At 35.0% G+C, this 144,179-nt stretch overlaps 4 protein-coding genes across 4 annotated transcripts in view; 3 read left to right on the plus strand and 1 right to left on the minus strand.

The window, feature by feature from the left end:
- Positions 1-3,145: 3,145 nt before the first annotated feature.
- LOC128998763 (uncharacterized) lies at positions 3,146-44,208 on the minus strand. Its single transcript, XM_054425105.1, has 13 exons — positions 44,136-44,208; positions 40,968-41,109; positions 18,410-20,005; positions 17,211-17,402; positions 16,313-16,502; positions 15,453-15,664; positions 13,823-13,950; positions 12,678-12,951; positions 10,696-10,912; positions 9,212-9,337; positions 7,492-7,687; positions 4,806-5,027; positions 3,146-3,281 (listed from the first exon to the last, which is right to left on the minus strand). Exons 2-13 carry the CDS (start codon positions 41,017-41,019, stop codon positions 3,171-3,173), a joined length of 3,516 nt encoding a protein of 1,171 aa, XP_054281080.1. The 5' UTR covers positions 41,020-41,109; positions 44,136-44,208; the 3' UTR covers positions 3,146-3,170.
- A 9,910-nt stretch (positions 44,209-54,118) lies between these two features.
- On the plus strand, positions 54,119-56,784 carry LOC128998656 (CCHC-type zinc finger nucleic acid binding protein-like). The gene is made up of 2 exons (XM_054424882.1): positions 54,119-54,256; positions 54,496-56,784. Exon 2 carries the CDS (start codon positions 54,545-54,547, stop codon positions 55,028-55,030), a length of 486 nt encoding a protein of 161 aa, XP_054280857.1. The 5' UTR covers positions 54,119-54,256; positions 54,496-54,544; the 3' UTR covers positions 55,031-56,784.
- A 14,693-nt stretch (positions 56,785-71,477) lies between these two features.
- Positions 71,478-82,346, plus strand: LOC128998478 (carbohydrate sulfotransferase 11-like). Its single transcript, XM_054424621.1, has 3 exons — positions 71,478-71,800; positions 74,111-74,313; positions 75,754-82,346. The coding sequence occupies exons 1-3, from the start codon at positions 71,698-71,700 to the stop codon at positions 76,423-76,425; spliced, it is 978 nt and encodes a 325-aa protein (XP_054280596.1). The 5' UTR covers positions 71,478-71,697; the 3' UTR covers positions 76,426-82,346.
- A 17,611-nt stretch (positions 82,347-99,957) lies between these two features.
- Positions 99,958-144,179, plus strand: part of LOC128998151 (uncharacterized) — a 73,039-nt gene continuing 28,817 nt past the window's right edge. Inside the window, exons 1-10 of the mRNA XM_054424157.1 lie at positions 99,958-100,095; positions 101,932-101,989; positions 107,304-107,481; positions 110,951-111,099; positions 112,028-112,168; positions 113,469-113,601; positions 122,143-122,318; positions 125,159-125,316; positions 127,429-127,472; positions 131,431-131,700. Of these exons, the coding sequence (XP_054280132.1) occupies positions 101,969-101,989; positions 107,304-107,481; positions 110,951-111,099; positions 112,028-112,168; positions 113,469-113,601; positions 122,143-122,318; positions 125,159-125,316; positions 127,429-127,472; positions 131,431-131,700 (1,270 nt within the window). The 5' untranslated portion in view covers positions 99,958-100,095; positions 101,932-101,968. The remainder of the gene's footprint in view (positions 100,096-101,931; positions 101,990-107,303; positions 107,482-110,950; positions 111,100-112,027; positions 112,169-113,468; positions 113,602-122,142; positions 122,319-125,158; positions 125,317-127,428; positions 127,473-131,430; positions 131,701-144,179) is intronic.

Below are 144,179 nucleotides of genomic sequence, written 5' to 3' on the forward strand. Positions count from 1 at the left end.
TATGCACATTGACAGTCAGGTTTGTAACTCAAGAAAATCTGTGGTAAATTGCACGGTATTACCCACATGACCTTACAGCAGCCTCTAGAACTCAGCATAAAGGTTGGTTGAGAGATGGTGAATCATGTACCCTTCAATCTCACACATGCTAGAGCCAAACAAGGAGGAAGTAGGTTGGTCCGTTGACTGTTGATTATTGGAGCTTCCTCCCCCAACAGACAGGAAGAATGAATTTGATTTCCATTGACATTAAATGTGATTGGCTTACATTTGCATTGTTTATCATAATAATTGAGTAGGCCTATACTCGTAATGACCCCATTATACAGGGTGTTTCCGAATTGTCTGGACATATTTTGTGGACTTATTCCCTGGGCTAAGACAAACATAAAACCCGATATAAGTATGGGTCTAAAGTGCCTAGATTTCTGTCTGTTTGTGATTTTTATTAATTATTTAATATCTTGGGCATTTTTCAAGATAGAGATTTAAAATTTGGTATGAATGTGTAGTTCTTAAAGTAAAAAGAACTCTGAAAGGTGTGTTCCAATATCTCAAGCCGTTTCAATACTGCGACCATTTAAAATCTTTAATGCCAAATTTCATGAAAACCGTAAATATTAAGAAAATTGTTCACCTTACCAAAAAGATAGAGAATTTCAATACAAATCAAATGAGACCTTGTTTGTTAAAATTGGATGAAAAATAACTGAGTTATCAGTTTTTTTTCTACATTCGGATACGCAATTTAATAGGACTACCATGTACTCAAGTATGGTATACAAAAACTTTATACTTTTGCTCCAACTCCCCCATGTAATTAGCGGATGAGCCCTACATTTCAATGGCACAGGTTTTGCTATCAGACGCAGATGGCGGAAAGAAATCTGTTGCAAGAACTGCAAACATGTTAACTATGATCGAGTGTGATTGATCAAAATTTTTACCGCTGGTTTTACAGATTTGTTTAGGTGTGATATATTTTCTGTCCTTGTGGAATGATGTTTTTTAGTCAAAGAAGGCGATGTGTTTTTTTTCTTTTTTTTCATTACTTGCTAATGACGATTATCAGACTGAGTCCATGTTTACAGCCTCCTGAGCTGTAGTGTAACCAAAAAGCAGGCTGTTGTAATGATTGATAATCGATCGTGATTGAGTTAGAAAAAAAAAATATTGTTTTGTTAGATAGTTAATATGAAATCTATGGCAAATAGAAATATGATTTATACTGATTTTAATGGTTTTATATTTAGAAAAATGATTCCACCGACCTTCATTGATATTGTGGAGGTGTAGGTCCGCGACATCTGGCTGGGGTACCCCATCTTTATTGCCGTTGGTCGGCCATAATGGCGTCTCTATCCTGTCCAGTATTGTACACTTGAAACTGTCTCTTATTAAAAGTTTAAAGAACACAACTAAAAAGTATCTCTCTAAAAATAATCAGTAAAATAAAGATTCCTTTCGATAAAATAAAAATCTTTGCCAGGGCAAATAAAAGTTACTAGTTTAGAGTTTACTGGATGATGTAATCATAATGATGAACGGCAGTGGACTGTGTCTGAGCTGCGGTGGGTGTTTGTGTGGTGGACACACGATAAGAGAGTACAAAGGTCAAGAAAGAATTGGTTCCTAACACAGGCTTTATTTTTGTCAAGATGTAACTTTGGCTATGGGCCTTCCAGCATTACAATGCAATCTTCAGACACATGCAAATCTTGGCTGAAGCAGTGTTGTTGAAGTTAAAACTCAAAACTCGCACTGATATGGACACAAAAAAACAGGCCTGTCCTACACACAGTTTCGGTTGACATTGTCCCAATCTGAGCAAGATGCCAGCCCATAGATGGCATTGTAATGCCAAAACGGTCATTACAATAGTTACAAATTTTGATCTGATTGACGAAGGTAAAGCCTATTTTTTTAGACTGAATCAAATTTACTATTGCATTTTTATTTTTTATTTCTTCTTTTTGTTGACTCAGAGAAACCTCAATCTTCCCTATCTGGAGCTTTAAGTGCCTAATTTCAATCTCAGCATTTTCTTGATAGCTTGAATAGTCTTCAAAACCTTTTTATTAAGTTTCTTGTTTTCTAGAGAGTGTTTTAACACGTTGAGTGCTAATGATTATGAGTATTGAGACCCTAAAATAAAAAAAATTATGATGTGATTACTTAGTCAAAAATGAATGTCAGAATATCCAAAACGATTAAACTAGATGTCTCAATGTCTATTTTGGCTGAAATTGGTGACGTCACATCCAGGGCGGGAATTCTCCTCCTTAGGTACTTCCGGTCCTTGTCCAACCTCCAACTATTTTTCAGCTCCATACGTCGTCATTCACACAGTAAATTGTGTTTTTTTTTCACATTCAATAGTTCTTATGAAACCACTATTTGTATACAAAATATATTTACATCCCCTCCCACCCCCATCTATTAAGTCTTTTAGTGTACTGAAATTTCAACCATAAAATGTTTTCAAACCTTTTAAATAATATGTAAGAGTTTTATATTTTGTATTGGAGTAATAAAAACTATAACTAAAACATTAAAATTACAAAGTGTACTAAAGTTAACACCCAGCACAATATAGTTGACACAAACACGAAGCACGGTCAAAAGATTGGTATGGCCGATACGGAAACAAAGCTCACCAAAAGTTTTAGCAACACTTGTTTAAAACGGGGCAATCGAACACAACGTTCCCCGTGCGAGGCTGAGCTCATACTGAAGCAAGGTTGTTGTTATGGGAGGAGGACGACATTTCCCGCCCTGGACAAGTGGTGCCAGTACCATGGGGTGAGATTTCTCGCCACGTGCACTCAACGTGTTATCAAGTTTATTTCCTTCCGAGGGTAGAGAAATATTTTCTTTTAATTTATTTCAAGAGAAATAAGGATTTAATTTATTTCAAGCTAATACATTTTACTTATTTCATACTAAGTATTTAATGACAGGGATCAGGTCAACAATAGCATCACTAATGTATCTCTCTGATTTAGGTTTTTTAAGAAGGATAGAGAAAAGGTGATAAAATTGGCATCAAAAGAAGTCATAGTATAAGGTAAAAAAATTGACATTTTATATTTAATAATAATACTTTTTATTTACAAACAATTCAATAACTTTAAATACACTATATACAGGTTCATAACATTAGTAAAAAATTAAGAGCAATAATAGTTTGAACGGTTACTCATGGTGTAGGTGTTCATAGGAATACAGGTGGGCACCGGTTGTTGATCATAATCCACGTCATAGTAGATACCACTCTGGTTCTGTAATCAAATAATTTTCATTTATTCCTTTTTAATACATATTTTAAAGGGAAGCTAAGTGGCTGACCAAGGAATCTGAGAGTTAAAAGTATAATACCATCAGTGAATAGACTTTTCCTCAAAATTGACTCAGAAATTACGTATGGGCCTATGTCAGTTGTAATGATAATGATCGTTCATGATTTGTAGTTGGAAAAACAGAAGATTACTCCAATTTTACATTTCTCTTTAATATAATCTCTGAAGAAGTCCTGTATTAGAACAAAATCTCAGAGTTTTGTTTCATGACCTTTTCGTATGTCAATATCCTGGACACTAATTTGTCTAGGTTATCAGCTGAACCCTCTCTTTATTCTAAAATATTTCTTTTTCTAAATACAGTTGAACATGAATAGTTTTAACACCACAATAAAATTCAAACAGCAGGGTAAACAAATTCAAACCACCCAAAATTAAAAATATATCATTAGTTGTTCAATAAAATGAGTTTTAAAAAGGGTACTTAGTTTTTAATCATGTATTTTTATATCATTTGTATTAATATAAGGCTTGAAAATTGAAGTCACACTTTCAATTGAATAACTTCATTAGCAACACAAGGATTCAGTAAATTTGGGTCTTACTTATATCACTGTTAATTTTACTTCTTTAAGAGAAAATTTAAAGATTTGTTTACATTCATTTAGCTTTGGTGACATAATTTGTGATTGATTTCTACAAGCATATCAATATCTAAACTTACACAAAGATCTCAACTGTATACTTGTCCTGGGGGTTTCTTGAATGATGATAAAACAAGGACCGTCACCAGTACATTACTTGTACGCTCTATATGTAGATTCCATCAACATTCCATACATCGGACAAATCAATGTACCAGATGTCCCACAAAGAGGTCGCTATTTTCAAACTAATATACCAGACGCGTTGAACAAACTACAAACTTGTAACTCCACCACTACAATAAACACATATGTAAAAAAACTCTCCAGTCCCACTTGATTCTGACAATTTAGAACGAAATTACAGAGAAACAAACTTAACAAAAAATCTTTAGGGTAAAATCATATTTTATAGTGGTTGATGGACGTGAGTTCAAATGAATAAGGGTTGTAAATCAATAAATTTCATTTATGATTTACCAATTTCCTATCTCAATTTACTTAAGAAACAATGTTAAAATGGAAGAATAATTAGAAATAGGCCTAGTCTTGCAAATAAAAATACCCTATTGAAAACACACCATTATTATGCTTTTTTTAATTATGATCAGAATCAAGTAGGGCTATATAGTCCTCGCCACCCTAACTTGAGGCAGCCCAAGGCCGCACTAGATATACAGGGCCTTGGGCTGCCTCAAGTTAGGGTGGCGAGGACTATAGGGTGTTTCTTTTCACATATATAGTTGTAGATATGGAGTTTCGAGTTTGTAGTGTGTGTTATACGTCTAGTATAATTCAAAAATAATTACCGCTTCAGGAAACACCCGGTTTATGTAAATAAAGATTGATTGAGTCAACTCACCGCAACAGACGACCTACTCTTAGGCCGAGGTACATGGAAGTTTCTGCTGAGGAGATCTGTGCGGTCTTCCTCCTCGCTGCAACTGCTGTCGTTGGCTCGGGTGCCATGAGCAGATGCGGGGCGAAGGCTGAGTCGAGGCATAGGTACCGGAGCTGACAGAGTCCCTCCGTAGCCAAAGATGGTTGAAGACGGTCTCGTAGGCATTCCACCTCCGGGCTCAGGCTGCAAAGCCAATATGACCATTTATATGTAGTTTATTTTTGTAATTAAAACACTTTGAAGAATATTAAAATACAGATGTTGAAATGTGCTGTTGACTTCTAGTGGTAAAAATAAGAGTATAAATCGTGTCAGTTAGTATGGCGTGCAAGGTGCGCATGGGCACAAGAACACTTTCTCCACCACCGTTGCTTCTTGTTATTTTGTAAATGAATGATTGAATGAATTATATCTTTATTACAGCAGAATAAATTACAAAAATGTACAAGACTATTCAATGGAAAAAGCAAATGTAAATGCAAAATGAATAATAGAATAAATCAAAATAACAAAAAAATAAATAATTTGTAAACCTAAAATGTAATATCTATGTTTAACAAAAGAGATTGGGTCGTCCGAGTACAACAGTCAGGTCCTTGTTGTAATCAGCTGTGATTATGAGCTCAGCCTCGTCCCTGCCTAGGCCAAGTATCCACTCATTGACACGGCGTTTGAATATGTTTAAAGAGGGGGGGGGGGAGTCAAGGAAATTGCCATTCTGAAAATGGTTTTGTAAGTTATGGAACAAAACGTGTGCAATATACGAGGCCTATCCAGAAAGTGACAGACATTTTGAAATAAACCATATACAAAATGAAAAAAAAACCAAATGTTTACTATATACATTTTGAAGCTAATTTTTAGGCTATTTTTATACATAATCACCATTTAAGGCATTTATCATAGTGTGGTACAAGCTTTTCAATGCCCTCTTTAAAGAAATCTCCTGCCTGTGAGTTCAACAACTGGTTTATATCAGCATGTAGCTCAGCGTCAGTGTCAAAGCGTTGTATTGCGAGCCACTTGTTCATCGCTGGGAACAGATGGTAGTCGCTCGGCGGATGGTGGAAAACTTTCCATCCAATAGCACGAGGGTATACGACTGGCTATGTGGTATCCAATATCCAATATTACTTTTTGTGTTAAGTATTGAGACGAGTTAAAATCTATTGGAAAAAAAACTTTTAAACCACTCGAAGTGTGTTAAACCCCTTACACCAAACTGCTTCTATATGCAAAAAAGCTTAGATTGATCAACTAAATCAATTACCTTTTTAAGGTCTATTAATAAATAAATATATAGAGTGTCTTCCCTATCTGAAATTGAAGAATTTGAAACCCGGTTAGTATCACCTTGTTAGTATAAAAAAGTGCATATGAAATGTTTTTGTCCAAGGGACACCCATCCTGACACTTGCTTAAAATATTGCTTTGCTTGAAGGAATTAAATTACTATTCTCTCAATTAAGTTTGGAAAGAAACTCAAAAGAGATATTGTCTTATAGTTATTCATATGTTGGCAAATTTATTGGATTTAGAAAAAGGTACATGTATAATTTGCTAATATGGGAGTAACATTTTTATGACTTTAACAAGCTTAAAACATTCAGGAAATAAACGGGATGAAATGCTCAAATTTACTATATGTAAGAGTGTTTTGCTAAATAAATGAAAATGGCTATCAGAACTTTTACCTCAGATACCATAGAGGTCAGGTGAAATGTTTGAATACCTATTTGTAAACAAATCCATTTTGAGCATGTTAGTGTCAATGTTAGGGTCCCCGAGACAAATACCCATGTGATCTTTCTTGAATGGAATAAAAGTACCTAGAGATCATGCAAGAACATTTTTAACATTATCCTCAAAATTCTTGTAAATTGCTAATAGGTTGCAAGTGGTTTTTGGATAGTGAAAAATATATTGAGATACAAAAACGTCCCCAATAGTAGGTAATCTCAGTAGCCGTAGCAGACAAATGTTTGTTTACTCAAACAATAACCCCATCGTTCTGATTGCAATAAGTAAAAGTGTGATAAAGGTCAATGCCCTCCAGACAGCCAGCATTCTGTGAATTTCTAATATATAATTGTTTAGATATATGAACATTCTATCAGAATTTTTGTTGCAACTCCGTATATTTTATTATAAATACTGTACTAACTGAGCTGTTACCAACATTACGCTTGTAGAATGCAGAATATTGATAAATTAAATATATATATAGGATGCATCTAATTATTTACATAAACATTTGAAATTTGTAGTCAGACAAATGGCTCTATATAATGTAATGAAAGTTTTGTTTAGCTTAAACTAGCAGATTTTTATAAATAAACCGATGTAGGTAGGTATTTTAATTTCAACACTAAATTGCTATTGAAATAAATTAATAGGTAGGCTATACTACTATCTATTGGAATTACTCTCAGTGTTGTTGGGAGCCTTTCTACCTATTTGAGCCTATTTGATGTGCTGGTTTGATAAAAGTGCGAAACCTGCAGAGCCTTTACTGCAAAAATTACCTTTCCATTTAGATTTGCGTGTACCTTAAAATCAACAATAGAAAACAAAAGTGTCTAAATCTTAGGAAAAAACAGGCCATAAAGTGAAATGTTGGGAAAGTATTGTTTTCAAATTAACTTACTGCATAGTGGTTGGTGGCTTGAGCCATAACATCGGCTATTTGCGCCCATCGTAGCCTATCTTCCAGTGACACCTGGTAGGGTGAAGCTCCAATAGCCGGAGATTTGATTGTGTTGTTTCGAGCAGCTGTTGTCATATAGCCGAACACTGGAGACCCCATTCCTGCAGCCACTTTCTGCTCTCGGTTCCATCTTCGGCTAAAATAGACAAATATTTAAATCGCTAATGACAAATTTTAATTGCTCTAGCTCAGGTTTTATGATAATTGATTCATTTTCTTACAATTCCTCAAAGGATTGGCTACCATTACACAAATGAAGCTTTTCAATAATGATTTGTCGCTGGAAATCAAGCTTTTTGATAGTTTTGTTAGAAATATAAGTGGTTTAAATACCTGTATTTTTGGTAATCCAAATGGTTGCGGTAGCAACTAGGTTCAGCTCAACACTGGAGCCATCATCAGGCTTTACAAGGACATTGTCGCTTCTTCTGAAGGTTATCACAGTTCACACATGTATTTACAAAACATTGACACATTAAAAAACATGACCAGATACAACGACACGACCGGCGGGAGTTTATGCAGTGATTATGATACATAGGCCAGACATCACGCTCTTTTCAAAATGATTAAATGTTTTAAAGAACACATCCCCAAGAAAACCACGTCCACACAGCCATAAACTTTTGCAGAGCATTAATCTCAAACAACCATAGCTATTCTAACACCAACGGTAACATGACTGTTCTACATTTCAATAAAAACCAGTTTCAGATCAACACATTAGAAGAATACAAGATTTATAAGGCAGTCAACTCCGACAAACAAAACGTGCTAAGCGATAAGCTTTCATTTTGCATCTAATTTTATTTACAGCACTACCAAAAGATAATAGAATAGAGGGTGTAGAACAAACCCTGCAAACAACCTGTTGCTGATAAGACGCACCGACCATAGTGCCCGGCAGTGTAGACGTAAACTCCCGCTGGTCTTGTCGTTGTATATAGTCATGTGTGTCGTGTTTTTAATGTTTCAATATTTTGTAAATATGTCTAAATTGTAACGACCTTCAGGAGAAGTGACAATTTCCTTGTAAGGCCTGATAATGGCTCCTCACAAAAGGTGTTGATAAAGGCATACTTTTTTAATGCCCCACCTTCTCATCTTAAAACGTTGGGTTCTAGTCCGGAACTGTTTATACATTACTTCAGGCATGTCCTGGAGGGTTGCTGCATTATCACGTAAATAAAACCACTGGTGATTGGCAGGATTTGAACCATGGACCTCAGACTCCAAAGCCCCAAGCTCTACCACTAGACCAGTCCGCTCCCCAAACACATAGTATCCGAAACATAAACATCAATAAAACCATTTGAAACTGCAGACGATCATGGTATTATAGTTACTATGGTTAGAATTGTTAGTCTGGGGATTAAGTAAAAAAAACATACGATATTGTAATTAAAAAATACAGATATACGTAGGCTGAACTGCTTTAGGAAGTAAGTTTTAAAAAATGAGCAAACTTTGATAAACTTTGTCTGAAAAAAATATTTGTAGAGAGTACTACAAATCTATATCAATTTTAGGAGCTGTTAAAGCATAAAAACGACATATCTAACTTTTTATGCCAAAAAAAGTCTCTGGTTTTGCTTCTAGCCCCTTATTTAATACGGTATGTAATTTCAATAACCGTGTAAAGAAAAATATGTTACTATACCTCCACATGCAAAGGCACACAAGAGTCGAGACAATGATTACTACAGCAGCAATTGATGCTCCGATAGCAACCCCAAGAACTTCTCCGTCAATCTCACACTGAGCTCCGTAGTAACTTCCTGCACATCTGTAACAAATAAAACTGTATTATAGCAGATCCATAGGGGATGAGGGCAAGGGACTTTCTTTCAGAGCGGTGAAATTGCTCTTTTATATATTCTTACTAAGAGGTGATATGAACAATTAATTAATAATGGGTCCAAGGTTTTAGTAGAAGGTAAAATTTTTGTATGGATTGGATATGTTATCATTATCAATCCAATCATTTTGGTTTATAAACAGCCAAAATAACTGTGCAATAATTTCAATGTTTTTCAACAGCCTTGACACACTTAATTTTCAAATCTACAGGGTGGAAAAAAGTCCCAGGACAGTTAAATATTTTAATAAGTAATAAAGATAGAGGTTCAAGTTCAAAACTTGTTACACAATTACTAGGCACTACAATCATTTTAAGACATTATTCAATGATGCTACATCTTCAGGGGGACGGCCCGCTAGGAGTCCGAAGAAAGTCTTAAATGTAAGACATATATGCACAAAAAATTAGAGGTCTTTGTTAGTAAAATACAATGCTGCAAGCCCGAACTCAAAAATGACTAAGAGCTATTCAAAGATCCATTGAACTTGCAATGCGATTATACACTACCTCCTCAGGGAGGCGCCCGCTAGAAGTCTGAAGAAAATAATAAACGTATGCAAAGGTCGAAATGCACATAAAATGAAAGGTATTAGTAGAATACCGTACAATGCCGAAATATGAGCTCAAAAGAACGATTCAGTAAAAAATGTCAGTTGTTTAAATAGGTATTCAAAATGGTGGATTCAAAAAATCGTTGAACGACTGTCATTTTTACTCGGTTGTTTGTTTGAGCCGTTTGAGTAGTTTTTCTACAAATTGTGCCAAATCACCCCTCGTTTTTACCTTTGTCGTTTGATGTGATGGTGCCAGACATGATTTAACTCATACTTCATCATCAAAATAGAATTTAAAAATAAGTAGGGGGGTAACAAACTTTAATTTTATGTACATATTCACTACCACTACCATCTATATAAGTACCAACCTTTTACAGTTTTTTTATGTTTAAAAAGAATACACCTGTCTCTGTCGCACTCATTACGATCGGGAATAGCTGTAAAATATCGAGCGACTAATGAACAATGTGCTGTGTACAGTCCTGGTTCAAAATAATTCACTGATTTGTCTTCAGGTGCCACCACCTACCATGTTGCGTTATGATAAGAAAATCTCGTCCAAGGGAAAATGTGTGACAAGGGAGACTCATAAAACAGCCTTTAAGGTTTAAGTAGATATTATGCGTGTGTAAAAATTATATTCCTCATAAATCCTCAAATGGACAATTATTAATAAGTTTATAATGATCATCATATTCTTTGAAGAGATACTGTTAAATTACTTACTTGCAGACTGGTTGGTCATTGTGGTATCTACATTCTCCTCGGTGGTTGCAGTATTCTGTTGGACAAGTCTGACATTCTCGTCCGCTATGATGACTGTTGTCTAACCAAGGATCTCGGTATCCGTCCGGACAAACACACTGGTAGGATCCAAACGTGTTGCTGCATGTTGCTACTTGATGGCAGTCGTGGAGTTCTGGATGTTGGCACTCGTCCAAGTCTGTAAAACAGAATTTTTTAGCTTAACTTTAAATTTTTAGCTAAACTCTTTATTGAAAGCTGTTTGAGCTTTAACAATTCCTAAAATAGTTTTAATGCTTTAAAATCTCTAGACATGATTTAAAAATCTGATTATGAGTAAAGAAAGTTTTATATACAGTAGCCTATATGGCATAACGATTGGTGATAACATCGCCCAGTGGCATGTCCATCGCAGAAAGCCTCCCTACTCTTCATCTAAGCAGGGGCTGTCCTACTAGTATAGTTTCTTCAGCTCACCTTTCTGTACCCTTTTCCCCATTACAGGCCAACCTACGGTGTCATGTAGATGCCATGCCGAGGAGTAGATGTAGATGGCTTTAGGCCTTTTGAGTGGTGCCAAATGGTAGTTACAGGATACTAGACGATCCTGTGATAAGCAGCCTTGCCGAGGCATGTAGAAACAGTTATTGCCATGGGATAGTACCGCAAGACATGGGAAAGGAGGTCAAAGACCCCGACCAAGATTTATTCAAAGATATTTTCAGCCATGAGAACCTCTGGGGAAAGGATGATCCACTTAGGTTAGGGCTCAGCAGGGCAGTGACTCACTGGTACAGGGTATGAAATCTGATGAGGCTTGAAGGAAAGTTGACGAAAAGAAAAAAGCTTGAGCGTAGGAGCACGGCAACCCAGCCTCCAGCAAAGGCAAATGGGGAACATATAGTAATCATGTCTTAGAATGGGTAGATGACAAAAATGATGAAGAAGGGAGCAGCGGGTCCACCCAAAGCGTCTGTTCATGGTTTACCAAGCTTGTCAAACTTTGCCGTGCTAAGCAATACTTGGGGACTACCACATTATGAGATCCAAGACTATAATCAACAAAAAATAAATTCAACCAATCAGGCAATGAAGCGCCTGACGGCAGATTGCGAGGCAGTTGGCCGCAAGAGAGCTAAGAATCTGGTGCTGTACCAGGTAGGGACTGGGAATATCAGTCTGTTATAACCTTAGTTTTTTAAGGAAAAAAACAACTTGTCTTTGGAGTTATTGTTAGGAGAAAGGAAGATACACAACTTACTCACCTGAATAAATGTAACACATAAAACTGATATTTCGCCTCGCCCCATTCAGGGGCTTCTTCAGAGGTAGAAGCCCCTGAATGGGGACAAGGTTATAACCTTGTCAGATACTGAATTTTGTAAAGGAATTATGGCTGAAGGGGGTGCTCTAGGCATTATTTTTGGATCTTTTTGGTTACAGACTATTCTTTCCCTGTAAACAACATTACCAGTTAGAGGGTGGTAATAAATAACTATATAAAATAGCTTCTTTATTTAATGTATGATTTTGATATTTGGTTGTTCAAAACCAAAAGGTTAGTGTGATTATTCGCATCAAGATGAAAAGTATCATTCACTACTTGTGAGTTCTATTTTGAGGCTCGATTGTTGTTGTAATTTTTTTATTGCTGTAAACAGCTATCTTGGGTCACATTCTGGACTAGCAGTGAAATATACTATTTCTTGTTGTCATAAAGCTATTGATAATCAACTAGTAATATAATATTTAACTTTCTTATTTCATTGTGAGGGGAGTCCCAGTGGAGAAGTCTAAAAATATAAATATGTAACAAAAGGAATGTAAAATGTTAAGGTTATACCTTATTTCATAGTATTTACTAGTGCAACACATTGTTTATAAATGAGAATTAATTTTGATTGTAAGATTCCTAATGATTTCAGTCTAAGAAATCTAGAAAACGATCAGGTCAAATATGATACCTTGCAACTGTGATACAGATCCAGCAGGGCTGTCCACCCAGAGAGAGCTTGATCCGATGTTGTTGCTTCGTCGATGGATAACTCCTAGCAAGTGACGCTGAATGTCTTTCTTCACTGCAGGTCGTAGTGTCTCCGCACTTTCCTCAAGTTGTAGTGTTAGGTTAACAAACACCGGAGATAGATTTCCACTACTTGATGGCAACGTGTACATGTCATTCACTCGGCAACCCAGGAACTCGTCAGAGAATGGAGTCATCTGCATCGCTGAATCGATCTAGGGAAAAATTACAATGTTAAACTACTTTTACTTGTCGTAGCATTGATTTTTCAACAGAGTGGATAACAAGCAGTCTAAGGGTAAAGTGGTGAGTTGGTAGTGCAATGAACCAATAAGGCATTGATGTAGATTCTACTGAACTGAAATGTTGTTTCTAGGCCTACAGTTATTCTTTTTTAAGTTAACAGTTATTTATAAGTTATTTATAAGCTTTGCTGGGTAGGTTCCACACACAGCCATGTGGACGGTCAAATTCAAGGTGAAAAAAGCCCCTAAACTCTTAAAAAAGACTATCATGTTTCTCTATTTTTACTTTATTAGAGAATTGATTTTGATGACAAGACAAACAATTAGCTTCCTTTTAATGAAGCAATTTTTACTCTCTCATCTCCACAACTTTTTGTTTGGGAACACATATTCTTCTGAGTGTTGTTTGGCTAAATTTCAACAGACTGGATAAGATCTTTGAAATTTAGTCGATTTGTACACTAAATGTAATTCTTTATGTAACAAATAGTGAAATAGTAGGTATATTGACACCTATTTGTATACCTACACAACCCATAGCAAGAATTGTTATGATTTTTGGTTCTGAGCCCTAACTGACTTTTCATATACATCATCTGGAGCTGATATTTCCCCAAATTTTGCTGTGCCATTGCCATACAGCACTTAACATATTAATCTCGCTAAATTCTATTTTGCAAGTGAAAACCATTAGTATAAACGGAAAATTAACCACACTGAACAGTTAAGTCTCACTAATACCATAAACAGAACGGATTTGTGAACCTTTTCTTAAGTTATGAAATTGTCAAAAGTACCTACATTTTATAGTTGTAATTTACAATAAACAATAAATAATTACCGCATTACTGGACTCGTACTCCAACTGTAAATACTCTGGTGACTCTTTGTCATTGAGCCTCTCTGACCAGCTGAGGCGTTGATCATACATTCTGTCGACCCTGAGTGACATTACGATAGAGACCACACCTAGAACAACAAATAGCAAAGGTAAGTGTGTGGTATCATTGTAGTTAAGAAAGAAATATAACATATGAAGTAATGTACTTTAAAATAAAATATCCCTTAACCAGACCACAAAGAAGACCTTGATGATTGAGACGAGTTGAAGGGAGGTGTGTATAGGAGTGAGAGGCAGATAGTGAAGAAAGGTGGCGACCAGATTAATATTCTGCAGCTCATATCATATTATAATTTGAACGTTATTTTTAATTAATACAAATTGATGAAATTTCTATGTACGGAATGACTATTTTTTTAAAACTTTTGTTTTCTCTATTTAGTGATTCCTGTAACAATGGATTTTTATAGACAATGTCACCTGTTTAGTGGCTACCCTATTAAAAAATTACTAAAAAAAATTACTAAGGCGGCGGGCATCCTAGCTGAGCGACGAAAAATCGGTCTGTCGTCCGTGCAAGCGAGTCTAGTCTGACAACGGAAATGAGTGTCCACACTGGGCTGTGCAGTCGTCGTAGCGATTAACGACAGTTCCTCTCCTTATCTTATCTTATCTAACAGGGGCAGGTCGAGACCCTTAAGCACTTCATCCGAAATTGAATTATTGCGCACCCCAGACAATTGTTTTCTTGTTGACCTTACAAGTTAAGGCGCCCAATGAATGCCTGTAGCAATAAGTCCCAATAAGTTCATCCTCAGGAAGATATCTTCCTCTAGCCAGATTCCCAAGAGTTATCATTCTAGCGTCAGAGAGCTCGTTACAATCAAAGAGTAAGTGATCGGCTGTCTCTTCTGACCTATCACAGTGCCTACAGATCGGTTCATCTCTCAGTTCAGTTCCTCTCCATTTGACCATTGTTACCATGTTATTGGTTGAGAAAAGACGTAACCTCGTGCTGCTAGACAGTTCTCCTATAATCTATGCCTATCTTAAGAAGAATCTTATATCTTCAATAAGTTTCAGATTTAAATAAGAAGAAATTATTCAATGATTATATATTTTACATTTTGCTATTTATTCTATAGAAGAGTTATCCACTTATTTTAATTTATTGTTTCATTTATTTATCATTTCAGTATTTTCTGTTGGACTGAAGTGGTAAAAATTATAACAATAAGTATTATTATTGTTATACTTTGGTTTTTACTATTTTTATTTTTATTATTTACTCTTTCATTGTAATTAATTGTATTTCTTTTGTATTTACACTATTTATTTATTATTGTACCACCTTTGTACAAAAGTTTGAACAAAGCATATGAATATGAAAAGGTCCAAATGGCAAAGCCAATGTACAATGATGAAAAGTTACTCAGTAGTAACTTTTCGTTCGTTAACCAATTTCTGTTAGCTTGACACTAGGAATGTAAATAAAGGTAAACACCAGCCTAGAGTTCTGTTAAACTGAATTAAAAATTCATTATGGGTTCACCAAGAAATCCGGACTACCGGGTTATCGGGTGCAGAGTTTGTGGCAGTTCAACATACAAAATAGATGTATAAAACTTACGTATGCAGGGTTCACGATGCTTTCTGCGGCTGTAGCCGGGACGGCAGTGGCAGGATGATACACCAACCTCCGTACGACATCTCTCATTCTGTGCCTTATCACAAGTGGAGTCGTCTCCTACAATACAGGTATCAATACGAACAGGAGGCTGCGCAGGGCGGCGAGGGTAAGTCGGTCGTTTTACTGAAGGGATTTGAGCTGCAGTGTATGTTCTGAAAATTATACATCACTTGATAAAGGAGGTTTGAAGACCATTAAAAAACCTTATTACTGACACTTGGTGCTTCTTGGGCTGATCGTACCGTGCGGTACCCACTGGCTTTCTCATGTGATTTATATCATAGTTTATGTAAGAGTTTATCAATTCAGTTCCAAAGGCATTGTCTACTAAACATATTGATTTTTCAAATTTTGGAAAACACCAACAATACACACTGACACTCATACCGCGGTAATCAACAATAATTTTCAAATAAGTACCGTGTTTTATGTTTTGTGACGACATTCAATGAATGAAATTTAACGTTCATGTTTTGAAAATGACTACTTAGTAGTCGAAACTAGTCAATAGAAGTTCGACTGAGGAATTGTGGGCGTCAATAAGGTACGTAACCTGTTATGATTGATTACCAATTCCGGAAGGCTTCAACATGAATATAAAGAATGAGGTTATAGAGTGAGATTCCTTGTGTGGTGTGTGGTTTGGTTAAGACCAACAGTTGAATTAGCCAGAATCATTCATTAAAAGCCCAATGAGTCAAAAGACACTTCGGTCCAGTTTCAAACCATCAAACAGCTGCTGCCTTTTTTCAGGACTGAACCTGCGACCTTCATCTGATTGCAGACATAATGTAACTAACCCGGTCTGTTTGGTGATAGGTTGCTTGTTGACCGCAGTTGGAGACACTGAGGGAGAAGATTCTGTGTTGAACAGATTGATGTAGGTCCGTTTTCCATCAATAGATACAAAATGTTGTCCTGCTTCTGCGGTGGTGATCACAGAGACTTCGCCTGACCCTACTCCACCCACTTGGACTCCTTCGATGTCAACTGTTGTGAAGTTGGAAAAAATCACCATTAGAACAACTGTGTTAAGTCACTGTTAATTTGAGCTCTTTTCCTACTTTGGTGAGACATTCATTAATATAATGAATTTTCACAAATGATAAATGGATATGCTGTTTTTTCTCTACATAGACATTGAAAAATACCCCCAATAATAATTGAATTAACATAAACTCAATTTTAGCAGCAATTAATGTTGCTCCAACATTTTATACATATGATGCCAGACCAACTAAATAAACATTCCTTTAACAATGCAATGAATTATAACTGAATAAAAACAGCCAAAGCTATATTTGACAGGTTCTCCAATCTGCAAGTCAAGCTTAGACGAATTCTTTAGGCCTTTTGTTAACCAGCATCATAGGGTGGTAGATAGTCAAGTCTGGTCAGAGACAGTACCAAGATTGAGAGCTCAAATCACCTCTTGGTCAGGTCTGTGACAATCTGTGGTGGAATTTAGGCATCTCGAGTGAATTTTTAATGAGTTGCACCTCACATAAGGCATGTTGCTACTTTTTCCTTATCCTTGCTGTGTGTGTCCATTGGAAAGTTATGTTCATAACAGATTAACAGGTTGGATTTTTATGTTCATAATATGATGGGAAACATAATTAAATATGCATCACCGAATAATCCTCTCAATTCAAAGAGATCAACAGAGAATAGTATGAATGATTTTACTTGCTGTACCTGGATACACAAAGGGTTGGCCAGTATGTGTTGATCCCGGACCTTGAATAGCCGAGACTGTGACGTCAAAGATGTCACTGGAGCTAGCCTTCTTGGGAGGTGCTGTGACAATAGGTCTGTAGGCTCCTCCTGGTTTGTATTCAGGATCATCCAATACTATACCTGGCCTTGGGTAGTATTTAAATGTTGTTTCTAAAACAAGGAAATAACATTATGAAGGAGGTGAATATATTGCAACACAGAGGATGTATTACAAATTATTGATCTGTTGTAGCTCATGGTGGAGAGGTATGATTGTAGGGCTATGAGCTGTGGGTATTTTTTTATGTGTTTAGTGAGGGGTTTGATTGGTTTGCCAATTGGTGTGGTGTTGGATATTGAGGTTTGTGAGATAATCAAGTAAAGGTGAAAGGATTACTGAAACATTTTTGAACTTTGGGGGCTGTCAATGTATTTCAATTTGAGGAGGTGGAGGTTACGAAGTACTGGTCTCTGTTCCGAGTCTAGAGATAGAGAGTTGGGACCCTAACCGTAGAGGTAGAACACACCTTTTGGAGGCTTCATGTAGTAGTCGAGGACTGTCAAGAGCTTATTACTTATAAAACAAATTATAAATCAAATCAATTAAAAACCCTGCATTTCTTGTTCTCTAAATTTCTCTCAACTCCAAAAAAGTTTATTTAAACATTTTTCAGAGGACATCTATTTCTTTTTGTGAGCAATTATATCAAGGATTTTGCCATTTATTCCAAAACAATACCGGTACCATCTCTAATTCAGAAAGTTTTAAGCTTTTGTAAAAAAAGTTTTACAGATTGAACAGCAAATAATTAAACCCTTAGGTTGAGTTTCCTCACAGACAAATACATTTTCTAGTATAGAACAAAAAATCCTTGATTATGTATTATTTGCCAAAACCAAAATAGATACACCTTGGTCCATTTTAGAGCTATTTTGTCCATCCTGAAGGAGACTTTATCGACTTAATTTACAAACAACAAAATTAAGGTTTTAGCTAATTATTTTTACTAAAAAGTTATCACCTTCAACTGAATAATATACCCATTCATAATTTTAGTAAAGTTTTTTTTTACTGTCTTGTTTAGTATTACATACCTCTACTTTGAGTACCTACACTAGTTTCCATTACAATGTAAATAAAAATGCATAAGCAATTAAAGATTGCTGATTGACCCTACCTGATTGAAGAGGAGTTGTACTTGTTGAGCTGAATTCACCCCATTTTGATGGTTTTTGAGAATCTTGTGTAGACAAATCTGTCAAAGATGGTTCTAGAAGAGTTGGGGTGGGACCACTCAAGGGGTTTTCATCTATTGGTTTTGTACTTTCAGTTTTGTTTATTGTCTCTTTCACAAATTGTCCTTTCTTAGTAATATCTGACAAAGTACTGTTTTCAACAGTTGTTACGGTTGTTAAAACTTCAATGTTGACTATTGTTGAATCATTAAGTCCTGAAGTGGTCGCATTCTTCTTTACTTTTTGGTAAGATGCATTCATTGTTTCATACATTGTAGGTGGAATGACAACTGTACTTGCATTGATACTGGGTTCTGTATTTTGTTCGACTGTGAAAGTCGGTTTTGTAAGGGGTGTTATTTCTGTATGTTGGACAAAAGAGTTTGATGGCTTATGAAGACTCGGCTTCTTGGAGATTTCTTTGGTGTGATCTGTTTCATTGTTCAGAGGATTTCCCAATTTTGTCTTATGGTGGTCCCCTCCAAATGGATTTTTTGTCTTGGAAGGAGCAACAAACGATTTGTTGAAGTTTTCCATCAATAGATCAGTCTCGGATTTGATACTTAAACTGTTTTGGTCCTTCGGTACGAGCTGTTCTGGAAGAGGAATACCAGAAATAAACGGTTTGAGGACAGAAGTTGGCTGAGGAGGCAGAGATGAAATAGGAGGTGAAATATCAAATGGATATGGTGGGGGTTGTTTAGTGGTGACTGCTGGCAATGGTTTTGGAGGTCTCAATTCAGGAGGTTCAAAGTCCAGATGTGGTAGAGGAACATCGGTTATCCTTGGGGGACCTCGATTGTTTATCCTTGTCCTCACTGGGTAAAGTGGTCTTCCTCCACTAAGAGGATGAGGGTTTGGGTTCAATTGAGCTTGAACATTCCCGTTGAGTAGTTTAACAAATCCAGTTATTATATCGTGGATGTCTGGAGAACTAGGTTTGTCACTTCTATGGCTCGTAAGGTTGGGTGGTGGGGCATTCTCCGCCCCTGAGGCAGAACTGGGCTTCGGCAAGGGCAACGCTCTCCCTCTCGCCGAAGCCCTCATGGCTTCCCCCGACTTCTCATCAAATTTAATATTTTCCTTGGTTTTCTTAACAATATCTGGTTGTATCGAATCTCCTGACTTTGTAGGATTTATTTTGTCGTAAAACTCACCATCTGCGATATCCCTAACAACATTAGACGATTCTAACCTGTTGCTGACAGGGGTTGCTAAAGCATCCAAATCACTGTCAAAGTTCACATCTGACTCAGCAATTATTTTATTGTTGTTAGTTTCATCAATAGTTATTTGACCCGCAGATCTCTTTCTTAGATTTAAAATTTCATTATCTGAATCCACACTATCATAGTGAGATGATGAAGTTGTATATAAATCTTCAATATCCGAAAAAGCTAGTTCGCTACTTGTAATCTGGTCAATTGAGGTTTTTGTTTCAAAAAGTGGTTGCCGTGCAGCTGATTCGTGTATGCCATCTTCACTCTTGTACAGGGAAAACCTTGACGGGACTAAGGATCCATCTTGCTGGATTTCGTCTGTAACAACAACAAAAAATCATGTTAGATGATTACAACTACGGTACATATTAATATAATAATTATGTTTCATACAGTAAATACGATAAATGTTTTAATGTACGTTGAAGCTTTTAGTAAATTCACACCAATGATTAGCCTGTTTAATACCTACTGGAATTATGTCAGACTATAACTGTTAAATAATTGAGTCAGTACCTAGCTCATATTCTGTCAAGACATCATCATCAGCAGGTAATAGATCCTGTCAATTTAAGTGGCAAGTAAAAACCCTTCCCCACTAGCGTCGCTTTTAGCAAATTTCCCTATAGGGAAATGCTATTACCGTAGGTGGCACGTTAAGACCTAGACACGGGACCGATTTACTTTTTCATTTTAATGTCCCTAGAGGCCAAAAATACTATTCATTCAAATTTATATAGATTCATACAGGGTGTTTTTTTTTTTCAAACGCCAACCAAATATTACAAGTACGGTGGGCATGTGTGAGGAAAGACAAAACAATCTTGTATGTTATTGATATCCCTGTTTTCTTTACTTCATTGCCGATCAGCTGATAGGCCTATCTATGCATTGTTGCATAGTTCTCTATGAGGCTTAGTGTTACTATGGGAATTTATTGGAAATAAGACCCAACACGGTGTTTTCACAAGCTCAAATAGAGAATGTTTTGCAAGTCTTCGTTTTTTTTCTTTACTACAGATCTGGTTTCTGTAAATTTGTACATTTCAATAACAGTTAATTTATTAACCACTGGAATAACACCTGAACACTTAATTTCAATCCTTTCTTGGCATAAAACCAATGATTTCCTCGTAATGTATTCTTCTAACTCTTTTGGGAAAGGTTAAATAATTGAGTTAAATAAATAGGTGAGTTTGGGAAAACACCATGTTGAGTCTTACTTACAATAAATTCCCAATAACACTAAACCTCATAGATAACTATGCAACAATGCATACGTCATGTGATTGGCAATAAAGGAAAGAAAACGGGGATGCTTGTTTTGTCATTAAAATGTGCCTCACTGTACACCTCCTGTGTACTCACTGTACTGTGTCACTGTACACCTGTGCCTCTGTAATTTGGGTTGCGTTAAACAAACACCCTTTATATATGTTTCCGTAAACGCGATAACTCGAGTAATTTTGGTCTAATTTTGATGAAATTTAGCTTGAAGGTGTAGCTTGAATGAGTTTGGGAACCAACAAGTTCGGTTCATGGTATCATGGTATTGTTTTGAAAATTTCAAAATTTGGTTTTTTACATATTTTTACCCTTAAAACATGAAAATGCCCGATTTTCATCACTGCCATCGTTTGGAGCTTAAAAACAAACAATTTTATACATTGAAGCGTTGTTGTTGTAAAATTTAACGTTATAGAGAGAGAGAAAACTGTTGTAGTTTGCTTGTTTATGGATAGATGTTGATCAAATTTGGCAGATTTATTTATTTCATCCTATAGTACTAACATTTAGTCAAAAACACTTTTTACCTTCCCATAGCAGCAAACCTAGGTTATGTACTAGTTAAATCTAATGTTATTTAAATAAGGAATAAATATGTCTTGTTTATGGAAATATTTTTGTTAAAATCCAATATCAGACTAATTGAAATTCGTCTGCAGGTTTGTTGTGGCAGGCATATTGTTATTTTGCACAGTCATATCTCATAAATTAATTAATTGCTTTAGATCAATTTAATGTCACTTTTGTCTTGTGAGTCTTTCCCTCATTCCTCCCACACACCATCTGAATTGTCAAAATATTTACTTGAGAAGGCTTAGACTTTAACTTTTCACATGTTACTGGCACAGCGAGGTCTAGATTGTATCAAGGGCCTGTTTCTTTTGTTATTGTAAATTTTGTTAACCTACATATGAAGTACATTTATTCTGTTTAAGTGATCTAACAACATCACTGGCTGAAAAATTGTAAAGTACCGTAGTAAGTAAGTTAGTTACCCTCATGATGATAGAAAAATGTACAAATATCCTTACATTGAACTATACTGATAGTCTAATAATATAATCAATAGGGATAATAGCTTGGCAATAATAGGCCTACTCCTGTCACAGCAAAGGATAAACTTCGTGAATTTCAATTTGTCTGATTGGATTTTTACTTAAATATTTTAACATGCCAGGCATGTTTCCAATTATATTACATTAGGTTTAACTGCTCAGATTTGTTGCTACGGGTAAAGAAGCAAGGGAATGAAATGTAGTTTGAAATAAATAAATTTGCCAAAATGTTATCAACAATTTCAACATATTGCCATATCCAAGCAAACTACATGGATTAAATTATTCACATGAAAGATAACATGGCGAGGCCTACATGTGCTATATTTAGCACTTGTTACCGAATTTCATTGAGATATCGTGTAACTGTTGATATATGTATATAGTGAAGTCCTGTCCATGTTTACAGAGGTATTACTCTTTGGGCTTTGTGTATTCTCTTTTAAGTGGATTTGATTTTGATACAGAATTAAAGATGTCGGCTCATAAACTGCAGCCTAATATATTTCAGTCAATGTTAATTTCAATTTATAATAAATAGTCTTGAAAATTAAGTCGTGTTTTTATTCTAAACATATAACATCAGAAATAGGCCAGAAATAGGCTTATTAATTCCATACTCCCAGTCGATCTTCTGGGGGCTGGAGACGGTCATGAAAAGACAACTCATGGCCTATCTTGAGACAAACCGCATTCTCTCGAGTGCACAGCATGGATTTAGAGGGGGTAGATCTAAAACCACCGCACTGTTGAGTCTTGTTGATACAATTACTGACGCCTTTGACCATAATGAGTCAATCCTCCTTAGACTTTGCGATCTGAGCAAGGCGTTTGATGTGGTGTCACATAAGCTACCGGTACTGATAGGCAAACTAGCAAAGTATGGTGTGGGCGGAACTGTGCTGAAGTCCCTGTCCTATTATTTGGCAAATCGCAGGCAAGTAGTTGCGATAAATGGGGCCTTCTCCTGCGTTAGGAGTATCTCACATGGAGTGCCACAGGGCTCGGTGCTCGGCCCTCTCCTTTTTAGTGTGGCGGTGAAGGACTTGAGGCTAAATGGCTCCACCCTCCTTTTCGCTGACGACACCGCCCTGATATCTAGAGGAAGCGACATTGAGCAACTGCATATTGAAGCTGACCATCTTTTGGAGCTGGCCAAGAACTGGTTTACAGCAAACCGTCTGAAATTAAATGCAGCCAAAACTCAGTCCTTGCTCTGCACACTGAAGCCACTAACCGAAAGAGATTAGGCGGTTAAACTTCTAGGTTTCTGGTTGGATGCCAAACTAAGCTGGAGCTCACCATATTGATAGGGTTATTGCCTCCTAAGGAAACTTCGGAACATCATCCCGAAGCAATTCTTGATAACTGTGTACCATGCTCTGTTTCATAGCCATCTTATGTACGGCTTGGTACTTTGGGGTCATTCACCAGCAGCACAGGACATATTATTGCTCCAGAAAAAAAAACTGTAAGAATCATAATGTCAGCCAACTACAACGAACATTGTAGGCCCCTTTTTAAAGATCTGGGCATTCTTACAGTCTTCAGTCAATACGTATTGAACATCTTAATACTTCTGAAAGAGAATGTCCATCTGTTTGACCGAAGAGATAAGTTCATCGGGGTAGCGGATTTTTATCCCCCTGGAATTTTACCCCCTGGGCAAACGTGACGTCACAAACCAGGGGGTAAAATTCCGGCCGCGAACTTTTGAGTTTCGCGACATCAGCTTGATGGATTAAACGCTGAATTAAACATATATTTTCACGGTTGTGAATTTAATCAGAACACATAAAATTATAAAAACCTAGAGTTATCCCCCCATTTTTACCCCCCCCCCCGGATTTTTACCCCCGGAATTTTACTCCCCGGATTTTTACCCCCGGAATTTTACCCCCTGGCCAGATATATATTAGTGAGAATGATTAATTATCTTCATTTTGTTTTAATTTAATAGTCAACATTTCATCATTAGCCTACTGTATATTAATTATTTGTAACATTAACTAATCGAACAAGTTTTTAATTTTAATTTTGAGATTCTAGTATTAGGATTCAATCTTTGAAGCCAACAGTTGGTTAATATGGCGTATAAACAATCAACTGAATGATAATTGTTTCGAACATTTCTTTACAAAATAAATAAATAAAGATAGGCTATTAAATAATGAAATGTTTACAATTAATTAAAAACAGAAATAAGAAAATCAATCATTCAATTTCCAAAATCGGCCAGGGGGTAAAATTCCGAAGGTAGAAATCCGGGGGTAAAATTCTGGGGGTAAAAATCCGGCCCGTACATCTTTAGTTGTCTAAACGCTAGTTATATGGACAGGGGGTAAAATTCCGGTTTTTATCGCTAATCTAATTAATCACGCTTTGGCTTTTTTCATTAGACTTCCAAATCCGCGGGGGTAAAATTCAGGCCGCGAACAAACTTTTGACCACTCAGCTTACTACGTCACAGTGACTTCAGCTTTGCCCAGGGGGATAAAATTCCGGAGACCCAGTTCATCACCGCTATGACACCCGGCAAGCACTACACCTTGACATGCCGCGATGTCGTCTCACCCGCACCCTCAAGAGCTATCCCCGCTATGCCATAAGGCTTTTTAATACCTTGCCGGATAAGGTGCGGGATATGAACATCACCTCCTTCAAAGCGGCCATCAGAAATAGCTTGGTAGATATGCCACTGTACTCGCTGGAGGAGCTGAGTAAAGAACCGCTAAAAGTTATATAAAAGCCCTTCCTTAAAATGGGGAACACGTTTTATTTACCTTCACAGCCTGATTAAGTTTATATGTATGTAAATAGTAGTGTTTATTTTTAAATGTATATAATAACGCAGTCTATCCGACATTGTCGGTCAACGACGCAGCACACAAGTATCGTAAGGCCTACTAAACGCTTGGTTTTAGTGAATTCCTCCTCTAGGGAATAAGCTACTGTAGGTCTCATGGTTAGACCTAGCTCCGGGACCGATTTACCTTTTCGTTTAGTGCCCAAAAAAATATTTACACAAGGAACTACACTAACACTACAAATGCAGATTCTTATTCCAAACGCCAGGGAGGGGACGAAGGTAGGGAGTTAGGAGACTGGAGACTTGACAACACCGCACCTGCGATCTAACGGTACGTAACGGACCAGCAACCTGTGCCCCGGCAGGCCTGCAGAACCCAATCAACATTCTTTAGACCGACAACCAACTAACCAGTCAGAAGACCAAGATATCGCGTGCTTTTGGTTGATAGCCTTTGATAGTGCATTTCTTTAACATATTGAGTTTGCAAACGAACTTTACAGACCAGAATAAAACAATTCACAAGATATGGAAGATAGCTGGTTCATGATATCGCGTTATTTTGTTTAAAGGTCCACTATTTGTTCAAATACGAACTACATATTTAATATTTTTCTTTCAACCGAAGCATAAAAATACTTCAATGAAAAAAATACCAGAATGACACCATTAAACACAACAAAAGAATTATGTTCTTGACATCACGTTCATTTGAGATATTTTGGTTAAATACAGAGTAGGGTCTACTTGTTTTTTTTTCTACAGAGAATTTTGAAAACTACCAAAATGAACTAATGAATTAATCCACAATGAAACGGGAAAATTTGTTTATAGTGTCGCGTGGCTTTAGTTTAAGGGCCATCTATTGGTTATACCATTGACTAAAATGAACTAAATGAACAGGAATTAATTCACAATGAAACGGGAAAATTTGTTTATAGTGTCGCGTGGCTTTAGTTTAAGGGCCATCTATTGGTTATACCATTGACTAAAATGAACTAAATGAACAGGAATTAATCCACAATGATACGGGAAAATTGGTTTATAGTGTCGCGTGGCTTTAGTTTAAGGGCCATCTATTGGTTATACCATTGACTAAAATGAACTAAATGAACAGGAATTAATCCACATGAAACGGGAAAATTGTTTTATAGTGTCGCGTGGCTTTAGTTTAAGGGCCATCTATTGGTTATACCATTGACTAAAATGAACTAAATGAACAGGAATTAATCCACAATGAAACGGGAAAATTTGTTTATAGAGTCGCGTGGCTTTAGTTTGAGGGCCATCTATTGGTTATACGGAGAAGGCCCCTACCTCTTTTAAATGTTTTTTTCTTACTAAGAAGGTTTAAAACTCAACTACAAAAACCAAAATTAAACTATTTACAAGACGATGAATATACATTATACATGTAGTTGAAAACAAACGCCTCAATAAGTCCAGACCTTTGAAAATTGTTAATTAATACCATCTCTTCATTTTCGTAATTCGTGTTTAACATTCTTACAACTTACAAAAAATCACTGAAAATACAAATTCTAAAATAGGTCACAAATTTTATTTCTAGCAATGCTTTAAATTTACCTACTGAATTCCATTGGTGTAGAAGTACTTGAAAATTGAATTGAAAATGCTGGGAAAATTGTGCGTTATTCAATTCCACTGCTATAAATTAAATCGAAAAGAAATTACGCTTTGTTATTTTGGAATAAAGGACTTATGACTTATGGCTACTGTCTAATTGATAAACAATTTGCAAAACAATGTCATTAATATGTTTCTTACAATATGGCGGCCGTTTTAATTTGTATAGCTTGGATTACTATTAAAAAGAATTGCAAATTTTATAAAAAAAATGTCATGAACACTATCATTTAGTATTTATAATTGCCTTTCAAAGACATCAAGATCAAAAAGAGAGAATAACAAATAGGTGATATATGTAACACGATTTTAGTCGTACATTACTATACAACCTGCCTAGCTTAGTCCGATTTTGCCACATTTTACATTTAAAACGTGTGTTTTTTGGCAGTGAATCACATAAGAACCAGGAGAAATCGTCAAATTAAATTAAAGGTGTAAGACTTTAAAACTAACAGGTAAAACAAATACATCATTAGGTTTATTCATACCTAATTCCAGCAGCCCTCTAAATAGTCTAAATGGATAAAATATATTCAATCTTGAACCATTTTGGGGGGGGGGGGGAAAGTCTAAATAGTCCAGTCAATGAATGATCCAAAAGTAGGTGTAGAGTGCGTGAGCAGGTAACTAAGCGATTCCTTCAGAAACTTGTTCAGGGGGCTTAGGGTGTTAACATACCAAAAGTCCTGACTCCTAGGTGGTGAGCCAGGGGGTGGAGGAGAGAAAGGGGAGGAAAAAGGTACGCATTTTGGGTTTTTTGATCATATCTCGAAAACTATCAACTTTTTGTACACTATAGTAAATTATAAAATTGAAGAAGATTAAATATTCTACAAGAAAAGTATATAATGTGTTTATTTTGGTTCAACAGATTACGAGTTATAACTTATTTAATTGATATCTTATTAAAATACTCCTTCCATAAGAAATACATGTAAATTAGTATGCGAAATGGGGCGAATCCTATCCACCCAAAGGAAATATAACTGATATTCTGGAAATCTTGACAAAATTTCCAGTAATTTGACACTTTAATCATGAAATTTTGTCAAAAATTAAAGCGAGGGTGAGCGTTTAAAAATGGGATGATTTAAGGTTTTTTTGTTTATATTTCCAATAAAAAAACACCAAAACTCGACATTTTGTTACCTCGCCCTCGCCTTAATTTTGGATCAATTTTAATGATTAAAGTGTCAAATTACTGGAAATTTTGTCAAGATTTCCAGAATATCATTTATATTTCCTTCGGGCGGATAGGATTCGCCCCATTTTGCATACTAATTTACATGTATTTCTTATGGAAGGAGATTTTAATAAGATATAAATTAAATAAGTTATAACTCGTAATCTGTTGAACCAAAATAAACACATTATATACTTTTCTTGTAGAAAATTTAATCTTCTTTAATTTTATAATTTACTATAGTATACAAAAAGTTGATAGTTTTCGAGTTATAATCAAAAAACCCAAAATGCGTACCTTTCTCCCCCCCTTTTTCCCCCCTCCACCCCCTGGCTCACCACCTAGGAGTCAGGACTTTTGGTATGTTAACACCCTAAGCCTCCTGAACAAGTTTCTGAAGGAATCGCTTAGTTACCTGCTCACGCACTCTACACCTCATTCATTGACTGGACTAAAACGTTGAAGGAATTTCTAGGGTAATTAAACTTTTTGGTAAGTGATTTTTAAGATTTCTGGACCCATGTATTGTGGGGATAGCTAGAATATTTGTGAACGGTGCTAGCTAGTTATTTGTAATTCGATTTTTTTTATACTTTGTGTCGTTTGATGATAAGTTTTAAATACTAAATGAAAGTGTTCCTGACATTTTATCATGAAATTGGCCACTTTTGTAGCTTAAGTTATGAAAATGAAAATTGCACCCATTTTTAAACCAAATTAATATTGTTGGTAATTATTATTTCGCAAATAGCTTTTTGCTACTTATGGTATACCAAATTTCACACATACATCTTTAATACGTAGCTTTAGAGATATGCATTTTATATACCAAAAATTAAATGACGAATATCTCGCTAACGTGGCATTTTTTGAAAAATATACTTGATTTTCAATTTATTTTTACCCATAAAACCATTTCCCGGAGTTTCGCGGTTTATTTACGTGATATCCTGTATATCCTGAATCAAGAATTATTTCCCCCTACAAATATACCTTTGAAAATCGGCTGTTTTGCACTGTTTACGAATCGCAAAATAGTGAGTTCTTGCAGTCATTCCCATCCCCAAAACTCTTTTCCTTGTACTGTTCTACTTTATCGTACGGTACTTAATCGTACTCCACATTTGCAGCCTACAAAAAACCGAATAGTAAGCTCGGTACATTCAGACGAGGTTGTATACGTTTGAAAATAAGTTGGTAACGCTGGTTGGAAATACTCGCTTAACTTAAATCAGCTGTTATGCGTATTGTTACACTTCATTGTTGTTTAATGTTTATCGTCAAGAACCGTTTACACTTGGGGTCTATATTATTTTTCCTACAGTTAACTGACAAAGTGGGCTTCCTTGCACTGATTATAGCACGCAAAGTAGCTAATTGCTGTATATACTTACTTTTGTCACATACATTTGTTGCCGCTCTCCAGTAGTCCAACTAAACAACACAAAACAGTGTTCTTTTATTGGGTACGTAATACGTGTACACTTGGAAATAAGTTGGCAACAAAGATACTACGACTACAATCAGCTGGTGCAGTGTTTTAAAGCCTTTTGAATTTGGATACTACGACTTAACACGTTGTTTCGTGTTAACATTCTATTTTCGTTCAAACTCGGATTTAACATAACCTAAAACGTGTTGTATAGTGTTTGAAAGACTAATTATGTATATGCTTTATAGTAACTGTAGGAAAAATATAATGTGTATCACAAGCGCAAAGTGCCTGTGCTGCGCACGAGAGAAATGTTTACGCACGAGCCGCATTAAGATACACAGATAACTATTTTAATTAATACGATAGCATAATATATTTGACTGTCGTTGACAGTTGTTGAGGCCTACTGAACAATGTTATTGAGTTATCTAAAGAATACTTATGTAAAATGAATTGTGATCAATCAAATGAATTGGTGAATACATCTATGCATGTTTTTGCTGTAATTATTAAATCTAAGATGTACTAGAAACCTACATGTCGAAAGCAGTATTCAGATCAATTTTTAAGCTATAAACCACTCTTCATAATTTAAACTATAAGTTTAGAGTTTACTTACGTAAAGTTTCCAAGTAACTTTTTTTATTAAACTGCATTGTAGAGAAAACCTAATTTTGCATATATAATTAAATTATAACTCGAGATAAAATTTAATTTCTTAGGGTTTAAGGTTGTGAAATGAATAAGTGACAATCGTAAACAGTCGTCTAACTATGTATTGTCTTATCTCGTATTACGTTTTATTATTATTCCACGTATACATAATAATACACCTACTGCACAGGCCTGAATTGAGTTATTGTAATGGAAATTAATTTAAAAAAAACCATTACAATGTTTATTTTTGAAACCAGAAAGTCTAGGTTGTGGTTTTCTATCCCCAAACAAGATGAAACATTTAGCTAGGCAAGGTTCTCACGAATGACTTATCTAGCTGACTACTGTATATACGGAAAGTAAATAAAAGATACGTCTTATAACACTTAAAACATATATTTACGCTTATACTGTTACTCACAAGACGGTAAATATACAAAAAAGATGGCAAGTGGTGATCGATTTCGATTATTCGCCTATTGGGTCTGATGATGATTGGAGTGTCCAATCGAAATCGATCACCACTTACCCTTTTTACCACTTATACCTTTTTTGTATATTTACCGTCTTGTGAGTAACAGTATAAGCGTAAATAAATGTTTTAAGTGTTATAAGACGTATCTTTTATTTAATTTCCGTAAATTTAATAACACGTACAATGGTATTCAAGAAGTTATTTACTGTATATAGTCTGTTACTAGGTAGCGGACCACAGGACCAAAGAAAAATAAATACGAAAATAAATGATCATCATGACTATAATGATGATATTTTGTTTGGATTCCGTTATTGTAAAATGGCGTTATTAATTGAAAGAAAATTAGCAATGTTCTAAATTGCATACAACTTATTGTGTATTACTCGTACAAGTCCAACAATACGAATAAACAAAACATATATTGATAACCGACTAAGAGGTTTCTAAAATAATTTGATATTGGCCTATAACCTCTTAGCAATGATGTTTTTTTCAACCAAACTTTATAATAGTTTAATTGATGGTTTGTTAGCTGAACTTCATTATTCTAGTGCAATTATTTTAGTTTCGAAAAACTTCAATAATTGTCTAAAACATCGTTATTGTCCAAAACATCAATGTAACAAAAACATCAGTCACTTACCATCGACGCAAAAACATCAAATATTTACAACGAAACATCGACGTATCAAAAAAATCGATGTATCGAAAACATCGTTCACTAGTCAATGCAAGTCAGCTAGATATATCGCTCGAGTGAACCGGTATGTCGCCGGGTTACGAGGAATGCTAGTCAATGCAAGTCAGCTAAATATATCGCTCGTGTGAACCCTGCCGGGTTAATTTAAGATTTTCAATAGTCAATTAGCTTTGATAGTACGACATTTCATTCATATGTTGGTGTTGAAGTCGTTTCCAGTTTTACAATTAAAATTGATGTAGTCGAAACGAGCTTCTGGTGGATTGTGTTGCTACAGTATCAATGAATGATTTCTGTGGTCACATTATGAGTGGTTCATTGTGTAATTTTCTATCTGAATAAGAATTGGCTTCATCTATTCCATGTAGATGGGATTTTACCTATTCATGGGTGAATGGATTCAGATAGATGAGCGTGGAATGTGTCAATAATCTCTAATGATTTGTTAATTTATTGTTTGGACTATGACCCCATATCTGTATGGTACCGCCACCACCTCCAGTATCCCAACCCAAACCTCCAGTCACCTTATGTCTGCTGCATGAGATATGTACACGTCCCGAATACGTACCTATCAGATAGTATTAAATATGTATTTGATATTGTATATTGCAGAAGTAATGTATATGGTACCTATCTGAGATGTATTTCGTATTTGTGTCATGTGGGATCTTTCGACTGGCCAGGTCTTGCAGAGTTCAACGCCCAATAGAAACTCACCCAGCCGCACTAATTAGGATCGGCTGGTCGCGCCTCAAACGGTGTCCGGAAAGATGATGATGAGGACAAGGTGAGCAAACAGAGCCTATCTATCTATAGTCCGTCTGTTTGGCTATTAAACCCAGTGGATTAGGTTAAAGTAGTTTGGATATAGTTCAACTCATCTCTCCCTCCTCCGAGTCACACCCCTATTTGTCCGGAATTTTCCCTGTCCTCAACTTTCCTTATCCTCATCTTTCCTGAGCTCATGAACATAGTGATATCGAAAGTGCAAACATATTTTTATTGATGGAATTTTGCCGATCTGCGGAAAATGTCATCATTTCTAATAGTCTTGCATGCGGTACTCAGGATACCGCATGAAAGGCTGCAGATTCATCACTTCAGAGTTACCGTCACTTTCTCTGATGGTAAATCTGCAGTTATGAACAAACTTATGCGGCAATTGGATCTCTGACATAAAGTCTAAAAAAAATAAGATATTTCAGTTATAAGTGTGGCTGAATGTACAGTTTAAGGTAGGATGTTAACCGCCGCATAGTTACATGTTAACAAAAATACTAACGTATTCGCGGATAACGTCCAAAACAATCTTATCATCCTAATCATTAGTAGCAAGTTTACGAATACAAACTTGTTCGAGGATACTAACATGTTAAAAATATTAGTTTCTTTGGAAATACCAACATATTCGTAAATAATAACATGTTTATAAATACTACCATGTTCAAGGATAGTAAAATTGTCACGAATACTAACGTTTTCAAGATACTTCAAATATAAGATGTTTACAAGTAGTAACATGTTCACAAATACTACTAACACGGCAGTACTATTAAGTTCACATATTGAAAACAATCATAAATACTAACAAATAATAACGGATATATTACTTGTTCACAAAGTCTGCAATTTCAAAAAAATGGTCCGTAAAAGTTCACGAGTATCTTAACTCAGAGACCACGTCGCCGTGATGAGGGGAGATTGTTTATAACAGTACTGTATCTCCGAAACTTCGCCTCGGCATCCTACATAGTTTGGACATCGCGACCTAGTATTGTATAGCTGCCGTGGAAGTCTATATATTTCATTTAATATTATTTTAGAACTAGTTTGGTATAGTCTGCGGAACATTAAATAACCCCAACCGCAGAAACCTGCAGACCAAGCGAACTTCAGCAAGAATAGTTTGCTTCTATATTGACACTGAGTCATTGTATAGTTTGCTTCTATGTGGACACTGAGTCATTGTATAGTTTGCTTCTATGAGGATACTGAGTCATTGTATAGTTTGCTTCTATATTGACACTGAGTCATTATATAGTTTGCTTCTATGTGGACACTGAGTCATTGTATAGTTTGCTTCTATGTGGACACTGAGTCATTGTATAGTTTGCTTCTATGAGGATACTGAGTCATTGTATAGTTTGCTTCTATGTGGACACTGAGTCATTGTATAGTTTGCTTCTATGAGGATACTGAGTCATTGTATAGTTTGCTTCTATATTGACACTGAGTCATTGTATAGTTTGCTTCTATGTGGACACTGAGTCATTATATAGTTTGCTTCTATGGACAGAGTCATCATTGGCAAATAACAACAGCTTTCACTGAGACGGGAGGGGGGGGAGTGGTAGTAGCGCGTCCATTGCATGTGTGTAGGGCCTACACGCTTTCTGGCGCCCCACTTACTGGGGGTACAATCAGCTCAGTCTAATACACGAGTCCATTCTCAATGGGAATGACAGGGTGTTCTTACATAAAGACTTTATAACTTCGAAAACTTGGAAAAGTTTCAAAATTCAACTTGCAAGCAAGGTTTGATGCCAAAATGTACCTAAAATACTTAAAAATTGTCATCCTTCTTCAAGGTTTTCACAAACTTTGTCCATATGGCATAAACTGGTTATGTGGAATAACACTTTTTAAAGTGATTTTTTTCATCACAATTTAATGATTGAGGGGTGTATGCCTTATCATTTAACTCTCGTAGGGATATTTACAGTGGACATAAGTGTATTTTTAAAATGAAATGAAATGAAAATCGTTTATTTTTTCACGCAAAGTTAGGGCCACATGGCCCTTTCTTACACTTAACCTGACATTCAAAAATATAACAAAATAATATTATATCTAGATAACGAAATGTCGTAAAAATTTTGCGTTTTACTAATCGCGATGTTAAATGTCCACAATTTTCGCTTAGAAAATAATGATGTTAAATAACTGACCAAAATAACCACGTACATTAAAAGGTTTTCAGGTTTACTGACAGATCAAAACGGCCATGTAGCCTACCAGAGTGATTGGATAGGTTTACTGACAGATCAAAATGACCATGTAGCCTACCAGAGTGATTGGAGAGGTTTACTCGCTAATCAATTTTAGATGTTCACGTACATGAGGAACTTTTATAGGATTGCTAAGCAAAATCACCACGTAGGTTAGGTTTATGTGTTCACCCGGGAGAAAAATTAATTACCTGCGCCAGAAATGCAAGTTATTTGCCAGTTGTGGGCTTTTTAGTCACCTTTCAATTTATCCGTTGAAGATTTGACTATCACCTACATTCAAGCCGAGAACAAACTCATAACAAATAGTAATTTCACAATCAACCCCTCCGGCCTCCGGGCAATGAATACGCAAAGCTTTAGTAAATGGCGATACGTCAATGATGTAGATACTGTATCCCATATCGATGGCCACGGCTCCATAACCGGCTCCTCACTCAACTATCAGGCATTGACCTTATGAGGCTGGTCGCTTGGTCACTGTACGCCCAACGGTAAATCCGAGATTCCACGACTTTAAACATTGAAAATGACATGATAGCGATCTGAGTTGCTGAGTGATGAAAGTCAAAAGGTCACCGGTTCGAAACTGGACCAAGCTGTCCTTAATCATTGGGTGATGTGATGCTGGCAAGAGAAGCTGGTAACAAAGCTACATAAGTCATCTCCATTCTAAACCCATCCTTCGCTCATGGTGTTCAAATCTACCCAGTTACGTATCCATGTCAGCTAGACATGGGTAATGGCAATTCCCTTAATTAAACTACTATAAAATATACACAAAGTGGCCTACAGCAAGTGGGTATTTTCATTTTTGTGTTGTAACTACGGGGTTCTTGATTGAATGCAATTGCAACGACTCGACGAAAATGTGTGTGGTCTGAAATTGACCGTGACGAATGTGGAGGTCCATCTCCGGAAGGCACACCGAGCAGTACCAAAAGTACTATGCAGTTTCATACAACGGTAGAGTGTATTTTGTGTATCTAGTTTGTGATATTGTATCAGCTTTTTAACATTTTGGGAGCGATAAAGATGGTAAATAATTTTTTCCAAGATTTTAAACACTTGCTTAACAATCTAAACCACAATCGTTGTACGATTCTTTAATACAGGGCGTTTATAAAAGAATCATCAGGTTTTAATGGCATGTACCACATTCAATTCTCGACCCACGTTAATATTTGAAACATGGCCTTTTAAAAGCACGTTTCCAAGTTCTACAATCAGCTGTTCAATAATCAGTCTTGGTTTTTTCTTGGACGTGTTTGCATCATTTTTAAAATGATTACGATTCAAGAAAAAACATGTTGACGATAGTGACTTGACCCTTCTAAAATGGCCCCCTAGATCTCCTGATCTTACGGTGTGGGGTGTTTTGTATGGGGCTGGCTATAGCCCCATATTTTATGTAAGAGACAAAGTTTATGTACCGCCAATGCCAATGCCTCAAACGCTTCTCCGCTTCAAGGCTTCGTGGACGAATTTGCAATGCCGTAGAATCAATCAACCTTGCGGTGCTAGCCGGTGTATGGGACAATTTACAGCATATATTGGAAACTTGCTCCACGGCTAATGGACGGCACATTGAGCACTTGTAAGGGTATCTATGACAAATTTAAGAGTTCTCCTTTCTGTTTATATATATTATATCCGTATTTTTTAACATTAACGTCAATAAAAGGGTTTAAAACCTGATGTTTTTTTATAAACGCCCTGTATTTTTGCTTTGCTAAACAAATTTAATAAACTATAGTAATTAAGGTACATTCTTAGATTGTGTGGCTTTGTCATTGACTAAGATCATATGTTTCATTAGTCAGAACTATCAAATTTATTTACCCCAATGTTCACGAACATTTAGATCCAGGTTCCAACCACCAAAAAGCTACCGGTTTTCTTTACTCAGGATCGAACCGGCAACCCGCTGATTACCAAACCATCACTAGATCACTACTCAACTGTCCAGCTGTTCATACATGTCTTATATTACCACACGTGATTAGTTTTATAACAAAACCATATCAATTGAGATTTCAAAAAAAATATTTCTCTCCTTTCTACACAGCTACAGCACTGCTAAAACTGCATTAATGACGCAATCTTAATAATGAACACTAAACATTAATTATGATAACAGTAAGTTAAGAAATAGCCAGGCAATATTTTAAACCCCTATTTGACTTTTTAATGGCGTCCGACTACAAAATGTATGGCTTCTGTCGACTTTTTCTCTGGAAAAATAAATTTAAACATACATTTTGTCCTTAAAACACGCAATGTTATAAAACAGACATCAGTGTAGTATTTACCAAACTGAATAAGCGATGGCAGGCGCAGTATTATATTAAGTTCCACATAGCACGAGGAATTAAACAACATTACGCTATGGGCAGTTGTAGGCATCAATACAATTTTTTCAGCAATTCAGCTGTTGACATGCTAGGGCTAAGGCGAGCGCCGAGCACGCGAGCGAGGGCGGGGAAACAGCACTGATTTCATGTTCCTATATACCTATATATATATTATGGTTGTCAAATTGCCTGCTAGCTACTAATACACAGACATCAGTCAATCAGTCAACATCGGTAGTGCCAGTATCCTATTATTTGATACTATATCGTGGGTTGTCTACTGTGACTATAGTTTATTGCTGCTGTTGGCAAATATTTTATCTGGTGCCAAAAACTGCGACAGGTCAATGCAATGTAGAAAAAACTTAGGGTTGAAAAAAGTGTCTACTTGCTTGCATGACATATAACAGGTGAAATGGAAGGTTTTTTGGACAACTGGACACGGTTCTAGATGTTAAAAATGGGTTAAAGCGTTAAAGTCACCAAACGTTAGGAGATATAGCCGTAGCTTACGGTGTTGAAATCCATGAATGCAAGTTCACCATCGTTTAATTTTTAATACATGTCTACTTGCTCATGACAAAAAACAGGTGTAATGGGAGGTTTTTGGATAGTTGGTCACAGTTCTAGTTTCAGACATTATAATGGCTTTAGAAAGTCACTAAACTAGGAGGATATGGGTCGTAGCCTGCAATATTTTTTTGAATGCAATCGCCATAGTTAGTTTTTAAAATATCTACTTGTTCATGACAAATAAAAGGGTAAATGGGAGTTTTCGCACACAAAGCTTTAGAAAGTTGCCAAACGGCTTTTGGAAGGATATGGAGTCCACAGTATGTTTTGAAATTCATGAATGCAATCGTCATAGTATAATTTTTTAAATGTCTACTTGCTCATGACAAACAACAGGTGAAATGGGAGTTTTAGGACAAATAGGTACAGTTTTATGCGTTAAAAATGGCTTTATAAAGTCACCAAACTGCTTTGAAAATTCAAAATTTTCCCGGGGAAGGGCCTCCTGATCCCCCTCCTTTATTGGGGGTTCTCCACACTCCCCAAGCTCCCCGGTAGCCCCCCCCCTTGACAAGGTCCTAGAACCGCCACTGATCACGACGTTTCGGGATCTGGAATCTCATCTCGTCAACTGGTGAAATAATATCTAAAACTTATCAAGATACTTTCCCACCTGAAGACGGGAGATCGCAAAAAAATGACTTCAAATCAAGAAAATGCCAAATAAGTTACCCTTGCAAAATATTGTAATTCCCCGTTAACAATGTTTTAAAACGCCTGCAAACAATCACAAATATTCTACAGATATGATCAAGGAAAGCTTTAAAATGAGCATTCCAAAGTTCGTGATAGTGTTCGCCTTCAAATCTGAAGTTTGCTGGTTCGAGCCCAAGCGAGATGTCATTTGTTTATCAATAGCCTAATATTTTCTAGCTAAAAGTCGGTGTTTGTATCAAGACCTAGGGTGTGGACTATTTCCTTAAAAGACGCAAAAGTGTCATTTGCCACAAAACTTTATACCTACCTTTGAGGGATGGTGTCAGGGTTATATTACGTGTTTTATGGGAAATACCCGTTACTGTACTGTGTCAGTCGTGTAGACTACGTAAACCCGATGACAACACTAGCACACTTTCACTTTCTCTCTACCCGGATCTCTTCTTTGTCATCGGTAGAAAGTGTCATACACTGTGCTCAGTCTATGTTCAATTAAAATGTGGTACAAGAATGCCGTTAAAGGGACAGATTAATGTGAACTTTATTGCCAGACTGGTTTTCAGAATAAAACACATTGTATGCAAGTTGTTAAATTCGTATATGCGCTTGGTATAATATTTTTAATAAGACTCTAACAATGTTTAGTCGGAGATTTTTTCTGTGATATATAAATTCACAACTTTGTGATAGGGTGGGAATTTTTGAACACAATAATCGTAAATATGTGTGTATAAATATTAAGATTAAAGTTAAAGATAACTCACATATCTTGACTGAAATCTCTGTATCAACTAGGCTACTGTAAAGGAATAGATTATCCGATCTCCCCTTCATATCCTCATTATAAACAAAAATAAAACAGCTTGTTTGGCTTAAATGGCTAAATTCATTTTTTACTGCCTTGCTGTATTGATTGGGGCAAATTCAACATATTTACTCAGATTCCTGAGTGGTTTCAAAATCGCAACTTATCCAGTGTTAGTACAATTTTAAAGGATTGTTAAAAATGTCTGATAAATCTTAAGATATGATACCCATTTGGTTCTTCTAGTCTACTGGAAAATAAATAAAAATGTTGTTAATAGACAATCGATTTCGATGACAGGCCTCCACTATATTTGAAATCCTTCTCAAAAGGAGATAGTACATCATAGAGCGTCAAACCGTTGGGCCCGATTTTCGTTGTTTAAATTGGTTGTTGATGCCGAACCCACTACATATCAATAACAGACGAAGATTGGAATGTTCTTAGGGAAGAATAATGAAAGATTTCATATATAGGTATCCGTTATCTCAAGATTGTTTTAACCATAGGTTTAACGGAATATAGACCTCACAATAGACCACAACTTTTTTCTTAGATTATAAACTGTTCGCTTGTTTCAATCCATTACAATTTAAATCCTCTGCATTCCATTGATGTCAGTAAACTGTCTATTGTTCTAACATCGTCAAAATTATCACACAATCACACAGTGGTTTATGCATTATTTAATTATGAATTAATTTCCTATACCGAGAGGAACACGATCTTCAGATACATTTGCTCACTTGTACTTACCAACTAACTACTCTCTCAATCGTGGATTGGCCAGATTTGCAGCGTCTTGAAAACAAAGTCGGATCACAAGATGACTTCAACGAACAGTTGTCTTCCTTCAGAAGGAAATCCTCTAACGTTATCTTTGTTATGCCTGTTTTGTAGCTGATGTATGTTTGTTTTGTTCCTAAATCTGTTTCATTCAACTGCCCAAAAAAAAACCTTTAAAACCTCATTTAAAAATTGATAACAATTACTTAACTCAAGTGACTCAAACTAAATTCTTAGGACTAATAATTGATCAACATTTATCTTGGTTGTACCACATTGATAAACTAAAAAGTAAAATTTGTTCAGGTCTATTTATGCTGCACAACTTGTCTAAACTCTGCTCGTTGAATGTTTTACTGAAGGTTTACTATGCTCACATAAACTCACATATAGCATTCGGCATTGAATTATATGGTGCAACAACCATTCAAAATTTAGATGGTATATTATTTTTACAAAAAAGAGCCATACGTATAATGTTAAACTTAGGAGAAAACCAATCGGCAAAACAGTATTTTGCTAAATTAAATATCTTTACAGTGTATGGATTATATATTTATAAAACTATCATTAATCTAAAAAGTGAAATGAATACACATACACTTCCAAAATTGGGAATGACACATAATTATAATACTCGGCATCGGAACTACCCAGCCATCCAGAAGCATAGTTTAGAGTTTTATAATAAAAAACCCACTGCTGCAGGTACTAGGTTTTTTTATGCTCTGCCTAAAGATTTAATGGAAATTAATAATATTAAGACTTTTAAAAAGAAATTGAAAATATTTATATTAAGCAAATGTTACTACTCATTTAGTGAGCATTTTGATAATATTTTATAGAATTAATTGTATTTATTGACGCCATTCTGCATTTATATTTGTAAAATGTAAATCTTGAATAAAGTGTTTCTGAATCTGAATCTGAATCTGAATTCTTGTTATTCATTCATAGATTTATTGTTGATTGTTGTTATTTTTCACGTAGAACTTAATGTCATCATAGTTTATATAGGCTATTGTTAAATCTTGAGGAGATATTTGTTGTTGTTACTTTCAAAATCTATATGCTTTTTCTGAAGTCCAAATTAATATTAAATATTTTTTGTTATTATCTGTACAATACTTTGTTAATGTTATTATCTGTTATTGTTGTTACGTTGTTGTCTTGTTATTATTTTTTGTTGCAATGCTGCTTTGTTTAATGGTCATTATGTAACTTATCTTGTTATTTTTTTTGTTATCGTTTCATTCTGTTCATGTGCTTAACACACATCTATTTTGTAAATGGTGTATCCGTAGCTATGAATAAATAAATGCAATATTCATCAGTATCGTGCGTGGCAATCATTTATTGGAGGATTTAGGACCAGGATAAATGATACTTCTACATATAAATCATGGACTGAACAAACTACTAATAGATTTTATCACCCTTAGAGACGCGCTGACAATAATTCTAAGGATGTTTCAGAATGTTTTATGTAGAGGAAACAATTACACTGTTTATTTATTATTATAACAAACTTTAAATTAAACTAGTTTAACTGAATACCGCTAACTATTGCTTGCTCTCTTGTATTAACACCAGAGAATAGCCCTTATTCGAAAAGCGTAGTGAAACTCATAAACCCCACTTCATATTTACAATACAATACTATTCAAAGTCAATGTATGGAGCGTATGGCTTCGGTCCTTGAGGTCCCGGGATCAAATCCTGCCAATCGGAAAAGGATTTCATTCAAGTGACGATGCTGCAACCCTCTAGGCCTGGTCTGAAGTAACGTGAAAACAATCCCCTAAAATGAGAAGGTAGGTAAAAAAGTCCATGTACTTACCAGGCTGCACTGGCGAAGAAAGAACGGCCAGAACCACCAACAGTTCCCACATGGCTGTCCTAAGTAGATCTTCAGCACACTGGTGGATCACATCACTTGACTATAGATCACTGTATCACCTCACGAATTTCACCTTTGTTTCCTAAAGTAGGAATAGTAACTCAAGGTTAAAACGTTAAATAAAATAGGGTGATTTAGTTTGATAATACTTCTTACAAAATAAAGTTTGGAAAGCCCATTAATAATTTAGATACGTTGTTCATAAAGTGTTGTTTTATGTAGGAACTTGCGATTTATTAAATCTGTTATGTTAGGTTAGGTTTTAATTTTATAACGGTTTACGACTGAGACGATCTACACTTAAGAACTTGGAAAAAATGTTGATATAGTGCTCAAAGTGTATTTTTAGATACCCTGTTAGTGAAAAATTCACAAAACATTTCCACAAATATGTTTTTCGGTGTACGATGCTAGTACGGACGGAAAATATGTATGTGCATTTTGTATTTGCTATACGCAATTTTACCATTGTCGGGGTCCCTCGATAAGAAGAGGTAAGATATTATTATGAAATAACAATTTTTGTTGGATTTTGTTTTTTGTTGGAAACGTTTTTAACATATCGGATATGTACACACCTTAATTAAAACAATTAGCCTACTTTTCAAAAATGTTTTTAAAATGTTCAGAAGTAAAATGTCCTCTGCTCAGATTATCTTGTCATTACTGTTCTGCCGTGTACAGCGTGTGCGGAAAGAAGTGTCGGATTCTCTTTGTCTTGGGAATAAGGTTTGACAATATATCTTAGTTCATGGGGAGACCAGTTCCTCGAAGAATCAAACAAACGTTTTAACGGAATGTAAAGTTTTTTGTTGCGTATGTTTAAACAAAAACAGCACAAGTCAATTTCTCAGAATAAATAGAATAGATCAATTCTTCTATATCCCAATGGGAAACATAATTTGTTATCTCCTCCGGTAGATATTTTAGGTTTAGTCGACGACGGACAAGGCTCGTCTGGACCTTTCTCTCTCCCCCCTGTAGGAAAAGAAGAATCGGGTACGCTTTGGACTACGACTCCTTTGTGCTCTGGTCACACAAAGATTTAAATCACCTATAATCCGTCCTCTTATTGGCATACTTTCATTGAGAATTGATCATTTATATTTGTCCTAACCCCACACCACAGTTAACCATGTCAAAATTCAACCTAAATAAAATTACATTGGAAAATCGTGAATCATGGCCAAATGAATTATCATGATCCAACAAAGAATATTTTTTATTCATGGATGAGACGTGTTTAATAACTATATAATTATATCAAATTACATAATTATCAGCGATTTGGGGCAGTGGTGATAAGATTGAATGTGATATGTTAAATGTTTTATGGTTGTAGCCTGTATCCCCCTTTTTAAATGACATGGCTGTAGTAACTGCACACAAAATCGATTTAAATTTCATTAATGTTGAAAATATTAAATTTTTTTTATTTATTAGTACATTAATCTCTGTATTTTGGTAGTAGTTCCCAATTCTTAGTTAGCGGTGATAAGATTATAGGCTACTGTTGTGGTGGATCCAATATCAGAGAAGAAAGACTTGTACGGTGGGTAGGGCTGAAGGCGGAACTATTGTAAAACGTTAAATCATATAACACTATCGATCTTTTCCCCGATCAAGACAAACAACCCACAAAATTATAACATAAATGCCCATAACATATAACGGCAACATGTTATCCAACATTTATTTATTTTACCAATAAAAAGAGTTTAATTGCCATATTAGCCTAAATTAGAATTAGAACTATCAACAGCTAGCCCAGGCGGCCGCTCGTTGCGGCGTTCGCGACAAAAATATACCATGACACACTACCGTACATTGGGCCGATCTTTTCTTTGATCTTTCGTCAAAAAACCGCCTCCAGAGCGCTCGTCTCCCTGCTCGTCCTGATGTCTGGTTCGCCATCTGGATCGGTCATACGGACCCCTGACACACCTTCGACCTCCCTTCTCCCTGCTCGGTTCGGGGTGTTGATCGAGGAAAAGATCGATTTTATTGTTAGACTGTAAAATATTATAAGATTTTCTGGTGCGCCGAGTGGTCCCCCGGTAACTCCCACATAGAAGTGTTCAGGATAAATTCTCGAGGACATGAGTTTCAGTTGCAGTATCCCCCCTAGGTATCTCAGCAGCATTTCATTATTGAAGCTGGGCGTAGGTATTAGTTTATATTGATATTAAACATATTAAATCAAATGTTTTTGTTAACACGCTCTTTGAAAAGCTTATTTATCTTCTGGAGCATGTCTTATTTAGTACGAAATCTTGTAATATATAGTTATGGTGTGGTGTATTTAAAATTATGAAATGATAAAATTCAATACATGCATGTATTTTTGGTTGAATTACCCAGTAGGCTCGCAAAATAAAATAGTACAGTATTTGCATTCGATTGTTGTAGTATTATTTAAATTGACTTATGTCTAAAGTCTATTTTTTATAGGATCTATTTAGTCCGATACTTTAATTTCAATTTGACATATGAATTGGTGGATATCATAGATTAGTTTTATTATTACATTAGGATATTGATCTTATATTTATATGAAATACACCATTATTATTTTTTTACAGTAATTGACAAACTCAGCGATTGTAATCCTTGGGACTACAAAGAAATAGTTTACGTAAAATTACTTCATGAGAAGTAGACTTACTTTGGTGAATGTTAGTTCTTTGCAAAACTGTTAGAAAGCTTCAAATGGTTGTTAAACTAAAGTTTCATTTTCTTTAATTTTTTAGTTCTATATTTTATTCGCCTACCACGATTTTAGTAGCTGGTAAATAACTACCTCGTTTAAAGGGATCTGCCGGCTTTTCAATTTACGATATTTGAATACATTTATAACAATAGCTTACCAGTAACCGATATTCGCTCTAACAGTTAATACCGGCTTCGCTAATCACATATTTCGTAAAACCTATTGAACGCTACACATACATGTACAATTCAAAATGAAGTTTGTTGGAACCAACGAGAGTATAATACTGCTAAATCAGCCCTATGGGTGAAGGTGAGATATCTGCGTGAACATTTTTTATAAATAAAAAAACACATAATCAATCAAAAACCATCTAAATTACAATCACTTTAAAATACCTTTTATAAATTAAACTTAGCGCGCACCAAACTAACCACACTACAACGTTCACTACAAGGACACGTTTCAAAACTGACTGAGACTGGCTTCGGCTTCAGTGGCTTCGGAGTCGGTACAGTCTCATCAGTCAGGTACTGAAGGTACAGTCCGCTCACCCACCTTCGGTACATTGACCCATTTATTCACACCTTCCATATAAGATTACAGTTCGCCGCTATAAAAACTAATTAAACTGAGATAGTCTAGTAATAATGGGTTAAGAGGAACAAAACTATCTACAGGTGTTTTATGTAATAAGGATGCCATAGCAGGGCAATATTGTTCAGATATTGATAATGATATGAAAAACTTTATTGTAGTTTAATTAAGACTGGCAATCGCTCTACAACTTACATTACCTATAACAAAACAAATGAAATCGTTAAAAAATAGTCACAAATTTATACATTTTACTTTGCCACAAACATCACGAAATAGACATTATTTAAAAGTAAGCCTAAATTATTTTATCTAGACCTACATGTTTATTTGAAACTATAGGTATTATATGGTATTATCTAACGATTAAATTAATTAATAGTTTTGTTTTTTTGTTAGCCATTTAAGTAACTTAGGTAAATTTCTATCTCCTGTTTCATAATCTTGCAATATGGCTCTTTTAGTCAACAATGCACTTAGCCATCATCAGAACATCACATTCTGTAGTGTATATTTAGTATATTATAGTGTATACTATAACTATATTTTAGTATAGGTTAACCAAAGTTGAAAGATTGGTTTTACAAATACAGTTACAGTTGACAATGTGTCATCTTGGTTTTACATTCATTATTATTCTAACTGCCTTTTTTCTGTAAGCTTACAATTCTATCTATGTCTATACCATTCTCTAACCCGTTGACAACTAACTGTTGGATGGATGTTTGTAAAATGCGCCAAAACATGCATTTTTCTACTTTCACGTGATCGAGCTACCATCGGTAAGTAGGACTAGGCTATTACCATAAACTATTAATATATTTTAGTCAATACAACCCTCAGCAAAATGAATCCCCTCCCTCCGCACTATACTGTATGTACCATCATTTGGGTAGCCTAGTTGTAATACACTATTTGTGCATATTGTAACATTCGCAATTTTATTTCTACTTTCAAATACAGAGGTTGGCCCCCTCATGTAACTCAAGAATTTATTCGGCTTTAGTGCTAGCCTACAGTCTGCGGGAAACCCAATAACTTGCAGGAGTGTTCACATTTTGCCTACTGAAATCGAAGGAACTACAAAATCCCAATTATACCAGCCCAGCTGTTAGCCCAGCTTAGCAATTTCAACTGAAAGCTTCCGTCAGCTGTTTGGATGACTCATCAGTGCCTGTATTATCCTGTTAGCTGATATCAGGTGGACTGGGGTTTAGGTTTGTCTTGTTCTTTTGGTCATGGAAGCTTAAGCAGATTATTCACCCTTCAGATTTCTGGATTCATTAAGGTAAGAGTTAAAATCCAAATCCTTTTCAATGCAAACAAATTTAAATATTGAAATATTAAAACCTCAACCACTCAAAACAATATGCCTATATTTTAGTGCTTTGTTAGCTTCCTCGTTTTTTTTACCCTGTCCCCAATTATTGTCAATTATTAATACTTATTATTATATTATTATTATATACTACATTATATCTTAACAAAATTACAATGGAAACCACAATCATTATAATCCGACATTTTCGGTAATTTAAAACCATCTTGATGCCTCTGTTGGATTATCAAGAGACAAGTGTAAATAACTAAAACTTACATAAGGAAAATCACCTGAAAGTAGAAAAATGCATGTTTAGAAGTAAGTTATGTTATATCTAAAAAATCCATTCATCCATAAACTTTTATAAGAACAAAATAATTGTTACTTTTTAGGGCAGGGCTGACACCCGGATAGCACTCATATATATAACAAAACTGTTATTATATTATATTACCATGTTATTATTGTGTTGTTATATATCTATGAGTGCTATACGGGTGTCAGCCCTGCCCTAAAAATTAACAATTATTTTTTTCTCATAAAAGTTGATGGATGAATGGATTTTTTTAGGTATAACTAACTTACTTTTAAACATGCATTTTTCTACTTTCAGGCGATTTTCCTTATGTAAGTTTTAGCTATTTACAGTTGACAATCCGACAGGGGGACTAAGAAAAAGTTACCAAAAATGTCGGATTATTATCTTGTTAACAACGTGATCACACCAGTGTAGACTATATTGAAGAAATACAAAATAGTGTAATTATGTTATATTGAACCATATAATCATCTAAAATAATAAATGTTGTATTATTTCAACATTAATTCTCTTACATTTCATATCAAGCTTAAGTTCAAATTTAAAATCGACCTAAAGTTTCAAATAAATATTTTTCGAGAATTTTTTTCATCAAACAAAAACGCTCACTGAAGTAAACTATTATTTTAAGCCTCGTCCACACATGGCGATTTGTCTGCTGAAACATTGTCTGCCGACTGTCTCCGGAGTGTTGCTATTTTGTCTCCAGTATGTCGGCCGACTGTCGGCAGACAAATTTCGATGTTTCTGGAGACAAAATACAGTGTTTTCTGTTTCCCGTTCGATCGGGAAACATGGAGACAAGAGACAAGACTTTTGTCTCAAGTCTGCATGTGTGGACGTGTCTGGAGACAGGAGACTGAAATACAAGCCGAAGGTGTTCACCATTCAGCCCAGATTTAGTTAGACTGCAAAGCGGTAATATTACGATTTTTGGGCGGTAATAAAATAGATGGATTGAGTTTCTTGAATGTTTTGGAATTAGTTTTCAATGATTTATATCATTATATGACATTTTATTGAATTGTTCATGTCTTCAAGTTTAAAATCGAAGACCAGCAACAAAGCCCAGCAAAATTTCAAAATCTTTAGAAGTGAACCTCGTGAAGTTCCTAAATCCTCCACCTAATCTGAAGGTCTGACAGAAGATTGCGACCATTGTACGAACCTTGCTCGAGAAAATTTTGAGTCCATCATAGTCTCTTCCTAGATTCATTAGGCCCATGGCTCAGAAAAATGAAGCCCGCACAGAATATAATTACGTCCTCCTCGGTTACCATACCAACAAACATGGAAACACTGGCTGGCTAGTGTGGACGCAAAACACATTGGAAACTTGTATCTAAAACTGTGTTGACAGACTCCATGTGTGGGTGTGGAATAGGCTTTAAGCTGACGATTCCCAATTGCTTAATCTCGTCAATACCTACTTAAACATATTTCCGTAGTTGTATATGTTAATATTCTCTAGAGAACGTATTTCTATATGCAAATCAAATTTGGTAGTGCTGATTTCTTAAACATACAGTGGCATCGTACACCTTTGAAAATTCACGCCTTTATTAGATTATGAGTTAAATTTTTTTTAATCCAAATTTTCCATGGGCTATTTTTTATCGAGGAAATGTCAAATAAATATGTGACAGCGTGTGAAAGTACAAAATTTAGTTTTAAGAAAGGGACAAAGTTGCTGGGCAAAACTCACCGAAGAAGTCCATTGAATGGCCAGCATGCTTATCCCAAATTATGTGTTAAACTTAATGTTAACTTAACTAAAGTGTTAACTTGATGTGTTAAATATGTATTTTTATATTAGATTAAGAAATGTCATTGTATTTTTATTTATTTATATTTAAGTTTGTCAGGTTAAGTGTAAGAGAGGGCCATGTGGCCCTAACTTTGCCTGGTAAAATAAAGAATTTTTCATTTCATTTCATTTCATTTTCATTTCATTTAATTTCAAATGATTTAATCAGTTTTGTTTTTGTTACTAAAAAAAACCGCCATCTACCCATTAGCGTAAACGAATATAATAACCTTGAGAGTCTTAAAATAAATAAATGTCACATCAAATGTTGAACGCCTGGAGCTAATCCAAACGGACACAAATGTTTACAAAAAAAACGAAAGACACTAAGGGAAAGGGACATTGACCAAATCGAACATGACCGGGCAAAGGTAAAGTCTAGAGACTAACAGTTTTGGCAGCCTTCGTGTGTTTCGTGTTTTTTTACGCGTCTCCGTTCTTTATCATGGTCCGATCATGCTGGTTCGTGAACTCATTCAAGTTTAACCCGCCCTACACATTCAAGTCAAATTTCATAAAAATCGGACAAATATTACTCAAGTTATCGCGTTCATGGACGTGTATATACAGGGTGAGTTTTAATTGTCCCCCCCCCAACTTTTTTCTACATTTTTTCAAATATCAATCCCAGACCACTTCCAAACATTGTTGGGTAGTAAGTACTTAAATTTGACAAGGTGGTCATTTCCGGCCGCCATCTTGGATCCGCCATATTGGATGCAAAATATTTTTTTCAAATGTAAAGGTGGGGTTGTGACCCATTATTTCGAACTACAATTCTACCCTGATTACAATGCCGCAAACCGTTTTTATAAATCTTGATTCATTCCAAAGTATGAGGGTTTTTTAAAACTTTATTTTTAGCCCATTTTAACATTGTGCATTTACAAACTAAGACCATAATCTCAAAATAGTGCTAGATAAAGATAAGTAAACTGTTTTTATGACAGATGTATTTTTTCGGCCGCCATCTTGGATCCGCCATTTTGAAATGTGATAATTTATTTTAAATATGAAGGGTGTGTTGTGACCCATCATTTCGAACTACTTTTTTAAGCTAAACTCAATGCCGCAATCCATTTTTTGTTATCAAGTTTTATTTATGATATATTGCACTTTTTTTTAAATGTCAATATTTCAAAATCAAAATATAAAATTGAAAAACGGATCATGGAATTGAGTTCAGCTTAAAAAAGTAATCTGAAATGATGGGTAACAACACACCCTTCATATTTAAAATAAATTATCACATTTCAAAATGGCGGATCCAAGATGGCGGCCGAAAAAATACATCCGTCATAACCAAGTGAAAATAGGTCGACAATGACTGGTAGTGTTTACTTATCTTTATCTAGCACTATTTTGAGATTATGGTCTTAGTTTGTAAATGCACAATGTTAAAATGGCTAAAAATAAAGTTTTAAAAACCCCTCATAACTTTGGAATGAATCAAGATTTTTAAAAACGGTTTGCGGCATTGTAATCAGGGTATAAATGTAGTTCTAAATAATGGGTCACAACCCCACCTTTACATTTGAAAAAAATATTTTGCATCCAATATGGCGGATCCAAGATGGCGGCCGGAAATGACCACCTTGTCAAAATTAAGTACTTACTACCCAACAATGTTTGGAAGTGGTCTGGGATTGATATTTGAAAAAAATGTAGAAAAGATTTGGGGGGGGGGGACAATTAAAACTCACCCTGTATATCTCTATACAGGGTGAAAAAAGTCCTAGGACGGTTAAATATAAGAAAAAGTATTAAAGATAGAGCATTAAAACTTGGTGGGTATTAAGCTGGGCTCATAATAAAAGAAAGCTCATAATAAAAATAATAAGACATAGGCCTACATAAACATTTAAACGAATAGTGTTTTGGTCCCTAGGGACATAAAAATAAAAAGTATATCGGTCCCACGTTGTCCCAGGCCTAGGTCTTACCGCGTGCCACCTACGGTAATAGCTACCGGTACTTCCCCATAGGGAAATTCGCTAAAATAAAGGATATTGTATGATGATGACAAAGAGGGAAACATACGAAGAACCCCATCATTCAAAATGTATTCCTTCCCATCCTCATTTCAATTGATAAATAGGCCTACTCTGTAGTCTCTACGCATTTTGTTTAAACACAGTTGTTACAGTTTCTTTTCATTCCACATTTTTATTGTAGTACTGTAATAATTAATCAAACACTAAACTGCACGATGCTATTTCTGGCCTAATATAGATATTTTTGTCAAGTAAGAAGGCTCCTAACAAAATAAAAACTTGTTTTACCCTTACAACTGGAACACAGCAAACTCAAAGTTTAAAGTTTCAGAAATATTTTGATCAAATACTTTTCCTCATAACCCATGTACACGTATTATAAGTCAATTTAAGCGTTTCTTAAGGAAAGTTCGGTTAGTTTATATAAATTGTAAGGAATTTTAAAACAACATTTTTAACCTTCAACTGAATTTTACGCTCACAGTAATTTTGATTCCTCACAATCTAAGATTAATCAACAATCAACCATACTTAATCGAGATCAAATAAATGGTGATCAATGGAATAAGAACATTGTATTTATATGTTGCATAGGAAGGTATGGGGGTTTAGTGAGTGGGAGAAAATTTCGCGCCGTTCCGGCCAAACCTCGCATGCGGGGTTGGTTCGGCAGATTGGCCACAACCTAAACCCCAACTCTCACTTTTGTTAGCTGCGGAGAGCTACCTTCTGCCACTGGGTGTTGGTCCACCTACAGAACCAAGTGAGGGGGGCCCTAGACTAAGGTGTAGTGCGATCCGTGCCAAGAGTCTTGTGGCACTGGGGGCCTAATATTCAGTGTCTTAACGGAGCCTTCTGGGAACCAGGGGTAACCCAGTCGTACACACCCCTTACCTCTCTAATCGGGTCACTGGGGAGGTGGACTTACCCGGTATTCGTGAGAACAATGTAGACAGTCTGACCCAAATGGAGGAGGAAGGCCTACTGAAATCTGACGATGACGACAAGCTCGCAGAATCCGGAAAGGAACGAAAAACGACTTTCCAGGGGCGAGTTGCAAAGATGGAGGATAGCGGATGCTTTAGCCAAAGGCGAAAAGGTGCTATCCAGAAGTGAGAGGAGGCTGGTGTGGGCTGCCAAGCACCCTAACTCTGCTGCCTGCAAAGCCAGTTCCTCCGGGAACTAGGATGCTGGGAAAAAGCAGAGCAAGGGTGGTACCCCCAAAGCTGACTCTAATGAAGCCTCCAGGAAGAAAGGTGGAGGCTGTGCTGACGCAGCCACAAAGGATTGGCTGGTCAAGCAAGTTCAGGAGCTGAGACCTTTCAGGGAAATCTCGCTACGGCTTGCCCCAGCCAGGGACCTTGTGAAAGCTGTGAAGGTATATTTAGGTGCCCAGCCCTACAAGGTCTGCGTATGAGATCCCTTGGCCTATTGATGGGAGATCAAAGGGAAGAACAGGTCACCATAGTCAAGAGGCTCTCACGGTTCACCAAGGACCTGGGATTTGACGGAGAATGAGGACCTGTAAACGAGGGTGCACAATAAGCTGTTCTAGCTGCGATGCAATCCCATAGTAACTTGTAAGCCTGGCCCTCAGTTAAAAAAAAAAAAAAATGTTGCATACGTTGGTACTGTACAAGTTAGTAACGTCTTTATATTAAAACGGTCAAAATCAGGTTCTCTATGAATTCAATTCTGTGCGTTACTCTATGCTATATTACTTTTCGTCTTTTTCGCTGTTGCCCTCCCTCCATTCCCATCACTTCCACAAATGAGGTTCCACCTAGAATGATCAAGTCAAGTCAGTCTTTAGGGTTCTGAGTTTAGTGATAACCGAACAGTCGACGAGTTGAGTATCCTACGGTTCAACGGCAGAAAAGCAAGTTCTGTGACTTCAAAGACCTTCAAGAAAGCCTTATGAAAAGACAGAATAATTTGTGGATTGAAAAGTGCCACATATGTGTCTAAAAATATATATCATTTGATAAGTCAAATTACTAATCTACAATATTAATATGATTTAATTTACAATATTAAATTTAAAATAACTGAATCAAAGTACAATATATTTAATTGTACAGAATATAATTCCAACTGGTTGGCCAGTGTGCATGGTAGCGAGTTATCGGGGTGGCACGTTGTCGCATACGTTCGAGGTGGTGGGTTGACGGCATCAAACAAGACAACCCGCCACCTTTGATAAAAACTTGTGGTGGCGGGCGGGTTGTCGTGGCGGCACGTTGTTGTGGTGGCGAGTAGACGCACGGCCACCTTCCGCGGCCTTCGAAGTGGCAAAGTCGCAAGTGGTGTTGTGACAGCTGTTTTGTTTGGAAGCAGCTAATGGTATTTGTGTATTTATGAAAGATTGGTTACTGGACTATGCAAATATTGACTCGGTTAAAATGTACATATATAGATTTTTAATTCATATTGCTTCGGTTTTCAAGTCTGTATGTTGTATTTTCAATATTTTGATAAATTAATTTAAATTTAAATCAATAAAGTGCGAATTAATGAGCTGATGTCACCTGTCTGCGATGTTATCTTATGGGACGTCTATCACTAAACAACACCACTTGCGGCGTTGCCAATTCCACCAGGCCGCGGCCTGTGTTAAAGGTGACCGTGGTAGACGTGTATGTACACGTCAACCCGCCACCTTGGGGTTTTACGCCTCTGTCCAAAACACCGATGAGGTGGTGGTTTGACGAGGTGGCAACTTGACAGCGACCCCCACTACTATACATTTATCTGGGGTGGTGGGTTGTCATCCACGCTCACGACAAGGTGCCCCCACTTCAACCTACTACGTCCTGCGAGCGATGTGCCGGGTTGTCACCAAGAAACACGAAACAGCCACCTCATCTTCTTCGTTTTTGGTGGAAGGTAGTCGGGTGGCACAATTTGTTTTTCAGGATTAATTTTGCCAACAGTGTCATTTAGAGGCTTCTGATTGACTATAACGAAGGTTTAGTAATTGAAAAATTATTTTTGTTCATAGAATAAAATTATAAATGCCTCAAATTCAATTTTATATTTTTTATCATGAAATTAAACCGTCATAACCTAACCAAACCAACCAAACGTGCTGACAATGAAAAAGTCTAATGAAGGTTTATTAATCGAAAAAATAGTTCTGTTCACAAAATAAAATTATAAATGCCTCAAATCCTATTTTTATTTTTTATTATAAAATTAAACTATCACAACCTTACCAAACTAACCAGACTTGCTAATAATGAAAAATCAAATGAAGGCTTAACAGAAAAAAATATTTCTGTTCATAAAATAAAACTATAAATGGGTCAAATTCAATTTCATAATGTTTTAATTATAAAATTAAACCGTCATAACCTAACCAAACTTGTTTATAATGAAAAAAATCCAGTACAAAAAAATAGTGCTACGGGTGGGATTCGAACCCGGGTCCTTCAGATCATCAGCCCAGCACTTTATCCACTACACCACCGAGGCCGTTGGCATCAATCGAATCGTCGCTGTAATGATGTTCCCTCAGCCTCAAAATAATACTGTAGGCAACACTGATCCTGAAATAAAAATTCAGCAGTCGGGTGGCACCCTAACGCGTCCCATTCGTCGATACGGAACGCATAGACTACCAAAACCGACTTCAGACATTACAATCACTGAGCTATAATTCTAACTGGAGGTAGCACTGAATGTCAAAGATGCGTGTCGCCAGCCGCCATGTTTGCGTGAGGCGGTTGTCATGAGAAGCCATGTTATTGCTATGACGATAAAACTCACTGCTATACCAACCTAGCTATAAGAAGCCATGTTATTGCCATGATAAGAAAACCAACTGCTATACCAACCTAACAAAATCAGCGACACGCTATTGACAGACTTCTGCCATGACAGTGCTACTTCCAATTATAATTTTAGCTCAGTGATTACAATGAGTCTAGTTTTGCTTTTTCAAAGTCTATGGTATTATTAATCGTCTTCAAATACATGTACATGCTTGATATATTTATATGTTATTGATTGAACTAAACCCGCCCGCCGCAACAAACTATAAATTTGATTATATGTAGTCTACGTGTAACTATTTATTTTTTAATCTATAATACATCGTAAGATTTTTCCGAAATAGATATCCGAATGAATTCATTTTGTATTCATAGTTTGATTTTAATGAACTAGTAAAATTGTTTGTCTGCATCATTGTTAAAGGCGATAACCAAATATATAGGCATATGTTGTATTACAATAATACATAGTATCGTCCCATTTTCCGCTGCCTTGTCTTTTCAATAAAATGGTAAAATCATAGATTAAACGTTTGTTTAATCTATGGTAAAATGCTGTTAGTTGTCATTCCTATTCGGCACTGTTACTTTCTGATTGGTAGAGAACATTTACATCTTTCTTAACCTATTATTTAGTGTTTTTGAGTGTGGTGGAGTCTCAACACGTGGACGTGATAGCTTTGTCGACCTTACTTTTTAGTTAATTTTGTAAGTATTATTTCGCAGAATGTAGGCTAAGTAGTAGTTGAACATAGACCTCAAAATCAAGATTACAAGCTGGTTACTTTGTTACAGGCTATCAGATTAATTTTCTATTGGCATATCTACATCAAACATACATGAGTCCCGATAGCCTACGTCATGCTATCATGTAAACTTAGAATGTAATCTAAGTTATTGAACTTTAACCCCAAAATCAAGAATACAAGTTGGTTGCTTTGTTTCAGGCCATCAGGAGATTGATTTGCTATTGGCATACCTAGGCCTATACCCAAGATGAGTTCCAGTACATGCTATCGGTGTAACCGTCCAGGACACTTTGCTAGGGAATGTTCTCAGCAAGGTCAAGGATTTGACCGTGGAAGTGGTGGAGGTGGAGGTGGTGGTGGTGGAGGAGGCTATGGAAGAGGAAGAGAGAAGTGCTATAAGTGCAATCGATTTGGACATTTTGCTCGAGAATGTAAGGAAGACCAGGACAGGTGTTACCGATGTAATGGAGTTGGCCATATAGCCAAAGACTGTCACCAAGCAGCTGATGAACCTTCTTGTTACAATTGTAATAAATCTGGCCACATTGCTCGAGAATGCCCCGAGTCAGGTTCACGCGGAGGTGGTGGAGGAGGCGGAGGAGGTTCCTATTCGACTTGCTACAACTGTAATAAGTCTGGCCATCTAGCCCGAGAATGCCCTGAAGGAGGGAGGACCTGTTACATCTGCGGTAAGACTGGTCACATATCTCGTGATTGCTCAAAGGATGATTAACTTAAGTCCCTTTCATTGTGTTTAAAGTTTATACATATTTTTTTGTAATGGGAGGTTTAATTTCTTGGTTTGGAAGTCTTAGGCTACTGGTAGCATATATATATATATAGGGCCTATATATATATAATATATAGCCTAAATGGAGAGAGAGAGATATTTTGTTACATTTGAATAAACATTGAGACTTTCTCAGGTTATGTAATGCTATCAGGTAATAAAGTAGGCTACATTGTTTTAGTTCAGTTACTTAGTCTTGTTATTTTTAAACATTGGGTCAAACCATGACGCAAAAACAGTTGCATAAAGGCAGAGGTCATGCTTCAGATTACACACTGTAACTCAATAGGCTAACTTAGCTCTTTATTCATTCTTTCAAGATAACAGTAACTTAATCCCTGACAATTCGGATCCAGTAACTTAATCTGTTTTGATCCCCTCCCTCAAAAAGTAATAAAATCATAGCCTGACTTAGCTTACGTAAACTTACGTTAGCCTATTTAAAATCAATTTAAAGTAGGCCTACAACAGAACAATAGTATGCATTAAACTGCCCTTTAATATGAAATCACATAGGCCTACTGTATACCAGCGGTTCCCAGGTGGGTCGCTGGATTGATTTTGGTGAGTCGTGGAAAGGGATAAAACTTTGAACATATATTCTTCAACCTGGACCCTTAAGAATTGGGTACGCTTAGGCTTAAACCATTTTCACTGCCCGTGGGGACACAAGAGCACCAGAAAAGTGAATTTGTAAGTGCAGTAGGCCTAGCCTAGATTCAAATTAATTTGTTACCTACACATTCAAAATCCAACAATAAGATAGGGGACTTAATTAAAGTGATGAGGGCAACTATGCCCAAATTGCGGATTTTAATTGGGCTTAAAACTTAAAGCAAATTTTCATTCAGTCTAAGTATAGCCTATACCACATATGATTATAATTAGGCTATTAGTCATCATAAAGTGAAAAAATTATCAATTTATTTAGCAAAAAAAGTCCAAGATGATGGTGTGTTGCTTGACTAAAAAGTTAAGGAACCACTGTGCTATACAAAATTTACTGTAGTGCCTATGTCGAATCCACTATCGGTCACACTAATTTAAATGGTCACTCGATGTTCCGGCATATTCCTAAATCCAGCCTACTGGCCGCCCGTTTAAGCCACATTGTTGAGGGACTACTATATTAAATTATGACTAAAACACTGTTTAGAAACTTAAGAGAGCTTGTTAAACGTTGAACTAGGCCTATGCCAATGCTATATGCAACCATTTTTAATGGTAGGTAATTCGTAATCATTGGGATGTAGCTCAGTTAAGATAGGCCTGGTTGTTAAAATTTTTGTCTCATTAAAATACTATGTGGCAAGAAGCCTTTCAAGTTCAAACTAGTAAAATATAATTCAAAGACTTGCCAAAATTATAGTGAGCCAAGGGTACCTTAAATCTGAAAATATGCAAGAAGAGCTATAGCATACATGTTAGAGAAATAACCTCTATGGTGGATTAGTGTCACAATTTACAAGCTTTAAGCCATGGTCAGTTCTCAGATTCTGATACCATAACACAATTATTGCAGTAAATTCAACGAATAAACTGATTTGTAACTTAAAAGGCCTAACTTATGTTAGTTTCTTCCAATGGTTAAGACAGGAACCTGTGTAGCTCAATATCTAGAATTAATTGCGGCTCAGGAATATAGCCATAATTTTGTTTTTTTGTCTATAAATAAAATTCATAAATTGTGATACTAATTTTTTGTTTCTTTTCCTGTTCATTTTTCTGTAAGGGCTTGTTCAAGCGAATTAAAAAAAAGTAATTGAAGGGTTCATTGTTAAGAACGGCCCTAGGCCTATCACATTTGAGTTTTCTTCTATAAGCATAGATAATGTCTCTTGACTGGTAATTTGACTTCTTTAAAGAAAACTGTTGATGAATTATTATTGATAAATGTGAATTAAGTTTATTACTAAGCCGCCAAACAGAATATTAAAGACATATTTGATTTTGTCTCCCAACTTTATAGAAGGTTATAGAATCCTGTAAAGTCAGAGGCTACAGGAAAGAATTCACAAGATTAAAAATCCTAGAAACCACAGCTACAACAAACTTGTGTAAAAGAAACACCCCTGAGTCCTAGTTGCAATGTAGAATGTATTTTAACTTTCATTTGCAAATTAATTCGGTACTTTGGTATTATCCGAAGGCCACCGTTATACAGCGTGCTGCAGCGGTTATGTTAGGTTGGGTTATCATAAATATATTTATAGGACTTTCCTCGTTTCCTTATGAATCGAACTATACCAGATGAGTCATACTTTCCCCCGCCAATTCCCCTCCAAGTAGGCCAAGGTCAGGTCGTTGACCGGAGCACGTGCATCACCGGTCACCGCCTGTATCTGGGTCAGTGTCTTGAGTGACGACTCATCTTGTATCGTTCGATCCATACCAAAACGAGGAAAGTCCTACAAACATATTTATGATAACCCAACCTAATATAACCACCGCAGCTGTGCTGTATACCTACTTGGTGGAGTAAATGTGGCAGCTAGCGTTGGTGACGCATTCAACTCAATCCTCGCTGACATTACTGCCTTCTGGGAGGCAGAACTCAATGGCGGCTAATCGTAATCGTGTCAAATTTGGACAGTAAGTCGATTAAAGTAGGCCAATGTTCTTTCCAATTATGTAGTTATTTTTAGTCTCCAGTAAAAATTCCCTCTAAAATAAGTGTCCTCCGGATAATACCAAAGTACCAATAATTCTTTGGGCTTAATTAATCTTTTTTGGAGTGTTACTCAGTAATTTCTTGATCAGAAATGTACGTATTATTACATCTATGGAAAGTAAATAAAAAATATATCTATATTACACTAAAAACATAGGTATTTACACAGCATTATTAACTCACGAAAACGGTAAGAATATACAAGATGGTAGGTGGTGATCGATTTCAATTGTACACTCCAATCACCATCAGACCTAATAGGCGATCCCAGCTCATCCAATCAAAATCGATCACCACTTACCATCTTTTATACAGGGAGCGGCAGAAATATCTGACGGTTTTCAAGCGAGTACAGTCCGGCAGCCGAGTGGAGGGGGGTGGTGGGGAGCGGCTCATTCTCAAGACCAAGTGACGTCATTTCAGTCGCCATATAAAAGTTGACCAGTATACATCGCGCGTTTGTCGTTGAGGCGTATTTTAAAAGTGGCGATTCTGTTGTTGATACGCAACGTAAGTTTCGTAGGCATTATAATGTGGCTCTTGGGGAACCTATCCCATACCGAAAAACCATCAAATTGTGGGTGGATACCTTTAGATCCACAGGATCAACTGCAAAACGTAGGCCTACAGGCCGTCTAAGGTCAGTGAAGACGCCGAAGAACGTAGAGCGAGTGCGACAAGCTGTGCTAACGAGCCCGCATCGCCCGGCGCGTAGACAAGCTGCTGCTCTTGGCAGGTCTGATCGCTCTATTCGACAAATTTTGCACTCAGACCTTCACTTTCACCCATATAAAATAGCAATCGTCCAAAAACTTCAGCCTCACGACCACGCTTATCGTCAAACATTTTCAGAGCAGCCCGGGCGATGCGGGCTCGTTAGCACAGCTTGTCGCACTCGCTCTACGTTCTTCGGCGTCTTCACTGACCTTAGACGGCCTGTAGGCCTACGTTTTGCAGTTGATCCTGTGGATCTAAAGGTATCCACCAACAATTTGATGGTTTTTCGGTATGGGATAGGTTCCCCACGAGCCACATTAAAATGCCTACGAAACTTACGTTGCGTATCAACAACAGAATCGCCACTTTTAAAATACGCCTCAACAACAAACGCGCGATGTATACCGGTCAACTTCTATATGGCGACTGAAATGGCGTCACTTGGCCTTGAGAATGAGCCGCTCCCCACCAACCCCCTCCACTCGGCTGCCGGACTGTACTCGCTTGAAAACCGTCAGATATTTCTGCCGCTCCCTGTATATTACTGTTTTGTGTTTAAGTGTAAATATATATTTTATTGTTATTCGACATGTTTTTATTTACTTTCCGTGAATGTTGCACTTTAAATAAATCAAATTAACAAGGTAAGAAAGTGGTCATTCATAAATTAAATTTACTTTATTCATAACACCCTTCATACTAACTAATCACTATGCACTAATGGCAATGAAGCAAAAAAGAGTTTGGCCTATTAGCGTCTCAAACAAAACTGCACCCTTATTTAGATTTTCTTCTAATTTGTTCTGATTGTTTTGGACTCGGAAGTGTTTTTTACATCTGTGTTTGTTGTTGATAGTGCTGCATCCTTGACTGTTGAAACGGTGTCATAAACCACAGATAAACACAGAGTAGTAATATACTGAGGATAGGCTTACAAGCTTATGGGACAACCGTGCGCTTTTAGCTCATGGTATGTTGGGGCGGAAATGTACTAGTATCGAACAAGGAGGAGCCCAAATGGCGATGGCCACATAGAAAATTTGTACAGTAGTTGTAGTGCACAGGGTCCTCCTACCGCGTGAGCGCTGTAGTATGACAAGGGGGGAAAGGATAGCAGAAGGGAGCAACTAATAGAATTTGCTCTAGACACCAGCGACTGGTGCTAGGCACCAATTGAGTGTACCTTTGAATGTATCCTCTGTGCTAGCCTATTTAAAAAAAATAATATTTACACTCATACAGTACACTCTCGATTATTCGAATCCCGATTATCCGAGGTCGTTATTATAGGCTTAAATATTAATCATTTCATTTTCAGTCGGAAAATGATTATTACCTTATTACAGTATGTTTAAAGAAAAGTAATAATACCATGTAATTTATGATTTTTTTGAAATTAATTTCTTCAACTAACCATTAAGTAACTTATTATTTAAACATGAGAATGATCAGCAATAACCTAGATAATGAAAATCACACATATACTGTACTAGGTTGGTCACGAACCATTGGCAACCTGGACGAGCTGTCTCCTGAAAGTAAACATTAATGTCATTGTCCTAAGATGATGTTTTGATGTACCTAGACACGGTTTTGTCAAGTTGTAGCTCAGATCATACAAAAACCTAAGGTTAACAAAAAGTTATGTTATGCTTTTAAAACTAGAAAGATCCACCTCATTTATTGTTTAGTTTCAAATACTGTAGTGTATTGGAAGTATTTGACACCCTAATGTGGTACTTAAACCCCTAACCTTCAAAAATCTATGCGACCTCCGTGTTATCCAAGATTTTCGGTAACCGAGGTAGTCTCGGTCCAAACAACCATGGTTAATCGGGAGTATACTGTATAATCAACTTTTACAATAGGCTGTGGTGATAATGAGAAATATTTCTTCCCAGTATGAGTGGCCTTTCAACAAGTTATGCAATTCTGTATAAGGACTCAATCCTCGCTGACATCACTGCCTTCTGGGAGGCAGAACTCAATGGCCCCTAATAGCCATACCAATGGCCTCTAATGGGCTAATAAGGAGATTCTGCATTTTAGACTTGAAAGAGGAAATTGGTAATTGCCGACGTGTACACTTTAGAAGGGTCTTAACAATTTTTATGGCAGAGCGTGGATAGTTCTTTTGACCGTGACTTGTGCGACAATAGGGCATATCCAGGTCGTCGATCCTCCTTACTTAATCTTTTGAGTCACTTTGTTTACTAGAACTGTTTGATCTGATCAATGACCAAGCGGTCGAGGGCGTTGTTACAGCCGGGAGGCAGGACTGATTTTAGGTTCGACAGTTCTGGTGTGTGTTCACCTATCTGTGGCAGACTTGTGTATGGGTAGAATCTATGTGAATTTAACCTCAAATCAGGCAATTTGCTTATTACACATAGGTAACTACTATGTGTGTTTGTATATTTCCACCAAAAATGTTATTTCACTATGCTGCATCAAAAACAGTTGTTTTCAATGCATCCACAAAGCTTGTTGTATTTTAAGGATTTGACTATTTATACAACTAGACATTCCATCCCCACGTTAAAGCTGTAGCCAGTCTTTCAATCAAAATTGTCGTAGTTGATGTGAGCCACTGACAGATTGTGCGGATCTAAATTACTAATTTCTGTTAAATGCACAAGCTTTTTCACCAAGTTCAACTAATGGAATGACTTATTGTGAGCTATAGCAACTATAGCTAACTATATATGATCGTACCCATCAGATTTGTTAGCAAGAAAAAATAACGTAGAAAATAGAATTTTAGACACTAGCGCATTCTGTGACTGGCTCACATAACTACATTCTTTTTTGGTAAAAAATTGGCGACTGCTGGTCCATATAGATGGGATGTCTACTTCTGTATCCAATAGTCAATGGTTAAGGTTAAAGAAGTGCTTTTACTTCCTTTGTGCGAAAAAGAATCAGCTGATGTCGAGGACCTCAGCTCGACATTTTCTGATGTAAAATTTGTTCACTGATTTTGCAGAAAGAAATTGTCACTATTGATGAAAATATTATTAAAATATCACTACAATAAAATCAACATCCCTTTTTCTACATTTAGACAAATTTGAATTTATTATTTAAATAGTCAGTGTCAGGGGTGCCCAGAGGGGGGGACTGTGGCGCCTTTGCGCCACAGGAATTTTTTGGGGGGGGGGATATTTTTTGGGGGCTTTTGGGGGGGACATTTTTTTGCTAGCTATCATAATGAATGTATAATTTTGTATAAGCAGCCTGAAAAGTGTTTCTAAGTAGGCCTAGTTCACTATCAACACCAACAACATTTTGCCATTCGTAATTAAGATTGCTTCTAAGAATGGTAAAAACAAAAACACACCTTGTCAGGCAATCCTTAATATTCTAGTGTCGAATTTTACTTGATACATATGTTTTGGTGGTTCTTAAACTCCATTATCGTCAGGCTTACATAAAGATCCACTTCTGGAGGTGTCGTAAGAATACGTTACAAACATTTAATACAAAACACGAAACGATTACAGATATGCCTATCAATTCACGCGTGTACATTATTGCCGTCGGCACGGCAGGACTGGAAGTAAACTGAATCAGGTTCAGGTTATGACGGAGACTGACTGACGTGGTCTCTAGATTGTTGTCTGCGTTTTCAACAGCTGATATTGCACTATTGTAATGACTGAGAAGAGTGTTGAAAATATAATGGAATTCATAGTTAATCAAGTGTTTTCACTCAAAAATTGTGTGCTGTCCCTAGTTTTGAGTATTTATAAATTTCAAACTCTTCAAAAGTATTTAATAAATTTCCTTTCGCGCAGTACCGTAGAATTTTGAGGCCATCATTTATATACAGCATCTATCTATATATTAATAGGCAAGTTAAAACCTTTTTTCTCAGCTCGTGTGCATCGTAGGGAAAATCTATGCATACCGCTAGAAAGCTATTTTCCTGTAGGTGTGCAGAATCCCTTTATAAATTTAAATAGGCTCAAAGATAAGCACAAAAAATGAGTTTAAAAATTTGAAAAAATTAACATGGATCTTATGCGTTGCCATGCTGGTGACGAAATAACAACGAAATATAAACAGAAAATCAAAACAAATGGAATAAACTCCAATCACATGTTTTATTTACAGTGTGGGGTGAAACATTAACATAAGTGAGTACATTACATACTTTTGGTCGAGTTTCGACCACTGGACATTACTCGTATCAATTATAAATTGGTTATTATTGTCAATAGTTTTGAATTGAAAACTCAATTATGAATCCCATTATATTTTCAACACTCTCCTTTCCTTCGTCCCTACAATTAGTCCAATATCAGCTTTTGATAACACAGACGGACAGACGACAATCCAGAGACCACGTCTTTCCGTCATAGCCTGATTCAGTTTACTTCCAGTCCTGCCCGCGGCAATATACATGTATTTTGTCGGCGATTTTTGTAGAAGGGAGCCTAAGAGTGGCGAGCAACAAGTCTGTCCTATTTCGTGACTCTGCCTATAATTTTTAAATAAGATAGCCTACTTTTTGCCAAAGTATTATTAATGCACTTAAAGCTGTTTGAATTCTTAAGCCCCGTAAAATTAACGCCACCTAGTATATTGTACAGTTACAGTACGGTACTGTGTTGGAGTAGAGTAATTCACCGAGTAGGCTATATTGTTGTACGTTTTGAAGACATTTTCTATTGCAATACTGAGTAACTGTTGGCTGATAATACAGATTCTGAATTTTAAATTGAAAAACTTCTTTTCGTCCATTAGTTAGATATAATGATATATTGTTAAATGACGTTTACTATTAAACATTTAATTTTGATTATCATAAAGTTTGTTTTTCTTTACCTCAATTTTTACTAAATACTTTAAATGCTCGTTTTATGAGGTAAAGGGGAAATTTACAGATAAATTGGCGGGGGGAGGGTAGGTTTAAATATACGGCAGTATAAATGGGGGGGGATAGCGCCTCTGGGTTTGGGGGGGATGGGCACCTCTGGTCAGTGTGCCGGGGTAACACTTCTGTATGACGATGACAGCTATTCGTACACAGTAGTAAAATAGGACTTAAATAATTTGTAGGCTAGACATTCTTTATACAAGTTTTTCTCAACCTTTTGTACACAGAGGGCACTGTTATGGTAGGTGGTGGGTGATGTTCTAAGTAAAAATATTACATCTCAAAATAGTTAGTGCCGGTGCACCAGCTTTGCTCATCCCATCAGCTACTGTGTATAGTCAACAGGAGGTTAGAACAATAGAGGACAAAATTATTTTTAGTATAACGTCAAACAAATTTATATTGACTTAAAACAATAGCACTCAGTACTTTAATCTGTTCTGTAATTTTAGTTAATAATTAATTAGATAGTAATTAATTATTCAAAGCTAAAATTGTATGTTTGTTTGCCTTGATCAAAACAGCTGTTAATGCAAACAATAGTTTATAAGTTTGTTTTGATATGGTTACGTTTTGAGAGAGAGTCCTTCATAGAACACATTTAGCAGATTTATTCATTTAGTTTAAAATGTTAACCTTATATTGAACTTGTATTTACAAATGAGCAATAATGGTTAAAAGTGATTTCAACACATTCATGAGCTATCAACAATAACATCCCTATAACACAAGATTCAAAAACATCACAAAACCATTTAAACAGACTAAAAATCCTTCACTTGTCTCCACACTTTGCGAAAATGAAAATGTATAATGAATTATCAGCTTAGCGAATGGGAAAGAGTCCAAACTGGCACAGGAGGCACAAAACTTTAGACTACATACACAAAACATTAGAATATTTCACTGTCACTGACCAAAGAAGAGAGAGTTTGGACTCTTTCCCATTCAGGTAAGCCTGCTATCCTCACAAAAATCCTAAGAACCTAGCCCTTGTGTTCTATGTTACATCCTTAAATAACCAGCTCAGATAAGAAGAACATTGCCTCCTAGTCTAAATTCTAATTATCTCTGAAAATCTTTCTTTTAAAGGGGGCATTTTACTCATTAGAAGAATATTTGGAAGATTGGTTAGTTTAAAAGGTATTGCTTCTCCCATTGGTTTGTATAGATTATTTAATTTGTTTGGTGTTGTACTGTGGGGATTATTTATTTTAGTATTACTATTAGACTTGAACAAATCACCCGTCAAGAAAATTGATCTAATGATGATTGATGGTAAATAAATAAATAAATATGTCTTAGCTACTTGTTTAACTGTGATAGACTTGTTAAAATGACTATTACAGTACAAAAGCGAGAGAGAGAGAGAGAGAGAGAGAGAGAGCGTTTGTGTTTGAACAGTCACAACGGCACCAGTTTGAGCAAACACCTTTAATGCTTTGTAGTAACCATTTAAAAAACACATCTATTACTGTTACTAAAGTAGGTAAGACAAAACATAACCATATCAAAACAGTTTCATCAATTTGGGGTTTAATAATCAGTTAAACATACCCCTACCATAGTAAACCTGCAGACAGAGCAAATTTTGATTTATCTGATTAGGTTCCAACTTAAATATTTCCATAAACAAGCCATAGGCCTATTTTATACCCTTTTCAAGATACTAATTAGTATAAATATGAAACATTTTAGAGCTGATTATCTCACAATTAAATTTTTTATTTAGATCACGGGTTTTAATAAAATTGAAAACCACAAGTTATGTCAATGTTGGTATTTATTAAAATCAATCGTATTATCTCTTCTAATACTCGGAAATATTAAAATTTTCTTTAAACTATCCTTGCATATCTTTTACCTATAGTAATATCTACTACATTATTCTGTTGTACTAATTGGAATCTTCCTTATTTCACTCGAACTCGTATTTTCTACGAGTAGTGTTCTATTCAGAAGATGCCAAGAAAGTAGGCCTAACGGTTTATTCTAATCAAGCTAGGTAAAGTCGGTGTTTTCAATACCTGCTAAATATATTAATCTTAACCTGTTACATAGGCTACAATACAAAGTGACTCTAATTTCATACATAGTTTTATATTTTTGTGAAGAATTTTTTTCAAACCTAATATTTGGTATAATTTTTATTCTCTTTTTAAATAACATTACATTTGACGAATATTCAGGTTTGCTGCTACCAGGAAATAAAATAAACTGTATCAGCAATCAGACACATACTTTCTCCCATAGCTAGTCAACAACCTTCATCATGGATAAGCGGTGGGAGTAACTATGATATTTTATTGGGACGAATCACAAAAGTTGCAATACACTTTGAACCGTAATTATTGTTACAGCAATGCGGGGTTGCACAATTTTTTTAGAGTTATAAGGACCACAACACATTAGTTTAAATCAAAACCTGCTTTTTCCTAAAATCCCATTTTTTGTTATTTTATGGGGGTTTTTAATGGGAAAATAACATAAGTTACAATAACTTTGGCACCGTAATTTTAACGGAAATGAGATCTGTACCATTCTGTTAGGAATTTAAAGACTATAACATATTAAATCAAGTTTTATCAAAGTTTTTGCCATTTTCAAGAAAATCTGATTTTTTTGTTATTTGTGATGTGGAAAGCAAAAAGGGACCTCTTGTCGGCGATGAAAAATTTTCAGTAAGGCCGATTTAAGTAATTAAGGTCGAAAATATCAAAATTCAGTTTCTTTATCGATTGTTAAACCTCATTTAAGATATAACAGTAAAGTATCGGTTAAAATATCAAATTAAAGATGTAAAGGGTCAAAATAAATCATTTTGTTAGCCTCTGCACGGACTGAGAAAAGGTACCTCTATAGTCACTCAATGTTAATTCACCATAACGACAAAAGGTCCCATTTCTAATATTCACTTTTAAAACAGACTTTAGTCCAAAAAAATAATTGTCCTGCATTCTTGTAAAAATTAAGAGAACTACAACAAAGTTCAGTTTACGGAGAACAAAATATCTCACAAATTTTGCAGTCCCGACAAGAGGTCCCTTTTCTTATCTTATGGAGAAATAACATAGGGCCGACAAGAGGTCACTTTTCTGAAATGCAATTTTTACAACATGCTTCAAAACAATTATTTAAATGAAACTACCCTGAGTTAAGACAGAAATTGGTATTGCCTCCAAAGAGGAAATTATAAGCTTTCTTTTGAGACCAAAATCGTTTCTGAAATATTAAAAAAACTGTTTTATGTGTATTTGAAATTTTCAAAACAATTTTTCTCAAAATGACTCTTGTATAACAAAAATTTCAAAGTCCTATAACTTAAACCAACAAAATCGTAGATGCATGGGACTTGCACCAAGTGATTCAGAATTTAATAAGGATTTCAAATATATATATTCGCTTTCCACATCCATATTTTATGGGAAAATCACTGATGAAAATCAAAAATTGGAAAAAAGCCTGGAGATACCATGGATTAATACCTACCTACATAGGTACCAAATTTCATCAAAATCGGGCTACAGGTGTGGTCTGTAGCTCTGTGCTCATCCACACAGACATCACTTCGAAAACCTTTTTTTTTGGTTCAGGGGGCCCAAAACGGAGACGATATATATCCACTCAAACTCAAAAATTTTGACTAAAACAATACTTTCTCCATATACATAGCCTATGTATATTATATTATATATTATAGGGGGAGAAAGTAAAAGTGTGTTATTGTTATAGAATTAAAGAAAGAAATTTGTCAAATTTGATCAAAATACCCATAAACAAGAAAACTACCAGTTTCCTTATTCTCCATAAGATTAAAATGAGAATTTAAAATGTTTACTTTTTTGGAATTTTATGAGTTACCTTAAATTGTACAACAATTCTTCAATATACAAAATTGATTGGTTTTTAAGCTCTACACAATAAAAACTGGTCATAAACATTTGGAAAAACAAATTTTTGAACAATCAATAGTCTACAACACCAGTCTTGCTGGTTCACAATCTTAAATCCAGCTCTACACATTCTTGCCAAATTTCATCAAAATTGGACCAAAATGATTTAAGTGATCGTGTTTTGATACTTATAATATATATGTATTTCATGAAAATTAAAATATATATACATATATTTTTATACGAATAGTGTTTTTGGCCTCTGGTGGTTTTAGGTTTTTGATCAACATGAAAAAGTAAATCAGTCCTGGGTCTAGGTCTGTCTTCTTGTATGCCACATACGGTAATAGCTTATTCCCTAGAGGGAAATTCGCACAAACAAATTAAACAGGCAGCAGGCACAACATAGAAACAAAACTTTACATGGTGGGCAGGCAGAAAACGGCCAAGATTTTTTTTATTGCCCTTTTTATTAAATGCACAGTTAAGATTTTTAACAAGGTACTCAGCATTGCTGCAATAGGGGTCTATTTACTTCTTGTTGTCAAACTCTGGATTCCTGGAGAAAGCTTGTTGAAGAACTTGATGGCGGAGGCGGGGAAGAAGTTAAGCATTCTTCTTAGACTAGCCCGAAGACATCGAGATCCTGCCCAGCTCTTCACATAATTACAATTTTAAGAGATAGACAGAACACAATTTGCTTTGATATACAATTTTGTAATAATGATTTTAAGTTAAATCACACTGACACATTCTGAGGATGAGTAGCAACCACATTATATTTTATTCTATCATTGACTTAATAATGTCATAGACATAGACTTTGGATATTGCAAGTAAATTCACATCCTTCACATCCAAGTAAATTCCAAGTATTGAAGAAATGTGAAACCTAACACCAATAAAACTTTTTATTTACTTTGCTACCGTACCATGTTACATGCTGTATTCCTATTTAGCGCATTCAGTTAAATTATAGTTGAGGATACAAATTTATTGTCAAAATAGTTGGGATACAAATTTATTGTGGAAACAGTTTGAATGCATTTACAGTAATGCGACGAGCCACTTTTTTCAAGTATAGTTTAATTATATTTCTAAAATCAATGGTGGATGTGTAACTATTTTATATTTAGAGATCCCTCCGAAATATCATGGAGAAACACTGTTTCTGACTGATTGCTACAATACAATACAATGTATACCTAACATGTTGATATGTCAGTCCAGTGCTGCCAGAAACCGAATATGTAACTTGTTTTCGGGTATTTTTGTATATTCTGTCGTGACACTGAGCATACAACTGGAAGTGATGAAGATGTTGCAGATACACATCCCCTTTTTCGACTACGAGATATTTAGGAAGAAAGTCTAAAGAGAATTTTACAATCCACTAAAGGGTTATGGCATACAATTGTACGGGAAAGAATGCCAATAAAACCATGGTTCAAACAATCAAACACTGAAGAGTGTCTGAAGATAGCTAGACGGTCCCAATTCATAAAAAAGGTGATTTTAGTGTAATTTCAAACTACCTACCTATTTCTATATTATTGCCGTTGTTGGCCGCGGACCTTGGCGCGTCCCCAGGCAAACAACACCTTTGAGGAGGGAGGTATTCTTGCTTTAACTATGTGTGACCTCAGTAAGGCATTTGACTGTGTCAGCCACAAGATTTTGCTTGGGAAGCTGTCAGCTATGTAGTAAGTAGCGTTGCATTCCATTTGCTTACTGACTACTTATAGACAACCGTAAGCAGATAGTGTCCTTGGAGGGAGCTGTCTCCAAATGTAGTCCTGTGGAGCATGGCGTCCCACAGGGATGTATTCTTGGCCCTCTGATCTTAATTATACACATTAATGACCTGGACCTGAATGGAAAGACCCTTCTTTTTGCCGATGACTCAACCTTAGTAAACAGAGGAGCGTTGAAGACGTTCTGTCAGATGCCAATGAAACCTTCACCTCCTGCTAAAGATTGGTTCCAGAGCAATAAGTTAAAACTGAATGAAGATAAGACTCAAAGAATATTATTGTCTCTAAAAAGATAAATTCCTGCGAGGAACAATGAACCAGTCAAAATTCTAGGCTTCTGGCTGGATAACAGGCTTGATTGGAACGTTTGTGTGGCCAAGGTCTGTGCAAAATATCAAGAGTAATTTGTGTTCTTAGGAAATTGACAAAGGCGTTGACTGTGGACCACCTTCTGGGAATTTATCATGCCTTGTTCCATCCACAGTCATTTGAACTGGGGACACTCGGCTGCCTGCAGTGGTGCTCTTATTCTCCAGAAGAAGGCGCTAAGAGTTATGGCTTCGACTCATGACCTTGAACACTGTAAACCTCTAAAAAAAATAGAATCTTCACAGTTTATAACCAGTATATTTTCAACTCTCTAAACTATATCAAATAGAATATCAATCTATTTAATGACAGAACTACCATAGACCAACATCGAACTCGTAAATCTTAAAATCTGGAAGTCCAAAGATGCAGGCTGGGTAAAACACAAAAATCCTTTCCAATTGCAGCCATAAAACTGTTCAACAGCCTCCCAGCTGACGTGAAAAGCCTTACAACTTCAAATTTCAAGAACCACATCAAACATGAACTTTCAGAATGGCCAGTATACACCCTGAACGATGCAGAAGAAATCCCACTATTCACGGGAAAGAAATAACCAAAAGGTTTTTTTTTATCCTTGGCCCCCCTCCCACGTAGTTAGGTATGCCTGATATGGGCCCATGGCAATAAAGATCACCTATCTCTGCCATCCCAAAGAATCCCTTGAACCTGTAGATCATCCTATCTTTAATATATAATTAGGTACATTAACAAAAACTAAAACAATATCAACATGAATCTTTGATTGAGCACATTTATGTTCAATAACAAATTAATTGTAAACTAACAAATAACCTTAATTGCAGGATGAATTGGAAGCAACCACAACTAACTCAGTGTACATCGAGGCTGCCTGGTCTATGGAATCGAAGCCTACTAAGCAATCTATTAAAAAAAATAGTCGCTACAGCACCACCGAATGGGCATACGGGAGGGACGATGGCTAAAGGTGTGGTGACGTCATATCTATAGTTAATGCCTTATCTTGAGGCAACACGATTACCTATTCAATATTAAAAACAAAATTTCCAAAATATTTTTTAAACGACTTTAAAGTTGTAGCTGAAGAAAGTGTAAGAAACTCACGTTCTGCTTCAGTAACTTTGTGTATGCCTCATCATAGAACGGCAGTTTATGACAGAGCGTTTGTTGTTTCTGCTTGTCGCTTTTGGAATGATCTCCCTCTAGCCATAAAAACCCTTGATAGCCGTCCCTGGTTTGTGACAGCACTAAAAAATCTGTTTTCTGGACGTATGGCCATGGTTGGTTAGGCGTGCGCTTGGTCGATCACTGAGGCTACGGCCACACGGGCGTTTTTTTCACGCACAAACGCAGCGTGAAAACACGCGAAAAATTAGAGTAGCATTGAAACAAATAGGCGCCCGCTACTGCAGGAAAACACACTGCGTGTGGCATACCTCATTTAATTTAATGCTGATCATATTTCTTGCGTTTTTTCACGCTGCGTTCTTGTGTGAAAAAACGCCCGTGTGGCCGTAGCTTAAGTGTAAGAGAGGGCCATGTGGCCCTAACTTTGCCTGATTAAATAAATCATTTTTCATGTATACTCCGTTCAGACAGCCGTGGCACCTGACGGATTAGGACACCCCATGGAAACCCTTGGGGCCTCCTAATCCCTCAGGTGCCACGGCTGTTTTAACGCACTTATAATTTCATTTCACGATTACCGTAACGAGACGTTGTGTTTCCAGCGGCGGTCGTTGCATAGTTGGTAGCGTTTCGGACTGGTGTTCAGGAGGTCTTGAGTTCAAAACCCATGGAGGACACTAACTTTTTGTCAAAGATTTTGCTTTATTTGATTTTTATCTTATATCTTTTTATATTATCAGCAAGTTTTGTTGGTTAGGTTACGTTATGGCAGTTTAATTTTATAATTAAAAAGGTAATTTTATAACTAAAAAGTTAATTTCACAACTAAAAATTATAAAATTAATTAACATTTTTCAACTTAGCGGTTCTAGCGGCAAACGTTGACACTATGTTAGCCATCGTCCCTCCCGTGTGCCCCACCGCACTCGCTCATCCTCATGACCTCATCCTCATCTGTCAATGTCATTCTGTCTCTGTGTATGTACCTAACTACTGTAACTTAACCTCAAAGTCAAACAAACCTGTAGCCCTGTAGGTTTGTTTAGGACGTTTAGGTTAAGTAAGAAGAGGGTGAAGAGGCACGACGCGAGGTCAATCCGTGATAGGGAGCCTATATTTTTCACATAGATCATAGACCTCATAAAATACTTAATTAGAATAAAATGTATTATTATCATTAACAAAAGCTGAACTTAAAACGCTCGTCATACACAATGAACAAGTCAAGAATTTTGAGAATCGGTTTGCTATGCATCCTTGTGTTTTGTTTCTTGACTGTCTATATTTACAAAAAGGTTTTAAACGAAAGGAAATTAGGTAAAAACAAATATTTAGTTATAAATATACAATCTATGTAATAGAGTCATTATTCATATTATTTAGGCTAACGACAGTAGGGAGTCTAGGGCCAAACCTATTCAGGAATGATGGCTGTATAACAGAATAATAGGCCTAGGATAGGGTTGCCATGAATGATGACTGTTGTTGCAGATGCAGAATTTCTTTTAAATTCTACATAAAAGTTTGGTATAGATATTTGGACTTTATGAAGGTTAAAGTTAAGCCATTTAGGCCTATAGGGGTGAAACTGTAAATAATCAGTAATTGGTAAATTGCAACTAACCTAAAACAGCCTAGGTATATTTTGTGCACTCATAGGGATAGGAGATGTTGAAGTCTTCAGTGGTAGTTAGTAGCCTAAACTCACCTAGTGAGGATACCTACGCCACTCTCCCTGTTAAGTTAGGCAACATCTAGCTTTGTTCCCAAGACAAACGTAAGCATACTAATGAAAATAATTTCATTAGGCCTACCTATTATTTTTCTTGTTGTAGGCCTAACATGTATTTTATATGAATGACACATGGGATTTTGCTTTGAAAATGGTATGATATAGTGGAGAATTTCATCTAGATCACAACTCTAATGTTTTTTCTGTTGCTTTAAAGGACAGTTATTGCAATCTAGCGGATAAGTTATGGATACAGTAGAACTTCCTACAAGTATTCTTCCTCTTATTAATTAAGCCTTAAACTTACATAACTTACCCACTAAAAAGCATGTGTTATGGTATGTCCAAAAAAGAGGGAATTATAATGGGACATCGGCTTAGTGATGTGACTACGATAATCTTTTCCATTGACCTCTTGTAGCTTCATTAACGACACCATGGAAGTGACTTGGTCATGCATGTTTAGTCTCGATATTGTACACATGAGCGAAGATTAGGTGCTGGATCTTTGGAATGTTTGCTCAACCGGGAAACGTTATTTTTCTGGTGCAACCCCTGTAGTCATCTGAAGAAACGGAAGCCTCCAAGGTATTTCTTGGATAAAGGTGCCTCCACACAAATTTGTAATCTTGATATCTTATTTTATGGTTTTTTTTACCTCCTGAATCCAAATATAGGCTAGCCTACCATTAATTTTTTACGCAAATTAATATTACAGGTTGATATCACTTTTCAATAATACCATATAAATAGCTTTTTATCTGAGTGGTTATAGTAATCACCTAGCAAACAAAGGATGCGAGTTAGATCCTGAGAAAAGTCAGCAGCTTTTTGATGGTTCGAAACTGGAACCAGGCTGTTCCTGATCATTTGACTTTAATGAACCTGGTTAAAAAAACAGCAGATCTTAGTCAGTCACAAATCTACACATATTGCCACACCGTTCTATACTCATGTTTGGGTTAAAACACGCATCTAGGTGGCGTCCCCATCTCAATTGGTGATAGTAACATTATAAGGTGATATCACTGTTCAAATATACCATATAACTTTTTGGAGGTCTGTCATCGTAAGTAGGCTTAATTGCTGATGCTGCTAAGTCAAGTGAAGAATAAGAAAAGATTAGGAATACCTATAAAAAATATTTTCAAAATCTACTGTTGATAAAACGTTCCAAGTAATTTTTTAGTCGATAATGTTTCCCCTAGGGAAATTTGTCTTATCGAGATATAGATGGACAGGCAGGGGCATACTAATTACACGTAGTCTTTATATTCTAAACTTTACTTAATCTAACCTAACTTCAAAGGACTTAATGCTATAGGCCCTACCAAATTTGTTTAAAGAAAGAATGGCCTAAGTTTACCATCTTATCATGCCTTTACTGGTATCATAAGTAATATACTAAACATAGGTAGGAATGTAGCTAAACAACATAGAAGTTTGCTTAGGTCAGATTAGATTTGTATTCGTACCAGATTTTTCAGGTGAGTGCGCTACGAGTTTTAGGCCTTTTTCCCAACAATTTCCCACAGATTGTTTTATTCCACCACCCAATAACCCCGGTTCCTACCGGTCTCCTTGATTGTGTACTGTGTAGGTTACGATTTGCAAAATTTAATTTCCACCAATTTATTTTAGGTGTACTATGCATTATAGGTCTTATTTGAAGAATTTCAGTTTAAATTACTTTAAAATTTGAATTTTTTTCTTTTGGTTTACCGATATTTCAGGAAAAAATCATAATATAACAATGCTATTCCATAGGTTAACTAACTTAGTCTCGCTAATTAATTGCTTTCTATGCTTCCTTCTTAAAACTCAACAAAATAAGTCTTGCTTGTGTATAAACATAGTAAAACTTAAATAAGTTGTTTTTTACTCTTTTTTTATAGATAAGAAGATATATTCAGACAAGTGGAGCCATGACCAGACTATTTACACAAACAGACAAGAATATGTGAATAGATTATGTAAAAAGTTTCTGAACAATAGCTCAGAAGTTGAGAAAATTGATTTGATTTTAAACAACAGAGAACTACTTGAACATATACTTGTAGATTCCAAACATAAAGTTCTCTACTGTTATGTACCTAAGGTAAATGTTTGCTGCATTAGGTAACATCACAGAAAACGTACTACTATAACCCAGAATGCCAACCGCATGGTAAAAAGCATTAAGCGGTTTGAGAGAGCTTTGCCTGTCAATCCGTAGGCAGCGCCACCAGCGTGCTATTGACTGTAATCCTCACTAATAAATCCTCACTAATCCTCAATTGCTATTGCATGGCAGCGCTAGTGGCGCTGCCTACAGATTGACAGGCAAAGCTCTCTCAAACCGCTTAATGCTTTTTACCATGCGGTTGGCATTCTGGGTTATAGTAGTACGTTTTCTGTGGTAACATGTATGTACATATATTTTCATATTCAAGTGACGGCCTTTTCCATTGCACCAACCAGTGGTGCAGGATGTAACCAAACTCCAGGGCTACATAGAAATCAATGAATTCAGTGCCGGATTTACCACTAGGCCACCAAGACCGTGGCCTGGGGCCTTAGCGTTTTGTACGTCAACAATTTTCTACACACAAAATTGAACAAAATCAAGTGTTTATTTTCTAATAATAATAGTATGTGACAATGATGTCCCAGTGAACGCAGGAGATGTTAAAGATGTTCCCGTGATCTCAGGGTAGTTTTTTCCCCCCTAATGGGTGTTTTTGTGGATTCCTGGTGTATCGCTCCGTTTAATGTTTGGGATTTTTTTGTGATTGTCGGAGACGGTCATGATATCACCGAGATCGTAAGATGTGTTTAAATGGTTTCGCTGCTATGGTGGCTGGTGGGAGACAACCAATGTCTCCACGATGGGGGTAGATGTTCATGATTTGACTGCAATCCTGAAACCATCAAACGGGATACCTAACTTCAAGAAGCATGAAGCGTGAGTCATGTTTGGCTACTTCAAGTTTTATTAATTAATTTATTTATTGTTATTCATCCAATCTTAACAAATAAAGTACGTTATCATTGAAAATTACATAAAATGTACTAACATTTTTGTCTTCTGCAATTTTTTGGTTAGTTAACGGTTTTCGTGAAATTTGGCATAAAATATTTTAAATGGCTGCCATTTTAAAACGGTTGATAATTTTTTGGTATAATTTAAAACAAAATTATACGATACACATTTTTGCGAAATCCCAACGCTGAATCTCAAACCGTTTAGGAGTTATTTAATCTTTTCTAAAAAACATATAAATACTGACAGATGGAAAACTATAGTCCTCGCCACCCTAAGTTGAGGCAGCCCAAGGCCGCCCGGTGTATATCTAGTGCGGCCTTTGGCTGCCTCAACTTAGGGTGGCGAGGACTATAGGCACCACGGAACCATGTTCCTATGGTGAAATGTGTTTGTATTGACCTAAGCAGTACCCATATACATATGTCCAGAGAGTTGGGACAGCCTGTATAAGATAAGGATTTGTATAGATCTATGATTATAATGAGTTGTTTGAAGTATATTCCTCTGTTATAGGTGGCGTGTACCAATTGGAAGAGGGTTTTCATGGTCATGATAGGAATGACCAAGACATCGGACATATTAGCCATCCCTCCATCAACTGTTCATCAACAACATTACATCCCCTCTCTCATTAATTTTACAAGTGCTCAAGTCCAGGGAATGCTCCGAACATATACTAAATTTATCTTCGTTCGCCATCCGTTCGAAAGGCTCGTATCTGCCTATAGAAACAAGTTTGAACAGCAGTACAACAGTTCAAAGTACTTCCACAATCGATTTGGTCGTAAGATTGTTAAAATCTTCAGAAATAATCCTTCGCCTCTTTCACTACTGAACGGTGACGACGTGACTTTTGCAGAGTTTGTTGCTTATTTGACATCTAAAAACAGTGTATTTAATGAGCATTGGATGCCCATCAATAAACTGTGTGAACCGTGTTTAGTGAACTACGATTTTATAGGTAAATATGAAACATTGAATGTCGATGCTCAATATTTTTTGAACTATGTCGGAAGTGATATATTATTTCCAAGAATTAAACCCACCAATACATCCAGTCTTGTAACTAAATCCATGTCTCAATTACCGTATAACAGTATTATTAGTTTATATAAAATATACTATAACGATTTCAAACTATTCCAATATAGCTTACAAAGTTATCTAGGATATGAGCTAGAATGAAATTTAATTAAATTGAAATTTAATGCTGCCTAAAATAGTCCAAGAAAATTCAAGAAATTAAATCATGATAAAATATGTGAAAACCTACTGTGAAGGTACCATTCCTAAGCAACGTGTATAGCGACTCTAGCCGTGACTGGGGTCACACAACCCAAGTAGCTTGGACTGCTTGCATGAGCAGTTCAGTCACGCCAGCCCATACAATTAAGTGTCTGCTTCAACACACACATTATCAGGTTTATCTTGTAATGTTCTCAGATTAAACAATTTTCAGATTAGTATATTGTTTTTGAATTTTTATGTTTCATTGTATACTGTTACCTTTGACTATGTAAATGGTGTACATAGTCAGAATGAACTTTTTCAAAAAAAAGCTTGTATATATTTAATCGTCCTGTAAAAGATAACTCTCGACTTGATTAACATTTTTTAAAGTTCCGCTATGCGTTGTGATGCTTACAGTGGACATGGCCTTTTGTTAATCATGTTTGTCCTTCCACCTTTTCTTGCAATACAACAAAGGTAACACATTTGCTGTACCTGTCAACTACGGGAGTTATGGCCCCTACAGTTTTTGCTTAGGAATAGTACCTTAAGGTTGGGAACACACTACACGATTTTATTGCATGGGTAGGAAGGTAGTAAACACACCGTACAAGAAAGTTACACCACAGTAATATTATAATAAAAACATAGTTAGTATTAAAAAATATTGACATTACATCTTGTTAAAGAAATGAGTTGAGGTAATTTAATTTAAAATAACGATAGAACAAAGAAAACACCATAAATTAGCTTGAAGTTAACAAAGTAAAAGAATTGAGAAATTTATATGTAAATTACCGAACTTATATAAACATTATCAAACATCATAGTTGTATTCGATACAAACCCTAAACCAAATCGCACAATTAATTAATGTCAAGAACACTTGCAGTTAGTAAAGTAAAAAACACAGTAATTATAACTTATTACTTATAACTTATAAGTTATTGTAATTATAACTTAACAAATACAAAACTTACCCGTATGTAAAAATAAACAGCAAAAATTTATTTTTATATTTAAGATAAACTGATCCTAATAATTTTAGTAGAACTTGCAGTAAAAAATTTGTTTGAATAATTGAGAAAATGTCATGTTAAATATAAAAGCTATGTGATAATGAGGAGTATCGCTTGGTGTGACTGCCTCCACAAGACTGCATATGGGAGTGAACATTTGAAACATTCGTTTTTATGTCCCTGGCCTTTTACTTCGTAGATACTGAATATGTAGTTTATATGTAATATGTAGGTTCTAGGTATTTTTTTTGTATTTTTAAAGTCTCAAAACTCACGACCGTCACGTATCCCTAGGGTACATTTTGCAGCTTTCATGCTGTTTTTAGAATAATTATTCATGCCGAAATATATATAATGTCATATTTTTATTACATCAATAGTTATTAAATTTACGAAAAAGGAGCATATGATAATTTTTGTTTTCATTGAAAACTGACTACCATGACTAAATAGGTCTGTCCCTCGATTTGACGTCACGACCATTAGGGAAAAATTTGCAACTTTGGAGCGCGACAGTGGCAAGCCTGGCATTGACAGAGTCAGTTGGTTTTAGAGAATAGTTCGGGGTGTACGTCAGGATTGTAATGCCGGTCGTTTCGAGTTGAAAGGAGGAATTACAATATTAATAAAGGCAAGTTTCATGACCATACGTAGTCATTCGATGAAGTAGACACGGTGTTAATTTGTATTTATAAGATGTTTCCACTTTTTATTCTCGAACATGAGGTGCAGGGCTACCGCCAGAACAGAGCCAAATAACGTGTAATGTCACGACCATCGCGGGTTTTTTCACGACCAATCCAGCCTTATGGATTATACTTTGTTTGGTCGTGACAATAACTTAAATATCATTGTAAATTGAACAGTGTAGTTAAATTGAATCATATATTTTTATTATAACTAACAGTATAATTGAAGGATTGTTTAGAAGTATTTAGATTATTCCAGACAATTTACGACCGTACCGCTTGTCCCTGTGATTTCTATCATAAAAATTTCAAAAATTAATATATCATCATATTTTAATGTTGTATACACAAAAGAAGCACACCTCTATAAAAACATAACGATTTATCGGGTCTCATGTAAGTTTTTTCAGAGTTAACGAACTTAAAAAGATTTTATTGCCTTTTTTTATTTTTTTCTAGAAAGACCAAATATACCAAAATCTTAGTGAGCTGTTTATTTTATAATGGCCATAAAAGTTAATTAATTTATAGAAAAACATAGTTATAAAAATAATATTAACTATTTTTAATATTCAGTTTTATGTCCCTAATGGTCGTGACAAAATTTTGTGTTTTTCCATCAAAGATGCTCTATTAATAAAAAATCACCAAAGATATTGTGTTACCATGGACATTTTATGAAACTTCAAAAGTTAATGAAATAAAAAAATTATAAAAGTTTCAAAAATCGGAACAAAAAATTTTAAAAGTGCTTTTCCTGAAAACGTACGTTTCAGAATTTTCACTCATATGCCATCCACTTGTTTTCCCCATTCATACAAGAATATCGCTCGAGTTTGTTGCATTATGCGATTTCCCCGCACTAATGTGACATAAGATTCTATGAGTTCTACTTTCAAGCAATCTACACTAAAAAAAAACGTCCAGTGTGATCTCAGCTAATATTAACAAGTTAAAAGTACATATTTAATACTCCAGAACATATGATCAACCCTCCAACTCTACAAGATTTTCTTCCATCATTTTTGTACAGGGTGATTTTTTACTGGTGTGATAAAAAAAGAAACAAATTAATGAAAAATAACTTCTATCACCATGGTAACGCATCAATTCATGCACACTTTCCTACTACTGAAGGTGTATTCCGTCCGTAAATATTGGATGCTGACTTCCAAGTTGTATCGAGTCTTTGGCTTGTTAGCATAGAATAGTGACTTAACATATCTCACAGACAATAATATCGCGACATTATTAGAGCCAGTTAACATTACCTCTATACGAGACAATGACCCCCAATGTCCACAAGACCTCCATACCATTGAGGCATTACTATTGTGTCATAATTGTGGCAATGTGATAAAAGAGCTTTAGAACGATTCCTTGAGGCCTTCCTATCATAAGTTGGTAGGAGCATGGATTCTTTGTTAGTATTACCTTAAACTCGTCCATAAACCTCTGTGATTTTAACTTACAACATCTACAGGGTGTTTCAGAATTTGTGTGGGATATTTTAGGGTATTATTTCCGGATAAGAAACATATCCAATTATCATATTTAAACCGTCCGGAAGTCCTTAGTTACTCAAAAGCCGCCATTTTGTTTTTTATTTATTAATTTTTTTTAATGGTTAAACATACAAAATATAAAATTTGCACAAACATTTATGACTACTAGACAAAGCTGCAAACAAATTATGACAATTCTTCAAATTCATAAAAGAAAATGTCGGCCATTTAAAATTTAGTTTCTTAAGCAACTCAAAAACTGTTGATTTTACAAAAATAGACAAGTTTACCCTTTTTAAGGCAATTGAATTACAAATTGATTGACTCCTTACTTTTTAAGATTGGACGAATATTAACTGAGATATGGCAGCTTTAGTGATACGCGACCGCCGGAGGTTAGTTGCAGTGCATGCCGAGGATTATTTCACACAATAATAAAATATTACATAACACTAAAAGTTTATTATTTTCTTATCAATTATCTTCTATCATTAGGATGGCTTAAAAATTGCACTAATTAGTTTGTAAACATGTACGTAGACTTTCACCACAGCTGATATAAAAAGTTTGGGTGTTTTGTGTGAAATTTTAAAGACAGTAAAAAGGTGTGCAATTTTTAAGCCATCCTAATGATATATAATCAGGGCCAATTTATCGAATAGGCTCGAGGCAATTGGCTTTTTGGGGGGCGCAAACAATTTGGAAAATAAAAAAAAATTGTGGTTGTAATTGCATGCAGGCGCGGTTAACTTCTGATAATTCCTCGCGGCCGTGTAGACATCGTAATCGTATCCCAGGATTGCGACAAAGTTCTGAATATTTTCCGCAGTCGTGAGGAGATTATCATCGTCTACCGCGAATGAGGTGAAATTCTGACCTTTTCCCGTGGTCGTGAGGACATTATCCTCGTCTTACACGATGGCGGTAAAATTTTAATCGCCCCCCGCGATGAAGACATCATTATATCGTCCCCTGGTCGTGTGGACATAGTGATTTTCTCCTGCTATTGTGGCAAAATGGTAATCATCTCCCGCTGACGTGGAGATTATCGTCTTCCATGAATGAGGCAAAATTCTGATCTTTTCCCGCGGTCATGTGGACATTATCTTGCGCGATCGCGGAAAATTCTGATCATCCCTCGAGGCCGTGTGTAGACATAATATCGTCTCCCGTGGTCATGTAAACGTCACTGTTTCATGTGCGATTGCGGATAATTGAAAACTCCAGGTAGAAATACAAAATTCACGTATAATTCAAAGTTAAAAAAAATCCCGCATAATTCCCGGGTTTTCCGGTTGGTGGACACCCTGTTATAAATATTGCAAAAGGGTGCTACTATTAGTTGTGCCTAGGGCGTTGGCACCGTCAAAAATGGGCCTGTAGATAATTGATAAAAAAAGATACTTTTAGTGTTATGTAATATTTTATTACTGTGTTAAATAATCTAAAATCGCTTAAAAATAACTTGCAAAGCAGAAGGAGACTGTTGCATTGTTGTGGCAGACTTTATCCACTTTATGCACTGCATAGCAACTAACTTCCAGTGGTCACCTATCACTAAAGCTGCCATATCTCAGTTAATATTCGTCCAATCTTAAAAGGTAAGGAATCAATTGATTTGTAATTAAATTGCCTTAAAAAAGTTATTCTAGTAAAATGTTTGTAAAATTAACGGTTTTTGAGTTATTTAAGAAACAAAATTTTAAATGGCCGCCATTTTGTTTTATGAATTGTCATAATTGTTTTGTAGCTTTGTCTAGTTGTCATAGACATTTGTATGTGCAAATTTTAAATTTTGCATGTTTAACCATTTTTTTTATATATAACTAATAAAGGAGAAAACAAAATGATGGCTTTTGAGTAACTAATTACTTCCGGACGGTTTAAATATGATATTTGGATATGTTTCTTACCCAGGAATAATGCCCTAAAATATAACACGAATTCTGAAACACCCTGTTTAATATTTATGAGGGATTCAATAATTCCTTAGCTTTATGTTTATTGTGGTAATGATCTAATAAACGTGTTTATAAAATGTTATTTTTCTTTTTTTCTAGAAATTGTATGAACCGGTACTTAAATTTGTGATAACATACCAAGTGGTAGTTAGTTCAAAAAGGAATAAGGATGAAGTTGTATTTTAACCATCCAATAATGTGTCAACTGTTTAATGTTAACTCATGACATTGAAACTAGTCTCTTTTTTTAGTATTTTGATTTTATATGTAGGAGGGATTTAAGGATTTAAACATCGTAGGTGCCTTAAGGAAGATATTTGATAAAAAATGTGTGTTAATTATAAAAAATTTCTAATACTTGCACGTTATGTATTTTTTTGGACAAATAATTGAATTTGCACTTCAAAACAGGCTTTTTCGATACATTTTGATTGTCTATCTGAAACTTAAAATATTTTGGATTTTTATTCTTATAAAATTAGGGAAAATCTTAATAAAAATAGGCATGATTAAAAAAATGTTTAATCATAGGTGCTCAAAGTGTTTAACTAAGTCAGTATTGTAATATTGTAATGAAAATATCTGACTATGATATCTTATAAAATCAAAACTGTACTTGTAGGCTAAATAGTAAACAAAGAAATTGTAATCAATAAATTTGTATGATTCTATATGAGATTATAAATCTTAAACAAGATCACATTTTTGTACAAAAGTTTTTGTATAATGTTTTCTGAAATATATATATATATAAGTTATATATATATTGGATGTTTTTTAATACCTACTTTTTGAGTCAATATATTTTTGATCAGAGAGTTAAGAATGTAACATAAAGCACAAGGCCATAGGTTTTTAGGATTTTTTGTGAGATCACGCTTACCTGAATGCAAGAAAGAGTACAAACTGACACAATAAAAACAAAAGTTACATTTTACTCAAAAGATTCTCACATTTTACTGTCACTGGCAGCATTTTGAAGCAATGTTCAGGGCCACCATTGGACCCATTGTTCAATATATTTTCTAATATTGGGTAAAAAATTTAACTAAATATGTGCTTTGTTAATTTTTTTGCTTTGCCTTTAATGTTGTAATATCATGGCTTTTATTTTGTCTTTAACCATTCATTACCAAGCAATGAAGCTATTTTTAGATATACTGTATTAAGTTGGTGCTAGTGCTATGATTTTTTGTTGCTTGTATGGTTTGTTTGATTGAGGTGTTTGCTGTAGCAATCTCGGTCGGTCTTGACTAATTGATACTGTAGAACTGCATCTTACATCACAAAGACTTCAGGAAATCTTTAGACTAGGTGCATTAACTAAGACTTAGTGTTTTGTGTTGTTTTTTACGTAGATTATCTTATCTTTAAAATAAAAATGACTATTGAAAGGGGTGAGTGGATGAAGGGGGTAAGTAACATTTTGTTACTTTTGAGATAAATGGACCTAAAGTTTGAAGGTTATAACTTTTTAATTTTTGTTCATTCTTAAAACGCTATTAGGAAGGGCAGAGAATTAAAATTGTTTGCGCAATACTTAATAAAAATTGAAATGTTCCTTAATATTAAAATTTTAACTTTTCTATTACTTACCTCCTTTATCCACTTAAAAAAAATTGTTTCGTAGTGGAAGAAGGGGTTTAAGTGATGTAAACGATTGAAATAAATTATTTTTGATAAAAAAAATACTTTATTTCAACATGTAACCATAAAAAGTACATTTAAATAAGGTTGTTGCACCAAAATAAACTTAAATGTAATAAGTAAACTTACTTATAAAGTCTTTATCATAGACTTTATATGCTGACTTGTAATTTTGACAAAAAAATAGTAACTAAAAGCCAGCTATGCAAAAGAAATACCACAATATTAAAAATACTAAATATTTATAAATGTGCAAGTAATAACTGTCTTTTATTAGATGCTTAGCAGTCTTATCTCTGAAATATTTCTAAGAAGTATTTCTTTTTCATGTACAATCTTTTACTTCTTGGAAGCAGTTACCTACAGTATAATGAATAGCTAACAACTCATTGTACTAAGTGGGTCCAATACGGTCCGATACATTTTTTAAACGCACTAAAATGCAAATAGGAAATGTTCAAGGTAATTTTCATTGTCAGCTAATTTGGATATGATGTTAGCTGCAGTACGTACGCTACTATTGCCTAACAATAAGGGGACTACTATAGTGCAGGGGACAAGTGCGCAAAGAGTTATGGATGAAGGGGGTAAGTGAAACTTTACATGGATGAAGGGGGCAAGTGAAGCACACAGAGAGTATGGATGAAGGGTGTAAGTGAAACTTTACGTGGATGAAGGGGGCAAGTGAAGCACTTACCACCTTTATACACTCCATTTGGGTGCATTTCCTGTACTTAATCCCTATGTTAGAAAAATAACTCAGCTGTTATTATACTTAGGACTATGGGAGTCAGTGTAGGCCTACTGTATAGAGCATCACTTACACCCTTCATCCATGCATCTTAACTAAATTTTTACAAAATTGTTACTTGTCCCCTTCATCCACTCAACCCTTTAATTGGTTGTACCGATTAGCCGCCGTTCATAACCCTTCAATAATTGTGGAATTGTTTTCCGTACTCAAGTGTACGAATCTTAAAGGTTTTACAGCTTCTGAGGAACTATTCAGTTTATTTATTGCTATTCCAGTTTTGTTCATAGCAATTTTCAATTAGTTTTCCTAGTTTGTTGACTCTGTGAACTGCATTTTTTCTTAAAAAAATATTTAACAATCAAGCAAATAGGGATTGAAGTGAAAAATGTACTCAGAGCAAAATATTAATAAAAATATATAATGTTAAAGACTTACCACTCTTTTAGCATTTGCCAAGCTACTTTTAGCAATTAGCATTTGCCATACAGATCAGTTTCTGATGAAGTATGGGATTTCCTCATTTTCCTGATTGGTTGGGCAGCCTACGTCCTTATCGGTCATGACTCTAAAACATTAACTACATTATTCAGTGCCGGGCTACCTATCTTCTTAAGTATCTCTATTATAATATCATGTGATCTCCTCGGTTTCCCAACATTTCCTTTCTAAAAAACTTTGGATTAATATCCCCATGCTGCACCCAGAATCCCCAGTGGTAGGTTAGAAAACCAAGCACTTTCCTAAATTCCCAAACACAGGTTTATTGCATCACTCATTGCCTATATTGATACTACTACGGTCATATTGGTAGGGGATAATTTTCAACTTATGAACACTCCAGTATAATTGTAGTAAGTACTCGTCCGTATAAAAATTTATTATTGGTTTAAATGTTAACTAAACAAATATAGTTATTTTAAGTGTGTTACAATTGCAATATCTGCTTTAATGTCTAGCTCGTTGTTGAAGTTGAACACCTGGTATATAAAGCATTTGGGTGTGTTGCTGTGGCGGTTCCATATGGGGGATGCCCCCTTCCATTAGACCCTGGAAAGATAAATTCAAACATACACTTCGCCCAAAAATTGTATGGAGATTTTTGGACACAGTTATAGATGTTTAAAATTGCCTTAGAAAGTCACCAAATGGCTTAAAAATATAAATTTTCCAGGAGAGGCGTCATAGTGATAGCACGTTTCCCATATTCCAGCTTTCCAAGATTCCTTCAGATCATCTGCACTGTCTGTGACAGTGTTGTAGTTGACATCTGCTTCTTCTGCAAAGTGTCAAATCGCCAAAATTGATTGTTTAATATTGACAACCGAATATTTAAAATGTTTAATATTGATATACTGGTATCGTTGTTATTATTTCGAGTTGATATGGGATAGTGTATTAATATCCTACAGTTCTTGAGACGGTATGGTGAAATATGTACCTATACACAATTAATTTTCAAATATAAATAACTATATTTTGTAAGAGCTCTATTTGTAAGCTAGATAACCTCTCCATCTCCACTTTTAGGGTAACAAGAAACTCCATCCATACTAAATATTTGGCAACTTAGCCTTAAAAGATGTGATTTTGCATAGCATATGGCTTGATCTCTGTTGCTTGATCTATGTTATACTCCTAAATTTTTACCAAATTTACTAAATATTTCATATTAACTTAAGTTATGTTTACATAATTTAAAGTGTCAATTCACTCAGATTCCCCCCCCCCTCTAAATATTAAGCTAAATTCCTTTCTACTTCCAGCTTAGGTTGACTTTCATTATACAAAATTAAATTTAAAACTAAACTTTGTATTTCAAAACTAACTTGCCATCTGTGAATGGCTCATTCAATAGCACTCTTTATGAATACAAATTTGCAACAGCTGGACCTTGGATTGGATGTTTTGCTTCAGTAAACAAAAAGGGAGTATGTTTTATCTATGACAAAAGTCAATGAAATTAGTTCAGCGAAACTTGCCACTTGCTAGCGTTCAGTAGCGTGAAACGACTAACCAGAACCAGAACCACTAAAATGGACAAGGAATGGAACTGGGAAGTGTTAACGTCATGAAATCGTGAAGTCAAGCTTACGTCATGGAACGTCATTTGAGCCTTGCGGGAACTCGACCCGCTACTTCCCTATAATAGGGAAATTCGCTAAAAAAAACCCGTATTTACTATATATAATTGCAAAAGTAAATTAAAGTAATTAAATCATATATTTTTTTTATCTACTGGGTTCGATATAATCAACATTTCTTGTAAATATTGTATCACTTTTCAAAAGATGGTCTTGTTTTAGCAATTTCTACAAATGTTTATTTTCCATTCATATAGCTGCATTATGTTGTATATGTTTACCTTCGTCATTAATAATGTAGCCTTAATGGTACTGCCATAGATTACAAAAACCTTACTTTTATGTACGATGGTCTATATAAATCATAACTTTCTTAACATTCTTTTCATCAAAATCATTAATAACGTCTGGAAAGTCAAGTGAGTTTTGCCAAGGGGCCCGGGCCCTGTGACCAGAACACCAGAGTTGCACCAGCCCCACCCTTGTGGGGGCCATGTTGCAAGCAGACAACTTTGCATTGCAAACCTACTAGCATAGATAAAACATACTCCCTTAGTGGATTTCTCATCCTTATGGAACAGCTGAAGACAATTTTATTGTTAGTTCGTGTACGGTTTATGTAGAGGTCGTGTTTTGTTTACAATTTGTTTCCCGTTATTACAGCCATTTAAAACCTCGTTTAACCAAATAATACGATCTAATCATAAACAATAAATTGTCCCCTAGTTATTTAACCAAACAGTAAAGCACAAATCAAGAAATTAACCCTAAAATAATAGAAACAAAATGTCGTCGACACTAGCGCCCAGTGTGGCATACATGAACTAGACATGAAAAACGAGCTTCAAAATTTACAATGGGATGAGAAGTCTACTTGTGTTGGTTAGTCTATGCTACTAGCTATTTTCCGATAGTTTTATTTTTATCTTGCCATCTGATTGTCGATATAATATGTATATATATATATATATTGCTGTTTTGCCGTCGGGATAAATAAACTATTATATACTCTATGACCCGTTGCACACACTGGTTGCACTGCTCGACCGACTTTTGTTTATTACTCAACAGATCTAAGTTACTACTACTTTTTAATTTCCACATCCCGCTCCCGTCCCGCTGAAATATTGTATGATTGTATACGAGTAAAATCATTCTACTAAGAAGAGTAAATACACTGTCAGATAATAATTATTAATACAAATCATGGCAAGTGAGACTGACAAATATAGTTCAGATGAAGAGGAATCTTGGTATGAGACCTACAACGTTTCTGAAGGTGATATAGAAGAAGGATTATCATGCGTTATCTGTTTGGTTGATTTTGAACTGATAAGTCCCCTTCACATCATCAAACTGAGGGCATGTAACCACATATTCCATTGCTATTGCATACATCTTTGGTTGTCGAAGCCTCCCGTTTCTTGTCCCATTTGTCGAAGAAATATTTGGTTATACTAGGCCTAGTAAACTTTGTTGTTATAGCTTAATCCACCAACTAACTTAATGTTACACAGCCCAAATATTTCATCCGTTGAAGACCCAAGTTCCACTTTTTGTATAACTTAGGCTTAAATAATGATAAAGTTTAGAAAACACATTGTAAGTTATAGGCCTAGGCTAGTTATAGGCCTAGGCTAGTTATAGGCCTAGGCTGGTTAAACTTATAGGCCTAAGTTACTGGCCAACTAGAAATTATATCGTAGCCTATTATGGTGTTGTGATTTCTGCAGTTTTAATGCACTAGGTTTTAAGAAGATTAACTTATTTAGTAAAAATTAAAAGTAGGCTTATCCTAGCAACAACCAACAAGAATAGACCTAATAGCCTACTTTCTTTATTTCTTTCTTAGGCTCACCTTGTTTATGAAAACGTTCTTGGCAGTTCAAATATTTTTAGCATAAATATTTTTTAGGCTAACAGAGTGAAAATTTAAAAACGTACGTTTTCATGTCCCTGGCCTTTTACTTCGTAGATAAGTACTGGATTTGTAGTTTATGATTATGTGTTTTAATATTTTTTGGGACGGGGGCAACATGTTACACTCATTTATTTGGTTTTAAATATGTTCTAGGTATTTTTTTTTTTGTATTTTGAAAGTCTCGAAATTCACGACCATGACGTGTCCCTAAGGTACATTTTCCAACTTTCACGCTGTTTTTAGACTAATTATTCATGCCGAAATATATAAAGCCATATTTTTATGTCATCAATTGTTATTAAATTAACATAAAAGGAGCATATATAATTTTATTGTCATTGCAAACTGACTACCATGACAAAATAAGTCTGTCCCTCGATTTGGCGTCACGACCATTTAGGAAAAATTTTCAACTTTGGAGCACGACAGTGGCAAGCCTGGTGTCGATGGAGTCAGTTGGTTTTAGAGACTAGTTCGGGGTGTATGTCAGGATTGTAGTGCCGGTCGTTTCTAGTCGAAAGGAGGAATTACAAGATTGATAAAGGAAAGATTGTGTTTTTTGTAATTTTGGTGTGTCCATGACCGTACGTAGTCATTCGATGAAGTAGACATGGTGTTAATTTTTGTTTATTAGACATTTCAATTGCTAGATTAACCTAGAAGTCCACTTTGTATCCTCGAACATGAGGTGCAGGGCTACCGCCAGAACAGAGCCAAATAGCACGTAATTTCACGACCAAAGTTTCACGACCATCGCGGGTTTTTTCACGACCAATTCAGCCTTATGGATTATAGTGTTTGGTCGTGACAATAACTTGAATATAATTGTAAATTGAACAGTTTAGTTCAATTGAAACACATATTTTTATTATAACTAACAGTATAATTGAAGGATTGTTTGGAAAGATTTAGATTATTCCGACAATTCACGACCGTACCGCTTGTCCCTGACCATCACGTTTATGATTTCTATCATGAAAAATTCAAAAATTAATATATCGTCATATTTTAATGTTTTATACACAAAAGAAGCACGCCTCTATACAAACATAACGATTTTTCGGGTCTCAGGTAAGTTTTTTCAGAGTTATACAAACTTAAAAAGATTTTATTGGCTTATTTTCAATTTTTTGAGATTTTGTATTTTTTTCTAGGAAGACCAAATATACCAAAAGCTCAGTGACCTTTTTATTGTATAATGGTCATAAAAGTAAATTAGTTTATAGCAAAACATAGTTATAAAAATAATATTAACCATTTTTAATATTCATTTAAACGTCCGTTATGGTCGTGACAGGATTTTGTATTTTTCCACTAAAGATGCTCTTCTAAAAAGAAACTACCAAAGATATTGCGTTACCATGGACATTTTATGAAACTTCAAATGTTAATGAAATAAAAAAAAATAATAAAAGTTTTGAAAAAAAGGGGAAAAAAATTGCAAAGTGCTTTTCCTGAAAACGTACGTTTTTAAATTTTCACTCAAGTTATGAATGGTATTTTGATATGATTATTTAAAATATTACCTAATATTGTTAAGTACTGATTATGAGTGAACCTAGATAATAAAACAACAATTCAAGGCATTAAAAAACTGGTGGTAAATGTTGGGCTAAATACTATTTGGAATATTTTTAAGTAAAAATACATGTTTTCTAACATGAATTTAGGCTAGCCTGTATTCAACTAATGATATGAGTAAACCTATCCAATATGTAATAGAAATAGATTTTGCTAAGCCTAAGTCAACTTTATAAACTTGTAATGATTTTTAATCTGTAACATTTGAATTGTAGGTAATAAATTATGTTATTCTCTAAGTTAAAATGTTTATTTATTGACAGAAGATCCTTTAACATGCTAGTACATTGGCTGAATTGCAGTGACGTAGACATATTTGGAGCGCCTTGGAGTATAGCCCCCTTTCCCAAACATCAAATATCACCAAACATGTATAATGGACTTTGCGGATGTTTTGTTTATAAGCTCTTAAAACACAACGTAAGTCAAATTTAATTTGGCAATAAGTTACAAATTACATAATTAGTAATATTTCTAAACCTTGTTAGACCTATATGATATTTTGATATGATTATTTAAAATCTTACCTAATATTGTAAGACTCCTCAGTATATTGTCCTCAGTATATTTAAGATTGATTTTTATGTTAGTATTCTTGATTGAAGTGTCTAGAAGGGAAACGAGAAGAACTTGAGTCCACGGGATCCTAATCGAGCTTCACTATTGTGGGAAGCTGCGTTTGATTGAGGCAATGGTTGAGGGACAATTTCAATATTCCGGGAAGAAGCTTATTCGCTTTGTGCTGGATTCAAACCATTGGGCTGTATTGTTCATATTAAACTAATAGGTTTAGGTTACCTGTTTGCTGTCAAAACGATCCTTAGGTAATAAGTAATAATAATAAATAAATGTTCAAGATAAGAGTGAATTAATTTTAGTTCAACTTCCTTAAAACAAACCATAGAAATTTAACTTTTTTTTACAGTACTGCATGTGAGAGGTAGTCAAATGCCTTATTGCTTATGTCCATAAGTGTCAGTCCCGTTGCCTCTCCCTCTTCAAGAGCCTTGATTATAAATTTTACAATATTTTCTAAGGCTAAAGTTGTTGAATAGTTTGGCCTGAGCCCGTATTGATGTCTATAAAAAATGTTATTGTTTAAAAAATATGCATCCAACACTTTACTAAAAATTGGAACAACAGCTATGGGCCGGTAGTTAGATGGATCTTTATCATAACCACTTTTAAAAATTGGAGTTAAATTATTAATTTTGAAGCATTTTGGAAAGACTCCTTTTCTCAAAATTAGGTTGAACAGGTAGGTAAATGGTAAAATTATAGTGTCAATAGTTAGTTTGATTAACCTGTTGGAAATACCATAAAAATATCCACTCTTATAGTTACCGGTACTCATGTTTTCATGTTGTCCCATGCAGATGTCTGGCAAAAAACTCAGTTGATCTTGTCATGGAGGGTATTAGGAAATCAACCTGATCCAGAGGGGCAGGACAGTCAATTAATATAAACATTCTTGCCCCCAAGACTGATTATACAAATTTATAATTAGGCTACATACCATAGTCCGTCTTCAGTCTTATGCCATAGTCTGGGATTGCCAGTTTCGGGTCAAGAGACCAGTAGTCCATGAAATCCGACAGATGTCTTCATCAATAAATAAACACACGTCGACACATAAAGTTTATATTTAAAAACATAAAACATTTTAATAAAACTGTAGGACAGCCACATTTTATTGCGGAACAAACCGATGCAGGCTACAAGGTAGACTCGAAGGAACTAGAGACAAGACGGATCTAGTTCCGCCCTAGTTCCGTCATATTCACCGTGAATAAATGTGTCGACGTGTATTTATTTATTGATGAAGAATTCTGTTGGATTTGAGAATAGGACTTTTGACGCAAAACTAGTGATCCCCAGACTACCTACTGTTCATAAGACTGAAGACGGACAAATTTACGTCTTCAGTAGACCATTTTGTAAGTCTTTAGGCATAATCTATTATACATACATTCAATTAAGCCATTCACGATCTTCAACAGGAACAAGACGTCAACGTAACTTCGTAGCTTCAAGGAAGGGGGATGGAGCGGAATATATAAATCAAAATGAATCCAAACAAAAATACTTATTAATCAATATTTATGCTTAACTTTTTGTATCCTCCGCTGGTAAAGGATAGAGCATCTCCCCAGTTAGTTATAGCTTGTTTGTAGATCTCTGCCTTTAAGCAATACCACATTATAAGGTCTAATAAGTTGCTTTAATTTATTGAATTGTTTTAAAATTTCTTCGCTTCATCCGTATAGCTTATACAGTACTAAACTTGAATATTTTCTAAGGTATATTGCCACAACTAAAGTTAATCTGGAAACAGGATTCTGAAACTTGGTAGACACATTTTACTTTCTCCCCCTATTACAATTACATCTGTGGTCCGATTTTGATGAAATTCGGTATGTGAATACTAATCCATGGTATCTCCATTTTTTGTTTCTTTTTTTTCCGAACCTTAGATTTTTTTAGTGTTTTTCCTTCAAAATAACAGAAAAACCAGAGAGTATGAGAAAAACAGATCAAATGATTTTGATTAAAGTTTAGTATATGTTATCGTTCTTTTAACTCTAAACAATGAAGTACACCTCCCAATGTTGTAAAAAATACGGTTAAAAACTTGTTGCAACTTTTGTGATTTTCCCTATAAAATATCAATGTTACTCCCTTCGCTTGCCCATGATAAGGGTTGCATTGACAAGCTGATGGAAGAAAGTATGTTTCAGATTTGCTGATAGTATTTATTTTAAAAAAAAACATGTCTTATAGAAAGAAATATAATTTGTGCCTCTCTTGGTTTCATCACCGGCTTTCATCTGGTTTTCTTATATTACTGAACTATCAAGGTAATTTTATCATAGTCAAACTATAAAAGGGAACCTTCAGACTTCTACCCTGGGCATCCTCAACTTACACTACTGGCAAAAAAATTTTATACCATGAAGGAAGGTCTCCAACCTAACTGGTAGGGGTGTTTGGTAGGGCCTATGACCTTTTTTTAATTATTTAAGATAGGTTGGCCTGAAAAAAAAAACATTTTTGGGAATGGGGTAAGACTAAATACCCCTGCTACAGCAAACATACAGACACTAAGCAAATTTCCATTTGCCTGATTGGCTTTTCTCTCAAATATTTCCTTAATAATGACAAATTTATTCCCTATTACAGCAGTTCTCAAACTTTTTGGTCTGGCGACCCACTACCACATATTGGATTTGTTTTGCGACCCCCCATTAATATAACAAGTTTTACCCCATGAACCTTCATAGAGTTCATTTGCCTATTGGGTCTGATGATGGTTGGAGCGTCCAATCAAAATCAATCACCACTTACCATATTTTCTGTATTTACCTTCTTGTGAGTCAACAGTATAGGTGTAAATCTTCTATATATATAATACGCTAAGACAATTTTTGTAAACAGAACTCCTGCCTAATTTTTGGACCGATTTTGATGATTAAAGTGTAAAAAAAAAATGGCCCTGATCTGTAGTTTTGCAAAGTGTTTTTCATTTTTTGAAATCTTTATTAGTTTGGGCAGGATCTTCCATCAAAGTTGGGTTTTCTCCCATAAGATTAACATGGGGAAATCTAAATATTAATTGGGAACTTTGTCTCCATAAATCTGAGAGAACTGCTGGGCATAAAAACATGGTAGAGGTGTCAAAAGAAAGGTCTGGGTCTGTAGATGAGCCATCAAAAGAAAAATGAAGTAAAATCCCTTAGGGCTCTGCCCCAGAAGCCTTTAAAGTTCCCTTGCCAGATTTGTTTTTATTATCGTCATATGGATAATTTTTCACTTATTTTTAATGAAACAGCTGTTAATATTTAAATTGTATTTTAAACAAACACCCCAGACAGCACAGACTTATCTATAGAATATCTTATAAACATTTCACTTGGATATTTAAGATATCTATAGATGATCAATATCCAGATATTTATATTTGTTAGATATTGTGAAGAAGTTTAAATGTCACTAATTTCTACTTTCAACAGATATTAGATTTACAATATCTTAAGAACTTCTACGACTGAATATTATACGGATATCTTCTGACAGATCACAAAAAATATATAATAAATACACAAAAACACAAAATAATAAAGATTAAGTCTGAAAAGCACATTTATCAGTTGATTATTTTGATTAAATAGTTCATAAAAACACAATTTTTTTTAAAACAACTGGACAAAATTTTTATACTCGGACGGGTCTCGAACCTGGTACCTTCATCTTATGAACCTCTTACCTTACCTCTGAGCTACCTGTGATTGTTGAGAGTACTAGTTTTCAAGCGGTTAAAGAGGAGCCAACAGCTACAATGATCGCAATACTTAAATATTTTGATACCATGATTCTGTTTAGGCATCAAGTTGTTGAATTAAATGTTTTTTCTGGGAGTTGGAGAGAATACTGGTATCTGATTATAGATTAATTCATTACCATTAGTAATATTGTTATATGATTAATTAATATTTACCCTTAAATTTATCAACCCACATAATTTCCTCAAATAAGTTAAAGACTTTTAATTAAAAAGAAAATATTTGCATTATTATTATTATAAGCAGGTGTATTATTATTATAAAAAGGTGTTTAATCATACATTCAAAGTCAATTCTATAATGTTTTTACGGAATGCCTTAACAGTTTTTTTTTTGTTTCTCACAACTTTTGGGTTTTGTGAGACTTTTGTTACTATACATTACGTGGTGCGTGGTGTACCGTAATGAACATTTCTTCCCTTCTGACTGAAATAGTTTGATTTTAATGAAACACTCCCGTTGGAAAAGTGTAGTCATTCTCGTAAACATTGCTAATGCAATTTTTGTCCACTTTGGACTTCGATTAAAATGATTAGATTTTTTTAACGCGTAGCAAAGATTAGGGTAACGGAGACAACATACTATAATTCATCTACCAAAATAACCACATAAAAACTACAATTAAGTTTTAGTTTCATTAGTGTTTTTTATTTGTTGGATGATTTTAGATCCTGTGTGATAAGACTAACTGTAATATTAAATATTCTAGATGAAACAATAATGCACCTATCAGCATTTATCGTCTTCATAATCAATATCCAATCGTCAATGTTGGATTGATATTTACAGGATATCTGTTCGTAGATATATAGTACTGAATATATGTACAATATTTTTAGGATATTGCATCTAAACATTATGTAAATATCTACTTTTATATCTATTAAATATCTATAGAATATCTTAACAGATATTTTACAGATTTCTTAGATAAGATATTTTAAAAATATATTTAATTACATTTAGATATCTTTAGACATATTTCAACCACTTTGAATATTCAATGGATATCTGGTGCTGTTAGGGACATATTATAGGGAGATACTGAGTTTGTCAAAAAGAAGTATTTGCAATAATATAACATTCTGATTTTAAAATTAATTTTGTCATCTCATGTTTTGCAATATAACGTTCCATTACGAAATCATTGGAACATCTTAATATTACAGTAACTTTTAAAATAATTTCTTATCGAATTATCTTATATCTATTGTACAGGTTGGTGTCTGCCTTTTTGACCACTTTTGCTGATATTTTGTCATTTTATTCAAGACAGATCATTATAGGTTCATGAGATTATTTTCATACAGGTTTTCAATTAGTAGAAAAGATTTCAATTGTGTAATACAATACAAATAAATAATACAAGTAGTGCAGAAGGGCACGTTGCCCATATATGAGCCGTGCCCCGAGCCATTTTAATGCTTGGATTGTGACATTTATTAGTTCGGCTAATATTTCTCTTAACCAACGGATTATTCATCTGAAGAAGAAGTTCATTGTGCAAGATCCAAACACAGAAACCTTGCCTAAAATAGTACCTATATCTTGACAGGATGTTTTGCAATGGCCTATTACGGACCGTGGCCCACTTGGTTGGCCTTAAGTGAGATTGGTGAAAAGAACACTACACTTCGCCTGTAAAACAAATTTCACAAAGAGTAATTGAGTGAAAATTTAAAAACTTACGTTTTCATGTCCCTGGCCTTTTACTTCGTATATACTGGATTTGTAGTTTATTATTATGTGTTTTAATATTTTTTGGGACGGGGGCAACATGTTACACACATTTATTTGGTTTTAAATAGGTTCTAGGTATTGTTTTCGTATTTTTAAAGTCTCGAAATTCACGACCATGACGTGTCCCTAGGGTACATTTTCCAACTTTCACGCTGTTTTTAGAATAATTATTCATGCCGAAATATATAAAGCCATATTTTTATGTCATCAATGGTTATTTAACTTACAAAGAAGGAGCATATTATAATTTTATTGTCATTACAAACTGACTACCATGACAAAATAAGTCTGTCCCTCGATTTGGCGTCACGACCATTTGGGAAAAATGTTCAACTTTGGAGCACGACAGTGGCAAGCCTGGTGTCGATGGAGTCAGTTGGTTTTAGAGACTAGTTCGGGGTGTACGTCAGGATTGTAGTGCCGGTCGTTTCGAGTTAAAAGGAGGAATTACAAGATTAATAAAGAAAAGATTGTGTTTTTTGTAATTTTGGTGTGTCCATGACCGTACGTAGTCATTCGATGAAGTAGACATGGTGTTAATTTTTGTTGATAAGTAATTTCAATTAGTAGATTAACCTAGAAGTCCACTTTGTATCCTCGAACATGAGGTGCAGGGCTACCGCCAGAACAGAGCCAAATAACACGTAATTTCACGACCAAAGTTTCACGACCATTGCAGGTTTTTTCACGACCAATCTAGCCTTATGGATTATAGTTTGTTTGGTCGTGACAATAACTTTAATATAATTGTAAATTGAACAGTTTAGTTGAATTGAAACACATAATTTTATTATAACTAACAGGATAATTGAAGGATTGTTTAGAAAGATTTAGATTATTCCAGACAACTCACGACCGTACCGCTTGTCCCTGACCATCACGTTTATGATTTCTATCATAAAAAATTCAAAAATTAAAATATCGTCATATTTCAATGTTTTATACACAAAAGAAGCACACCTCTATATACAAACATAACGATTTTTCGGGTCTCAGGTAAGTTTTTTCGGAGTTATACAAACTTAAAAAGATTTTATTGATTTTTTCAATTTTTTGAGTTTTTTTATTTTTTTCTAGAAAGACCAAATATACCAAAAGCTCAGTGACCTTTTTATTGTATAATGGTCATAAAAGTAAATTAGTTTATAGCAAAACATAGTTATAAAAATAATATTAACTATTTTTAATATTCATTTAAACGTCCGTTATGGTCGTGACAGGATTTTGTGTTTTTCCACTAAAGATGCTCTTTTAAAAAGAAACTACCAATGATATTGCGTTACCATGGACATTTTATGAAACTTCAAATGTTAATGAAATAAAAAAAATAATTTTGAAAAATTTTAAAAATTTTAATAATTTTTGGAAAAAGGGGAAAAAATTTGCAAAGTGCTTTTGCTGAAAACGTACGTTTTAAAATTTTCACTCAATTACCAGTTAAGCAATTACTGTCATGACAGAAAGGTCGTGTTCCTTTTGAACTAGATCGATATACTCATCCTTTCTAAGATACGTTGATTAACAACAATGCATGTAAACGCCACTATTTACATAACAATTTACAGTATTTGCTTTTTTGGAAATGCAGCATTGCTTTGTCATTTGCATTATTTGTTGCCAATGAAGCCGCATGACAATATGAACGAGGTCCCTCATTTCAAGAACAAAAGCCAGCTTTACTACAAATATATTCCACTACACCTAACATTCCGAAGATATATCATACTAAACACATTATGTAATTCATAAAGCTGAGACAAATAACCGATACAGTTTTTGTTTTAATATAAGTGTTATGTACGTAAAACATTTTGCCAGCCCGTTAATTTTTATCTACTCTATAAAAATCCCAGCAGGCTAAAATATATTTTTTTACAAATTACCATATGGATGGCATCCCTATGATTCATACATACATATACATGATACATGATCTCTCCGTACGTAGACCTTTGCCTTAAGGAATTGGACAGGTCAGGGTTAATACAAAGAATAACCATAACCAACTTAATACTAATTTTTGTCACCGTCTAGGTAACTGTCTATGTCCTCTAAACTTAACTCTACTAGATATTTTTTAATTCTGATTTGAATTTTGTTAAGCTCTGAATTTCAAGTAATTTTTTTGGTTCGCACAGTGGTTCGTACAGCTAAAACGGGGTTTTAGGGCGGGATTGAAATGAGATGTGGCTTTTTTCTCTAACCTCTATTTTTGATGTGGAAAGCGAAAAGGGACCTCTTTTCAGAGATGCAACATTTTCAGTACCGGTACGGCCGATATAAGTAATTACTTAAGGTTGAAAATATCGAATTTTGGGTTTCGATTGTTATACAGTACCTCATTTAACAAAAACATGACACTATCGGTTAAAATATCGAATTGAAGATGTGAAAGGTCGAAATAGATCATTTTGTGAGCCTCTGCACGGTCTAAGTAAAGGTACGTTTTGTCGCTCAATGTTATTTCGCCATTATGACAAGAGGTCCCATTATTTCTAATATTCACTTTTTAAACAGATTTAAGTTTAGTCCAAAAATGGATTGTCCTGCATTCTAATGGAAATTTAGAGAACTACGACAAAGTTCAGACGGAGAATAAAATATCTCACAAATATTGCGGACCCGACTAGAGGTACATTTTCTTATCTTATGGAGAAATGACATAGGGCCGACAAGAGGTCCCTTTTCTGAAAGAAATGAGATTTTTACGACATGCTTCAATAAAACAATTATTCAATTGAAAACTAACGTGAGTTAAGACAAAAATTGGTACCTATTGAATACAAAGACGACATTATAAGTTTTCTTTTGATACCAAAATCGTTTCTTAAATAAAAAGCCTCGTTTTTATGCGTTATAACATTTCAAAGTCCTATAACAAAAAAAAAAAATCATAGATGCATGGGACTTGTACCAATCGATTCGGAATTTAATAGGGAATTCAAATGATAAATATATGAAACTCAAAATCGAAAATTCCCGACAAGAGGTCCCTTTTAGCTTTCCACATAATATTTTTTTCATTTTTCTTAAAGATAAAAACAATCCCCAATCAGTTGAATAGTTGCAGTATAGCCTAGTACTATCGCGAAGTTTAAAGAGCCATTTTGACATTACACCTAAAAAGAACACTCTGGAAGGATCGAGATTTTGTACAGTATTCAAGCGGAGAAGCCGGGATTTTTCATCACACTAAATAAAGCGGGAACGGGGCCTTCTCAACCTGGATGGAAAGCAGGAATTGTTTTGGTCGTGTTGGTGGATTGGAAATTGGATTTGGCAGTGGCTATTCGCACGTCAGACGTGCGCCGCTACCACGCACGTCTGCTCCAAATGACGTCCCATTACGTTCCTAATCTAGTAGGTAACTGTTATAGCTGTTTGGGAACAGGTTGCACACAAAGATATCCTAGTATTAGGAACGGTAACGGTAGTACCTCATTAGCCGAAATCGAAATGAATGGGATCAACTTCGTAAAGAGAAAGGTAAAAGAGTTGAAGTGAACAGAGCCAAAAAGGTTACAAGCAATCAAATAGGTGCTGGCCAATAATAACATGTTATTATTAGAAATACGCAGTAGAAGATTCAATATAGGAATATAGCCTACTTTACCTGTACAAATCAAAGGCTAGGCCTATCAAAGGTATCAATGGCCTAATATTGGTAGGTTTAGATAGCCCAGAAGTAGGCTAGGCATTAGGATAAAATAGTAATAAATCACCAGGCTGTCATCGGCTTAAAGCTTAATTTTACAGTGTAAGCTTACAAGTAAAATCTTATTTTTGATTTGGCCGCTATCCCGAGCTTGTACTTTTCTAGTACAACTGTATATGCATCTGTAAGTCAATTGATAATATTAAAATTATCATTTATGTGTGTTTTTTTTTTTACTTTTAACACCTTTCTTTCTGGCTCCATCGATTGTTCTGAACTAACCAAGTAAGAAGTAACTGAAACTGAACGTTCTGTTCTGAAAGTTTCCGTTGCATTATTTTGTAATAGGTACTGGAACTGTTAACAGAATACTGGAACGGGAACGGGCTGTGGAGCATTTAGACGTGCGAATAGTCTCTTCGATTGGGGCTCGATACATTGGACTGGATTACTGGGCTGGCATACTGGACTGGACTGACTGGATGGAGGGAGGAATTGAGGAATATAAAATAAAGCTTCAATTCAATCTAATCTTCAAATCTTCCTCTTCCTCGCATCCTCGCCCCTCGGTCGGCGGTCCATGGGCATCCATCATTTATCATGATAGACATCTTTCTCCTTCTTAGCCTTAGCAAGTCCTTACTGAACTAAACTAAATCTTGGTATTCTCCAGTTTAAACTGTTAGAGAATGAGTTAAAAGTAAAAACTTGAAACATCGTCTCCAACCTCTTGTAAGTAGTCAATCAGCGGTTATTTATATCAAGTTCAACTAAATGGGAGAACTAGGCTGACAATATCATAGGCCTAGCCTAGTTTCAAGTACTTCGTATAGCACGTGTTATTTATGTGATATAGATGTCTTGTTTTAATCAATCTTAGGCCTATTCTCTAAGTAAAACTATGAAAGATCAATGGTTTTAGTCTTAAAACTTGTTGTCTTGGTTAATTTTGTTTGTTCATCAAGGCCTTGCCTAGGGTCAAAGAATGTTGGGCTGTGTAGTTACTATATTGAATATTTCATTTAATTTCATTGATATGCCGAGCCTCTCAATCACTTACGACTTATAACTCGAACCTCGGGCACAGTTTCTTAACTGAGCTACGCTAGGCCTAATATTGATTGAAACTATCGATTCGATTAGTAAACCTTCATGTGATTTTTTTCACCATCCAGCAAGTTTGGTTGGTTAGGTTAGGTTTTGATAGTTTGATTTTATAATAGATATATTTTAAAATATCGATGAGGCCTACCTATTAACCCTCCGAGTGTCCATAGTTTAGGCCTTAATGTCCGCCTATTTTTGGCGCATTTGCAAGGTTTTATTAACACCGATCTGAGAAGCTTGAAACAATGTTAATTCTACTGTTCTATATACCATTTTGTTTGGAAAATCATGGGCTTCAATATTATACATAAAACATAGGCCTAAGGAACATTTGTTTCAACAAAATTTTTTAGGTATAACCCTCCCAGTGTTACTTGACGAAAATTCGACAAGCAGCACACTTTGTGTAGTGTTACTTGTCGATTTTTCGACATGCAGACATCGTTTACGGCGAAGGCTCTATGACTGACTGAATCGGATTGAACTGGATCGAGTTAGGTATCGTTCTTTCCGTAATATTCTAAGCTTTCTCCAGAGGTCTGTCTCAGCGCTGTACGTTCTCTGAGCCGATCGTAATTGTAGCAGACAGCTGGCAACGTGCGTGTATTTGTAAACAGCTAGGTTACCCTCGGACCGATGACTGATGTGTTTTATTACGTTTATCATTGTTTTAGTGTTAAAAATCAAAAGTAGTGATATACGTGTTGCATTATAAGAAGATTTAAGTGGTTTTGAAGTGCTGGTGGATGATCCTGAAGAAGTAGGTAGTGATATTGATGTAAATTATCAGCCAGATTCCTAGCTATGGTTAGGCTATGCATTCTTAGCTAAACGCTATGTACTGAAATCTGTTTTTTGACCATAACTTATTTATTTGCAAATCTACTTCCTTATATTATTATATATTTGTAATCCTCATAAAATTTAGAACAAAGTGGCTATTTTCAAATATTTATAGGCCTATAATTTATATACAATTTCATTGAGCGCAAACTTATTTTTTTTTTTTTAAATTTTCGAAATTATATTTTTTTTACCTAAAAATTTTTTTTTTTTAAATGTTCCTTATGTTTTATATATAATATTGAAGCCCATGATTTTCCAAACAAAATGGTATATAGAACAAATAATTAGTGCACTTCATATACTCGTGTGGTTTCAGGTTTTATTACCGGTACACTACTTAATTACTTGTTTTAGGTAGGCCTACTACTTAATTGCCTATGTTATAGGACGAGTAACCCTACAAAGGAGTTTTGTTTGGTCTTTATTGCAATATTTATAATATTTATTTTGGATTAGTATTGGTAAACGTCTTAAAAAAACCGTACAGTGTAGAGAGCTTCCGAAATTTCTAACCATTCTTCATCATGACCAAATGCAAGATCAATTGCAGCGCTAGAGTAGGCCTACTGTTTAGAGTGCATTCTATTTGTTGATAATAACCATGATTTATTCCAGGTATTATACTCTTTTTGCTTCAAAGAATAAGCCTAAGATGATTTCCACAGCCATACGAGTGAGTATTTTTTATTAATTTTCCACTTAGTCTAGTTTTAGGGAATATCTCATGTATGGAATAAGCTATTACCGTAGGTCTCATGGTAAGACTTGGACCTGGGACCGATTTGCTAATTTCCTTCTGAGGTTCCCAGAGGCCAAAGCACCACATATTTAAATTCATATACAATACTGTACTAGTGTTTAATGATGTGTTCAACTCTATATATTTTTTGTGTGTTTGTGTGTGTGTCCGTTAGCATGATAAGGCCCCGGTAACGATACGAGCGGCATGAGCGCCGCCGCTCTGACATCGGGTCTCATTTATTTCCACGTGTAAATTTGTTGAGAGTGGCCACGATACGTCTGAGCGACGAGCGGCACCGCTCAGCGCCGCTCATGGTTCCAAGTCAAAACCGATTTTTGCAAAAACGCCGCTCAGGTGCTCAGGTGAGTCATGCCAAAAATGACCCACCTGATGGTGATGGTTAGGTTCGGCCTAAAATGACAGGGAAACAGCAGAAAACATGCGATACGGGTCGATACGTGAGGTGCAGTCCAGGGAATGTTTGTGGAATGACCAGGACGGAAGTTTTAAAACACTTCAGTCACCAGAAAAGTATGGAACCATGTTAGGGTTAAGGTTTTTCTAAAAACTAAGTTTTTCTTTAAAGGCAAACAATTGTCAGATAGCAACAATAGTTGCAATACGTCTTGCAGGTAAGCATTGTTTACCATTTTCGACTAAACCGACTCATAAAAATGGGGAAATTTGATGAGCATTATAATTGTGCCGCTTGTATCGTAGCCACCACCGCTGCTTACGTGCAGCTCAGGTTACCGCTCGCCGCTCGTATCGTACTCGAGGCCTAACTTGAGCAAAAACTATCCGATTTTGTTAAATTTGGTGCAAGAGTGTAAACCTACCTTTATTCAAACCAGTATTTTTTTTTAAGGATAAAATAAAAAAAAAAAACTGTAAACTTAAATTCCTATGTTATTTTTTACGGAAAACAAGTAGGCCAAGTCAAACGGTTGTAGTTTGCTTGTTTATGAACAAATTTTGATCAAATTTAGGAAATTTATTTATTTCATACTGAACTGCCAACATTTCACAAAAAAAGCACTATACATTCTCTGTAGCAGCAAACCTATGTACGGGTTAAACTAATGTTATTTAATGAGGGAATAAATCTGACATTTTTAAGGGAATATTTTTAGTGAAAATATATTTAGGTAAATGGAAATTTGCTTAGTCTACAGGTTTGCTGTGGCGGGGGTATTTTAATATTTTGTTAACAAAAGTTAAACAATAAGTTAATATTCACGTAACATGACTTGCTGTTGAGTTATTTGAGCGACTGCAGCACTACCATTCCAAATTACACTGCTAAGTGTACAGTTAACATTTGTCCTGGGATGTTTTAGTGCACCTTGTGTGTTGTTCCATATAATTACAGTCCAATCTCAAAAATTACTAAAAATTAAACAACAGGGATTAAACAAAAATCGTTATATCAAGGTTAGACTGTAGGCCTATAATACAGTACATCGTTCATTCGGGTAAGTATAATTTTTCATTTACGTATCCCGGTCTTTTTCCCTGCTTTTGGCAACATTGAAGACCTGTTAAGTGCTTTTGCCTGTTCCTTTCTTTTTAAACCTTTCACTGGCATACATTAAGTTACGTGCTGGAATACAGTAGTAGTTTTTAATCTAACTAGTGTCCCTGTTGCTTGAATTCGAGCAATTGCTAAGTATTTCAGGCGTTATTTTAAAACGAACAACATCCATAATTTCTGATGACTTTAAAAGATTCGACTCAAAGATTATGGAAATACTCAAGATGTACATAACAGATCGATATAATCAACATTTCTTGTAAATATCTTATCATTTTTCCAAAGCTGATCTTGTTTTTTAGTGTTTTCTACAGATAGCCTTTGTAATGGGTCAAAATTATAGAGGGGTTAAGTTTTTATATTTATTATTTAATTATCAGTAGGCCTATTCCTTACCTGGTTGGTGATAGTGGTAAACCTATCATGGTAAGGTAAATAGGCTGTTCTAGGCCTATCCTAGGGTTGAAGTAGGGATAACCTCACTTTTGGCAAAATCACTAAAGACACTATTTTTGTGATTCACAATCCACAGTATTGCATCGTTGTGTACAAAATGAGTGATAAACCGTTTCCGTGTAACCCCCATGCCTAATATACACCTTTGGGAAGTACGGTCAAAGTTGTTGGTTAGGCTAGGGTGGTGAACCGCGATCACAAATACAATATCACTACATAACATGCATACACTTTGTCGCACACTAAGCTACACGTCACGGGTGGAAATTATACTTTTTGTTTAAACCAGAGACGATATTAAAGTTCTGCCGTATAATTTCACAGTCGGCGCAGGTGAATAACAACATTAACAACATAACCTGTACTACTAGTCGGCTGTCTTGGCGTTGTGTTGTGACAGCGCCAAGTTTGAACTCGTGACGTCACCGATCAGCTGGTAATTGAATCAGCTGTTTCCCCATCCCTAGAGGATTAGGGAGGGGGAAGTAGTGAAGATCCCTTGTGGGCTAGGGATGCGACGACATTCTAATTCTGCGATTTACAGTGTTTAGGACGTGTCTTAGTGATTAAGACTTTGAAACGATTAGTGATTTTGCTAACGTGTGCTTTAGTGTGTCTTAGTGAAGATCCCTGGAGTATACAGGTAATTCGCCGGCTTTATCTTAATAGTGTGTACCATTATTTTTTATTATTTGGCCATAAACCCTCATTTTATTCTTTTATACATAAAACTCACGGTAGGATCTTTGACGGGTGTTAGAACTTGTATAAGTCCGCTTTAGCGTATGCTAGGGCTCCCGTGGGTGGCAATAGAGAGTTTTAGGGATACAAATTTCGTTTAATATTTTGTTTACAATATATATTGAGGGTGACGGGGTTTTAGCAAATATTTTGCCGTGATATTCAGTAGGTGTTGAACTGCTGCGGCAAAGCGGGCAAAGTTGAACCCGTCTCTGCAGGTCGTGCAAACACGAGGTCGGGTGGAGCACGCTAAGTATATTCAGAAGTAATATTCTAAGTGTTGAGGTTGACGAAACTGCAACATTAAATTGTTTCAAAATTTCGTTGAACGGGTTTTCATTATTTTTAAATTTAATTCAATCAGCTATTTCCAGGTGTGAACGATGATGATGGTACAGTAGCGTTGTTGGTTACCGGTACTGAGTTCACACCTGATTCACACTACATTTTTGCGTCTATACAAATCTGTACCTGTGCTAGGTTATTGAATTAAATAAATTCTTTTTTATCTGAACCCTGGAAACTTCCCAGCACGCCGACTTGAGCGATCCGCTGGCGAGAGTTGGTGACGTCTTTCCCGCTTTAACTACGGAATAGCGCATATATTCCGAGCGGGAAGAACGGCACGTTACACCTTATTCATAGCCACAATAGGTTGTCCATAATAACGATTATAAATAAATAAAAAAAAAATTGATTTCTTTTCCTTGGTGGTGTTCTATGACTTTTCTATGTTTCCATAGTTTGCAAATCGGCTCTTTCAATGATTACTACAAAATGCAGCACAGTGTTAATTCAGTTTTCTTTTTAGTATATCAATATATCCAGGCTCTCTCGCTTTTTTCCATTGTAATATTTACGCCAACCCAAATGAAAAAAATAAACTATTTCATTTAAACCAAGTCAGTAAATGTTTGTAGCAAACTGTTAAATTAGCAATCTTGTTGACTGTTTACAATTAACATATGTTCTTCGTCTCACTTTTAATTTCTGACAACAGTTGGAGTTTCATAACCATTTTTGTTTCCCATGTTAATCTTATGGAGAAATACGAAAATTAAAAGGGCCCCAGGGCCTCACTCTAATTATTTGCCTAAAAAGAAGATTTCCTGCACAACTACACGTTACGTTCTTTCCAATGACACCAAAAACATGACAATCGGTTCAGTAGTTTCGGAGGAGTAATTATCACAAAAAACCTGCTTGCGTATTAAATAAGTATAGATTCTGCAGTGTTTACATTGAACAGTAGTGATTGGTAGGGATAAGAACATTGCTTTCCTTTTGAGGCTAAGAGGATAGGTATAGTCTTAAAACAGCCACAGTAGGTTTTTAGCCTACTGGAATACTACGGCTGCTCTGTTAGATTATTCATTAATTGGATAATCAAGTATCTGACCTTTTTTTTAACCTTTTTAGCTCAAACTATGTTATCTAGTTTTACATGGTTTTAATTTTTCTAAAATGGTGTTACCTTGGAAATAAAAGAATTGAATTTAGAATACAGATTATACTGAACTATATTCAGGCCAACAACATACGAAATAGCATCGTACTCCAGAGTTAATAAGCTAAATACAAATAGGTTTTTAATTCAATTAACTTTTTTTTTGTAATGCCTAAACTGATAGATTTGAACTGAAATGGTAGAGGTATCAGTTATACATAATAAAGCTTCATAAGTTGTCTGACTTAAAACCCTAGATTATTATTTAAACTTATTGGTACCTACTTTGGTATTATCCGGAGGCCAACCTTATACAGCGTGCTGCGGTGGTCATGTTAGGTTGGGTTATCATAAATATGTTTATAGGACTTTCCTTGTTTCATTATGAATCGAACAATACCAGATGAGTCATACTTTCCCCCGCCAATTCCCCTCCAAGTAGCCAAGGTCAGGTCGTTGACCGGAGCACGCGCATCACCTGTCACTGCGCCTGAATCTGGGTCAGTGTCCTGAGTGATGACTCATCTGGTTTTGTTAGATTCATAACAAAACGAACAAAGTCTTACAAACATATTTATGATAACCCAACCTAACATAACCGCCGCAGCGCCCTGTACACCTATTTGGTGGAGTACATGTGGCAGCTAGCGGCGGCGACGCATCCAACTCAATCTTCAACTACATAGCTGCCTTATGGGAGGCAGAACTTAAACTTAAAGGCCGCTAATCGTAATCTTGTCAAGTTTGGTCAGTAAGTCAATTAAAGTATGTTCTTTTCAATTATGTAGTTATTTTTGGTCTCCGGTAAAAAAATCCCTCTAAAATAAGTGGCCTCCGGATTCCAGAATATACCAAAGTACCAACTTATTATTATTTTTGAAACTAACATTTTTGGTTATCCAACAATCCCTGGTTGTGTCGGGTTATTGAGAGTCAAATGCAGTTGAAAATCATACATTGATGGGATGATTACAAGTTTTTAAATGTAGCCTCTTCTGTACTACTAAGATACTTTTTGTACTTAGGTCTATTTGAGTTTTAAAATATATTAACAAAATATTTCTTAGATTCGCCTGGCTGCTACTAATGAAGAATATTTTACGGATTTGGCGCCCCCGTACTGTTACTTGCGTGTGGGCCAAGTTCACGTTCCATGCAATGCTGACCAGATATTTGGACCGGCACACAGCCAAGAATCAGTGTTTGAATATGGAGCGAAGTCACTTAGTAATAATTTTTTAAAAGGTAAGATATCCTTTACATAGTTGAGCGCTTAATTGGTTTTGTTTTTAATTCTTACCGTAGCGGCTTTGTTGACTGGCCACAGTTCATGGGTGTCGTGTGAGGTTGTGAAAAGAAGAAAACATTGTACAGTAGACAATAGGTATATGAAGAGAAAAAAACATCAGCCACAATTACAGTTGTTATATAGGCATTGGCTAGCCTGATAAAGATTAAGTTAGTTCTATTAAAAATAAATTACATCGCTTTGAATTTTAATCATTGTTACAATTATGGTATTTAAATTATTCAAATGGAATTGAATCAAAATATAGGCATAAAAATATAGCCACTTACCATCTTTTGTATATTTACCATCTTGTGAATAACAGTATAAGCGTAAATATATGTTTTAAGTGTTATAAGACGTATCTTTATTTACTTTCCGTAAAAATATAGGTACGTAAGAGATTATGAAAATGTGACATTAGACAAACATGGGTACAGTATCACAATATTTCTTACATTAAGGTGTTTTTGTTTGATATGAATAACATTTAGAAAAAAACAGGATACATATGTATACATAGATTGAATTAACTAATGAACAATCTTGATATTATAATGAATAATGAATAGGTACTGGGGGACCAAGCCTTGCTCGGTTGTGGTTAATTGGGTTGGGTTTAATAGTTAAAACAATATCATAAAAAGACACATTTTATAATTTACGAACAATGTTTTACTACAAACAATTTAATCACTTGTAATGGGTCAAAATTATAGAGGGATTAAGATTATATATTTATCGTTATTTATTAATCAGTAGGCCTATTCCTTATCTGCTAGGTGATAGTGGTAAACCTATCTTGGCAAGGAAAATAGCTGTAGGCTACCTAATGCCCATCCTAGTGCTGAAGTTGGGATAACCTCACTTTTGGCAAAATCACTAACAACACTGTTTTTGAAGTATACAAGTCATGGAATAGCATTGTTGTGTACAAAATAGGTGATAAACTGTTTTTGTGTACGCCCATACCTAATATAAACCTTTGGGAAGTATGGCCAAAGAGGTGTTGTGCAAGCTAGGGCGGTGAATCGCGATCACGAATATAATATCATGTACATAACATGCATACACTTTGTCTAACACTGAATTACACATCACGGGTGGAAATTGTACGCCTTGGAATATATCGGGAACGATAATATAAGTTCCGCCTGATAATTTAACAGTCAGTGCAGGTAAATAACAACATAACCTCTACCACTAGCCGGCTGCCCTGGGCTTGTGAATCGTGGCAGCAACAGCCAGGGTTTTTGAACTCGTGACATCATCAGTCAGCTGGGAATGGATCAGCTGTTTAGGGGATTAGAGAGGGGGGAGGGAAGGAGATCCCTCGTGGGGACATTCATTCCCCATGTTCATTCCCGTGTTTAACTGAGTTAAGACTTGCTTTGCTAATTACCAGTAATTTTGTCATGTGATTTTGCCAAAGTGATTGAGTGTAGAGTGGGTTTGAGTAAAGGCACTTGGAATGTTACTATCGTTTTCAGAGTATTCAGTTAGTGATTAACCCTCACTTTAATATTTTAATCATAAAACTCACGTTAGGGCCTTTGATCGGTGTTAGAACCTGTTTAAGTCCCTGTTAACGTATGCTAGGGCTCTCGTGGGTTGGTGATAAAGATTTATATACAGATAAATATATTATCATTTAGGATTGTGTCTATAATTTATATTGAGGGTGTCGAGGTTTTTAAAATACATTGACGGGATTCTATCTGGTACTAAACTGCCGCGGGCAGAATTGAACCCGTTGTAGCAGGTTGTGCAAACACTAGGTCGGGTGAGCATTTTTACGTTAATAAGGAGTGTAATTTTTATGCTTGGTGGTAACCCTACTAAACTAAATCTTTCTTTAATTAAAATTAAAACTTCAGCCTTAGAATACTCCCTAAAATACGGTACTCCCGTTTAGATAGGCTATATCCTTAGACTAGATTAGCACGACAAGTAGGGGTCTCAATCCCGGGCCTTCAATCCAATCCCGGGATTTCGGGATTCGTCTCAGCCGATCCCGGGATCAATCCTGAGATTATAAAATATTATGATTTTTAACTTTTTAGCCATTTTAAATGAGCGAGAAGTCCCCTTATCGAGTACTTTAATGTTTCAAACTTTGGCCAGTGTTACACTGTGCAATGTTTCCATTTTCTAAGTAAATAAATATTACCACGCGGAACTTTCATCGCCCTTATTTCTTATTTACAGTGTATCTAGAATATAATAAATACATTTAAAAAATCACGAGCAACCGCACTTGCACGTAAGCTATACGTCACGCTCACGATAGGTTAAAGATAGCTAAGAGAAAAAGATAAAATGGGAAGAATCATGAGTAGCAGCGTAAAATGTTATTTTTACTTAACAGCAATAAAACAATATATGATACTGTAAAACAATAAACCTTATGCTTATGTAGTAGCATAAGTATGAAAAACTTAATTTTGGATTGTAAGAAATTTAATCACCACACTAATAATCAAATACGGAGATAAAAGTTATAGACCCTAAATATAAGCAATCTTAATAATGAGATTATAATCGTGTGTTTATAGTTATATTTTGTGGCTTCCATGAAAAAAATACTTAAATTTCCTTGCAATGTTATATTTGCTACTTGAATTGCGTTGTTTACGTTTCATGTCAAAAGTAAAACTCAAAATAACTTATAGGCCTACTGTAATTAAGTTCTAAATAATGTAATAACAATTACAGATAGTAAATCCAAATTGTCTAAAAACTGAAACATATATTTAGGCCTACATTCGTTCGCCTATTTGAGTTTAATGATAATTAAATTTTCCACTAAAAAAGATCATTACTTATACCATTTTATATTATAGGCTAGTCCTAAAAATTAAGAGTATATATGTGTTTCAAGTGTTATTGGACTATTTTTATTAATTTTCCGTAAGTAAAAGCCATAAAATTAACAAAAAAAATCAAAATAAACATAGGTTTTGCAATCCTGTTAATCCCGGGATTAAAAGACACCAGTCCCGGGATTTCTAGGTATCAAAAATCGGCCGAGATCCCGGGATTCGGGATCCCAGGATTGAGACCCCTAACGACAAGGTTAGCTTTGTCCGATTTAAGAAAAAAGCATATTTAAGAAAAAAGCATATTTTGTTTACTATTAGATTCATGTCATTTCATTAATTTTTAAACCTAATTCAACTAAATAAATACAGCTGCCCATATGTAAACTAAAAAAAAATAATGCATCAGGAATTGTAAAATCTACCCTTAAATAAGAGAGAAACATCGAGTCCACGCCAATGCACTCAAACATCACATGGACGAAACATGCATCAACTTTTTACATGTATATTTTCACTATTTACATTTAATGATAAAATCACTCATTTATAATAGCATATCTTTGCATGAACATTGTTTTGACATTTGTTTTGATATTCAATCAAGGAATGAATGACGTGTCTTACGTCGCTGTCGGCCCCCCGGGATCAGGCAAGACCTACACCCTGTTTGGCCCCGGAAGCCAACTAACCGACAGCTCTATCAGTTTTGGCATCTTTCAAAGATTTGCCACGCACACATTCTCGCAGGTTCAGGTAAGTTTTCATTTGTCTATAATTCACGTTATAAAGTACTAGTACAGTAAAATCCCGATGAAGGCTAGGCCATTTAGGATTTAATATATTTTCAGTTGGTCAAACATTGGAATTAAAAGGTTATTCTAATCCAAATAGATCTACAAAATTAGTTTTCGACATTAATTTGATTATAATGTTAAAATCTACAACTGTATACACCCACAATTTCATTTCTAAAATAATGGAAAATTTTCTGTACCTACTTTTTCCTTGTCATGGTATGAGATCCGCATCCTTATAGGAGTATTCTCTACCTAATTTTCCAATTGATTTGCATTTACAATTAATAATTCATAATTGTGTTTGTACCTAGGTTTCAGTTTAAAGGGTGTGTTAAAAGGAACTTTACTGTGTATGATTAATTTCAAACAAAGATATCTATTATTGTAGAATTATAAATACTATGTTTGTCTAGCACACTTTTAATTACTATTTACAAGTTCTAAAGATTTTAGGATCTAGCTGGCTTATTTGAGTTGGGGATAGAGTTCACTCCGACACACAAAACCCTCAAAAGGTTACACTTGTAAAACCTGAAACCGTCCTTCAATTTCATTTTCATTTGACACTCTTCAAAATAAAAACTTCACTTTCACGTATAAAACCTCACTTGATAAATAATTCTTAAACATAATAATATTTTACAATTAACCTGGTGAAAATATATCTTTCAATTTTCTCTTGTGAATCCGAGTCTATCCCCACTCTTTGACTGGTATACATATATCATGTAATGAAGAGAAATTATTCTAGTATGGATTAAAAAAAAGGGAGTGAATTAATTATTTTTGACTTTTATGATTGAACATATGTCACATGTAGGCCTATTAAATTTATGTCCAATCAACCGTTCCTTTAACATGTATAAATGTGTTTTGTCTTACAGCCTATGTACTTGGCAGGGGATGACCCAGCCATGGTCCTGAATGTTGCCTTCTTTGAAATCAGCCCAACTGGTGAACTAAAAGACCTTATTGACTGTAAAACAGTTCCACTTTTTGACTTGAAAATCAAGACAGAAAGAATGGTAAACAAACATTTAGTCAGAGAATTCTCTGAATTATTAATAAATTTAATTTATTTTCAATATTCCTAATACTTTTAAAAGTCAGAAGTTTAGATTAAAGGTGACTAGTAAAATGTAGATGTGTTAAATAATGCAAACTTTAGCGAATTTCCCTTTGGGAAGAAGCTATTACCATAGGTTGCACGGCAAGACCTAGACCCAGGATTTACTTTTTCATTTTGATGTCACCAGAGGCCAAAACCTACATAAAATACTCAGCACTTGTCATTGATTGGCTAACCTTCGCTCGTATCAAACCCCGTAGTCTGATTTTGTCCTTGGATGGCCTTGTGTGTTGTAAATATTGTAAAGTAAATTTTTCATTGTGTGTGTTTCTTTGTTTTGTGTAAAATATTTTTAAATTTGACAACGGCTAGTGCTGAGTAAGTTATGTTTGACATTGAGAAAAATGATTTGATAATGGGGTTGAAACCCCAAAACTAGTTATTCACTAGAAACAATAGGATTGATTGACGACAGGTCAGCAACCTTTATGTTATTTAATCAATGCGGGAGGCACATTATGAATAGAAATAGCATCTGTTTGATGTGTATTAAATAAATATTCTGGGTTTGGAGACTTAGTAATTTTTAAAAGCTATATGTTATAAAGAATGTTTTTACTAAATATAAACAGTATCAGCAAACTGACAAAAATTTCCTCTCATTTGCTTGACGTTAAAAAATACACATCCTACTTATTAGCAAAAAATTTAGAACAATTACACTGGTTAAAGTGTAAAAATAAGTAAAAAAAGCAAAACAATATAAATTACACTGGTAACTAAGGGTTTTTTTTTTGTAAAAAAATTTCAAAAATCAATAATACTTAATTATTGATTATTATTGTAGTTATTAATTATTATTGTAACTGTTACAGCATTGGGGGTTGTATAATTTAGTTTTAGATTAACATATACCTTAACGTGCTAAATTTTAAAAAAATTTGTTGGATTTATTTTTGTGAAAATTACATTTTTCTGTTATTTTATAGAAAATAACCACTAAAAATTAAAATTTTTTAAGAATGGAAAAAAGTTTGGAGATACCTTAGATTAGTACCCACATACCAAGTTTCATCTGTACACACACACATACACACAGACAGACAACACTTTTACTGATTCAAGGGGTCTTAAAATGGATATTTCCACCCAGATCTCAAACACGGAAATGTTGACAAAAACAATACTTACTCCATACATCTACTATGTACTGGGGTAGAAAGTAAGATATAATTTAAAAACATGTTATTTTCCAGAATCATTTCAAGTACATCACTTGCAAATCCGCCAAGCGGATGATTGATTGCTTGAACCACGCCCTTTCCAATAGGCAGCATATAGGACACATGGTGGCTGACATAGTACTAACACAACCCAATCTAGAGGATGGTGCGTATATTGATAGTTTTGATTGAATGTCCAAATAGCTAGTTTGAATTTCAAATTGTTCTTTTGTCATTGTCTTACTTTTACATGATGTGACGAATCGAGCACTTTCCTGACTCGCTTGACTTGACTCTACTCGTGCCCTTAACTAGAGCCTGACTCGTCTCGTACCGAACACAGGTGGTTTCTCCGAGTTGACTCGTTGTAGAGTAGACTCATCCGATCCCGACAGACTTTTCCGATGGCGACAAAAGCTCGGCATGACTCAGCCTTTATCTTCAAAATATCCGGAATATAGGTAAAAATCCAATTATCCAAATGTTTGATTACCGGTATACGAATCAGGTCCAGTCCCAACTGATTCGGATGATTGGAGTTTTACTGCACTTACTATCGTTTATTATTTCTACCCTTGCGTGAGTTGTTTACCCCAACAAAAAATACTTAAGCAATTTCAAAATTCAAAGATGGTGCGCTACTCGCATTCCGCCAATGGGTTGTTAGTTTCGCGAGTCTGACTCACTTTTGGCCTATGACGTGTTAGTTTTGCTAGTTGAGTCGAGTTGGCTGATTTCGTGTCAGCTGTGCATCTCCCCACTATAATATATGAATATTGATCTGTAACATTTTATATTTGTATTGACAACAGAAATGTAACGGCTAATTAAGTTGAATAAATTAATACCGTTGGTTGAGCATTAAACCAATCACCGATAGCGTCCTATCCCCCACCTGTCTAGTAGTGGTATGATCCTTTACTTCGGCCACCTACACTGGCTTCACCATTTAACTTATTCCTTACTCTATTAACCCTCCGAGTGTCCCTTGTTTTGGCCTTAATGTCTGCCTATTTTTTGCTCATTTGCAAGGTTTTATTAAAACGGATCTGAGAAGTTTGAAAACAATGTTAATTATACTGTTCTATATACCATTTTGTTTGGAAAATCACGGGCTTCAATATTATACATAAAACATAAGGAACATTTGTTTCAAAAATTTTGTTTAGGTAAAAAAAATATTTTGGAAAATTTAAAAAAAAAAAGTTCGCGCTCAATGAAATTGTATAAATTATAGGCCTATAAATATTTGAAAATAGCCACTTTGTTCGAAATCTTATGAGGATTACAAATATATAATAATATAAGGAAGTAGATTTGCAAATAAATAAGTTATGGGCAAAAAACAGATTTCAGTACATAGCGTTTAGCTAAGAATGCATAGCCTAACCATAGCTAGGAATCTGGCTGATAATTTACATCATTATCACTACCTACTTCTTCAGGATCATCAACCAACCTTTCAAAATCACTTAAATCTTCTTAGAATGCACCACGTATATCACTACTTTTTATTTTTAACACTAAAACAATGATAAACACAATAAAACACATCAGTCATCAGTCCGAGGTTAAGCAAGCTGTTTACAAATACGCACGTCAGCTGTCTGCTACAATATTTTCGGAACTAAAATGAATATTGCTTAGAGACAGACCTCCGGAGAAAGCTCTGAATCTGTAAAATAAAACGATACCTAACTCGATCCAGTTCAATCCGATTTCATCAGTCATAGAGCCTTCACCGTAAACAGTGTTTGTGAGTCGCTGCAGCGACACAAAACACTACACAAAGTGTGCTATGTGTCGCTGCAGCGATAAATGACACTCGGAGGGTTAATGTCAACTGGCAGTAGTCAGTTACAGTTCAATGCGACTATTTATTTTCACCCCAGTATTATGAGTTCTTTAAGAGTAGTGTTAAGAGAAGTGTCAATTCAATGAGTTCAAACATTCCACTCACGAGTTTGACAACTGACAAGTGAACTCAAACTATGATAAAAATAGTCAATGAATCATAACCCAGTTTTTAAAATGTATACTCACTGACCTGATCGATTTAACCTGAATAATTCGAGTAGGCCTAGATGGTGTAAAATTAGTGCACATCGGAGTACCCTTGGATTTACTCGTGTCAGTTTGGGTGTGATTCGAATTGACAAAAACCTGACTGGAGTGAACTTTGCCACATCACTAATCTATATATTTACGTGAATTTAAAGCTATTACTCATAGGTTCTGAGCTACCAGTTTTGGCATTGATAAGTTGTTCTCCACTATATCTTTAAAGCAATAATATTTCTAAAACTGCTCTAAAAGATACACAACTTTACTTTACTTTAACTTTTTTAAAGCAATACATTTACATACCAAATCTTCTATCTCAGCTTTGGCTATTCTTTTGTAGTTTTGTAGATCTCTGTTACAGTTTCTGTCAAGCTATAATCTAATCCATAAGAGCATCAAAATTACCCATGTCTCGATGTCGTCCAACGGCTAAGACACATAGAAAACGCATCATACCAGTACCCCAATCTTCCTACATCCAAACCAGACATGCCGAACGATACGCTAGCATTATCTATGGATAAGAATAATTATCAGGACAAACCTATTATTGAATGTCAGGAATTTTCCGATATAGATAAATTTAGATATATAGATAAATATAGATAAATTTATATACTTTATATATTTTTTATATATTTTTATTAATTTTATTATTATTTTAATTTTTTTATTTTTTTTATATATTTTTAGATATAGATAAGTTTTTATAGTTTTAATAGTTCAGATTCACTTTGTAACAAAATATTCAGTTTTAGAGTATTACAGTTAAATATTCGGAGCTATAATAAAAACTTTGATGAGTTTTTAGTTTTATGGCAGGGTCTCCAGATAAAATTCCATTGTATAATTTTGACTGAAGCTAGGTTGAGGAACGACATTGAGCTTACAGCCCTAGAAGGCTATACCCTGTTTAGGACATACAATAGCCTCAATCAATATGATGGTCTGGTTGTGTACTTAGATGACACGTTATTAGCAACATGTAACCAGATTTGTATAGGTGGAGTCGTCACCAGCTTGTCCATAGTTTTTACCTGGGCCAATATTGATTGTGAATTAATCTGCATCTACAGAAGTTCCTCCTCGTCACTAGTTACATTTAACGACTGTCTTCAAACATTTATTAGTACGACAAACAAAGAGTCACTTAACATTATCGCCGGTGACATTAACTGGGACATTCCTAATCCATGTTTAAATTCACAAGAGGAACGATACCTTGACTTGCTTTATGAATTTGGATTTATTCCATGTATAGATAAAATCACGCGGCCAGTTAGTGATAGGCTACATGTATCGACCATTATTTTATAAAACTGCCAAACAGGCTGAATGTCAACACTTTTGTTTTACAAACTTACATTACAGATCATTTTATCGGTTCTCTTGAACTGAAAATCTTTACAGGTATTAGTAACGGCAACAAGTTTACATACAAGAATACTAATTGGAAAAATATAACTGTAACCTTGAAATCTCAAAATTGGCAAAAAGTTTTAAATTCAAATGACTTAGATGCAGCAACTATAGGCCTACATTTCAATTTGATTTTGCAGAATATCATAGAACAAAACACGTCCCAACAAATATTGAGAGCTAAAACGGCTAAATTACAACCATGGATTACAAATGGTCTTCTTACTTCTATCCGCAATCGGGATAAATTAAGTAAAAGAGTTGAGCAAAACCCATTCAACATTCAGCTTCATGCAAGATATGTCAGATACCGTAACTCATTGAAATCGTTACTAAAATGTGCAAAAAATGATAGAAATAAATTAGACGAGTCTCAGGGAAATCCACTAAAATTCTGGGAAATTGTTAATGATGAAGCAGGGCGTCCTGCTGGCAAGCCTAAATTTCCGTTGGAAGTTTTCAGTGTGAACCGGGATACTGCCCCCACCAATGATATTAAACACATTTGTGATATTTTCAACGAATACTATGCCTCTGTTGGATCTCAGCTAGCCGAAGCGCTTCAGCCCGCCGGCCCCTTGGAGGACGATGACGCTGACCACGGCACCGATTCCCAGTTCTCACTAAGGCCTGTCATTGTTGAGGAGTTTTTATAAGTTATAAAAGGTATTAGAGGCAACTCTGCACCGGGATGGGATGGCTCCCTAAAAAAAAAAATTAATAAAAATAATGTAGATTCTCTCATTTTACCAAAATTATACATAATTAACCTTAGTATACGAGAAGGGAAGTTCCCAGAGGTGTTTACAGTCGCAAAAGTCATACCTGTTCATAAGTCTTACCAAAAAACCCTAACAATAAGACCAATTTCATTAATTGCACAGTGTATAAAATTCTTGAAAAATGTGTAAAATTTCAGCTATCGGTTTACCTTGAACAAGAGAAAATTATATGTGATAATTTAGGCTATGGATTTAGACAGAACCGCAGTACATCACACTCATTTGAAATAACCAAATTTATTTCTGAAGAAATAAATAACAAGGAGCGTGTATTGATAACATTTCTAGATTTGGCTAAAGCATTTGATTCCATTAACATACAATATCTAATTTCTAAATTGAGACTAGTTGGCATCGGTGGTCATTCATTAAACTGGTTTATAAGTTATTTAGAAAATTGGTTACAATATGTGTCCATCAACGGTGTTTATAGTGATAAAACTAGCATTGACTATTGAGTATGGAGTGGCCCAAAGTAGTACACTCGGGCCCCTCCTATTCTTAATAGGTATATATTAACCTTTCAAAGGTCAGAATTAAAGGGAAAGTTTTTTGTTTGCTGACGACATGGCCGTGGTATCGTCTGGACGCACTTGGGATGAGGCATATGAACAGGCATCTACAGATATTTATAAAATTAAATGCTGGTTAGACCAAAACACATTAACATAAGTAAAACCAGGGTGTCTACCAACCGGGAAATCCGGCAAAACCGGGGATTGTACTTAATTTTTTACTGGCCATGAAATGTACGGGAATTGTCCTTAAATGCCATACTATGTCCTTAAAATTTTAATGGGCCATAATTTTATCGATAGCTAGTTGGTTAGGAGCACATAAAAGGTTTATCAGATGTTTGTTTACATTTTCATAATTTATTACTAGAGTAATTATGCAATAAAAACCCCATTAGCATCAAACCCATTAATATTTTATCACTACAATCAAGTATCAAGTCAAGTACCTACTTCCAAGAACTGTTGACTCAGTAGTTTAGCTCATAAAAGTTTTATCACTTTTATTCCTTTACAACTTCTTTATTTATTACTAGGGTAATAATTGAATGGCTCCCTGGAAAAACGTTCCATGCGCCGTTTTGTAAACTTTACAGAAACTAAAAAAAACTTTAAGAGAGTAATTTTTTAAAGTTTATTTTTGGATTTTTTTAGATTGTACTTGATAGGTCTAGTCAAAACAATGTTATTAGGATTTTTTTTCAAGTCAAAATCCAAATTATTAAGCTTTTGGCATTTTAAGTGTAAATGTAGTGGAAAAACGTTGCTTGGGCGTAGTTGGTATGCACAAGCAACGTTTTTCTACTGAAACATAGTACTCTACAATACTGGCGTTTGGAACGTTTTGTAAAGAATCAAGTTTTAATAGCTGCAATAATTCATTATTTTTATTGCTGAGGTACAGAATTTCTCAAACTGCAAGAGAAAGATTTTTTTTTACAATATTGAATCTTATTTTACTAAAAAAATACACAATATCTTTTTAACGAAACGTACATAACCCTTAGCCTTTGTATTAAGCTGATATTGTTTGTGTGCTTGGGACTTTTAATTTTACAAAATTGCACTTTATTTAACTGAAAGAACACACAAAATCTTGTAAAAAAACGTATTATCTTGGTATGGTCAACAACAGTATAGTCAGTCGAACAAAAGGTATAGTCTTGCAGCCCTTGTGTGTGCAGGAACATGAGAAATCCTTAAATAAATCATTCCATTCAATTAACAAAAATAACATATAAGACTGTAAACAGTAAATTGACAACAGATAGGTTGTAATTTACTAATAATTAGTATTTAGAAATGGAAATTAAATTCCTATGTCCTGGTAAATATTCTGGATCACACAGGTTATAGTTTTCAACTGTAGTGTGCACTGTAGCACAAGTAACGTTTTTCCACTTACCCCAGAAATAGGTACTTTTTCAGGCACTACTTCATTTTTGTAATTTTTTTACTCTTTCCCACTATTTCTATGACTCTTCTTAACATCCTTCTTCCAAAAACATATATTTAACTTTCGTTTTTTGCCTCTATTTAATTGTTTAATAAGGCCTGACACCGGTGAAGACATGGTCTTGTCTGCCCAATACGCTGCACAAGGAACGTTCTTCCAGGGAGTGCCAAATTCCCCTACCCATAATTCAATGTTTTAGTTATAAAATCGGCCAAAAGATGTCACCACTTGATAGACCAAAGCACAAGGAACGTTTTTCTATCAAAAACCTGCAAACTCTAATTCTGGCGCTTGGAACGTTTTTCCGGGGAGCCATTCAATTATTAGATCCCAAACCTATTTCATCATGGAAATAATAGTTTTATAATGGCAGTTAAATTTCACTTCTTACTTGTACTTTCCATGAAGATTCAATTTGCCGCTGGCCATTGCCTAGTGCCATAAAGCTGTTTATGGTTTCATATTAAACCTGTAACTAATCTACAGTCTTATTTTGTAAGTTAACCCCTTTTTTGTGGATATTTTATCTTTCAATTGACAAAACCACAAGCATTGTTGTTTGCATTAATTTTTTATCACTACGTTGGCCTAGTTGGTTTCAAATTATGTCATTGCATTTTCTGTATCTTTGTCTTATATTGTTGGCGTTCATGTTTTAATTTTTTTTTATTCCCCATATTTATTTATTGTGTTGTATGCTTTAAGCAATCTAAATCTTACTGAACTAGAATGATGGTAGTGACTTTGTTTATATTATAACCTCATTGTTTGTTACTCAGTTTATATAGGCCCTCCTTAATTCCTAAATTCCTAAATTGGCCCTCCTAAAAGGTCTAGGCCTGGGTATTTTGATTCTTTGGAAGAGCTGTAAAATATACCAAGAAAATGTAATTGAGCCTAAGATAAACTAATGATTGCTGTGTGTCGATATTAACTTTGCAGATGAAAAGACAATTATCTTACTCTGTACTTACTGGTAGCTGCTTAACATACCGATTTTGTACCTAGAACCGAGTTACAGTATATGCATTATGCATTAAAGATGTTTTTTTTTCAAAAGTAGTCGAGAATCTAATGTTGTGCCAGGGCGAATCATGTCAATTTAATCCGCCTGGATCCGATAAGCTATTTTATGATGTTTCCGTGACTGATGGAGATATTCAGGATTTTGTCGCTATCACAGGAGACAATGATTGCGTTTCTCTTTTACACTATAAAAGCTGTACCTAATGTATATGTCTGTTTACTTTCAATAAATTTCTATTTTGAAATTTAACTCTTGTCCATTAATATTTACTTTTCTCTCTGGTACAACTACAGTGAAAAACAAGATTAATACAGTTTGCCATATCAGGAAAATTATTCTGTAATCACACCGACAAATGTTACGACAAAGTGTCCTTAAATGTACGGGAATTGTCCATGAATTTTTTATCCAGAAAGTAGTAGACACCCTGAAAACAAAAAGTTTACCAATTTTTTAAGAGTGAAAGTGACCCTAGCCCTAGGCAACTATTTCTTCATACCTGCGGCGACCTTCGGTCAGCGGCTTGTGCTTGTGACGTCATAGAGCGGGTAGAGAAGTACACTTACCTAGGAATTATAATTGATCAAAAATTTCTTTGGGCTCACCACATTCATTGTCTCAAACAACGACTTAGAAAGCTCATATATGCATTTTCTCAACGTGCTGGAGTAGGATTACCACGGATTACGTAGGATAGTTTACTATGCTTACGTGCAGTCTTTGCTTCAATATACTGGCATGGGGCAGTGTCTCGGCCTCTATGCTTGAGCCTCTGGCTGTTGCGCAGAGGTCATTAATCAAAACAGTCCTAAGCAAACCATCGAGATATCCAACAGACTCAGATTTACGTGTTGATGATATAAAACAATTATTTGTAAAAACTCTTTTAGTCTTTATTAGGTTAAACAAAAACAACATTTTTACCAATTTGCAGCATAACTATTCTACAAGACATACAATCAACTTTGGCTACCAATTTCCTAGATTAAATACAACCTCCCTAAAAAGTAACCCATGTTTTTTTCGCCCATATCTTATATCGCAATCTTCGCCACAAATCCTGGTGAGTACATGGCTTGCCAGCATTAGCCGGACGGCTACGCAGGGGCTGGTAAAATCCCCATATAATTAAGCTCATTAGAATAAAAACCTAAACATGTTAGTAAACTGCTGAGACCCTGGCATTGTAGCTACATCTTTCAGTTGCAAATTTTGATCTTTATTTTGATCATTTATCGTTTGACAACAATGAAAGATGGATAATTTTGGAGCCCTGATGGATATGATTATAGCTTGACTGAAGCTGAAACTTTGGTCATCCACTGCAAAGGACAGGTCAGACATGAGATGGAGAATCAGGTTTCGAGGTTTGTATAGTATTTGAAACAACCTTTGTGGCCAATCTCAATGAATGATTTTATAGTCTATTGTTTGTGATTTACAGACTGCAGGCCTGTAACAACGTCAGTCTTGTTTGTTGACGTTGATAATCTGCTTTTCAACACGGAAACCCACCAAATACAGGAGGATTTACATATCCTGACAAGTCTTCTATCGCAGGCACGAGGAGAGCCTCCTCAAATCAGCAGATTTGAGACGCCTCTTTACAGAATTCTTCAGGTGATTGATTGATTGAATTGTAACAAATCTATACCTATGCATGTCAGCTGCAAGTGGGCTCAGAGCCTGTCAAACCTACTATACTTGCATCCTGTCTGAGCCACTCCTAAGGGAGGAGTCTGCCCCTTGTAAAGGTCCATGCCTCATTAAGAGCTGTGCTGTCAGTTATAATGTAGACGGTCTGCAGTCTCCTCAGACCACTTGTCTTTCAATTTACTGTTAAAAACATCGACTTAACATATTTGAATTTAACACTTACCCCAATTATTTTTTGACGTAATGCTAAACATTTATCAGTGCAGAATTAAAATAAACTAGATAATCCGTTGCTCAAAATCGAGCAAAACTGCAACTTCTAATAAAAGAATAAAGAACAAAAACATAAACCTCAAATCAAAGAGTCACTCTAAAGTAATTTCTATGACTGATTATAGAAATATAAAAAGTATTATAAAAGTTATCTACAATATTTAAAATAGATCCGCTCTCATACTCTTTTGTCTATCTCTTATGTACTGTAGGCGAGCGTCCTCTATGAGCACGCAGATGTTAACCACACACTGTAAAGTGAGCTTTTCAGACCTAATGTAGCAAGCTAAATCCCTCTCTTGACGCCAACCAGTGCAACACGTACTAAAGCATTGTTAAATTTAGGGATGGTCAAGTCTCGAAATTTAGGGAAATTTTCAATCTCGTTACACGAGACGAGATTTCTTTTTTGGCCAAGATTTTTATCGAGACGAGAATAAAAAAAAAAAATTAAAAACGCCTGCAAAAAGTCAATGCAATACCCGCAATACAGGATCGTGTTGTAGTTGCGTTTCCTTTGCGAAGGCGTTCTTATTTAATTAATTCTTTCAATGTAAATATTACTTTAATTATTTTAATAATATTACTTTAATAACATTTGAGAAGTTTTGTTAAGTGTAAGCAGTGTGAGGAATGTTTTATTACTATAAAAAAAGTCAAAACAAGTAACTATTTTATAAAAATTAATATTGCTTTTATTTTATGATTTATTTTATTTTAGGATAAGTTGAACTCTATCCTAACTGATATCACCATGTTTCCTAATCGTAGGCATTTTTAATAAGTTAGGCGTGATTAATAAAAAAATGTTATGCTGATGTTATTTAAAAAAAGATTGTAAATATTCTTGCCTATTATCATTATTTTTGTATTTAAAGAGTCATCTAACAATGTTACAAAATCAGGTAAAAATTTCGAATGAGCATTTCCCGTTGTGTATGAGAAGAGAAATCTCGTCTCGATCTCGTCTCAAAATTTTATGAGAAATAAAAAATCTCGTCTCGTCTCGTCTCGAACTAAAAATCCAATCTCGTCCATCCCTAGTTAAATTATTTCATTCTACCATATGTTCTGTTTTAGGCGAGTTTAAATTAATGACCCCAATTTAAGTCTCCAGTTTGGAACATAAGAGAATAAGCAAACGGATCTAACGGCAGATATAGTACGGATACCCGTTTAACATTATAATTTTTTGGGAAAACTATAAGATTTATTTGGCCAGGTGGTACTCTGTTTTCAGCTTTAAAAATAGCTGCAACGTCTATACAGGTAGCATCATTGTGGCGAGGGAAGTCAAGATACAAGAACTTTATTGTTAGTAAAATACATAATATGGTACATTAGTATCTCCTAACTCGTCAATTAATCCTAAACATAAACATAATTTAACTTCTTCACCTTCACATCTCTTGATTTATAAACCAGACTTAGTTAACAAATGTTAAAATAAAAAAATACATTCCGGCATTGCTCTGGAAGTAAAAAGCCCTGCAGTCTGCTGGTTAATCCTAAAAACTATTTCAATCTGCATCCAAATGTGTAGTTGGAAACAAAGGGAATTGAGTTTGATCTAATGTCAACAGATAGCGTCGCCGTTCCCAAATTTTAGCCCTTAGCCTAAGCTGGTTAGTGTCCTTGATCAAAGGAAATTGTCAGTTAGCTGAAATTTTAAAGAAAAATTAAGCTTGGTACTTAAAATTGTCTTGATAGTACAGATAAAACATATGTGTGATGTTGTGAAGCTCTAGACCTCAAAACAATTCTTCAAATACGAGGGTAGTTTTTAAGTAAGGGGCGTTTGTGCGTATGACTACTTAGTTTGCGTGTAGCCGGAGCAGGGCTCCTCGCTGCTTACATTACTATCACTTATGAATAGAACGGCGCCATTTGTAGTTCTGTAGCTAAGGTGTACACTTTGGCGTGTCTACATTTATTCATATTTTTTATTACTGAATCCTCTGCCACATGGGAGATAAGGTCAGTGATAAAATGTTTTTTGTTTGGAAGAAACGTATCGGATGCAGACATTCATTGCCAGAAGCTTATGGCTCTATTACAATGAGAGGGTAAGTTAAGTAATGGATTAGGGAGTTTTAAAACGGCCGTAAAAATGTCCATTTTGGAATCAATTGTGGGTTTTGTGGGTAACCAGACTTCTCACAGAAGACCACAAAGGAAAACGATTTTCACAGCAATTCTTATACTCCTTAACCCATTTTTGATCTTTACCCTCACTCATTACATTAAGGCTATAACCTTCAGTCATCTGGCGAAGAATTTCAGCATCGGATATGTTTCTTATAGGCAAAAAACATATCACTGACCTTATCTCGCATGGGGCAGGAGATTCAATGATTTAACAAATTTTCACAGTGAATCATACACGTCAGCTACAGATCTGCAAATGGCGCCATCAGTAAGGGGTGAGGAGCTATGGAACTTTACACAAAAACGGCCCTTAAAAACTTACCTCGTTTTTAATGTAGACAGTGTTGTTTGCCATGAAAATGTACAAGTGAATTTTTTTTCAGAATTTATTCGATGGGCAACGCTGTTCACTAATTTTCTTCTGCATTTCACCAAGTTTCAATAGTTGCACTAGTAATGCGCCGTACATAGCTCTTCTGTCAAGCATATCTGAACTGAAATACACAAATGTAAATCTGAGGACCCAATGTGAAAATCAAAGGTAAGTCTATCGATTATCAGCCAAGTTATTATGAAGTGTATACATTGTGATTTTTTTTGCACAATAGTTAAGCCAAGAATTCACATGTAATTTTTAAATCTAGATGGTTCCAGCGTAAAAAAATGAAGATCAGTATAATTTAGATAAAGAGGATCTATCAATCTAATGACTCGGTTTTCAAGAGTAGACTTTAGCTTAAACCTGTGGTGTTTAAGGTGTTCTTGAGTCTTGAGTATCTAATACTATACTAGGGACCAAGTAGTTCTCTCAGAGCTTATTTAACCTATTAGTATTCCTGCCAAGTTTATTGTTCTGAATACACTGATTTGCAGTATTTTAGACTTACGCCTTGTTCAGTTGTAAAATTGTTCTCAAACTTGTACTTTTAAATCATTGCATACTATTTCCATTGTTTGCAGTGTTCATTTTTGTTCTGTACTATTCTTTTCCTTCTTGAGAAGGGTTTCCCTGGCTTACTCTATATCAGAATAAAATGTACTTCAACACATAAACAGATGAATTCTTCTATATGTGATTTGTTACATATTGGCTAAAAAGTACAAAACTATGAGTATGCATAAGGCATGTTGAACTATCACTACAAACTAGAGGAGTGCGGATATCCGAAAAATCGGGTCAAATTCAGTTCAGTTTGGATATCCGTTCCTGAACTGACTGTCCGTATCCATATAAGCAGCTTATAGTAATATACGTTATTGGCGTCCACCGAAATCTCGGAAAGATTCAAATTCAAATTTGTGGTGATTCCAATACAGATTCCTAACTCGTCTGCGAAGATCGCGCTATCCGAAAATTATCGCTATTCTGATGATACTGATTGCTGACTCTTCTACTAAAATCGCGCAATTGGAAATATACCGCTATTCCGATACCGATTTTTGACTTTTCTAACAAGATCTAATATCTAATCAAATATAATATCCTTTTCAACTAAACAATCAAAAACAGCATTGAACCTAACATTTTTATAAAAACAGACAAAATTGTTCAGGTAAACCAAACAAAGTTTCTGGGACTGGTCATTGATGAAAATCTATCTTGGGATAGTCACATAAACCTTGTTGTAAATAAATTATCCTCTGACATTTATGCCTTGCGGCTGATGTCCAAGGTTTGCAACTTTGGGTTTGGAAACACTTAGGATAATCCATTATTCTTTAATTCACTCTCAGATATCCTATTGAATCGCTATTTATGGAGCAACAACTAAGGCAAATTTGAATAAAATACTTATAAAACAAGAAAACGCTATTAGAATTATCATGAAATTAAAAAGGAAAGATTCAGTTAAAAATATTTTTCCTGAATTGGGTGTGTTAACAGTTAACATTTTGTATACAGGGTTAGGCAAAAGTCTGGAACCCCCAGCTAACTTTTTAACGCGTTGCAGTAAGAAAACCAAACTCGGTACATATTTTTTAACATAAGAAATTGCCCTTTTTCATCAAAGTTACAACTCTGCCCCAGCCCCAAAATGGGGTATTATGGGGGCAGCCCCAATTTTTCAAATGTAAACACCTATCATGTGACCCCTGATTTTAAAGGGTTTATCAAGAGAAATTGAATGGCACAAACCAGAGGTCAATATCACACCCCTAATCAAAATGGCAGCCATTTTAATTTTTTAAGATTAGCAAGCAAGATAAAGTCTGGACACCCCCAGTTAACATAACACAGCTGACAACAAAATGAGGAGGAATTTGGGGGTAAAAATAGCTTAGGAGCATTCCCAGGATGAGTTGCGTGAAGTGTAGAGCTGGACACGACTGCCGACACCCATTATGCATATTTATATTAACAAACACTACAAGTGTGGAGGAAAACTCCCCAAGCGTCCGCTCGAGGGTTAACTACCGATCCGCTCAAAACCTAGCCAAGCCTTTACTATCCGATCCGAACTGAAATTTCACTATCCGCACACCTCTACTACAAACTTATATAATCAAAACAGTAGGAGGTCCACTGTATATGAATTTTGAAAGAAATATCAACAAATGGCTGGTCATAACATTTTGTAGTTGCTATTTGTTATTTGAGAAATGTATTTTTGCTGACACAAGAATTTTGTTAAATGTGAAATATTGTTCTCAGGGAATCCCAGCAAGAACATCCCGTCCAATTGTTAGAGTGTATAGGTAAGTCTTACAATACTTACTGTTTGTATTAATTTTGTTGTTAAGATCATTATTACTTATAATAGATATGTTTTTAAAGGCCCACTCTTAAAAATTACCTCAAACAATCTTTTTGCAATTGGAGTGAAATGATTAACATCTCAACTACTTTACTTGATCTAATCTCTGTATATAAACATTTTAGTAATCTAGCTTCTGCAGTCGCAATGACGTCTACGACATTGATGCAATATAGGCCTATGTGGTGAGATCTTAACTTGTAATTCTAGATGGATATATCTTGAAACGAACATTGAAGAATTGAAAGGCTATTAAATTCTCAGAAAGATTTTGCCTGACCAACAATGCTTCTCTCCTTCTGCAGGTTGAAGATGGTGCCATGTGTATCTGTCATATAGAACTTGATCTCCTAAGTGACATTTTTCTGTTTGGTATTCTCAGACTGTTCTCTGATTATCGAATGCTCTTCTTTTCATTCTTGTCCTGTGCATTTCAATTTCTATAATGTCTGGTCTGCTTCAGTCCCTTATCTCTTTTCTTCTAATTTGCAATACATCTTGATCTTACAAACATTTTGCTCTACTATATTTTAAATCACAATTAACCTATGTCGGTCTTCGATTAATGCCCATGATTCCGATTCAGTAGTAGGCCTACTGAATAATAAATTTGTATCGTGATATTTAACGTTTAAATGTTTTTCAAGAAGCAGTATGTGATTTAAACTGCAGTTAAACTAGTTTTATTTCATGTTCTGTCAATTGTTGTAATGACTACTCCAAGGTAGACTCTGGCTCATTTACTATGGTCCTTTATACACTTATGTCCACCATTTCATAATGTTTCTTTAGTTGGATTTCTGAGATTCTCTTGGTCTATTTTCGGCTATCAATGCTATATCATCATTAAATGGTAAATAGTAACTTTTTTCAACACTGTTCCTGTTTAATACTTCTAAATGTATCCCCTCTTAGAAGTTAGGATAGGAAGCACCAGCCAACACCAACTTTATTATCAATGGGCTTTCTTCTTTGTTCCACAAAGGATTCTTTCAAAATGTTCAGTTTCAATTTTGAAGTTTTTTAGCCTCTTTTTTAATCTCTTCCTCCAGGAAAGTCACCTCCTTCAGCTATTTGATCTGAAGCTTGTATGTTTTGCACCTTCCGGCTACAGTATAGACCTTTGGAACTTCCTGATTGGAGTATTTTTATGCCATACCTGATAAGCGTCGAGGTAGGCCTAGGCTAAAGATTCACTCTCAAATACGTCCGCCCACCACAGTTTGTTGTTGCATGCATGCATGCAATCTCTTTTGGAAAGGTTCACTTAAGATGTTTTACACTGACATTGCGCATGATAATAGCTTCCAAAACATCAAATATGTGTCCCATCAAGATGAGTTTAGTGATCCCTATTTCATCAGGCATGCTTCCTACTCCATCCATTGTGATCCATTGTGAGGAATTTGATTTGTGTTTGGGATTTTTCTTTATCATTAAAATTTCCCCAGATAATTCAGGGTGTAGGTATCTGAATATCCAGAGGTCTAAGTCTCGATTCCCTTATATATCTTGAGATTTAAGCTCAGTCCACAGCTCATGCCTACAATGGACTCCCTTCGAGATGTCCACCTCGAGATATCGAATCTGGACTTGGAAGCTGTGGCCTTTACATTCAAATTCTCGTGGAAACTTATGTTTACCAAGGCCCTATCTACTGACTTTAGGTTAGAACAACTATCCATTACCATAACTGGAGTGTGGTGACTTATTTGGTCATGGGTTGGTACTTATCGCAATCTGTAGTCCAATGCCCAGTTCATGAGATTTTTGACTTTCTTTACTAGTTAATCTATGTACTTCTTATCTCTACTGTATCAAGTCTTATAGCGTAGATCAGATGGTAGACTTTGTTGAGGATCATTTGGTCTTGTACTTCGAAGGGAGAGAGTAGATGCTCATAATTTACAATCTCCATCGATGAGCGTTATGGAAATGTTTGTCTTTGATCGATTGACAATAAGATGAGATCAATTTCAGTATCAAATTTCTGATATTGTGCTGTATTTGAATTATCCAATGATCCTCCATGTTTTTGCTGTCTTTGGAAGAAAACCGCTGATTCAGTCAATACCTTGACTTGTTTATTAAAATTAGATCATCATTCTTTATTTCAACACCAAACTTGACCTCTATATCATTTAAAAAAAATATAAAAAATTGGAACCTGTTCGAATCAAGTTGATATCCGAAACAATACTACCAAGACTAATTGGGACCCCCCAGTTAAATGTTAAAAACATATTGATAAAATAAAAGGATTACCTTATCCAACCACAGTTGCTGGCATGAACACTTGTTTTGTTCCTTAGAACTTCGTCAGGTCATTGTATGCAACCACATCATCAATGTATTAATTCATTGTGGTATGTCAGAAGATTCTTTAAAACACTGTCAGAATCACAATAGTCAAAACTAGTCATGTTGATCAAATGATTAAAATGGAATAAAAAGTTACAAAACTGGTTAAAACTGTAAAGGCTGGCCAGCACTGTCTTATCATTGTCACTGACTAAATAAAACTGACTGAATCATGAGGTGTTTTCTTCTCTTCAGAGCAGGTGGCACTGGAGAGAAGAAAACAGGTAAAGTAGCGTAATCAAATCGTGTAATTATCCTTAACGACACTCGTAGAAGTTTTAAATTCACTCGCCAAGGCTCATACCTTAAATTTTCTACTTGTGTCGTCAAGACTATACTTATGTGGTGGTTGCGTACACTACTATCAAGCAAAACCAATAGGACAAGGCTTGCCATGTTCTACTAAAATTTTAATACTAATTACTCACACGTGCTTGACACATTTACTGTGTCCTAATTCTGATATCAGTTGTTATATATTTTTTTAATTTGTCTGGTAATGGTATCCATTACAAAACCAAACTGAACAGGAAATATATAGCATGAGCATGCATGTGTGTTTTAATTTGCATGATACCTACACTTTTTAAATGTTTATTCTTATTTATTTATCATTATTCTTATATTTATATATTATTTATTAATTTTGTGTGTGCATTTGACACCAAACATGTTGGATTTCAATTTTGTTGTGGTTATTATGCTTTATAAGGAGTTTTTTTTAGACGATTAGTCCTTTAAAAGCAGTTTAGTATTATTTTTCTGATACACTTTTTAAATGTGTTTGTTTTTAGTTTGTTTTATTCTTATTTATATATATTATTATTCTTATATTTATTTCTTATTTATTTATTTGTGTGTGCATTTGACACAAAATATGTTGGATTTCAATTTTGTTGTTGTTATCATGCTTTTTAAGGAGTTTATTTTAGAAGATTAGTACTTTAAAAGCAGTTAAGTATTATTTTTAATACTTATAATAAATTACAATTATATTTAATTCACACACTTGAATAATGTGTGAATAATGTTTATTTTTAGCTGCAATTTTTTATGGTGGCTTAATCGAGCTGTATAAGTATTCAAAGTTGTAACTCCACCAATTGGACATTGCTTCAAGTTTCACAAGGAATTTTGTTTGAAGTACATAGGTAAGTAAAGCTAACAAAGGCAACATCAGTGTGGGAACAACTCTATGGCTATGTATTCATTGAAAACACATGTTTCATATCTTAAAAACAGTGTAGTTAACTTTTAGTTCCTCATCGTTAGATCAAATTTGCCCAACAGTATATTAGAAACTAAATGAACAATCTCTTGAGATTTGTAAAAAAAAATCAGAGATCATTTAGATACTTGTCAAGACACATTTTAAGAAGTAGTTTTCCAAGTTTAAAGATGTTTCCTTTTTTGGCATGCAGACTTAATTTTTTGCATCATACACGTGTTTTACCAAATAGATTTGTAAAACATTTTCTTACATACTGATCTTCTAGCTTGTAGGTATTAAGAAAAGTTTTGTGTTAAATAATTTTCAGAAGAAGTAACTGAGAGCGAAGAAGAAATTGCAAGTTCCAACGGGAAAATGTCCGAATCTCTCTCCCAAGACAATTCCCTGTCTGAAAGTGACAGAGAAGACGGCGATGTTAATATGTGTCAGTTATCTGATAATAATTTCAGCAATAGCCTCAACGTCATGTGTGACAAATTTAACATGTTTGTTGACAAATTTGTTGACAGCTTTAAAGCCAAGACGAGTTTGTCGCCAGTTAAAGAAAGAAAACACGACTATTCTTCGACAAGGCGAGGTGAGCCACTGTATTTAGTTAGATCACAAACAAACTCACCTGAATTTTAGCCCCACTCAGTAGCACTGTTTTATATTCTCATTGGGCTAAATTTTGAATACAAAAAGCTTGAAATATATGTATTATCCATACAGTTATGTTATATTTTACAATCATTTAGTTTTTTCTATATTGACTTTGACACACAGTACCTTAATAATATTAAAGGTGTTTTTTCTAATTTACTATAGCTAAAGCCACACAATATGCAATATGCTTTGCATTGAAATAATACCTAATCCTTAAATTTAAAACTTAATCAGTTCAGTGGACCATAAAGATACAGGAAAGTGTCGATTATCTGAAACAATTGGGGTAGAGGGGTGCTTGGATAATCGGTTTTTCGGATAGTCGGAAATCAACGTAAAATGGCTTTATTTCTTTGTTAGGTGTAACTGAAATCCCTCAATCTTGGCATCAAGTGTTTAATTTGAGCTACAAACAACATTTTCGATCATTGTAGAAACTTTAATTTACTAATTAACATACCGAAATTGTCAGTACTGGTAGTGATTTCGCCGAGATCTTCGGCAAAACTGACCACATCATATCACCATTATCATCTTCAGTTACTTTACATAGAGCAATAAAACATAGCAACCTCAGCAAAGCATAGTATAATGTACATGCTTCAATTCTCAATGTTCAGCACATACGCAAACTTTGTAATAAATGCACTACTTTTTAATGTCAGTGATTCTCGATTTCCCAACTCACAACTCAACAAGCTAAGATTGAACGCACTTTAACTTTTTTTTTACCGTTTTTCAGCAGATCTAATATTTTAAGTTTGTCAGTAGGGATGGACGAGATTGGATTTTTAGTTCGAGACGAGACGAGACAAGATTTTTTATTCCTCATAAAATTTCGAGACGAGATCGAGACGGGATTTCCCTTCTCATATACAACGGGAAATGCACGTTCAAAATGTTTACCTGATTTTGTAACATTGTTAGATGACTGTTTAAATACAAAAATAATGATAATAGGCAAGAATATTTACAATCTTTTATTAAAAAACATCAGCATAACATTTTTTTATTAATCACGCCTAACTTATTAAAATAAATCATAAAATAAATGCAATATTAATTTTTATAAAATAGTTAGGTACTTGTTTTGACTTTTTATAGTAATAAAACATTCTTCACACTGCTTACACTTAACAAAACTTCTCAAATCTTATTAAAGTAATATTATTAAAATAATTAAAATTAAAGTAATATTTACATTTAAAGAATTAATTCAATAAGAACGCCTTCGCAAATGAAACGCAACTACAACACACTCCTGTATTGTGGGTATTGCATTGACTTTCTGCAGGCGTTTTTAATTTTTTTTTCTCGTCTCGATATAAATCTCGGCCAAAAAAAATCTCATCTCGTGTAACAAGATTTAAAATTTCCCGAAATTTCGAGACTTGACCATCCCTATTTGTCAGGTATACCAAGTACAACACATTTCCTTTTTCCTAACATAGCCATAGCCTACTGTATCAAAAAGCAAACAAAAAACAAAAAAATGCCACATACTTGAAACAATGATCACTGATGTCAATGACGCAAAGCGAGGTTATGTGTGTGATACTTCTGTGACACCATGATCACCATGTTGCTGAGTTTTGCGTGAAGTGTTGTACTGCCTGCACTCCTGCAGGCTGCTCTCGTAATGTTAGCGTGGTGGTAAATTTAAATTTACATCTTTGGCGGCAATTTCGGTTAACCGACGTTTCGGTTAACCAGCTTTTGGATTATCGGCGCTGAATTGTATTCCTCTACACCCAAGTCAATGAGAATATAAAAGTGTGCTCACTTATGTATATAGTGAATGTGCGGTGTTTTTGGTTTGTCATATTTTATTATAGTTCTGTGCATGTATTATGTGTATTATGTTATTATGTATTATATGTATTATGCTATGTGATGCTTAAAGGATGTTTTGTGGCGGGTAGCTACTTGTAGATGAAGTTAAAACTAGTGATTGTCAAAACCAGAAATTTCAAATACCAAAAACCAAAACCAAAACTTAAAATTAAAAAGAAAAAACACAAATTTTGAATTTTGATAAGTAAACGTGAACACTTTTTTACTTGCCTGGTTAACCCATTGGCACCGACTTACGAGTGCCGCTAGTGTCACCGCTACGCAGCGCAATTAGTTATTTATTTTACTAGTTTCTCCCCTTTTTGTTTCTTCTTACATGTTTATAAATTTCTTGTTTTGCGTACTTACTCATTTATTTTTGCGAATAAAAAACAATGTTGTGTTGCCATGGAAACCAGATATCACAAAAAATCAGCTGCGGTAAGGTAAACAAACAATTTTTTTTCTTAGTTATTATTTATAAAAGTACAAAACATGTGATTTTTCTACGTTAGAAATCAATTTAACTTAATAATAGTAGTGTCATTTGGTGTCTGGATTAATCTTGGCATTTGTAAATCAAGTTTACTTCCAAAAAACTGTTTGAAAAATGTTTATTTTTATAATCTTCATAATTTTATTTTTTTACTATCAAATCACCACTTTTTATATACAATTTTACTGTGAACAAAATGGCTAAAGATTTATTAATTTATTGCCTAAGGTCAATCAATCAATCATTGAGATGGGGCCTCCTAGGTGCGTATTTTAACCCAAATATGAGTGAGGGATGAGTGTAGAATGGTGTGTGATGACCTGTGTTGAGCTTTGTTACTGACTAAGTTCTGCGGTTTCATTAGTCATGATCATTTATTTAAAGCCCAATGATCAGGAACATTCTATAACTATTAAAGTTCAAGTCTAAAGGCGGTGACACACTATCAATCTTTTTCTGATCCAAGCAGGGAGAAGGGAGGTAAATATAAGCAAAATTTCAATCCGAACAATTCTCCGAACATGACCAAGACTAGACAAGTTCTACCGAGTGCGGCAAACGGGAGTTTAGAGAGAGAGATGGAAAATTTGATGATTTATTAGTTTATCCTGCCCTGGCTTAGACCGAAGGCCCACTCTTCCGCCAGGACAGGCTCCACAATTTTACGTTTTTTTCAAATTACAAACTGTTTAGGTTTAACCACTTTATATAGAAAACACAAATATAACCTATTATACTATATTCTTATTTAAAAAATAAAATTAAAGTAATCCACACATTACTTTCTAAATAATACAACACTTAAAAGAAAATATCGTTTCAGTTATACGTTTCGTTATTTTATGGAGAGCGTGTGTGAGTGAGAGAGCGGAGGCAGTAATAATAAAACATGAAATAACATGTTACAGAATGATAATAATTTTAATTGCCTTTAATAATATTTATGTTTATATTAATTTTGAATGAATTTAGGTATAACATCAATTACTTAATTCAAGTCAAACATTATTGGTATCATTGATTTAATGGTTGCAACTTGTAAACTACATTTTCATCCTTGACCAAACAAACCACCAAATTACAGCATAAATGCCCATAATACAACGGCAAAACATTACCCAACATTTATTTATTTTGCCAATTAAAGAGTTTAATTGCCATATTAAATTAGATCTATCAACGCTAGCGCAGGTGGCTGCTCGGTGCGGCGCTCGCGACGGCGTACGGGGCAAAAATATACCGTGACACACTATCGTACATCACTCCGTACATCAGACCGATCTCTTCTTTGATCTATTGCCAAAAAAAACCGCCTCCAGAGCGCTCGCCTCCCTGCTCGGCCTGTTGTCTGGATCGGTGTACGAAACTGTGACACACTATCGAACATGCTCCCTTCGACCTCTCTTCCCCCTTCTCCCTGCTCGGTACGGGGTCTTGATCGGGGAAAAGATCGATAGTGTGTCACCGTCTTAAAAATTCGGTAAAATTAATTGCCGAAAGAGGGTGCTGCAGATAGCACATTAACTCTTTCCCCAATGGGTTGAGGTTAAAAAAAATCAGTAATAATAATATGTTTATTATGCAATCAAAACTGGAGGAAATTGTACTCCTGACTCTGACATAATCATTAATAACATGAATATGTGAATAATAATATGCTTAAAACAAAAAATACCCTCACTGCATCAAACCTACAGACTAAGCAAATTTCCATTTGGATGATTTGATTTTTGCTAAAATATTTCCTTTGAATTGTCAGATTTATTCACTTTTCTCAAAGAAAACTAGGTTTTGATGGGTTCAAGCTGAGTTAAGCTTTTAAGGTGTGTTTTTTAAATGTCAATAGATTAGTATGAAATGAAAAAAATTCAAAATTTGATTAAAATATATCCTTAAACAAGCGAACTACAACAGTTTACTTATTATCTATGAGAGTAAGATGAGAATTTTAAGTTCCAAGCTTTATAACCCCTCCATAATCATTTAGAGTCCAACAACGCTTATATATACAAAATTATTTGTTTTTTAAGGAGTACAAAATTGTTTAGAAAGTAATTGCAAAGTTTCTTGATAAAAAAAACAACCGAGTTATGCTATTTTTTGTGTGTGTGCATATTAGTTTTTATAAAACTATCATATTGGTTCAGTGATTCACATTGTTGCAGACCATATAGCCAGCGTACACTGACCTACACTTATTAGTAAAGTTGGTTGATAGTTACAAAACATTCTGTATACAAATGTTAACCATTTGTGTTTTTGGCCTCTGGGGACCTCAAAACAAAAAAGTATATCGGTCCGGGTCTAGACCATGAGACACGGTAATAGCTTATTCTTTATATGGGAAATTGGCTAAAACACATTTTTTATTAATAACACACACTAAAATAAATTAAACTCCTGACACTTACATGGGAACATGAATGAGATGAATGCTTACTTCAAACTAAACTTTAATATCATAACTTGATAAACAAAAACACTGTAATAAATTAAACTCCTTTTTGAAGTTTTGAATCTCAAAACAAAACTTTTCCAAAGATGTATTGGTTTTGACACATTACTAGTTTTAATATACAGGGTCTTAAAAAGTCTGGGAACTTCAAAAAGTATTTTTAGGTATGGTACTTAAGTGCAAAGCTGTGTTGCATTGTCTGAAATGGTCCAGAAAATAAAATGCCCTTCCCAGACTTTTTGAGGACCCTGTATATTATATGTTTATTATAATGAACAATGTTATGCATGTGAGTAGAAAAACCTGAATGCTTTGTTTTTTGCATGGTGCTTAATGAAAGACGTCTTTTAGTGTCCGACAAAATGTGAAAGTAGTTAGTGTGTCCATGAATTTAAGACATTGCATGATTTGTGATCGACGTTTAAATTACACTGAATCAGTGAAATCAGGAATAAACTTCACAGATGTCTTTTGTTTAAGTTCATTTTTGGTGAACAATCCTTTTACAGTAGACTCCCTCTTATCCGGACACCTTTTAACCAGACATCGGTTTAACCAGACTACTATCGGCAGATATGACATCTCTTTAACCGGACAATTATTATCAGCACATCGGTTAAACCGGGCTAGATCGGCAGGAAGTGGGCTGTACTGAAACAACTGTTCTCGTGGGAAAGATTTGAGACCAGTCTAAATACAATGCTCTTATAATTCAAGTCAAATACTCTATACAGTATGCATTTAAAACGGTCAGTTTTAACGAGTTTTTGGAGACGTCGGCTTAACCGGAAAAACCATTATCCGGACTGGCCTCGGTCCCGAGGAGTCCGGATAAGAGGGAGTCTACTGTACCAACTCAACGTATAAAAAATATGTATTAAGATTTTATCCAGTCTGTTTAACGATATGATGCTTGGACTAGTGAATAACTAATCGTCCTTGAATTTATAGAAATCAATATAAAAAAATTATTGAAATGACACTCTTCAAACCAATTCCCTGCCCCTTAAAAGTTCAATGATCTTAATGTCTTTTAATTATGTATGAGATCATTGAGCTAGTTATTTTTGTTTGGGCTTTAACAAAGTTTTTGTTTTTACTGAAATGCTTAAAGTTTCCTATTTGTTGTTTATAGATGTGACAAATACTACAAAAATGTTGCAATGGGATAGAAAATACTTTAAACCAGACAACTGAAGTTATTAAAGCATTTTACAGCCCTATACTATTTTATAGAACCATTTCGGTTAACCCGGGTTTCGGTTAAGCCGAATTCGGTTAAAGGGGTTCTACTGTACTCAATTCCATGTTCACCGTGCAGTACGGAGCGCCCGTATGCCATGTTTTTCAAATGGGAGTTTCCGCGCTACTAGCCGTCCTCAAAACATCAACACCCGTGAACCGCTACTGCGCTTCTTCATACCACTGCATAAATCCTTTTAATTTTGTTTAGGTTTTTATTGAGGATTGAGTTATTTATCACTAAATACCTACTTTTTCACTATAAATATTTAAGAATGACATTTAAGGAACCATTTTGTTTTAACTGCAAAATTGACTATAATAATTTATGCACTAATCAAAACATCTTAGAAAACATGTTAAAATAAAAAATCAAACTACTACATATTTGAATTATTTTCACGCAATACCATATTTATTTATATTTATTTTGATGAATAGATTTATTATTCATGTTTGGTCAAATTAACTCACCTTGATTGCCAACTAACTGTGATTCATTGCAATGGAATCACTCCAGATTCTGCACTGACGATAGACGTCGAACTTTTGTCTCCTTCAGTTGACGAAGATCCAGAGAGATGAATAATAAGATCCTCGACGTCATCTTGCAAACTGTCTATCTTCCACTTATCATTTTCAATGTCTATTACATGTTTGCTATAGTTCATCCATTGCTCATTTTTGACGGACTTAAATGCGTTGTCAATTAACGGCTCCATAAGCTTAACATCGTACGCTTTGCTGTTGGCTGCAACGTCTCTTTACTTGGCTCCAGACTAGTTCTACAGGATTTAATTCACAATGATAAGGAAGTAGTCTTAAAATTTCGAGATTATGAGTTTTCACTATCTCGTCGATGGCATGAAGGTCAAACAAATACTTAATTTTTTGCTCTTCAGCAAGCAATTCTTTCTTCAAGCTGTCCTGTGCGAATGTTACGTTTTTGTCTAGTAGCCAATTCTTAATGTCTTCTTTTTTTGTTTTTTGGGTACTTTTTCCAATTTACGGCTGTGGTAAGACGTGTTATCTATAACAACGACGGTACCAGGGGGGGACATTAGGAACCAGTTGTTCCACAAACCATTTTCATAAGTTTCTGCATCCATTTCTGCGTGGAAATCGGCTGTTCCGTGCTAAAAATACTAGCTGCCCTCCTTCAACAAGCCATTTTCTCCTCCTGCGTGTACAATGCCAAAACGTCGTTAGCCCAGCTAAGAATGCATCCTTTGGTGTTTTTATAGTTTGATCTTTCCATATTTTGGATGTAGCTTGACCAACATTTACCCATGTTTCATCCATAAAAACAACATTTCTCTTTTCCTTCCTAAACCGCCTCATTGATCGTAAATAAGAATGACGCCATACAATAAAATTGTCACGTTCTAAAAGTAAAGACTGTCTTTTACGCTTTTCGTAACAAAAGCCATTTTCTTTGAGCAACCTCTTCAACGTAGTTCTTTAGAACTCAGGAAGATCTGGATCATCGTTCAGTTTTTCCAAAACTGCAGTAAGTGTGGGAGGTGTATTGGTCGCCAAAAATGAATGGATTATCTTCCGAATACATCCAATAACAAACCCATCGTACTTACGTTTTCTGCTGGTTTTATATTCCATCTTGCGTGGATTCTTTCTTGGCATGACAATATTACCAACAGCTTCTTCTTTCCGGGATTTATATATTGAACGCAAACTGGTTAACGTTGCTTCACTAGTTTCTTTTGCCCAAAACAACACATTTTGATCGGGGAAAGTGTTTTGGAAATATTTAAAACATTCAACACTGTCTTACGGTCACCACTTTTGATCGGTTTTCCAGCAGATCTCCCTGCCATTGCGAAAACGTCAATTTAACTACACAGCAACACTAAGAATTCAAAAACAAATATTTTAAACGTTTACACAATTTAGAGATAGTAACGAACTATATTTCACTAAATTTAAGACACTGACATCTACACGGCCAAATAGACACACTTCTTCCACTAAACTGATTTTATCCAGCTTTAAGTATACAAAATGTAGCAGATGTATAATTTTATTAATATAGGGCGAGCGTTTTATTGGTCATAAAAAGTAATTGTCACTGGAATCATCAAAGGATGTATGTAGCCTGTTAACTAAAGCATTGCACAATGACATACAATTTTTTTTAAACACAAGACATTGTAATAAACTGGCATTTATTTATCAACCACATAATTTATATTTTTAAATCATATTTCTTTGACAGAGGCTTATTATTGAAAGAACATAGTTGTACTTGAATTAGTTTACCATACTACTAATTATACCCAATAACTTATTAATTTAATCGATAACTTGTTCCGATTAATTCCCAGCAAATTGTCATTTTTTTATAGAGTTCAAAGCTTCAATTCTAATAATAATAATTAATGTAAGATACTGACTGTGGTTAAACATTCAACTTAAATAAGCCTTAATATTCAAAGGAAAATATATAATTTGTATTAGTCTTAAGTCAAATTACCAGTTTATCTTGATAAATACCATAAAAAACAAAGAAATTAGAAAAATGAACTTAAGCGCCTTCACAATAGTCGCGAGGACTGTTGACGCATCCCGCATGACAGAAATCATTAAGTTTACAGTAATGGTAGTAGCAAGGCTATCCTCCATAAAACGACCTGTACTGCACGGTGAACGTGGAATTGAGTATAGTGAGGGGAGTGCAGTACTACATTTACAGTAGGCCGCGTACAATGCTTGTGCTCAGGTACCCGCAGCAAACGTGTTAAACACCTTTTACAGGATAAAACCTTAATGTGCTCTGAATTTTGTAATACAAACATAGATTGTGTGCAAACAAATAAGCTAAGTACAATGTTTTAAAGAAAATATAAAAAGACTATTTCCTATTCTTTTTGCAAAGAGAAGTAAAAGACTTTGTAAATGGCAACTTTGACAATGGTGATTTTGTAATCACCATTTCATCTCTTCAAAACATTAATTCACAACTATATGCAATATAATTTAGATATTTCATAAAGGTGTGAATATACCAAAAAGTTGCCCCCTGGTGGGGTTTTAATTAATTTAATTTCCTTTTAATTAGACTAATGAGGACATATAACTACAGAGCAGTGCGGAGTGGAATAAAAGATGTTAAGTGTGGGCCCTTGTAATTAAATACCTCAGAAGTCCATAAGGGGGATCGGAGAGATCTGATTTGTTGTCCTCCTTCACATCTTCCTCTGCTTAATTCTAACACTTCTTAATAACTATTAGATGTGTTTATTTGAACACTCTATGAATGAAATGTATGCTCAGATGAAAGATTGTGATATGAATTGATCACTCTGTAAAACTGTAATATTGCAAATAATATGTGATTGAAAATATTGATTGCAAATATATTTATGATATCAGTTCATTCATAAAATATTTATTTAAGTATGAACTCCAAGATGTTAATATACACTTGATTCGGTTAAGCTGATTACTCATAGATTCATCAACTTGGTATTAATATCATGAGCTGAACTTGTAAAAATTGCACTGTCAAAATATATTTATAAAATGTGATCATCAAGACTCATTGTGTATACTTTGCATACTTTGTTCGGTTAAGCCGATTACCTAGAAAATTTACCAATTCGATATTAAAAATACTAGCTGAAACGCAGGCAAATGAAGAGATAGAGATTTGTAAAAATACTGTATTGAATAAAATATTGAGCTGTGATATAAATACGCAGTTACATTTTGTACAAAATATAGAATGGTTACAACAGAATGAGAGAATTGATTGTTTGATTGAATTTGGTGGTTTTTCATCTTAAAATACAAAGCCTCGGGAAACCTAGCCTTTATGATTTTATATATTTATTTTAGGTCACCATACTCCCCAAAGATGTTCACATGTTTATCAACTGGCCAGTTTACAATTTAATACAACAGGGAACATTATGTAGGTTTGTGATCTACATCACCTTGTTGATCAGTGCAACGGGGCCAATCTGAGTAAACTGTAACTGCCAATCTGTAAACTGCCAAACGGGGGGTTTACTGAGTCGAATACTTGATAACTTTTATTTAATATTGATTCTTTGTGAATTTAATGGGAGTCTATCCTTATGACCCTATATCAACCCTAGCCTTCGACCGAGTGCTTTGTTTCCCCCATTTACTTTACACAATCAAACTCTTACTATTAAAAATGTGATACTCTGTTCAAAATTATTACAATATATGAAATACAAAACGTTATAAATAGTTATACTGACAATGGTAGAATTTGACCCTCACATAGAACATAAAAATAATACTATATCACAGATAATCAATACTCATAAAACTAATTGCCTATTTCAATTCAATGTAATAAATAATTTTCATTTGACTAGAATTACCATTTCAGCCTAAACTCTTTGTATAACATGACAAAATTTAATGAAACATTTTATCCTGAATTTGTGACTAGCCAAATGAAACATGAAATATTCGAACCAACTGTGACATGATTTCTGACTTGTAAATATGAACTGTACATGTGAAAAAATGGCAGATTGGCAGAACTAAATTATTTCTAAAACACAAATAACACAAAACATTTACTTACGTACACATGTCGACACATTTACATTCACACTGACGAAAGATTCACACGGATGGAACATTTACAATCTGACTCGTAGTACTTTGTCTGACCGAGCAAAATTTCATGACACAGTTTTTCCCGGTGTAGGACTTAATAATTCTTGTTTTTCGAGCTGGCGGTTATTGAATCAATTGAAAATACCGTCACGACGATCTACGATTCGCTAGAAACTGACATTTGCTATTAATTTGATGCATGTACGAATTTTCATCACGAACGCAAACAATCAATCCGGCATCTCAACTGTCTCGACTTAATACTAATAAAACACACCCCCAATTGCAGTTTGGCAAAATTTTGACAGTTGCGATACTTTGATGCACGTACAATTTTCACCCGAACGCGAATTTTTGAGCTACGATTTTAAGATATTAATAATATTGCCCCACACCGGTGACATGGCGACCTCTGCTGTTGATGGCGCGACCAACGATGTAAAAACTACTGGATTGCGCTCTCAGTAGCACTGCGGGCGCTGTTTTCGGTCTAGTTCCCCCACCATCTACTGGCAGTAGCCGACGCAGCCCATACACTCACCATTGTAAAACGCACCTTTTTAAGTTGCTGCTCTGTTTAAATATATAGATATAAAATATTGCTAATGCATGCCAAACACTTTTACTATTCTAAACTCTTCTTCTTTTCTTGCAGAAAATAACACATTTGAACTCTTAAAAACAATACTACATATGTCCAGTTTTTACCGCAAATCTATGCGTGATAGGCATTCTTTTTTATGACCTATTTTGTAAGATACATTGTCATTAAACATTGAAAGAAAAAAATATCGCGTTTACGTCAAACATAACGTTACCACTTCGGCAAAAACTTAGAAAAATTATTCTAAATTTTTATGTACTATTTTTTGATTAATAAAATAGAATTTCAATTACAAATATTGTACTTTCTATTTCACCTTTGTAATCACTTATTATTTTACCATGTACAATTTGGAACTAGCAATATCAGTTGTCTAAAAACATCTACAAAACGGGTTTAGTGAATTTGTAGTTTTAAAGAATTCAGATGGGCTATTTTCTGCAAGAAACAAAGACATATAACAGACATAAAAGGTTTAACTAGTAAAAAGAGTTTGACAAGCGTTAGCAATATTTTATCCCTATAAATTTCAACAGAGCAGCAAATAAAAAGTGCGTTTTATAATGGTGAATGTATGGGCTGCGCCGGCTTCTGCCAGTAGATGGTGGGGGAAGCTCGACCGCGCGGCCAACACTGAGCCAGCAATCCATGAGTTGTTTATATCGTTGGGCGCGACTACGAGTGAGGAGTGCACACGCCTCAATTCGAGTCCTTTGCTGTCGTGCGTTACGTCATGGTTGGACGACTTGTCCATTGCCTTGGCGCGGATTTTAAACCTTTTGATTTGAAATCGGCACAACGTACTATATTGAACAAATGCTACTTTTACCTTGCACTAACCATGGATACGGATCCGTACGCCTAATTGTTTTTGTTTATTGTTTTTGTGTTAATTGTTTTTGGGTTGATTGTTTTATCTTTTTGAAGTAAAAAAGTGTTTTTATGTTTTTGAGTACATTCTGCAGAATAGTAGACCAGTCCCTGGAGCATGGTGTATTTCCAGACAAACTCAAATATGCAGAAATAAAACGTTTATTTAAGAAAGGTGATGTTAATAATCCCTCTAATTATCGTCCTGTTGCGTTGCTACCTTGCTTTTAAATTTTTTTAGAAAAAATTGTCAAAAACCAACTAGTACAATATTTTGAAAATAATAATTTAATC

This window comes from Macrosteles quadrilineatus, unplaced genomic scaffold (assembly GCF_028750875.1).
Source record: "Macrosteles quadrilineatus isolate MER2022 unplaced genomic scaffold, UCM_ALF_1.0 Scaffold_7__1_contigs__length_78375512, whole genome shotgun sequence".
In the NCBI taxonomy this organism is placed as follows: Eukaryota; Metazoa; Arthropoda; class Insecta; order Hemiptera; family Cicadellidae; genus Macrosteles; species Macrosteles quadrilineatus.

Coding starts and splice junctions, on each gene's coding strand:
- LOC128998478 (XM_054424621.1), top strand. CDS start 71,698: ATGAACAAGTCAAGAATTTTGAGAATCGGTTTGCTATGCATCCTTGTG. Junction 71,801..74,110: donor TTTAAACGAAAGGAAATTAG/GTAAAAACAAAT, acceptor CTTTTTTTATAG/ATAAGAAGATATATTCAGAC. Junction 74,314..75,753: donor TCTACTGTTATGTACCTAAG/GTAAATGTTTGC, acceptor CCTCTGTTATAG/GTGGCGTGTACCAATTGGAA.
- LOC128998763 (XM_054425105.1), bottom strand. CDS start 41,019: ATGTGGGAACTGTTGGTGGTTCTGGCCGTTCTTTCTTCGCCAGTGCAG. Junction 13,951..15,452: donor GCATCGTGAACCCTGCATAC/GTAAGTTTTATA, acceptor TTGTTGTTCTAG/GTGTGGTCTCTATCGTAATG. Junction 7,688..9,211: donor GTGTGCCTTTGCATGTGGAG/GTATAGTAACAT, acceptor TGTCTATTTTAG/CCGAAGATGGAACCGAGAGC.
- LOC128998656 (XM_054424882.1), top strand. CDS start 54,545: ATGAGTTCCAGTACATGCTATCGGTGTAACCGTCCAGGACACTTTGCT.